Source organism: Natrix helvetica (genome assembly GCF_964273705.1).
Source record: "Natrix helvetica genome assembly, chromosome: 5".
Lineage (NCBI taxonomy): Eukaryota > Metazoa > Chordata > Lepidosauria > Squamata > Natricidae > Natrix > Natrix helvetica.
In genome coordinates, this window is record NC_138551.1 from 7,244,249 (window position 1) to 7,388,124 (window position 143,876).

The 143,876-nt window shown below is 46.1% G+C and overlaps 3 protein-coding genes across 3 annotated transcripts; 1 reads left to right on the forward strand and 2 right to left on the reverse strand.

The window, feature by feature from the left end:
• Nucleotides 1–1,552: 1,552 nt before the first annotated feature.
• On the reverse strand, nucleotides 1,553–30,003 carry ALG3 (ALG3 alpha-1,3- mannosyltransferase). The gene is made up of 9 exons (XM_081953630.1): nucleotides 29,631–30,003; nucleotides 24,457–24,556; nucleotides 21,997–22,144; nucleotides 19,425–19,585; nucleotides 15,197–15,317; nucleotides 14,385–14,590; nucleotides 13,018–13,095; nucleotides 12,622–12,765; nucleotides 1,553–1,959 (listed from the first exon to the last, which is right to left on the reverse strand). The coding sequence occupies exons 1-9, from the start codon at nucleotides 29,986–29,988 to the stop codon at nucleotides 1,797–1,799; spliced, it is 1,479 nt and encodes a 492-aa protein (XP_081809756.1). The 5' UTR covers nucleotides 29,989–30,003; the 3' UTR covers nucleotides 1,553–1,796.
• Nucleotides 30,004–32,656: 2,653 nt separating this feature from the next.
• Nucleotides 32,657–72,991, forward strand: EEF1AKMT4 (EEF1A lysine methyltransferase 4). Its single transcript, XM_081953641.1, has 3 exons — nucleotides 32,657–32,923; nucleotides 52,113–52,396; nucleotides 72,196–72,991. Exons 1-3 carry the CDS (start codon nucleotides 32,743–32,745, stop codon nucleotides 72,481–72,483), a joined length of 753 nt encoding a protein of 250 aa, XP_081809767.1. The 5' UTR covers nucleotides 32,657–32,742; the 3' UTR covers nucleotides 72,484–72,991.
• A 24,515-nt stretch (nucleotides 72,992–97,506) lies between these two features.
• CAMK2N2 (calcium/calmodulin dependent protein kinase II inhibitor 2) lies at nucleotides 97,507–100,831 on the reverse strand. Its single transcript, XM_081954203.1, has 2 exons — nucleotides 100,349–100,831; nucleotides 97,507–99,558 (listed from the first exon to the last, which is right to left on the reverse strand). Exons 1-2 carry the CDS (start codon nucleotides 100,509–100,511, stop codon nucleotides 99,488–99,490), a joined length of 234 nt encoding a protein of 77 aa, XP_081810329.1. The 5' UTR covers nucleotides 100,512–100,831; the 3' UTR covers nucleotides 97,507–99,487.
• Nucleotides 100,832–143,876: the final 43,045 nt, after the last annotated feature.

Genomic DNA, 143,876 nt, shown 5'->3' on the forward strand with positions numbered 1-143,876 from the left:
AACCCTAGCCACCGCACCCCTTCTGTCATGCAAATGGCCGCTGCAAAAAGAGCGGCAGGCCCAGGGACACACAACACAGCAGCAGCCATGAGGTGTCCACGCTCGCCGCCTCCTGCACCTCAAAAACAGCAAGGCCAAGCGCTTATTTCGGGGGTCAAAAGAAAATAAGACCCTGTCTTATTATTAGATAGCTTCCTATTACAATACAGGTAGCCCTTGTTTAGCAACAAATAGAATATAGGTGGTCCCCGACTTACAACAGTTTGTTTAGTGACTGTTCAAAGTTACAATAGCACTAAAAAAGTGACATGAGTGTATTTCACACTTACAACCATTGCCGCATCTCCATGGTCACGTGATCAAAAGCCGGTAACTAAGCTGGTAACTCACTCATTTATTTATGACGGTTGCTGTGTCCTGGGGTCATGAGATCCCCTTTTGCGACCTTCTGAAAAGCCAAGTCATGGAAAAGCCAGGTTCACTTAACTACCGTGTTACCAACTTAACAACTGCAGTCATTTCACTTAACAACTGTGGCAAGGAATGTCCTAAAACGCAGCCTAAAGTCACCTAACCTGTCATTTTGGGTTCAATCGTGGTCGTAAGTGGAGGACTAGCTGTACTACTAGAGGGCAACTGGGCATCTTATAAAAGCCTTGCCTTGACTTGTCACAACTCTTGGGAAGTGTGCTTGGTCTGTATTAAAAAGCCAAAATCTCAATTAAAATAAAAACAGACTCTAGAGCAGGGCTCACCAACCTTTCAGACCTCAGGGACCACTCAATTGATAATTTTAAATCTTGTGGACCACTAATATGATCTGCCTAATGACTGGCTGGGTGGGCGTGGCTATGTGGTCATGTGACTGGGTGGGCGTGGCCAACTTGTAGTCCCTCACATCGAGGGGCGCTTTGCCAGCCTCTACTCGCCACTCCTCGCCTGCCCACCGGGGCTCCTTAGGACCCCAACAGGAAGCAGTTGCTGGAGCTAAGCAGCCACCATGAGAAAGAGTTGGCAAAACAGCTCAGTTCAAATTGGATCTGACCGAGAAGGAGGCTCAGCAGAAGCACCTCACTGAGGACTACGAGCACAGGTTTTCCAAACGGAAGACCTGTGGGAATGCAAGGCGCCTAGAGGCTCAGCTGGCTGGGATGGTCAGCCAGTTCCAGGCCATGATATAGTCCCATTGGAACAAGGCCCTACGGCTCTTCGCCACCAGCGGCTCTTTCCTCCAGCTTTCACCCAAAGCCTCACACCAGGACGCCAAAGCAGACCCCGAGTCGGAATTTCTGCTCCCCTCCGACCTGCACGAAAAGAGACCAAACGGGGAGACTCTCTGCAGCAACACAAACATTCATTGCACGTATCCGTCCCAGGGGCTGTCGTTTGAGGACCCCTGATTTAGTGCAATATAAAAAATGCAAATAATTTTGCTGCACACCACCAAAATTTTCTCCTGGGCCACCAGTGGTCCACGGACCCCCAGTTGGTGGCCGCTGCTCTGGAGGATAGCACGTCCTATGACAATCCATAAATTGCAGCCAAGCGAAGCCTTGTTATCGAACCATTACTGTCCTTTATTCAAGATATTCCACATGATCTTTGGTGTGACGATCAGCTCTGCCAATTCCCATTCTGCACCACCCTTGAGGCCCAGGGAAGAGAAGGCAGGGCATCACCCAGCACGCGCATCTGGCACCGGGCAGGTGTGCGAACAGGGCCCTGGTCAGATGTCCTCAGCAATGGCCAATCTTAATCCAAATTCTTAATTGTCCCTCTTTCTTCTGAAGTCGTTTTCATTCCACCTTTTTCAACGGCTTCTCTTCCTCCGGGGAAGACACTGTCCCGTACCAGAGCTGCAGAAGGATGATCCCATGACACACGTGGAGAGAAGCTGAGCTGTAAACCGTTGAGGGATACGTGTTCCACGAGAGCTCAACTAAACCTAGGAGAAGGACTCTAGAGGCAAGAGAAAAAGAACCATGATTTAGCTAAAGCACTAAAAAAAGGTGACCTACCTGCTAATAGGAAAGGAAGGAGTTTTCCTGTTATTCCCCGTTGCAGTGAAAATCTATCTATATATAAATGGCTGTATTTGTGTGTGTATGTTCCAGCATAACTCTGGTACACGGATGACTTACTCTCTGGCAACAAATACTGTGGGGGTAAGACACCCCTAAGACACCTCGATGTGTGTGTTCTGTTAAGATACAGCCTGTTGGGCTTTAAAATGGCTTCTACTGTACTGCCGTAAAATGGCTTCTGCTGTGCAGCACAGTGGAGTTGCCATGGTAACGGCTTCACAGTACTCCACAAGGGGGCTCCCTCTGGTAAGGGGGAAAATCCAACATTAGAAATTATTACATTTGGTCCGGATGTTTTCTCCCTGTAAATAAATCCCCAGACAACATCGGATTATCGGCTCGTATGTACATTAAATGCAGGATAGATGGATTCCTGAGACTTCATTGAGTCACCTGGAAACAAAGAGACTATTTCTGTCACATGCAAGCAAAGGGCCTTCTTTCCCCTCCCATGTTAACCTTACAGGTAGTCCTCCACATTTAGTGACTCATTTAGTGACTGAAGTTACCACAGCACTGAATAATGTGACATGGCCGTTTTTCATACTTAGCAACCATTGCCACATCCCCATGATCACCTTCAGACGCTTGGTCACTGCCTTGTATTTGTGATCGTTGAAGTGTCCTGGGGGGGGGGGGGGCGGGTGTTGTTTGTCACGTGATCCCCTTTTGCGACCTTTTGACAAACGAAGTCAGTGGGAAGCCGGATTTACTTAACAACAGGTTATTCACTGAAGAACCGCAGAGATTTACTTAATAACTGTGGCAAGAAAGGTCATAAAATGGGGCAGAACTCCCTCAACAACTCTCTCACTTGGCAACTGAAATGCTGGGTTCAGTTGTGGCTGTAAGTCTACCTGTAAAATCCAGGGACTGCCCGTAGTTTAGGAGACATAACAAGTTCTTTGGCTTTTCCAGCTTTAAAAGAGTAGCAAAAGGGCAAGCAATTTTGGATAAATATTTAGATGACCTCTAGCAACCTGGGACCATGAGCTTCCCACTCCTCCTCTCCCAATCCCATCCCCCACTCCTGCTTCAATTGGTCTCTATTCAAGTACTGTGTTTTTCAGAGTATAAGACGCAGCAAGATTTTGAAGAGGCAATTTTTTTTTTAAAGGTTTTGCACTCTGCAGACCTCACGAAAACGGCTCATTTTTTTTGTGAAAAAAAAGGGCATGCATAGCCTTTAGGAGGCTTACAGAGTGCTCCTGTAGGCTGGGGGGGGGAGGGGAAACAGCCCGTTTTCTGCTCATTTCTGCCCTCCCCAGCCCCCAGGAACACTCTGGAAGCCTCCTACAGGCTCTGCACGGCCATTTTGGTGAAGGGGGCGGGGTTTCAGGAGGCAAAAAAATGCTGTATTCAGTGTATAAGACGCACCCAGATTTCCAGCCTCTTTTTTGAGGGAAAAATACATCCGAAAAATACGGTAGGTTAAATGAAGGATCCCTTTCTATCATCATGTGGCCACCACACACTAACAATTTACAAAACAAACTCAGGAACATGCATTTTATTAGCATGTTGTCTTACCGTTTCCCCCCCAAAATAAGACAGGAGTCTTATTTTCTTTTGAACCCCCGAAATAAGCGCTCGGCCTTATTTTCGGGGAGGTCTTATTTTTGAGGTGCAGGAAGCCCCTTAGCCTCAGCCCACAGATCAGCTGATCCAGAGAGGGCCAGAGGTTCTGTCTCTGGCACACACTTGCCAGCCCTAGCATCACTGGGCCGGCCGCTTTTTTTGCGGCACCACTTAGAGCTAGGCTTTGCAGGAGCGGCCTCCGCAAGGCCGTTCCACATGGATGGCAAGAGCATGTGGGGCACCCCTTGCATGTCTCCCCCCCAGGAAGTGGTGGGGATCAGCTGTGCATGCAGTTAAATATTTTGGGGAGGTCTTATTTTCGGAGAAGGGCTTATTTTCAGGGAAACAGGGTAGTTACGAACATTTTAACTTTTGAATGACTTTAAACGGGATTACCATCATCCTGTTCGTTTCCTGGGTATCATTTTCCTCCCTCAAGATCCTCTCTCCCATTTGGGAAATGACCCACAATTGAAGAAAAGATGACCGGCATGTGTTGAAATGAATTCCAGTCTATGAAAACTTAAGGCAAGCTTCTTAAACTGGATATCTATGGAGATTCTCAAGTCATCCAGGTCATGGTTTGTCCCAAAAGGGCTTTTTCAAGAGGCAACTGGATTTTCTTTGTTGTTGTTTTTTCCCCTCAAAGACATTTCGCTTCTCATCCAAAAAGCTTATGGAAGAACTGAAGAAGCTCCCCGGATGAGAAGCGAAACGTCTTCAAAGAAATAAACAAAGTCCAGTCACCTCTTGCAAAAAGCACCGTTGGAACTTCTTAAATTGAGTTGTCTCCAGATACTATTTTAAATGGAACAGCCATTTTCTTCCCAAACTGCATCGATCGAGTTTTATTATTTTTAAACACTTCTACTTTAGACTTCTGGTAAAAGTTGCCTTAGTTACTGCAAGGCATTTGATATTAAATTTAAGTTTGTTCGGTGCTATTTTTTCCCTCCTACAAGATTATATTTGATTTGGTTGGCTGGTACTATTTTAAAATATTAGTCATCTCTTCCTCAAATCCCCAGGCTCACAAATTTGAGGTTTTACAGGTAATCCTGGACTTACCGCCATAATTGGGATCCATAATTTCTATCTCTAAGCAAGGCAGTTAAGTGATTCATGCCCAATTTTACAACTTTGTGTTAGTGAAGCAAATCACTGCAGTCGTTAAGTGAATCATTCAGTTTTTAAGTGGATCTCCCCACTTGATTTTGTTCGTTGGAAGCCGGTTGGGCAGGTTGTAAATAGTGATTACCTGATCACAGGACACTGCAACTGTCATAAAAACACGCTGGTTGCCAAGCACCCACACTTTGATCACGTGTGGGGATGCCGTTGTAAGTGTGAGGACCAGTCATACATCACTTTTTTCAGCACCATAACTTGGTCACTAAACAAATGGCTGTTGTAGACTGCCCGTATTTCTAATTTGGGCACCAGTTTGATGGTTGTCTGTGTGTGCTTAACCTTAAATTGCCAATTGGGGAGAAAACTGATCTGTCTTTAGGTAAAATAAAATAAAGAAGGTGGGGGGAATAGTTGAATCTTAAGTACAGGCAGTCCTCGACTTATGACCATAACTGAGCCCAAAATTTATGGTGCTAAGTGAGACATTTGTTAGGTGAGTTTTGCCCCCGTTTGACCCTTCTTGTCATACTTGCTAAGTGAATCACTGAAGAAGTTACGTTAGAAAGATGGTTGTTAAGTGAATCTGGCCTACCCACTGACATGGCTTGTCGCAAAAGGGGATCGCATGACCCCCACCCGGACCCTGCAACCGTCATAAATACGAGCCAGTTGCCCAGGGTCTGAATTTTGATCACGTGATCCTGGGGATTCAACAAAGATCGTTTAAGTCTGAAAAAGGGACTTTTTTTTCGGCGCTGTTCTAAGTTTGAACTGTCACTAAACGAACTGTTGTTAAGTCGAGGATTACCTGCACCTCTTGGGGGCAGGGAAGGAATTGTTCAGAAATCTCAGTGGCTGGATAACTGCTGATACACACACACACACACACAAACACACACACAGACAAAACCAGACACACAGAAAAACACACTCCCTCACTCCCACTGAAACCAGCAATGCAGCTCGCAACCTCCACCCACCCCCACCCCCACCTAACACACAAGGTTCCCAGTGTGAAGAGAACAAGCTGGCGTATTTGAAGAGACTCTGAAATATGATAAAAGATCCTTGCCTTCTAGCTCTCCCCCCAAAGTGGTGAAATTCATTTTTTTTCTACCAGTTCTGTGGGTGTGGCTTTGTGGGCATGGAAGGGGAAGGATACTGCAAAATCCCCATTCCCTCCCCACTCCAGGGGAAGGATACTGCAAAATCCCCATTTCTTCCCCACTCCAGGGGAAGGATACTGCAAAATCCCCATTCCCTCCTCACTCCAGGGGAAGGATACTGCAAAATCCCCATTCCCTCCCCACTCCAGGGGAAGGATACCGAAAAAACACCCATTTCTTCCCCACTCCAGGGGAAGGATACTGCAAAATCCCCATTCCCTCCTCACTCCAGGGGAAGGATACTGCAAAATCCCCATTCCATCCCCACTCCAGGGGAAGGATACTGCAAAATACCCATTCCCTCCCCACTCCAGGGGAAGGATACTGCAAAATCTGCATTCCCTCCCCACTCCAGGGGAAGGATACTGCAAAATCTCCATTCCCTCCTCACTCCAGGGGAAGGTTACTGCAAAATCCCCATTCCCTCCCCACTCCAGGGGAAGGATACTGCAAAATCTGCATTCCCTCCCCACTCCAGGGGAAGGATACTGCAAAATCATTCCCTCCTCACTCCAGGGGAAGGATACTGCAAAATCATTCCCTCCTCACTCCAGGGGAAGGTTACTGCAAAATCTCCATTCCCTCCCCACTCCAGGGGAAGGTTACTGCAAAATCCCCATTCCCTCCCCACTCCAGGGGAAGGATACTGCAAAATCCCCATTCTCTCCCCACTCCAGGGGAAGGTTACTGCAAAATCCCCATTCTCTCCCCACTCCAGGGGAAGGTTACTGCAAAATCCCCATTCCCTCCCCACTCCAGGGGAAGGTTACTGCAAAATCTCCATTCCCTCCCCACTCCAGGGGAAGGTTACTGCAAAATCTCCATTCCCTCCCCACTCCAGGGGAAGGATACTGCAAAATCCCCATTCTCTCCCCACTCCAGGGGAAGGATACTGCAAAATCCCCATTCCCTCCTCACTCCAGGGGAAAGATACTGCAAAATCCCCATTCCCTCCTCACTCCAGGGGAAGGATACTGCAAAATCCCCATTCCATCCCCACTCCAGGGGAAGGATACTGCAAAATACCCATTCCCTCCCCACTCCAGGGGAAGGATACTGCAAAATCTGCATTCCCTCCCCACTCCAGGGGAAGGATACTGCAAAATCTCCATTCCCTCCTCACTCCAGGGGAAGGTTACTGCAAAATCCCCATTCCCTCCCCACTCCAGGGGAAGGATACTGCAAAATCTGCATTCCCTCCCCACTCCAGGGGAAGGATACTGCAAAATCATTCCCTCCTCACTCCAGGGGAAGGATACTGCAAAATCATTCCCTCCTCACTCCAGGGGAAGGTTACTGCAAAATCTCCATTCCCTCCCCACTCCAGGGGAAGGTTACTGCAAAATCCCCATTCCCTCCCCACTCCAGGGGAAGGATACTGCAAAATCCCCATTCTCTCCCCACTCCAGGGGAAGGTTACTGCAAAATCCCCATTCTCTCCCCACTCCAGGGGAAGGTTACTGCAAAATCCCCATTCCCTCCCCACTCCAGGGGAAGGTTACTGCAAAATCTCCATTCCCTCCCCACTCCAGGGGAAGGTTACTGCAAAATCTCCATTCCCTCCCCACTCCAGGGGAAGGATACTGCAAAATCCCCATTCTCTCCCCACTCCAGGGGAAGGTTACTGCAAAATCCCCATTCTCTCCCCACTCCAGGGGAAGGTTACTGCAAAATCCCCATTCCCTCCCCACTCCAGGGGAAGGATACTGCAAAATCTGCATTCCCTCCCCACTCCAGGGGAAGGATACTGCAAAATCTCCATTCCCTCCTCACTCCAGGGGAAGGTTACTGCAAAATCTCCATTCCCTCCCCACCCCAGGGGAAGGATACTGCAAAATCTGCATTCCCTCCCCACTCCAGGGGAAGGATACTGCAAAATCCCCATTCTCTCCCCACCCCAGGGGAAGGATACTGCAAAATCTGCATTCCCTCCCCACTCCAGGGGAAGGATACTGCAAAATCTGCATTCCCTCCCCACTCCAGGGGAAGGATACTGCAAAATCTGCATTCCCTCCCCACTCCAGGGGAAGGATACTGCAAAATCCCCATTCTCTCCCCACTCCAGGGGAAGGTTACTGCAAAATCCCCATTCTCTCCCCACTCCAGGGGAAGGTTACTGCAAAATCCCCATTCCCTCCCCACTCCAGGGGAAGGATACTGCAAAATCTGCATTCCCTCCCCACTCCAGGAGAAGGATACTGCAAAATCTCCATTCCCTCCACACTCCAGGGGAAGGTTACTGCAAAATCTCCATTCCCTCCCCACCCCAGGGGAAGGATACTGCAAAATCTGCATTCCCTCCCCACTCCAGGGGAAGGTTACTGCAAAATCCCCATTCTCTCCCCACCCCAGGGGAAGGATACTGCAAAATCTGCATTCCCTCCCCACTCCAGGGGAAGGATACTGCAAAATCTGCATTCCCTCCCCACTCCAGGGGAAGGTTACTGCAAAATCTCCATTCCCTCCCCACCCCAGGGGAAGGATACTGCAAAATCTGCATTCCCTCCACACTCCAGGGGAAGGATACTGCAAAATCTGCATTCCCTCCCCACTCCAGGGGAAGGTTACTGCAAAATCTCCATTCCCTCCACACTCCAGGGGAAGGTTACTGCAAAATCTCCATTCCCTCCCCACCCCAGGGGAAGGATACTGCAAAATCTGCATTCCCTCCCCACTCCAGGGGAAGGTTACTGCAAAATCCCCATTCTCTCCCCACCCCAGGGGAAGGATACTGCAAAATCTGCATTCCCTCCCCACCCCAGGGGAAGGATACTGCAAAATCTGCATTCCCTCCCCACTCCAGGGGAAGGATACTGCAAAATCTGCATTCCCTCCCCACTCCAGGGGAAGGATACTGCAAAATCTGCATTCCCTCCCCACTCCAGGGAAAGGATACTGCAAAATCCCCATTCCCTCCACTGCAAAATGCCCATTCCCTCCTCACTCCAGGGGAAGGTTACTGCAAAATCTCCATTCCCTCCCCACTCCAGGGGAAGGTTACTGCAAAATCCCCATTCCCTCCCCACTCCAGGGGAAGGATACTGCAAAATCTCCATTCCCTCCCCACTCCAGGGGAAGGTTACTGCAAAATCTCCATTCCCTCCCCACTCCAGGGGAAGGATACTGCAAAATCCCCATTCTCTCCCCACTCCAGGGGAAGGTTACTGCAAAATCCCCATTCTCTCCCCACTCCAGGGGAAGGTTACTGCAAAATCCCCATTCCCTCCCCACTCCAGGGGAAGGATACTGCAAAATCTGCATTCCCTCCCCACTCCAGGGGAAGGATACTGCAAAATCTCCATTCCCTCCTCACTCCAGGGGAAGGTTACTGCAAAATCTCCATTCCCTCCCCACTCCAGGGGAAGGTTACTGCAAAATCCCCATTCTCTCCCCACCCCAGGGGAAGGATACTGCAAAATCTGCATTCCCTCCCCACTCCAGGGGAAGGATACTGCAAAATCTGCATTCCCTCCCCACTCCAGGGAAAGGATACTGCAAAATCCCCATTCCCTCCACTGCAAAATGCCCATTCCCTCCCCACTCCAGAGGAAAATCTCCATTCCCTCCCCACTCCAGGGGAAGGATACTGCAAAGTGCCCATTCCCTCCCCACTCCAGGGGAAGGATACTGCAAAATCCCCATTCTCTCCCCACTCCAGGGGAAGGATACTGCAAAATCCCCATTTCTTCCCCACTCCAGGGGAAGGATACTGCAAAATCCCCATTCCCTCCTCACTCCAGGGGAAGGATACTGCAAAATCCCCATTCCATCCCCACTCCAGGGGAAGGATACTGCAAAATACCCATTCCCTCCCCACTCCAGGGGAAGGATACTGCAAAATCTGCATTCCCTCCCCACTCCAGGGGAAGGATACTGCAAAATCTCCATTCCCTCCTCACTCCAGGGGAAGGTTACTGCAAAATCCCCATTCCCTCCCCACTCCAGGGGAAGGATACTATACTGCAAAATCTGCATTCCCTCCCCACTCCAGGGGAAGGATACTGCAAAATCATTCCCTCCTCACTCCAGGGGAAGGTTACTGCAAAATCCCCATTCCCTCCCCACTCCAGGGGAAGGTTACTGCAAAATCTCCATTCCCTCCCCACTCCAGGGGAAGGTTACTGCAAAATCTCCATTCCCTCCCCACTCCAGGGGAAGGATACTGCAAAATCCCCATTCTCTCCCCACTCCAGGGGAAGGTTACTGCAAAATCCCCATTCTCTCCCCACTCCAGGGGAAGGTTACTGCAAAATCCCCATTCCCTCCCCACTCCAGGGGAAGGATACTGCAAAATCTGCATTCCCTCCCCACTCCAGGGGAAGGATACTGCAAAATCTCCATTCCCTCCTCACTCCAGGGGAAGGTTACTGCAAAATCTCCATTCCCTCCCCACCCCAGGGGAAGGATACTGCAAAATCTGCATTCCCTCCCCACTCCAGGGGAAGGATACTGCAAAATCCCCATTCTCTCCCCACCCCAGGGGAAGGATACTGCAAAATCTGCATTCCCTCCCCACTCCAGGGGAAGGATACTGCAAAATCTGCATTCCCTCCCCACTCCAGGGGAAGGATACTGCAAAATCCCCATTCCCTCCACTGCAAAATGCCCATTCCCTCCTCACTCCAGGGGAAGGTTACTGCAAAATCTCCATTCCCTCCCCACTCCAGGGGAAGGTTACTGCAAAATCCCCATTCCCTCCCCACTCCAGGGGAAGGATACTGCAAAATCTCCATTCCCTCCCCACTCCAGGGGAAGGTTACTGCAAAATCTCCATTCCCTCCCCACTCCAGGGGAAGGATACTGCAAAATCCCCATTCTCTCCCCACTCCAGGGGAAGGTTACTGCAAAATCCCCATTCTCTCCCCACTCCAGGGGAAGGTTACTGCAAAATCCCCATTCCCTCCCCACTCCAGGGGAAGGATACTGCAAAATCTGCATTCCCTCCCCACTCCAGGGGAAGGATACTGCAAAATCTCCATTCCCTCCTCACTCCAGGGGAAGGTTACTGCAAAATCTCCATTCCCTCCCCACTCCAGGGGAAGGTTACTGCAAAATCCCCATTCTCTCCCCACCCCAGGGGAAGGATACTGCAAAATCTGCATTCCCTCCCCACTCCAGGGGAAGGATACTGCAAAATCTGCATTCCCTCCCCACTCCAGGGAAAGGATACTGCAAAATCCCCATTCCCTCCACTGCAAAATGCCCATTCCCTCCCCACTCCAGAGGAAAATCTCCATTCCCTCCCCACTCCAGGGGAAGGATACTGCAAAGTGCCCATTCCCTCCCCACTCCAGGGGAAGGATACTGCAAAATCCCCATTCTCTCCCCACTCCAGGGGAAGGATACTGCAAAATCCCCATTTCTTCCCCACTCCAGGGGAAGGATACTGCAAAATCCCCATTCCCTCCTCACTCCAGGGGAAGGATACTGCAAAATCCCCATTCCATCCCCACTCCAGGGGAAGGATACTGCAAAATACCCATTCCCTCCCCACTCCAGGGGAAGGATACTGCAAAATCTGCATTCCCTCCCCACTCCAGGGGAAGGATACTGCAAAATCTCCATTCCCTCCTCACTCCAGGGGAAGGTTACTGCAAAATCCCCATTCCCTCCCCACTCCAGGGGAAGGATACTATACTGCAAAATCTGCATTCCCTCCCCACTCCAGGGGAAGGATACTGCAAAATCATTCCCTCCTCACTCCAGGGGAAGGATACTGCAAAATCATTCCCTCCTCACTCCAGGGGAAGGTTACTGCAAAATCTCCATTCCCTCCCCACTCCAGGGGAAGGTTACTGCAAAATCCCCATTCCCTCCCCACTCCAGGGGAAGGATACTGCAAAATCCCCATTCTCTCCCCACTCCAGGGGAAGGTTACTGCAAAATCCCCATTCCCTCCCCACTCCAGGGGAAGGTTACTGCAAAATCTCCATTCCCTCCCCACTCCAGGGGAAGGTTACTGCAAAATCTCCATTCCCTCCCCACTCCAGGGGAAGGATACTGCAAAATCCCCATTCTCTCCCCACTCCAGGGGAAGGTTACTGCAAAATCCCCATTCTCTCCCCACTCCAGGGGAAGGTTACTGCAAAATCCCCATTCCCTCCCCACTCCAGGGGAAGGATACTGCAAAATCTGCATTCCCTCCCCACTCCAGGGGAAGGATACTGCAAAATCTCCATTCCCTCCTCACTCCAGGGGAAGGTTACTGCAAAATCTCCATTCCCTCCCCACCCCAGGGGAAGGATACTGCAAAATCTGCATTCCCTCCCCACTCCAGGGGAAGGATACTGCAAAATCCCCATTCTCTCCCCACCCCAGGGGAAGGATACTGCAAAATCTGCATTCCCTCCCCACTCCAGGGGAAGGATACTGCAAAATCTGCATTCCCTCCCCACTCCAGGGGAAGGATACTGCAAAATCCCCATTCCCTCCACTGCAAAATCGGCATTCCCTCCCCACTCCAGAGGGAAATCCCCATTCCCTCCCCACTCCAAGGGAAGGATACTGCAAAATCTCCATTCCCACCTCACTCTGGGGCCAGCCAGAGGTGGTATTTGCCAGTTCTCCGAACTACTCAAATTTTCCGCTACTGGTTCTCCAGAACCTGCTGAATTTCACCCCTGCTCCACCACCCCACCTCCCAGGTCCTGGAAGATACCTACTTCAGTAGGTGGGCCAGCTTCTTGGCCGGCGTGCACCAGAGCAGGTAGGGCAGGGTGTGGAAATACCAGACGTAGAACTGGTAATGCAAGGAGCGGCTGAAGCAAACACCAATGAAATTAGAGGTAAAGAGAGGGAAAATGACCTGTGGCTTTCGGTTAAGGAAAGATTGCACAGTGCAAAATTCACACAGGGCTATTAACAACATTGCAATGGATGTTGGAACAATACCAACCTTAGCAATTTTGAGGCTTAGAATTTTCCAGCCAACACAGCTGGGAGTTGAAGTCCACAAGTCTCAAAGTTGCTAAAGTTGGACATCCCTGGACTATAACTGAGTAATCAATTCTTCCCTAACGTCCACCAAATAAGAAAACTTCACTTTTAGTGAAAGGATATGATTTGCTGAGAGGGGTTCTGGATGGTCCTTCCTCTTGGCTGGATCCTTAAACAGGCTCAAGATGCTTTCATCAGACCTGTAGGGGACCAGTAAGAAAAATGGGTTAGTTTCGTGGTGGATTATTTGCCAGGATTAGCCTCATCTATACATGGGATCCTGGGGTGATGCCTGCTTTAGTTCCAGAACTGTTGACTTGATACATGAAGGCAAATCCAACAAAATCCAACACAAATGCAAGAAAAAATATCTCCCTCTCCCTCTCTGAGGACCGTGGTAGAAAATTTAAAATTATTCCCACCAAAGTAGAAAAGAAGGACTAGGAGATTACATGATAGCAGTCTTCCAATATCTCAGGGGTTGCCACAAAGAAGAGGGAGTCAAACTATTCTCCAAGGCACCTGAGGGCAGGACAAGAAGCAATGGGTGGAAACTAATCAAGGAGAGAAGCAACTTAGAACTGAGGAGAAATTTCCTGACAGTTAGAACAATGAATCAGTGGGACAACTTGTCTCCCGAAGTTTTTAACCACAGTTAAGCAAGTCACTGCAGTCGTTAAATGAATCATACTCCAGAAGTTGTAGGTGGTCCATCACTGGAGGTGTTTAAGAAGAGATTGGACAGACAGCTTGTTCTTCCCCCAAAAGCACGAGGCAGAGTCCTGGTCCCGACAAAACCCCTTTTATTAAATGAATGTGAATTCCTCTCATTCACATCCAGCAAAGGCCTGGCAAACAGTCTTTCAAAGGAATATTTATGACTACAGACCTCATCTAGCTTGGAAGGCTGCCATGTAAATATTTTCCAAATGAGGTGCTGTGTAAGGAAAGACCGGGCACAGAGTCTCTGATGTTCACGGACAGATCTTCACACTCCTGAAATGAATCTAACGATTGCATGAATTGTTTCCTGCAAAAGCCCCCTCCCCTTTCGCTCCTCTCTTATTTCCTATGGGAGGGGCCATTCACCATCTACCTGTGACTTTACTCCCGAGTTGGCCCTTGTTCCTTAGCAGTTCCCTTCTCCTGCGCATGCGCACATTGGGAACAGGCTCAGCTGTTCTTCTGCCCCACTGATGTCCGACTCCAAAGCCAACTGATAACTGTCGGAAGGACCTGGCCCCCACTCTGCCTCCCACACAGAGCCCTCATCAGAGCCTTCCCCAGACTCCAGGACTGGCCCATCTTCCTCCCCAACCCCCTCACTGTCCGATTCTGGCACTGGCAGGTCACAACACAGCCATGTCTGGAATGGTGTGCTTGAGAAGGGGGCTGGACTAGAAGACCTCCAAGGTCCCTCCCAACTCTGTTATTCTCTTAAAGCCTGAGGCAATCCCAGGATCCTTCCCCACGAACTGCCCCTTCTCACCTGTGCCACCTGTTTAATGCAAAGAGAGCCAGCGCTGTGAAGTGGAGGACCAACAGCGCCAGGTGGAAAGCCCGGTGTTGGAAAACTTCTTCGGGCAAGAACCTCCAATTTACGGTCCACTTGAAGAGGAACTGACGACCCAAATCAAAGGAACGGGACACGTACCCCACGGGATTCTCCATCAGGAAGGGCAAGGCCAGGACCACCTGCAAGAGACACACGAGCTCCCAATGTCTATGGAGATCCTCAGTCATCCGGGTTTTCTTCCTCTACTATTAGACAATCTCTAATAAAGCTGGTTGCTCAAATACAATCTTGAAGGAGGAAGGGGGAAGGAGAGAGGGGAAAAATGAAAGAGAGAGAGAGAGAGAGAGAAGGGAAGGAAGGGGGGAAAAAGAAAAGAAGGTAGGAAAGAAAAAGAAAAAGAGATAAGAAAGAGGAGGAGGAAGGAAGGGGAAAAGGAAAGAGGGAAGGAAGGAAAAAAGAAAAGAGAGGAAGGGGAGGATGGAGGAAAGGAAGGGGAAAAAAGAGAAGGAAGGAAGGAAATTTTGTTTTGGCATAATTATCAAATCAACTGACCCATACAAATAGCTTTCCACATGAACTGAAATCCTGAAACCCTTCCGTATCAAAGGAATAATGTAGGGTGCCGTTGTGAGATAAAGGCTCCAGTGTGACACCATTTGCACACGCAGGCCATTTATGGAGGCAGGCCATCTGTTTTTCCTCTTAGGTAGCCCTTCCCGGCCTCACCACCAAATCCTGGTGCAAAAAACGCAGGTGCTCTGAGCAACGGCCTCTCCTCCACTTACCTGAAGGACTGCACAGATGGCCAGCTTTGGGATGGCCCCTGGCAGGCCAAAGCGCCGGAGGAGAAGGAAGAGAAGGCCCGGCGCAAAGAGGAGGATGTTCATTTTGACAGACACAGCCAGGCTGAAAGGCGAAAAGCAGGAGAGGTGTTAGGTGTGGTGTGTGGTCCCCACTAGCTCCATTCGCATCCAAAGCAGCTCTGTAGCCTACATTTGTGCTTAAGACCACTCATCCCTCCGGCTGGACTTCCCTGGCGCTATCCCCCACCGCGAGGAGGCGGAACCAGACTCTATAAACTGGTACCGCCCCAGGCACCTGATGGAATCTGATAGATTCCAGACGGAGCTTGGGCCAATTCCTGTAGCCTTGTCCCGCTCCCGCTCCGAGGACCTAGTGACTGCCTGGAATAGGGCGACGACTGGGGCCTTGGACCGGGTTGCGCCTTTGCGACCTCTCCTGCGGCATCGACCCACCCGGGCTCCTTGGTTCACTGAGGAGCTTAGGGTGATGAAGCGCCACAGGAGACGTCTAGAGAGCAGGTGGAGGTCCTCACGCTCCGAATCTGACCGAACACAGGTAAGAGCCTATTTGCGGACTTACCTTGTGGCAATAAGAGCGGCCAAACGTAGACATTGTGCTGCTCTTATTGCGTCCGCGGATAACCGCCCTGCCGCCCTGTTTAGGGTGACCCGCTCCCTTTTATCGCAGGGGGCGCGGGAGACACCCTTACAGGGTAGAGCAGAGGAGTTTGGAGAATATCTTCAGGACAAAATCGATCAGATCCGGAGCGGGTGGGCCTCCGTCAGTGGACCAGACGAGCTGCCAACAGCGAGTCTTGAGAGACCATTCTGGGAGGAGTTTGACTCTGTTGCCCCCGAGGATTTGGACAGGTTGCGTGGACGGCTGCGACCTACCACACGTTTAACGGACCCGTGCCCCTCCTGGCTGGTACTGGCAGCCTGGGAGGTGACACGAGGCTGGCTCCTGGGCCTGGTGAACGCCTCATTGGGTGAGGGATACTTACCTACCGCCTTGAAAGAGGCGGTGGTGAGACCCTTGCTCAAGAGACCTTCGCTCGACCCAATGGAGCTAGCTAATTATCGTCCAGTCTCCAACCTCCCCTTCTTGGCGAAGGTTGTTGAGAATGTGGTGGCGCAGCAATTTCCACGACACCTAGACGAATCCGACTATCTAGACCCACGCCAGTCCGGCTTCCGACCCGGGCACAGCACTGAGACGGCCTTGGTCGCGTTGGTTGATGATCTCTGGAGGGCCAGAGATAGGGGTTGTTCCTCTATCCTGGTCCTATTAGATCTCTCGGCGGCTTTTGATACCATCGACCATGGTATCCTATTGCGCCGGTTGGAGGGGATGGGAGTCGGAGGCACCGTTTTGCGGTGGTTCGGCTCCTACCTCTCCGACCAGAAGCAATGTGTGTTGACAGGGGGGCAGAGGTCGTCCCTGAGGCCACTCACTTGTGGGGTGCCACAGGGGTCGGTCCTCTCGCCTCTCCTGTTCAACGCATATGTGAAGCCGCTGGGCGAGATCATCCGTGGTTTTGGGGTTGAGTACCATCTTTACGCTGATGATACTCAGCTGTATATTTCAACCCCAAACCACCCCAACGAGGCTGTCGAAGTGATGTCCCGGTGTTTGGAAGCCGTCGCGGTCTGGATGGGGGACAACAGACTCAAACTCAACCCCTCCAAGACTGAGTGGCTGTGGGTACCAGCGCCTCGGTTCAGCCAGCTGACTCCATCGCTGGCCATAGGGGGCGAACAGCTGTCCCCTGTGGAGCGGGCGCGCAATTTGGGCGTCCTCCTCGATGCCCGGCTGTCAATGGAGGACCATGTGGCAGCCGTGGCAAGGGGGGCGTTCCACCAGGTTCGCCTGGTGCACCAATTGCGCCCCCTACTGGACCGGAGTACCCTGCGCACGGTCACTCATGCGCTGGTGACGTCTCGCCTGGACTACTGCAATGCTCTCTACATGGGGCTTCCCTTGGGACACATCCGGAGACTGCAGCTAGTTCAGAACGCAGCCGCGCGGGTTATTATGGGAAGTACTCGTTACTCCCACGTAACACCTCTCCTGCGCGAGCTGCACTGGCTACCTGTGGTCTTTCGGGTGCGTTTCAAGGTACTGATTACCATCTTTAAAGCGCTCCATGGCATAGGACCTAGGTATCTGCAGGATCGCATCCTACCACACACGTCCCTGCGACCTATCCGCTCACACAGGGAGGGGCTCCTCCTGGTGCCGTCTGCTAGGCAATGCCAGCGGGCGACACCTAGGAGTAGATCCTTCTCTGTGATGGGCCCAACCCTCTGGAATGACCTCCCCCCAGACATTCGAACTACCACCGACCTCCGTTCCTTCCGGCAAAAGTTAAAGACTCACCTATTTCAATCAGCTGGCCTGGCACTTTCTTAGTTTTACCACCCGGGGATTTATTCATTTTAATTGGGTTTGGGGTTTTAATAAGCTTTTAATGTACTATATTTATTATTCTATATACAGTCTTGCAACCTCCTCCACCTACGTATTTAATTATCTAACTGTTTTATGTATGTATTTTATAACGCATTTTAGTGACTGTACACCGCCCCGAGTCCCTTTCGGGAGATGGGGCGGTCTATAAATACGAATAATAAATAAATAAATAAAGAGCTGAGGTGGCGCAGTGGCTAAAACGTGGTACTGCAGGCTACTTCTGCTGCCTGCCGGCTGCCTGGAATTTAGCACTTCGAATCTCACCAGGCTCAAGGTTGACTCAGCCGTCCATCTTTCTGAGGTGGGTAAAATGAGGATGCAGATTGTTGGGGAAAATATGCTGACTCTATAAACCACTTAGAGAGGGCTGTAAAGCACTACAAAGCGTTATATAAGTCTCAGCGCTATTGCTAAGTGCTATTAAACACCACCCGAGCAACAACCAGAGACAATCTCTGCTCCTCCATGTTGGCTTACTTATATTTCATCAAATAAAATAATAAGCCACATCACTTATGGCTTGGCGTTATATGAACTCAGCCTAAATCATGAACAGAATACAAGGAGGGAAGGAACTGAGGCGGAGGCAAGAAATATACGATGCTCAGGAAGCAACCAAGGTGCATTTTTGCCAAAAATCAAAAATTTAGGCCAAAAGAAAATGTGTTGTAAACCAGTGCTAAGGACAGTACCGGTCTCCTTTGGGTTTTCACATTTTAATTTGTAACGCTGAACGTTTAAAATGCTTTGGTGCTTTTAGGATGTTGTAAGTCGTCCTCAGTCACTTGAGAGTCACACGGGCAGCATATATATTTAATAAACCCTAGGATGTTGAACAACTGAAGGGAAGGCAGCCAATGAAATGCCTCTGAGGGTTACCACCCATCTCTGGCTGAGGAATTCTGGGAATTGAAGTCCACAAGCCTTAAAATTGCCAAAGTGGGAAATGTCTGCTCTAGCCCAAAAGGGGGAAGCTTTTTCACCGTGAGCAACTGATGAAAAACAGAGGATCTGACTGACGAGGGATGTGTTGTGGCTTGCCAGCACCCAACGGAGCTGCCAGCATATTCAGAAAGTGAGGAGATTGGGGAGGAACATGGGCCAGTCCTGGAGTCTGGGGAAAGCTCTGAGGAGGCCTCTGTGTCGGAGGCAGAGAGGGGGCCAGGGCCGTCTGACAGTTATCAGCTGCCTTCAGAGTCAGACATCAGTGAGGCAGACAAACAGCTGGAGCCTGTTCCCAGTGTGAGCATGCACAGAGTTGCCAGATGAAGGGAAAAGCTAAAGAACAGGGGTCAGCATGGAACTAAGGCCACAGGTGGACCATGAATGGCCCCTCCGAGAGGAAATAAAAGAGAAGCAAAAGGGGAGTGGAGTTTGCAGGAGGCAATTCGTTCGCTTAATTGGTTTGTGACTCTCCGAGATTCCTTGCCATGTTTTGCAGATATTGGTAGCTCTCCAAGCCAGAGAAGGTCTGTGACTGTAAATCCTCCCTTGAAAGACTTTGCTGGATGTGAAGGAGCAGAAGAAAAGGGGCTTTTGTCGGGACCAGGAGTTTGTTTCATGCTCTTGGGAAGCCTCGGTCAGAACAGAAAGGAAGAGCTTCGGGAAGGAGGCCAAAGGGCCTTCGGCCAGGGGATGAAACTCAGCCTTCCAAGTTTGAGGTGGGCCAGGTCACCCAAGAGATGCTGCTTTGCCCACCCACCCATCCACCCACCCATCCCCAAAGGGGGAGCTCACCTGAAGCAGAAGCAGCCCCAGGACCAGCGATCCTCCAGGAAGAGATTGACAGCCAGGAAAAGGATTGCCATGGCCACCGGGTCATTGAAGAGGCGCAAGACGAAAATGGAGTGGATGCGGTAGGAGGCACAGCACATGAAGAAGAACACATAGGGGGGCACCTGGGGAAGACGGGGCAGTGAGGAGTCAGGCCCGCCCACCACTAAGGCAGCTGAGACAGAGATCAGAGTGAGCAATACAGCTAGTCCTCGACTTACAACAGTTCGTTTAGTGACCGTTCGAAGTTACAATGGCACTGAAAATTGTGAGTTGTGACCGTTTTTCACACTTAGAGACCTCCACTGCAACATCCCCATGGTCCCGTGATCAAAATTCAGATTGTTCGGCAATTGGCTCGTATTTATGACGGTGGCAAGTGTCCCGGGGTCCCGTGATCCCCTTTTGCGACCTTCTGACAAGCGGTCACTGAGGAAGCCGGATTCGCTCGACCATCGTGTTGCTAATGTAACAACTGCAGAGATTCACTTACCAGCCATGGCAAGAAAGGTCATAAAAGGGGGCAAAACTCACTTAACGAATTTCTTCACTTAGCGACAGAAATTCTGGGCTCAACTGTGGTTGTAGGTCAAGGACTATCTGTATTCCCGTCTGGTTCGCTTAATGCAGGGGTGTCCACACTTGGCAACTTTAAGACTTGTGGACTTCAACTCCCAGAACTCCCCAGCCAGCAGAGCTGGCTGGGGAATTCTGGGAGTTGAAGTCCACAAGTCTTAAAGTTGCCAAGTGTGGACACCCCTGGCTTAATGGAACACCCCCATTTCTTGTCCGTGCAGGAGGCCTCATTTCTTTCAACCCCCATAAGAGCCCCCGTGGGCAACTGGTCACGGTAGGTGGCAGCTCTTCTTTAAATCGGGCTGCTCTTTAAATATCGTATTTTTCCGAGTATAAGACGGGCCAGAGTATAAGATGCAGCAAGGTTTTGAAAACGAAAATTAAAAAAAAAATTTTTTTTTGCACCCTGCAAACCTCCCCAAAACAGCCCGTTTTTCATAAAAACGGGCCCGGGTTTTTTTTTTATTAAAAAAAAAGAGTATGAATAACCCTTAGGTGGCGTGCAGAGTGCTCCTGGGGGGTGCGATGGGCCAAAACCAAGCCAAAAACAGCCCGTTTTTCGCAAAAACGGCCCCGTTTCTTGTCAAAAAAAGTGGCATTGATAGCCTTTAGGAAGCTTATAGAGTGCTGCTGGGGGCTGGAGGAGGCAAAAAACAGTCCCTTTTTCACTCATTTCTGCCCTCCCCAGCCCCCAGGAGCTCTCTAAAAGCCTTCTAAAAGCTATGCACCGCCGTTTTGGAGAAGGGGGGCAAAAAATGCTGTATTCGGTGTATAAGACGCACCCAGATTTTCAGTCTCTTTTTTGAGGGAGAAAGGTGTGTCTTATCCTCCGAAAAATACGGTAACTAAACAGGGTGGGTTCTAATTACTGGATGGGAGGCCACTAGGAAATCGCACAGCTGTAGTTTAAGACTTGGAATCTAAAAAGAAATAATCCCTTTTATGTCGCCCCATCGGAAAAAAGGCAGGTGCCCCTCCATTCACTTGGAGGCAAAATCAACACAAGGAGACTCGACCTAGACTTTACCAGGCGTAGCAGCTTTTCTTTTGTGTCCAATGCAGGGATTTATGTATAACCCTTCAGCACAAAAGCAGAGTGACCTGAAAATTCAGGGGGGAGGGGAGAGATTCACACAAATTCCACAGTGTTACAGGCAGTTCTCAATTTACGACCGTGTGCGATCATAAAATGGATCATTGCGTGACCAACTTGATTTTACCACCTTTAGAAAAAAAATAAATGATGGTCATTAAGCCAACCATCCTCATCCTTAAGTGAGAGCACTGCAGTGGCCAGCAAATGCACTGTTTACTTGGGGGGGCGGGGGGGGGGTGTTTCTGCCAAAAGTTAAACACCGTCAGCAGGAAATGCTGTGCATCGGAGTCAGGTGATCACGGGATGCTACAAATCGCCACCAATGCGGGCCAGTTTTGGAGTGCTCAAAATATGGTCATGTGACCATGGGGGAAAGAGAGGGAATCCATCGGAACTTCAGAACTGGATTACCTGCTTGTTGGAAGGTCCGATCAAAAGTCAAGGATCCCTGTATTACTTTGGGGCAGCCAAGATTTCTTTCTGCCTTCACTTGCTGTGTGCATTGTACAATAGAAACTCCATAAAAGGAAATGCGATGGCATTTCCTAGAGTATACAATACAATAGCAGAGTTGGAAGGGACCTTGGAGGTCCTCTAGTCCAACCCCCTGCCTAGGCAGGAAACCTTATACCGTTTCAGACAAATGGCTATCCAACATCTTCTTAAAGACTTCCAGTGTTGGGGCATTCACAACCTCTGGAGGCAATTTCTGTTCCACTGATTCATTGTTCTCCCTCCCTGCAAGGGACCTGCTCCCATTAATCCTTTGCCTTTAGGGGACGGTCTTCCTGGGGTTGGGATGGACCTGCAACAGGAAAAAAGACCCTCCTTAATGCTTCCAGAAATCCCATTACGGCCCCTGACCTTATTGGTGCGGCTGTAGATGCGGAAAACGAGCAGCAGAGTGGCCAGGTACAGGGTGGCAAAGAAGTACTGTGCCAGGCGGATGTTGGTGCCTCGGTCGGTGGCATAATACAGACCCGTGAAGATGTAAACAAAGCCAGCAGGGTACCTACAATGGGGGAGAGAGAAAGGGGGAGGGATTTAAAGAAGCAGGAAAGAGAAACTTCCTTGGTGTCACGTCTGCCATCGTAAAAGTTTCAGCCTCCTTCGCTGGCATCCTGCCATAAATTGTGGGGGGGGGGGAGGAGAATGTAGGGGGAAGCAAAGGTGCCAATCTGGAACAGACCAATGCATCCAAGGACATGCACGTGAGAACGCAATGCAAAACTACAGCAAAGAGGCGCCAAATTTTAAAGGGGTTACCACCACACTAAATTCGATTATTATTGGTCACTCACAAACTGGTCAAGAGGGGAGGGCGTGGGAATTGGGGAAAAGGCAGGCTTTGAGCAGGAATATTCAGATCCAGCTTTGCTTATGCTGTACCCACTTTGGTAAACTGGTTTACATCTTAGGCTACGAATGGAGTCAAGGGTCTTTCTTTTCTAAATGCTCAAACTGGGACAAGCCTGACACTTAGTGTGTCCTTGCTCACTCTTCCAAGGACAGGACTCACTCCCTCGCTCCTGACTCACAATACCTATCTGGCATCAAACTTGGTTATTTGACTGGCTATCAGCCTGCCAATTCAATCCTGTGGGGTTCCTTCGTTTAAACAATGTAGTATATCGAGACCCCAAAAATGCACTTTCTCTGCAGCAGCACCTGCTCTCTGGAACGAGCTTCCCCCAACATCTAGGTGGACCCCGCTTGACTTGGCTTGTCAGAAGGTTGCAAAAGGTGATCCACATGACCCCGGGACCATGCAATTATCATAAATATAAGTCAGTTGCCAGGTGTCTGAATTTTGATCACATGACCACAAGGATGCTACGACAATCGAAAGTGTAAAAAATGGGAATGCCATCGGAATGGGAAGTAATAAAGAAGATTGTGCATAAATGAACAGGTTGACATTGAGAATAAAGGACAAAGAGGAATCAGTGTACTACAGGACATAGGGGCGATTTTACGAGTGGTTTGAAAAAAGATATAAATAGAAAGAAAAAGGAACAAAACATGAAATAAGTATCTCGGATGACACATGATTAATATAGGGGGAGGGGAAGTAAGAAAATATTAAAATGTAAATATATAAGTGGAAAAATGATGTGAATTGACATATGTTAAATAACCATTATAAGAATGTATAGCTAAGAATGAATTTGAAAGGAAAAATAAAAAACTTTTTACAAAAAAAAGTGTGAAAAATGGCCATGAATCACTTTTATCAGCACCGCTGTAACTTCGAATAGTCACTAAATGAATGGTTGCTAAGTCGAGGACTACCTGCAATGCAGTGATGTGCGGTGAGGTTTATGGCTGGTGAGGCACTGACACAGTGGTGGGTTTCAAATATTTTTAGAGTTGTGGACTTCAACTCCCAGAATTCCACAGCCAGGCATGCTCAGTTCCGATTTAAAATGACAGCATTTGTTTTTGTCCTTTGCGAAATAAGTTTACTTTTTTCATTTTCTTTTTCTTCTCCCTTCCCCTCCTTCCTCCCTCTCTCTCAAACACGCACACACGCACACAAAGTTGGATTGGACTATCTCTCCTACCCCCTTCTCTCACTCACTCACTCTCAAACTTGAAAGCAGCTCCTCTGCCATCCCGCCCATTCCCCTGCTGCCTTCCCCAAACACCTCCACCAATGCAAATGCAGCCTGCTGTCTGGGTGGGAAATGTCTGGAACACAATAAAACCCACCCACTCACCTCCTGCTGGCAGGCTGGGGTGAGGGGAGAGGCAGAGAAGCCGGAGGGGAGCCAATCCAAGCCTTCCAAAAGAAAGAGGCTGGGGGAAAGTGTGTGTGCTACAGCATGGCTCTTTGCCTGGCTTCCATGGATGACTCTGCTTAACTGTTTAAAAAAGCCTCTAAAAAAGTGCCCTCTACTATGAGGCAGGAGAACTGCGTGCCTCACCTATGTCAGGAATTTTTAGACTTTTAACCCTTGCTTAACTCTGCTCGAGTGATCATAAAATGCTTAAAGTCAGACTAGATGAGGCATGCAGTTCTCCTGCCTCGTAGTAGAGGGCGCTTTTTAGAGGCTTTTTTTAACAGTTAAGCAGAGTCATCCACGGTGAGGCAGCAACTAGCTCAGCTTTTTCCTTTTACATTTTTTTTTCTTTTCATGATGAGAGCAGTGAGGCTGTGCCTCACTTGCCTCACCTGACTGCACGTCACTGCTGCAATGTAATTTTATTGTTGTGAGCTATCCAGAATCATGGGTACAAATTTGATAAATTATGTTGTTGTTGGTGATGATGATGATGGACCCACAAGACTCTCAGCAAGGTTGGAAGATTATAGGTACTCACACAAGGGGTCCCGTGTCCCCCTTTAGTTGGGTGTAATCCAGGGTCCCATTCACAACGCCTTCCACTTCATCCATGTAAGCTTTCCAGTCGATCTCGGTATCTGTGGAGAAAGTGCACAGATGCTCATCAGTTCAGCTGCCTTAACAAGGTCTGGGGGTCTCCAAGAACTCTAAAGGAAATGGGCGGTTAAGAAATAGGAAATGTAAATAAATAAAACACCGTATTTTTCGGAGTATAAGACGCACCCTCCTGAAGAGAGCATGGAAATGTTGGTGCATCTTAGGCACCAAATACAGCCATTTTTGGGCTCCCGAAGCCCTGCCCCTGCATCCCGTTTTTGCAAAATATGAGGCGTTTTTGCCTTCCCCCTGCCCCCAGCAGCACTCTGCAGGCTTCAGCAGGACTGGGGGAAGGCAAAAATGCCTCTGTTTTTGTGAAAAGCAGCCCGTTTTCCACAAAAACGGGGGCGTTTTTGCCTTCCCCCCAGCTCTGCTGAAGCCTGCAAAGTGCTACCGGGGGCCAGGGAGGACAAAAACTTTATTTTCTTACTTACCTCTTCGAAATCTTGGTGCGTCTCATGCACCGGTGCGTCTTATAGTCCGAAAAATACAGTAGCCTGAAAGACCTGTTCTCTTCGATTTCACCCTCTCTGAGCCAAGTTCAGGTACTCAAAATGTGCCCAGTGCCAGCCAGTTTTCTCCTGCTAAAATACGTAATTCTGCTTTGGACAGGTCTTCAGTAGCCAAAAAGACAGGCGATGGGGTTTTATTCATTTTGCATTTTTCTCTTTAGCTTTTTAGCAAAAGTCATGTTTGCTGGTGTTGAGCACAAAGCTAACATTTCCCAAACAAATTGACAAGCTGCAATTGTGATGCAGTTCCCTGGAGGGGTAAAATATAAAATACTTCAACCCAGGCCTACCTTGGCACTGAAAGACTCTTTCTGATCTTACTGGAAGGATTTTGAGGTCTTACTGGAAATATTTCAACCTCAAAAAGGACTATTCCAATTTTTGCATTGCCCTTGGAAAAGCCAAATTCAAGGCCAGAATTTCTATGTATCATTTTTAGAAACTAGCAGAATGTTAGTAGTTGAATAGGAATAGGGGTGGAACAGTGTTTTTCAGTGTTGGCAATTTTAAGGTGTATGGACTTGAACTCCCAGAATTCAGCTGCCAATATGCTGGCCAGGGAATTCTGGGAACTGAAGTCCACACACCTTACAAGTTGGCAACATTGAAAAACACTAGTGTATGCAATGCTGAGATAGGTAAAGGTTCCCCTTGGAAATATGTGCTAGACGTTCCCGACACTAGGAGGCGGTGCTCATCTCCATTTCAAAGCCGAAGATCCAGCGCTGTCTGAAGACGTCTCCGTGGTTATGTGGCTGGCATGACTCAACGCCGAAGGTGCACGGAATGCTGTTACCTTCCCACCAAAAGTGGTCCTATTTTTCTACTTGCATTTTTACATGCTTTCAAACTGCTAGATCGGCAGAAGCTGAGGCAAGTAACGGGAGCTCACTCCGTTACACGGCACTAGGGATTCGAACCGCCGAGCTGCCGACCTTTCTGATCGACAAGCTCAGCGTCTTAGCCACCACGTCCCTATTAATGCTGAGATACTACTGATTAAATTGACTGAAAACTTATAGTTTGCATGGTCTCTGCATGCACGATGCAAATAAAACCACCAAACTGTTAAAAAGTTATGATATTTATGTAGTTACTTACCAAGCACATCTACATTAGATTAAAGTAATCAAAATATCTTTACAATTCCCAAGGCATGTCACAACCCTAATATTTGGAAATGGAAAGTTGAAAAATTTGACACGCCCTCATTAGCGCAGCGCTCACGAAACTAGTTTGATGATTTTTTTGTAAACTCACATTTCTTTTGACAACAGAATGATACCAGCTACGTTCACCAACACACCTAACCGGGGTAATTGGATTAACGCATTTTCAGCACTGATGTGATACGGTAAACTAATAAAAGAAGCTAGGTTCGCACACACTTGCTATGGTGTAAAAATGTCTAATGTGAATGTTATGTTTAGTGTATGTACAAAAGCCACAAGGGTGGGAAAGGACAATCGAGGTTGTCAAATGTGTGTGCATGCATGCACACACACACAGACACACTTCCTTAGTGTGATTTAATCTAAATTAAATCAACCTGGACTGATGGCCGTCCAATCTGCCAACCGAAGAGTAACCCCCTGCCTTCTTTGGAAATAGCTGCCCAACTTTTCTTGGCCACAGACTTTTCCCCTCTATATTCAAGTAGCTTAACTTGGTGTGAATGCCCCAAAGGTAGGTGGTCTTGGGGGGAGGGGGAGGGGAGGAAACCTCCTGAAGAACTGGTTTCAAGATACGTTTAACATCTGAATGCCCCTTTTTCCTCCCCGGGTGTTCTTCCCACAGCCTGCAATCCTAGATAAAGAGATCCACCTTACTTACAAGATTTGGTTTCCAGCCATTTAGTGTAATAGAAAAAGAATCCAAGCACAATGCTGGATTAAAATTGTGATTTTCTTCAAAATTACAGGCAGGGAAAAAGGAGTTATTTCTTGCAGTCTTATTAGCAATAATTTTGGCATTAAATTAAATTAATTTAATTGAACCATTCACTAAGGCTGCATTACTATTAGTCTTCTCATCGTTCCTATCACCTATCACTGCAGGACTGTAACTTTGTTGCTTGTATCCTTATGATTTATATTGATTTATATTAATATGGTTTCCTGATTGCTTATTTGTACCCCAGGCCTACCATTGTGCTGTGCCTTGTGATTCTTGATGAATGTATGTTGTCTTTTTATGTACACTGAGAGCATCTGCACCAAAGACAAATTCCTTGTGTGTCCAATCACACTTGGCCAATGAAAGAATTCTAATTCTAATTTATTCTATTCTATTCTATACTTAAATAATAACAGTAGTAGTAGTAATAAAATAACAACAACAACAACAACAACGACAACAACCATTTTGAAGAAGGTGAACTGTGGATACGAACTTGCAAAGAAAGGTCTGAAAATTTCACACTTGGTGTACATGGATGGTTTGAAGCTGTTTGGTAAAACCAAAGCTGAACTGAATTTATTAATTGAAAGCACAAAAGAATTTAGCCAAGACATTGGTATGCAGTTTGGAATTGACAAATGTGCAACAATGGCAACCAAAGCAGGCAAGGTCATAGAAGATGATGGAATAGAACTTGAGAATGAAGAAATGATAAAGGCAGTAAAACCAGAAGAAGGCTACAAGTACTTGGGGATTTTAGAGGCCTCTGACTTAATACATAATAAAGTCAAGGAATTAACCTCAGCCAAGTACATTCCACGAATTCACAAGATATTAAAGTCCAAACTGAGTGGAGGAAACATCATAAAAGCCATAAATACCTGGGCTATACCTGTAATTCGATACTCTGCAGGAATAATTGACTGGACTCAGTTGGAGTTGGACAATTTGGACAGAAAAACAAGGAAGCTTATGACAATGAATCATGCTTTGCACCCTAAAAGTGATGTTGACCGATTGTATCTACCAAGAGCAGAAGATGGTTGAGGACTCCTACAAGTAAAGCAGACTGTGGAAGAAGAAAGTCACAGCTTGAATGATTACATCCAGAAAAGTAAAGAACCAATGATTAAGGAAATAAATAAAGGAGGCCTTTTGAAGATAACTAAGTTAAAAGCTGAATATAAGAAAGAAGTAATTGAGAAGCGAGCTGAAAATTGGAAAAGGAAAGCTATGCATGGCCAATACTTGAAAAGTATTGAAGGCAAAGCTGACCAAAAATTAACTTGGAACTGGTTAAGATCAGGAGCATTGAAAAAAGAAACAGAAGGCTTTATTTTGGCAGCTCAAGAACAAGCCTTAGCCACAAATTACATGAAAGCAAAAATTCAGCATGTTACCACCAATAGCAAATGTCGCCTCTGTAATGAGAAAGATGAGACAGTCGACCACTTGATCAGGGGGTGCAGCAAAATTTCACAAACTGACTACCTACAACGCCATGACCACATTGCTAAGATCATTCACTGGAAATTGTGCCAAAAGTTTGGATTTGAGTACAGCAAAAATCACTAGGACCATCAGGTTGAGAAGGTTTTAGAGAATGAGAAAGTCAAGATCTTGTGGGACTTCAGAATCCAGACTGACAGGAACTTGGCCTACAACACACCTGACATAACAATAGTTGAAAAGAAAAAAGTATGGTCCATTGACATTGCAATACCTGGTGATGTGCGAGATAAAGATAAGCAGCAAGAAAAAATCACAAAATACCGGGACTTGCAAATTGAGGTTGAGCGACTGTGGAAAAAGAAATCGTTTGTTGTCCCGATTGTAATTGGAGCCCTTGGAGCAATACCTAAAGGACTACTTCGCTATTTGGAAATTCTAAATTTACCTGACTTGAACATTCTGACTCTACAAAAAACCACCCTATTTGGAACAGCTTATATCCTCCGACTTACCTTAACAGTTCCTAGGTCCTTGAGCTGTTGAGCTACCAACCAGCCCCAAAGGCTGTGAATCTCACCAAAGATTAACCACATCATAATAATAATAGGCATTTAATCTCATTGTACCATGTGCAATGACAATGAAGTAAACAAACAATACACCATGGAATGCTATGATTGTCACACACTCACGGGGGATAAGAGCACAGCCGTTTAGACCAGTGTCTGTCAACTTTAGCAACTTTTAAGATGCATGGACTGCAACTCCCAGAATCCCCCAGGCAACGACAACTGGCTGGGGGATTCTGGGAGTTGTAGTCCATACATCTTAAAGTTGCCAAACACTGATTTAGACTAATGGGCCAGCCCAAAATACCCCCTGCACGGCTCCAATTCTATTCTGGGCGCCCCCTTGCCTACCTACCCCCTCCCCCAAGATTCTAGTCCTCAAGGTTTATCAACGCCCCCAAATAAACCCACCCACCCACGTCGCGGTGCACCCGCCCGCCCCTTCCTCCCCCTCCCAACGGGTCTGGCCAAAAGACCCTTATTGCCGAGCCTGCGCGGATGATGGGAGCTGGAATCCAACCCTTTTGGGGTTGCTCCGGGAGGGGCAGCCACCCACCACCATATATATTATTTATATTATTATTATTATTACCACCACCACCACCACCCCGCCGGCGACTCACATGCCACCCTCTGGATGACCCAGAGGTTGACCCCCACTTCGGCCAAGCAGAGGCAGGCGGCCACCAGCGGGGTGAAGCGAGGCTCGAAGAGCACCAGGTGCTTCTCCTGCCAGGACCGGCGTAAGGCCCGGAGCAGAACCGGGGAGCCTGACCCCGCCGCCGCCGCCACCCCCTTCCTCCGCGGCCCAGGCGCCGGCGCCATAGCCCCGTTCAGACACGATGGTGCCGCCGCCAAAGCGCTCCGCCGACTGGCCTCGTCCGGCGTCGGCAGTTCCGGCCGCGGCAGGGTCCGCCCCCCTCCCTCCCTCCCCTGCCCTCGCTGGCAGTTCAGAAGCGGCGTGGGGAGGGCTTGCAGCATGCAGCTTTCCCGGTGGTCTCCCGTCCAGCTGCAGGTCAAACAGAGCCAGCTCAGCACCGACCCCTGTCTAAGCGGGGCGTTGGTGAAAGTTTGCTCCTGGTGTTTTGTTTTGTTTTTGTATTCTTTGCAAAGAAAACCTGGAGCAAACTTTTACCAACACCAGGCCAGGCAACAGACAGAATAGAATAACAAGAGTTGGAAAGGGACTTTGGAGGTCTTCTAGTCCACCCCCCTGCTCTATACTGGAGACTCTATATTATTCCAGACAGATGGTTGTCCAGTCTCTTCTTGAAAACCTTCAGTGATGGAGAGCACCCACAATTTCTGAAGGCAAGCCATTTCGCTGGTTAATTGATTTCATTGTCAAGAAATTTCTCCTTAATTCTAGATTCAAGGTAGTAACATATGAATGTCCCTTTTTCCTCCCCCCCCCCCAACCTGTAATCCTAGAGAGAAAACTAATTCTCTTTGTTCTAGGTTAGATTCTCTCTCTCTCAGAGATGCCCAAGCTCTTCCATTCTTCTTCCCCGGAACCTTTTCAAAGATTCTTTTCATTAACACGATAATGAAAAGGTATTTCCCCCCCTTGCCTTTGCCCAAGATGCCAAGAACCTTAGGCTCTCCTGGTGGTCTCCCTTCCATGCCCTAACCTCTAGGGGCTTGCCAAGGCTCTGTCGTGGCTACCAAGAGCTGGCAAATTCCACGGCAAAGGTGTACGGTTGTGCTTGATCTGTATCTGCCAAGCAGAGGCCGATACAGAGAGGCTCACGAGCGTCCAAACTTTCTTTACTTCACTAAAATGAAACAACAAAAATGAAGGGGAAATAAAACTTCACTGCAGAAGGCGCTGCATAGTTATCATATACAGAGAGAGAGGAGGGAAGGGGGGGGAGAAAAGAGAGAGAAAAGAGGGAGAGTAAAAACAAAGGGAGGGAGAGAAAAGAAGAGGAAAGAGAAAAGGAGAAAAGAGAGGGAGGGAAAAGGAGGGGGACGAGAGAAAATTGGAAGAGGGAGAGAAAGAAAAAGGAGAGAGAAAAAGAGAAAATAGAGGAGAGAAAAGGAGGGAGAGAAAAGAAAAAAGGGAGAGGAAAAAAGGGAGAAAGGGGGGGAGAGAAAAGAGAAGGGGAAAAGAAAGCGGAAAAGAGAGAGAGGCTACCAACATCCCTTTAATAATATTTAATATATAATTAGGTTATAGTTAGGGGGTTTATAATTATATAGTTTAATATATAATTAGGTTATAGTTAGGGGGTAGGCGTATATGCATGCATATATATGGCATAACTATATGTGTGTTATGTATACACTTTTCAAAAGCAGGCAACAGAATTTCATTTTTAATGTGTGCTGAGTGCCCACAGGAAAGAAAAATGGCAATAAAGGTTTTCTCTCCTCAGATTTCCAACTGGGGGTGGGGGCTCAATCTGAAGGAGGAAATCCCAAAAGTGCTTTTTCGGGAGGCAACTGGACTCTTCTTTTTTTCTTTTTTCTTTTGAAGACGTTTCTCTTCTCATCGCTTCTTCAGCTCTGACCTTTATCCTCCTTGCAGACAGCTGGTCGTTTGCATCCTTTTAGAGCAGTGTTTCTCAACCTTGGCAACTTGAAGATGTCCGGATTTCAACTCCCAGAATTCCCTAGCCACTGGCTGGGGAATTCTGGGAGTTGAAGTCCAGACATCTTCAAGTTGCCAAGATTGAGAAACACTTGTTTTAGAGGGTCGTTGAAGCGCTTGGAGGTTTACCTGTGTCCTCAGGGTCACCTCCTGGTTCCTGTAGTCTGCAATTTTTTCCTCTGGAAATGCATTCCTACTCCCACACCATCCCAAGGATCTTCATCCCAAATTGCATAGCTAAAAGTCTGTAGCGATTCTTAGCCATCCAGGTCATGGTTGTCCCAAAGGTGCTTTTTTCAGGAGGCAACTGGACTTTGTTTTTTTCTTCTGAAGACGTTTCTCTTCTCCTCCAAAAATCTTCTTCACCTCTGACAGGACAATGGGGAATGGAAGGATTTATGGTCATGACCTGGCTGCCTGCAAAGAATATAAATCCTTCCATTCCCCATTGTCCTGTCAGAGCTGAAGAAGCTTCTTGGAGAAGCGAAAGGACTTCAAAAGAAAAAAAAACTCAAGAAAGTCCAGTTGCCTCCTGAAAAAGCACCTTTGGGACAACCGTGACCTGGATGGCTGAGAATCTCTACAGAATTTAAACAAGGTGGATGTTAAGTGAATCACACCCAATTTAGGACTTTTTTTTTGCCACGCTTCAGTTAACCTAATCATGCGGTCGTTAAGCGAATTTAGCTTCACTCATTGACTTTGCTAGATAGAGGCTGGTAGGGAAGGTCGCCATTGGTGTTTACACCATTCCTGGATGCTGCAACTGTGATAAACACGTGCCAGTTAATAAGTGCTCAAATGTGATGGTGGGGATGCTGCGATGGTTGTAAGCATGAGGACTGGTCGTGAGTCACTTTTTTTCAGTGCCATTGAGACTTTCAACCATCATTATATGAATGGTTGTAAATTGAGACCTGAAGGAGGTAACGCTGCAGCCGGAAAGCGGGCCGTCGCTGCAGAGGCCCGAAACTTCCGAGGTCCGGTTTCCGGGGGGACCGCTTTCCTCCACCCTCCCCGCTCTGCAACCGGAAGCTCCACGTGGTTTTTGCCAGGCCACGTGGAAGCACAGGTGTCCCAGGGCTGCCAAGCACAAGGCGGCGGGGCAGTTCGACCATTGGCTGGCCGCCGGCCTTTCCCCCATGGAGGAGGCCCCGCGGAGGCAGCGCCCGACTTCCAACGCCGGATACCGGCAGCGGAGCTTCTGGGACGAGCGGTACGAGCAGGAGGGGGCCGAGCCCACCGAGTGGTTCGGGGGCTTGGAGTCTTTTCGCGAACCGCTGAAGGCGGAACTGCAGCCGGGGGACCGGATCCTGGTACTGGGTAAGCGGTCGCCTCTCGACCCTCCTTGGGATCGTAATCTGGAGGCTCAAGGCAACGCACGTGGATCGCCAACATGCGCGCTTCCTGTTTCCTCCAGGCTGGCTGGGGAATCCTGGGAGTTGAAGTCCACCTACCTTAAACTTACCAGGCTTGAGAAATATATAATAATATATAATAATGTAATGTAATACAATACAACACAATACAATACAATTATAATATAATTATACTATACTATACTATACTATACTATACTATACTATAATAATATAATAATACTATACTATAATATAATTTAATATTAATATAATTTAATATTAATATAATATAATATAATATAATAATACAATACAATATAATATAATTAATAATATAATATAATTAATATAATATAATATAGAATGGGATAGGGATGGAATGGAATGGAGTGCAGTGGAATGTGGAATGGAATGGGATGGGATGGAATAGAATAGAATATAAAATGGAATGGGATAGGATAGGACGGAATGGAATAGAGAATGAAATACTGATAGGGATAGAATAGAATGGAATAGAATTCTTTATTGGCCAAGTGTGATTGGACACACAAGGAATTTGTCTTTGGTGCAGATGCTCTCAGTGTACAAAAAAGACAAGATATATTCGTCAAGAATCATAAGGTACAGCACTTAATGATAGCCATAGGGTACAAATAAGCAACCAGGAAACAATCAATATCAATATCAATCCTAAGGATACAAGCAACAAAGTTACAGTCTTGCAGTCATAAGTGGGAGGAGATGGGTGATAGGAACGATGAGAAGACTAATAGTAATAGTAATGCAGCCTTAGTGAATAATTTGACAGTGGTGAGGGAATTATTTGTTTAGCAGAGTGATGGCGTTCAGGAAAAAACTGTCCTTGTGTCTAGTTGTCAAGGTGTGCAGTGCTCTATAGCGTGGTTTTGAAGGTAGGAGTTGAAACAATTTATGTCCAGGATGTGAGGGGTCTGTAGATATTTTCATGTCCCTCTTTTTGACTCCTGCAGTGTACAAGTCCTCAATGGAAGGCAGGTTGGCCGTAATACGGATTTAAGGACTTGGGGATCAGATCGGAAACCTGTGCATTTCTTCTTCCCCCAGAATATTAAAATTGGCTGGGAAATCCCCCACACCTTAAAGTTGCCTAATTCAAGAAATCTGATCTAGACAATGAGTGCCCCAACCCAAGAATAACAGAGTTGGAAGGGACCTTTGAGGTCATCTAGCCCAATCCCCTGCTCAATCAGGAGAGCCCTATACCGTTTCAGACAAATGGCCATTCAATCTCTTCTTAAAAATGTCCAGTGTTGGAGCACCCATAATTTCTGGAGGCAAGTCGTTCCATGGATTGATTGTCCTCACTGTTAGGAAATTTTTCCTTAATTCCAGGTTGCTTCTCTCCTTGATTAGTTTCCGTCCATTGTTTCTTGTCCTTTTCTGCTCTTTGTGAGGCTACTTAATGACGCTGAGCGATAAGACGTTTCAGAAAAGGTGAATAACCAATTTCATTGTATACATGACGTACAATGACAATAAAGGCCATGCTACATTTCTGTGGTACATTGTTAAAACAATAAAATAGATTACGATTTCTTAAATATTTTTCTCTCAACCTCTTCCCACTTATAAAAACTACGGAGCTCTTGATTGCCTTTATTATATTTATCGATATTTGCCCCATTAAAAATTAAAATTAATGCCTTGGTAAGGCCACACCTGGAATACTGCATTCAGTTTTGGTCGCCACGATGTAGAAAAGATGTGGAGACTCTAGAAAGAGTGCAGAGAAGAGCAACAAAGATGATTAGGGGACTGGAGACTAAAACATGTGAAGAACGGTTGCAGGAACTGGGTAGGTCTAGTCTGATGCAAAGAAGGACCAGGGGAGACATGATAGCAGTATTCCAATATCTCACGGATTGCCACAAAGAAGAGGGAGTCAAGCTATTCCCCAAAGCACAAGAGGGCAGAACAAGAAGCAATGGATGGAAACTAATCAAGGAGAGAAGCAACTTAGAACTGAGGAGAAACTTCCTGACAGTGAGAAGAATTAATCAGTGGAACAGAAGTTGCCTCCAGAAGTTGTGAATGCCCCAACACTGAAAGTCTTTAAGAAGATGTTGGAGAGCCATTTCTCTGAAACGGTATAGGGTTTCTTGCCTAGGCATGGGGTTGGACTAGAAGACCCCCAAGGTCCCTTCCAACTCTGCTATTGTATTGTATTGTATTGTATTGTATTGTAAAATTAATACATTTCTTGCCACCAGTGGGTCTCACAATTGTTTGGTGGGATTATAATACTGTTTTTCAGTACAGCCTTGCAAATAATTTTGATTTGAGGAACCCTGAACTACACCTTGGGAAACAGTAGAATAGGCCAATTGAGGGGCTGGCCGCCCAAAGCTGTTGGCCATACTACTGCCTTGGAAAACTACAGAGAGTCCTCGACTTACGACCACCCTTGGAACCAGAATTTCAGTTACTAGGCAAGGCAACCATTAAGAGACTTGGGCCCAGTTTTGTGATTTTTTTTGCCGTCGTTATTAAGCAATTCCCAGCAGTTGTTAAGTGAATCTGGCTTTCCCCCATCGACTGGTCGTAACTGGTTGGGAAGGTCACCAATAGTGAACACATCACCCTGCAATCATTATAAATACATACCGGTGGATATGCGCCTCGATTTTGATCATGGGACCATCGGGATGATGTGATGGTTGTAAGTGCGAGGACCGGTCATAAATGCCATTGTAACTTCAGCGGTCACTAAATGAATGCTTGTAAGCAGACGACTACCTTTAATCAGAGGCCCGGGGCACTCACATCCTAACCGGTAGCCCCTTTGGGTTCAATCAATCAGAATAGAACTGGAAGGGGCCTTGGAGGTCTTCTAGTCCAGCCCCCTGCTCAAGCAGGAGACCCTATACCATTTCAGATAAGTGGCTGTCCAGTCTCTTCTTAAAAACCTTCAATGATGGTTGCACCCATAACTTCTGGAGGCAAGCAGTTCCACTGGTTAATTATCCTAATTGTTAGGAAGTTTCTCCTTAATTCCTGGTTGCTTCTCTCCTTGATTTTTAATTGAATTGAAATATTGTTCGGACCAGGTGCCTTTTGAAAGAACTGAGCCACAAAAGATGCATACCTTACAGATACTCCTTGTCTTACAACCAGTTGCATAGCAACCGTTTGAAATTACCCCCGCCCCCTTACAATCCATTTCTGAAATTCCAACAGTTATGAGGTCACATAACCACATTTCAGGCACTCAGCAGTGTCAAATTTATGGCCATTTGCAGCTTCCCGTGATCACCTGTGATTTATGATATTTTGCCCAAAAATTGGTATTTAGTTCTGGTTTTTTTGAAAGCATGCCACACAGTGAACAATGGTCTCATTTGATGACCATTGTAAAAGACAGTTGTAAAATGGGGAAGCTCACAGGATTACCCATTTTACAACTGTCACAACGTATGACTGTAATTGGCAGGTGCCATTACAGACGTAAGTCAAGGACTCCCCATATCTTTACCCATAAAGTATGATCAGTGATTACCTCTCAAAATAGAATGAAATAGAATAATAGAATAATAGAATAGAATAGAATAGAATAGAATAGAATTCTTTATTGGCCAAGTGTGATTGGACACACAAGGGATTTGTCTTTGGTGCATAAGCTCTCAGTGTACATAAAAAGACAAGATACATTTGTCAAGAATCATAAGGTACAACACTTAATGATAGTCATAGGGTACAAATAAGCAATCAGGAAACAATCAATATCAATCGTAAGGATACAAGCAACAACACTCTGTGTAGCAATTCTGCAATTTCCAGGTGAAATGTGCGACCAATAGCTTGATTGGTTTGAATAAATTTGGCAATTGCCTGATTCCTCAAACGAGCAGCATAGAACCTGGTTGTTTCATGCTCTAGCAACGGTTCCAAATTCTGCAAAATTCCGAAACTAAAATGAAGAAGGAAAGAAATGTCCTTGTTGACTTCACTTATATTTGAGCCTTAGGCAGCGTCCATGCTAAACCATAATGTGGCTTGTTTGGTGCAAAACCATCCCTTGCGATTCATCAGCAATGGTTTATGACCTAAGACCACATAAAAATTCTATTGAATTGTGGTTTATTCAATAAACCACGGACAAGCAAATAGATCGGCTTGCTAAATCTCTGGTTTTCTTAATTTACACAGCTTCAGGATGGCGAAGTTTCTGGTAAAACGAGGAATATGCACCTGCTCTTTGTGGCCACTTGGGGGCAGTATGGCATTCCCAGAATAGATGCACTAACCCTCTGGATCCCCAACGTGGTGCCCATCAGCAATCAGATTCTACCCCACTTCATTTTATTCTGTGACTCTTTTTAAAAAAAGGCTAAATAGTCTGGAAAGCACGTCAGAGTCTCAGGCGTTAACTATTTCTAACAATGCCTCTGTCCTATGTGCCTCTTAGAACCATCCTTAGAAAATAATGAAGGCCAAGAACGGGCACTTACTTACTTATAGCTGCCTTTATTAGTTGTATAAATAACTCAAGGCAGAGAGAACATATCTAATACTCCTTCCTCCTCCTATTTCCCCCCACAACCCTGTGAGGTGGGTTTTAGCTGAGAGAGAGGGACTTGCCCAAAGTCACCCAGCTGGTTACCATTGTCTAAGGCACAACTAGAATTCACCATCTCCTAGTGATTACCCCAAAGTCAACCAGCTGGCTTTCATGCCTATGGTGGGGCTAGAACTCTGTCTCCTGATGATTGACCCAAAGTCATCCAGTCGGCTTTCATGCCTAAGGTGAGACTGGAACTCTCTGTCTCCTGGTGATTGACCCAAAGTTATCCAACCAGCGTTCATGCCTTAGGTGAGACTGGAACTCTCTGTCTCCTGGTGATTGACTCAAAGTCATCCAGTCGGCTTTCACGCCTATGGCGGGACTAGAACTCACTGTCTCCTAGTTCTTAGCCTGGTGCCTTAACCCTCAGCAAACTGGCCTAGATTCACTCTTGGAAGAGAAGAGCAACAAAGATGATTAGGGGACTGGAGACTAAAACATATGAAGGACGGTTGCAGGAACTGGGTATGTTTAGTTTAATGAAAAGAAGGACTAGGGGAGACATGATAGCAGTCTTCCAATATCTCAGGGGTTGCCACAAAGAAGAGGGAGTCAAGCTATTCTCCAAGGCACCTGAAGGTAGAACAAGAAGCAATGGGTGGAAACTAATCAAGGAGAGAAGCAACTTAGAACTGAGGAGAAATTTCCTGACAGTGAGAACAATGAATCAGTGGAACAGAAATTGCCTCCAGAAGTTGTGAATGTCCCAACACTGGAAGTCTTTAAGAAGATGTTGGATAGCCATCTGTCTGAAACGGTATAGGGTTTCCTGCCTAGGCAGGGGGTTGGACTAGAAGACCTCCAAGGTCCCTTCTAGCTCTACTATTGTATTGTATTGTAAGTGTGGCCAAGTTAGGGTTAGGAGCTTCCTGATGAATTAGAAAGGTTGGAGAGCAGCCATGTTGAGCTTTTGAGGTACAGGTGCCTTGTGATTGGCCAAACCCACCATAGCTGCCATTTTGTGAAAGCCCCCGTCCCTTTCTCTCAAAACCTCAGCTGTGACGAGGTCAACGGTTTTGAACCTTGGCAACTTGAAAAAGTACGGACTCCAATACCCAGAATTATCTACCCAGCTGGCTTGAAAATTCTGGAAGTTCACACCTTTTTAAGGTGGTCTGGTTTGATCAAGACCCTTTCTCTAGTTTTCTTGACAGTATGTGGGGTTTATTTCTTCCATTTATAAAGGGCCTTTCCAGAAGCTCATGGTAGCATCCGTTCTACTCATTCCTTCCATGTTTTAAACTAAATTGGATCTTAGTTAATCTGTTCTCATCATAGATACGATAAGAAAAAAAAAAGCTTAGGGGACTGGAGACTAAAACATATGAAGAACAGTTGCAGGAACTGGGTATGTTTAGCTTAAGAGAAAGAAGGACTAGGAGATTACATGATAGCAGCCTTCCAATATCTCAGGGGTTACCACAAAGAAGAGGGAGTCAAGCTATTCTCCAAGGCAACTGAGGGTAGAACAAGAAGCAATCGGTGGAAACTAATCAAGGAAAGAAGCAACTTAGAACTGATGAGAAACTTCCTGACAGTTAGAACAATTAATCAGTGGAACAGAAATTGCCTCCAGAAGTTGTGAATGCCCCAACACTGGAAGTCTTTAAGAAGATGTTGGATAGCCATTTGTCTGAAACGGTATAGGGTTTCCTGCCTAGGCAGGGGTTGGACTAGAAGACCTCCAAGGTCCCTTCCAACTCTACTATTGTATTGTATTGTATTGTATTGTATAAGAACACTCTTACAAATATGGAAGAATTTGTCTGTCTGGCTCCTGAACTTACTTTTGATGAGTGAACACAAAGGAGAAACCGCCTTTGGATTTCTGCCTTAGTTTCTACATTCCTGTAACGACATGAGGACTAGCTACTTTTTTCCATTCCCAATACTTTTAAACTTCTTAAAACTGCGGTATATCACACCAAGGCTATATATTGTTTTGGGTATAAAAGCAAAAGGTTAAAAAAAAAAAAGCAAGCTCTCATATCACTCACTAAGAATTTGGGACACCCCCCCCCCAAAAAAAAGGATTTTTTTTTTTTGTTCTTTGTGGAGGGAGGAATCGAAAAATCAAAATGGACATGTGGACTCACCTCTTTGGGTTTGTTGCAACTGAGAAAATGAGAAATGCTAAAAAAGGAAGGACTACAAATCACACACACACACACACACACACACACACACCCCACACATACATCCCGTTCCTGGTGTGGTGTTTTTGCTTTGCTTGTTCTTCGCTGTACATGTGATTTGAGCTCATGTGTCAGGATTATTTTAAAATCTGGCTCCGATTTCTTCACCCACAGCTCTTCCGAAGTGCATGGTGGGGTAAGAATAATTTGTTCGCCAAGGGTGCTTTGACATCTGCCATAAAGAATGATATGCTGATTGCTAATTCACAAGCCTTAAATATTTGCATCAGCAAATACACCTATTTTAGTATTTACCAGCAAATGGTGTGTCCGTTAACTTTTTTAAATATATACATATATATGACTCAGAGGTTTAATCCAGAATTTCAGGACACGGTTCCTGTAAAATCGTATTCCCGTAAAAGTAATATTGTGAAAATTCAGACTTCTTCCCCCTTCCTCCTCCGTGAAATAAATGCGCAATATTTAATACTTGGAAATTGTGTGTGTGTGTGTTCCAGCATAACTCTGGAACTCCTCGAGCAATTTCAAGCAAACTTGGTACACAGATGACTTACTCCTTGGAAACAAAGGCTGTATCTTAACAGAACACACACCCTGAGAGGGTGTTAGGGGTGTCTTACTCCTTATATATTTAAAGAAACCTTTAGGGCTAAACGCCGTTAGCAACACTGATTGCTGGAAGTTAAAGAAGAGTCTTTATGGTTTAAAGCAATCAGGCTATGAATGGAATCAGTGCATAGTGAACGAATTAGCAAAGATAGATTTCAAAGCTGGAATGGCTGATCCTTGTTTATTTAAGAAAGAAAGCGATGGTATGATTTCATTGTTGCTATTGTTCACTGATGACATAGCATTAATCACTAAAACTGAGCAAAAGGCTATTGAGATTATTGCACTATTAAAAATGCGGTTGAAAATAAACCAATATATAAAGTAGGAGTAAGACCCCACTAACACCCTCTCAGGGTGTGTGTTCTGTTAAGATACAGCCTGTTGTGCCTTCAAATGGCTTCTACTGTACTGCTATAAAATGGCTTCTACTGTACAGCGCAGTGGAGTTGCCATGGTAACGGCTTCACCGTACTCCACAAGGGGGCTCCCCTCTGGTAAGGGGGAAAATCCAACATTAGAAATTACTTTTGATCCATACATTTTCTCCCCATAAATAAATACCAGGACAATGCCAGGTTATCAACTAGTAAACAATTGAAATAATTGATTGAAAATTAATGTGTGTTGATTCCAAGCTTGATATTTAAATCAGGGGCCTCCAACCATGAGACTTCTGGGAGTTGAAGTCCACAAGTCTTAAAGTTGCCAAGGTTGGAGACCCCTGATTTAAAGCACAGGTAGTCCTCGATTTGCGACCGGTTACTTAGCAGACATTTGAAGTTGCGACGGCCCTCCCCAGAAGGACGTGCAGCCCAGTTCCGAAGTTCCAACAGCTCCCTTCAAAGTCACATCATCTCATGATTCTTCAACCAGCCCACAGTTCCAACTGTGTGTGACACCCGGCGGGCACCTTTTACGATGTTTGCCGAAATCCAAAATTTGCATCCGGTTTTCAGCGAAAAACACCCCATAGTGAACAATTGGTTTCCCTTAACGACCCCAGCATTTGCTTAACAACGGCGGCAGTTGCTTTATAACTGTGGTGCTGTTTAGTGACCATGGCAAAAAGGCTGTAGAATTGGGTTGGTCGTGTGGGTGGCCCACTTCAAAACCATCACTACTGTTCTGACCGAGGCTTCCCAAGATCATGAAGCTGACTCCTCGTCCCGATAAAGCCCCTTTTATTTAGATTAAAGGGAATTCCTCTCCAGCAAAGTCCCGGCCAACAGTCTTTCAAGAGATTTCACAACTACATGCCTTTATCAGGCTTGGAGAGCTGCCAGGCCGATATCTTCCAAACGCCACTCTGTAGCAGCAATTACTTGGCAAGAAGTCAGGAACAGATCTTCATCCTAATGAATTGAAGTCATTGTCTCCTGCAAACTCCACTCCCCTTTTGCTCCTCTTTTATTCCCTATGGGAGGGGCCATTCACCGTCCACCTGTGCCTTTACTCCCAAGTCAGCCCTTGTTCCTTAGCTGTTCCCTTCTCCTGGCAGCTCTGCACATACACACACTGGGAACAGGCTCCAGCTGTTCTTCTGCCCCACTGATGTCTGACTCTGAAGGCAGCTGATAACTGGCATACTGCTCTGGTCCCCTCTCTGTCTCCGACACAGAGTCCTCATCAGAGCCTTCCCCAGACTCCAGGACTGGCCCATGTTCCTCCCCAACCTCCCCACTGTCTGAATCTGCCACCAACTCCGCTGGCTGCTAGCGGGCCACAACAACGACTTACGATAGTAATGGACAGACTGTCATATGTCAAGGACTGTTTATAAAGCAGTAGTCCCCAGCCGATTTTTAAATCAGGGACCGCTTTTATGGAAAACAATTTCCCCACGGAGCGGGTAGGTGGGAGGGAGGAATAGTTTCTCATGCTACTTTGATCCCGCGCGTGCCCAAATGAAGCTTCGCTCGCTTGCGCGGCCCAGTTCCTAATAGGCCACGGACTGAGACCAGGTGTCGGGCCTAGAGGCCAACTTTGGATCTTCAGGCTGCCACACTTAGTGCAGTGGTAAACTGGGAGGGGGGGGATTGCATGGAATTGCAAGGACATCTAGCCATAACAGCATTCTTTTCTCTGGGAGTCAAGGTCATCCTGCCCTGCACCTGGAGTGGCGTGACTGGGAGGCATCTCCAGTTGGGATGGTGGAGCGATTGGCCCATGCGATGGACATGTGGGTGCAGGGGAAGGGACTTGGGCTTTCTTTTGGATGGGGAAAACCTGGGAGGTTTCAGATTCGGGTTTTCCCAGCCGTGCCGATAGGACATCTCTAATAAAATGGAACTTTGAGGAAATGCCTGCCTCGGAGTCTTAATTAGTTGGAACTCGGACACTGGGTCCACGGATCGGGGCTCGTGGACCTCTGCGATAAAGGAAACCTCTCCTCCAGTTTATCCGTCCTTGGGCACCGTCCTTCGTTATGCGGATTGGACTTCCCGAGCAGCTCGGTTGTGTCTCCGATTTCCGAGGAAGGATTCTGATCCCGTTGTTTGGTTTCCTAAGATTCTTGCTTCTAATGGATCTCTACGCTTTAAAAAAAAGAGAGAGAGAGAGAGAGAGAGAGAGAGAGAGAGAAACCAAAATCAAACAGGACTTCGCTGGTTTGGGAACTCCCGCCAGCCTGAGCACAGCAGCGAGCCACGATTTGACCTAGCGTGGTTTATTTTTTTAATCTGATTATTTTGCTCTAGGCTTTTAGCTCGGACCTTCCTTAATCTGATCAAGGGAGAGAGAGGCTTCGTCCTCCGAGCACTCTGGGATTAATGTGGACTAATTCCCTGATCCTGTTAGGCGCGGCCCGTCTGTCTGATCTGTGATTACGGGGAGATGCATCCTTGGTTAGAAAGTGACAGGGAGGCTCCCCAGGTGAAGTTGAGAAGAGGTAGGGAGGCCTCCGGTCTCCCAATTACACATCACGGTGGAAGTTTTGAGATTCTGAAAATTCGCCTGCTCCGAGCAAGGAACGAGAAGAACCTTGCTCAGGCATTGCAGGTGGTCCTCGACTTACAACAGTTCGTTTAGTGACAGCTATGTTACAACGGCACTGAAAAAAAGCGACTTGCGTCCGTTTTTCACACGACGGTTTCAGCATCTCCGTGGCCGTGGGATCAAAATTCAGAAGCTTGGCAACTGATGAGCCGCAGTGGCGGCAGTGGTTAGAGTGCAGTACTGCAGGCCGCTTCTGCTGATCACCAGCTCCCTGAAATTTGGCAGTTCGAATCTCACCAGGCTCAAGGTTGACTCAGCCTTCTGTCCTTCCGAGGTGGGTAAAATGAGGACCCGGATTGTTGGGGTCAAGAGGCTGATTATAAACTGCTTAGAGAGGGCTGTAAAAGTACTGTGAAGCGGTATATAAGTCTAAGGCAGTGTTTCTCAACCTTGGCGACTTTAAGTCTTGTGGATGTCAATTCCCAGAATTCCCCAGCCAGCTGTGCTGGCTGGGGATTCTGGGAGTTGAAGTCCACAGGACTTAAAGTCGCCACGGTTGAGAAACACTAGTCTAAGAGCTATTGCTATTCATACGTGTGATGGTTGCAGCGTCCCGGGGTCATGGGATCTCCTTTTGCGACCTTCTGACAAGCAAAGACGGTGGGGAAGCCGGATTCATTTAACAACCGTGTTACTAACTTAACCACTGCTTTGATTCACGTAACAACCGTGGCAAGAAAGGTGGTAAAACCGAACAACTGTCTAGCTTAGCAACAAACATTTTGGCCTCACTTGTGGTCATAAGTCGAGGACTACCCAGATCAGGGATGGCTAACCTTTGTGTTGTCATTTGCCAAAAGCACCCACAATGCACGCACAACAACCCCCCTCTCTCCTGCGTGCCCCCTTTTGGACCTAGTAAGTCTCCTTGCAGCCTTCCGGGAGTAAAAATGGGCCGCGGGGGGAGGGGGCTCTGTCCCCCCCCCTCATGCATGTGCCCCCCCCCCCGTGCACGCCCGGGAGGTGTGCGTGCATAGGCAGTGGAGCTGAGCTGGGGCAATGGCTCTTGTGCCCTGTAGAGAGGGTTGTGTGTGCCAGCTGTTTGCCCTCCCAGACCGACAGTATAGACATACCCTGCTCCATTTGAATATCAAGTTGAATACCCACTTTTTGGGGGGACCGATCCAGAGACAAGCTTTGGAAATGGTTCTATTTGGTGGGGGGCGTATCCACACACGGAGAGGTTGCCAGGGATGGCTCAGAGATTTGTTTTATCCCCCCCCCCGCCCTTTGCTGGTGGCATTCTAATTAAGATATTTTTATCCCTGCCTCCACATACGCTCACATACGGTGGCTGGCTTTCCATCTTCAACCTGAGCTGCCTTTGGAAGCGAAGCAAGATCAGCTTGGTCTCAGATGGCAGAATTTTTTTTAAAAAAACACCGTGGTTCCTTAGATCCATTTTTTAAAACTTTAGCACAGGGGTGTCCAAACTTTTTGCGAGGAGGGCCAGATTTGGTGAGGTGAAAATGTGTGGGGCCGATCATTCAGCCTGACATTCTTTGAACCCTTAACATTAAATGCGAAGTTGACTACCGTATTTTTCGGAGTATAAGGCGCACCAAGATTTTGAAGAAGCAAATTAAAAAAAAAGTTTTTGCACTCTCCCCAAAACGGCCCATTTTTCGTAAAAACAGGCCTTTTTTTTTAAAGGGCATGAATAGCCCTTAAGAGGCTTCTAGAGTGCTCCTGGGGGTTGGGGGGGGGCAAAGTTGAGCAAAAAACGGCCCGTTTTTTGCTCATTTATGCCCTCCACAGCCCCCAGGAGCACTCTGAAAACCTCCTAAAGGCTATGCACGGCCATTTTGGTGAAGGGGGCAGAGAGGAGGCAAAAAATGCTGTATTCAGTGTATAAGATGCACCCAGATTTTTAGCCTCTTTTTTGAGGGAAAAAGATGCATCTTTATACTTCAAAAAATACGGTATTTTATGAAAGACTAAACAAATAACTCCGGTGGGGAGAAGAGGCTGCGGGCCGCTTGCAATTTGAAAAAGGGCCGCATTTGGCCCCCGGGCCGCACTTTGGACATGCCTGCTTTAGCAAGTATAGATGAGAGCCAGTTCGGGCTATTGCCATGATGGCGAACCTGTGCCAGAGGTGGCCTGCAGAGCTCTCTCTCTCTCTGGGCACGTTGCCAGCTGCTCTTCCTGTTTCCTGTGCGCATGCGTGAAAACCAGCGTGCATTTGCGTGCATGTTCCCGCACATGCATTCTGATTTCGGCACGGTGCAGAAAAGGTGTGCTAACATTGGGCTATTGCTTAGATGGGCAACTGTGGCCCCTTGACAACCTGCGGACTTCAATTCCCAGAATTCCTGGCTCGGGAATTCTGGGAGTTGAAGTCCCCAAGTCATTGGTGGCCACCCCCAGACTAGTGGGTTAAGGCACTGGACTAGAAATCAAGAGGCCATCAATTCGAGTCCCGCCTTCGTCATGAAAGCCAGCTGGTCGACTGGGCCAGTCACTTTCAGTCCATCCCACCTCACAGGGCTGTCGTCGTTGTGGTGGGAAAAATAGGAGGAGAACGGCGAGTTGGATGCGCTGGCCGCCTTGAGTCATTTGTAAACAATAATAAGAGGTGGGATATAAATCAATAAAGAATAATATAAGTCAAAATAAACGATAAGATCGGCGGACCTCAACCTCCAGAATTCTGGGAAGTAAAATCCATCTATCTTCCAGATTGCAAAGATTGAGAATTACTAGACTGGAGCCCTGGACTTATAGCTATTCGTTTCGTGACCATTCAAAGTTACAGCGACACCGAAAAAGTGACTTTTTTCCACGCTTAGGATGGTTGCAGCATCCCAAGGGTCACAGGTTCAAAACTCAGAGCCTTGGCAACTGACTCATGTTTACGACGATTGCAGTGTCCTGAGGTTACTGCCATCCCCTTCTGACCAGCAGCGTCAATGGGGAGGCCAGAATCAGATCATAGAACGTAGGACAACAGAGTTGGGAGGGGCCTTGGAGGTTTTCTAGTCCAACCCCCTGCTCAAGCAGGAAACCCTATACAATTTCAGAGAAATGGCTGTCCAGTCTCTTCTTAAAAGCCTCCAGTGATGGAGCATCCAGAACCTCTGGAGGCAAGCAGTTCCACTGGTTAATTGTGTTCACTGTTAGGAAGTTTCTTCTTAGTTCTAGGTTGTTCTAGTTCTTAGTTCTAGGTTGTTCTATTTCATAGTTCTAGCTCTTAGTTCTAGGTTGTTCTATCTCTTAGTTCTAGTTCTTGGTTCCAGGTTGCTCTAGTTCTTGGTGCAAGGTTGCTCCAGTTCTTGGTTCTTGGTCCTATGTTGCTCTAGTTCTTGGTTCTAGATTCTTCTAGTTCTCAGTTCTAGGTTCTAGTTCTTAGTTCTAGGTTCTTCTAGTTCTATGTTCTTCTAGTTCTTAGTTCTAGGTTCTTCTAGTTCTTCATTCTAGGTTAAATTAACTGTGTTACTAATTTAACAACTGCTGTGGTTCACTTATCAACTGGGACAAGAGAGGTCATAAAATGGGGCAAAACTCACTTAACAACTGTCTCGCTTAGCAACAGAAATGTTAGGCACAATTGTGGTTGTAAGTCAGAGAGTACCTAATTTTTTTAATGTACCAAAACATGGGGAAAATGGCAAACATGAACCGATGAAAGTCTTTGGATACGTCCACTGAGAATCAGATCTGAGTGGACGAGACATTGGACTTTTTTACGTTTTATCACAATTGCCTCTTACAGTAGAAAGCAAGTTATTTCCTAATGAATCTGTTGTGGTCCTGCCAGCAGCCAGAAGAGCTGGCAGCAGATTCGGACAGTGGGGAGGCTGGGGAGGAACATGGGCCAGTCCTGGAGTCTGGGGAAGGCTCTGACGAGGGCTCTGCGCCGCAGCCAGAGATGTGGCTGCCTGACAGTTATCAGCTGCCTTTGGAATCAGACATCAGTGAGGCAGAGGAACAACTGGAGCCTGTTCCCAGTGTGCACATGCGCAGAGTTGCCAAGCGAAGGGAACAGTAAGAAGAGGGGTTGACTTGGGATTAAAGCCACAGCTGGACGGTGAATGGCCCCTCCCAGAGGAAATAAAAGAGGAGCGAAAGGAGAGTAAGGGGAGTGGAGTTTGCAGGAGGCAATTAGCTTGCTTAATTGGTTTGTGACTCTCCGAGACTCTTTGCCAATTTTTGCAGATATTGGCAGCTCCCCAAGCCAGAGAAGGTCCGTGACTGTAAATCCTCCCTTGAAAGACTGGGCTGGATGCAAATGAGCAGAATTCACAGTCAATTAATAAAAGGGTTTTTTGTTGAGACCAGGAGTTTGTTTCATGCTCTTGGGAAGCCTCGGTCAGAACAGAATCCTGGTGTGTGTGTGTGTGTATGCAATATTGTTCCTCCCAAAACGTGGACTGAGCATGGAAGGTAAACCCTGGTTTGCAAAGCAGAAGAGAAGTGTTCTGACCGTTTCTGGTCCTCCAGAAATGATGGCATTTGTAGCAGGGATTATGCTAAAAGCTGCAGCTTTCTGCTATTTTCCTAGGCCGATGGCTCCTGGCCAGTTCCTTCTTTGCACAGTGCATTAAGCCTCTTTTTTTTTTTAATCTCTCCTTGGTTTGGGGGGAGTGGGGTAGTAGGAATTCCCCGGTTGGATGTGTCCTTTGGTGGCCACACCAAAGAGCCAGCTGCTCTCATCGTTCAGGAGCACCAGAAAGTTACAAAGCAAAAAGCAAGAGAATTCAGCACCACATCCGTATACGCCACGGCTCTTCTTCTGCATATTATTTGGGGGGGGGGGGGGTTGCATATTATCCTCCAGGACGTGAGCAAGGGGGGACGGACGGACCCCTTAGCTCCGTGATGGCAAACCTATGGTGTGTGTGCCAGAGGTGGCACGCAGAGCCTTCTCTGTGGGCATGCGTCCCATCGCCAGCTGCTCTTCTGCTTTCTTTCGGTTTCCAGCGCTCTGGGGCGCACGAAGACCAGCTGGCCAGCACACATGCGCGCTCCGGAGCACTGGAAACCCAAAGAAATCTGAAGAGAAGCTGGCAACGGTGCGCATGCTTACAGAGTGGGTTCTCTGTGCCACGTCCCATAGGTTTGCCACTGGCCAGCTGGCCTTTGAGTTTCCAGCACTCTGGTGCGTGTGTTCCAGTTTGGGCACTTGGTGCCCAAAAGGTTCACCATCACTGCCTTAGGTCAAGAAACCAAGGAGCAAGTTGATCCAGGTATCTTTTCTTTAAACGCCAGGGCTGTGTCTGTGCCTCTCTCTCTCTCTTTCCCCCTCCGAGAAGGTGCCAGGCGTATGAATTTCCAAGCTCTCTGGAAAAGTAATTAAAGTGCTTATTGCAACCCACTCATTAACCGCTGTTTCCTCCCTAATTAGGTTAATTGTGATCTGCAGCACCCACTCTGCCCCCTTTTCCCCTCTCTTCCCCTCCCTTCGCTCTCCTGCCACTCGCGTTTCTGTGGATAAAATCTTCGCAGGGAAATGTTAAAAGAGTACAAATTTAAACTGGGCACATCTGCAATTGGGCAAGCAAGCAAGCAGGATGGTGGATTCTGCCCCCAGAAGCAGAAATGCCTCTAACTCCGAGCCTGGTTTAACCAAGAGGAAGAGAGAGAGCGTGCCTGTTCTGCGATTCTCAGGAAAGACCCTTTGCATTTGATGCACGCACTCTGCACATGCTCAGAGGCATTCTAGGTTCCAGGAGGGGAAAAAAAGCCATCCTAGTTCAGAGTTTTGGCTGTTCATTGTTTTTAATAACAGAATAACAAGAGTTGGAAGGGACCACGGGAGGTCTTCTAGTCCAACCCCCTGCTCAGGCAGGAAACACGATCTCCGACAAATGGTTGCCCATTCTCTTCTTAAAAACTACCAGTGTTGGAAGTCTGTAGAGATTCTCGGTCATTCCAGGTCACGGTTGTCCCAGAGGTGCTTTTTTCAGGAGGCAGCTGGACATTCTTGGTTTTTTTCTTTTGAAGACATTTCGCTTCTTATCCTTCTTCAGCTCCGACAGGATTCCATTCCCCACTGTCCTGTCAGAGCTGAAGAAGCTTCTTGGATGAGAAGCGAAACGTCTTCAAAGAAAAAAACAAAGTCCAGTTGCCTCCGGAAAAAAAAGCACCTCTGGGACTACCAGTGTTGGTCCATTCACAGCATTAACACTCTTGGCCGTTGAATTTTACAATACAATACAATACAATACAATACAATAGTAGAGTTGGAAGGGACCTTGGAGGCCTTCTAGTCCAACCCCCTGCCTATGCAGGAAACCCTATACCGTTTCAGACAGATGGCTATCCAACATCTTCTTAAAGACTTCCAGTGTTGGGGCATTCACAACTTCTGGAGGCAAGCTGTTCCACTGATTAATTGCTCTAACTGTCAGGAAGTTTCTCCTCAGTTCTAAGTTGCTTCTCTCCTTGATTAGTTTCCACCCATTGCTTCTTGTTCTGTCCACAGGTGCCTTGGAGAATAGCTTGACTCCCTCTTCTTTGTGGCAACCCCTGAGATATTGGAAGACTGCTATCATGTCTCCCCTAGTCCTTCTTTCTCTTAAGCTAGACATACCCAGTTCCTGCAACCGTTCTTCATATGTTTTAGTCTTCAGTCCCCTAATCATCTTTGTTGCTCTTCTCTGCACTCTTTCTAGAGTCTCCACATCTTTTTTACATCGTGGTGACCAAAACTGAATGCAGTATTCCAAGTGTGGCCTTACCAAGGCATTATAAAGTGGTATTAACACTTCACGTGATCTTGATTCTATCCCTCTGTTGATGCAGCCTAGAACTGTGTTGGCTTTTTTGGTAGCTGCTGCACACGGCTGGCTCATATTTAAATGGTTGTCCACTAGGACTCCAAGATCCCTCTCACAGTTACTACTATTGAGCAAGGTACCACCTATACCAGTGATGGCGAACCTTTTTTGGCTCGCGTGCCACAAGTGGGGGGAGCGCAGGGGGGTCGAGTGCGGGCGTGCCACACCCATAATGCAACACGCGACCCCCCCAGTGCGCATGCCATTTTTAAAAATGCCCCCCCATTTTTACATGTTTTTCTTGCCCTCCCCAGGCTCCAGGGGCTTTATAGGAGCCTGGGGAGGGAGAAAAGAGCCTCCCCCGACCCCCCGGAGGCCCTCCGACGGTCCCTGAAGCCTTCGGAACGCTTAAAACCACCCTCCGAGCAAACCGGAAGTCATTTCCGGTTTGCTTGGAGGGTGGTTTTAAGCGTTCCGAAGGCTTCAGGGACCGTCGGAGGGCCTCCGGGGGGTCGGGGGAGGCTCTTTTCTCCCTCCCCAGGCTCCTATAAAGCCTCTGGAGCCTGGGGAAGGCGAAAAATAGCTTTTAAAAAGGTGACCTCAGCTGGCCAGCGTGCGCATGCGCGCTGGCCAGCTGACAGGGCAGCGCCTCGCGTGCCCTAACAAATGGCTCCGCGTGCCACAGGTTCGCCATCACGGACCTATACTGTACCTGTGCATTCCGTTTTTGTTGCCTAAATGTAGAACCTTACTCTTTTCACCATTGAATTTCATTTTATTAGATAGTGCCCAATGTTCAAGTTTGTCAAGATCCTTCTGTATCTTAAGCCTATTGAATTTTTGAAATTCAAATTCTTGAACAGCTCGATGTTACGGAAGACAAGGATGCTATCTAAAATACAAATATTTCAGGCTGAGCTGATAATTTCAGTCTGTTATGTACAAAAGCTTTTTACTTGGTTGGTTTTTTTTAAAACCCAGGAGCTGTGTTTTAATGGCATTTCTTGTAGGTAGGCTAATGAGATCATTGGACTGTCATGAAAGAAAAACCTGAGTTTTTAAAATATCTTTTGGTCTGCCTGCCTGTCTAAAAATATTATGCAATTAACAAAATCTTCAAGGCTAATTTCCCCCCCAAAAAAAATTAGAAAAGAGAAAACCTCAAACAATCTTAAAAATAAAACAAAGGAAGAACGAGGGGGAAAACGGGGGGAGGAGAAATCTACATTATATTTTGTAACTTACTAATAGTTTCTGGTTTACTAATAATACATTACTATAATATGTACAAAATATTACCATAAAATATAGCCAGATCTCTGCCAAAATAACTCTGCATCCTTTTAAAATATCAGTAGAAAACATTGTCTTTTTTTCCAAAACATAGATCCCAGATTTCTGGCAACTGTTCCTTGACATCTGGAATAGTATTACTTGTCTAATTTTTCAGTGTGATTCTTTTGCAGTCCCATATGCTTGATCCACTCGCCATATTATAAAAAAAAATATGTTGAGACTCAGGAAAAGGTGCAGAGAACAGCAACAAACATGATTAAAGAGCTGGAGGCTAAAACATATGAAGAACGGTTGCAGGAACTGGGTATGTCTAGTTTAATGAAAAGAAGGAACAGGGGAGACATGATAGCAGTCTTCCAATACTTGAGGGGTCGCCACAAAGAAGAGGGAGTCAAACTATTCTCCATAACACCAGAAGGCAAATGAAGCAATGGGTGGAAATTAACCAAGAAGAGAAGCATCCTAGAACTAAGGAGAAATTTCGTAATAGTGAGAACTATTCATCAGTGGAACAACTTGCCTCCAGAAGTTGTAGGTGCTCCAACACTGAAAGTTTTTAAGAAGTTGTTGGACAACCATTTGTCTGAAATGGCATTCTCCTCCTTGAGAAGGGGGTTGGACTAGAAGATCTCCAAGGTCCCTTCCAACTGTGTTGTTCTTTTAAATATCTGACTTTATAGACAGAGTGGCTGACGCTCCCAGCTTGCTGACTGATTGCCCGCTGGGAAATCCTGGAGAATAACCAACTCACTAATGTGTCTTCTGCAGGTTGTGGGAACAGTGCCCTGAGTTACGATCTTTACCAGCTTGGATACACAGACATCACCAACATAGATTATTCCGCGGTGTGCATTTCAAGCATGCAAGACCGTTACGCGCATTGCTCCGGCTTGCATTGGGCGGTAATGGATGCCCGGTTCTTGACTTTCATGGACGGAAGCTTTGACGTGGTCTTGGAGAAAGGCTTTCTAGATTCCATCATGGTGGAAGAAAAGGACCTCTGGAACGTCTCCCAAGAAGCCAAGATACTTCTGGACCAAGTATTAACTGAGGTTAGTGCTACGGATCCTTGGTAGATGAAATGCTACCCAAATGGTGGTTTTTTTCCCATTCAAGGTTATTTATTTTTTAATACAAATTATACATATTATAGGAACAAAAAGTTGACTGGCTCTTTTCTTTTTCCTCCTCTAATTTACATAGTCCTTTTTACATCATAGTTTCATTTTTACTTTGTGCCAAATTATTATCTTCCATTATTTTTCATCTTTATGATTATTTTGTCTTAATACATGAACCACATCTTCAATTTCCCCTTCAAAGTTACCTTTCTTATTTTCTCCATTGGTATATACGGCTATAAACAGCATACATTCTCTAGTTCAATTTAAGCATAGAGAGCATTTCTTTCAATTTTTTTCCTACAATTAACAATGTACTATCATTTATTTCTTAATTAGTTACATCACAATAGCAATCTTACTACTATTCTCTTTAGTCTACTGATTCTAATTCTTTTTCCCTTTCTTCATTTCTTTTAACCGTTTTCTCTTGGGCTCCCAAAAGTCCCAGTTTGAATTCTTTTCCTCCTTCTTCCCCTAAATTCTTCTTTTTCTTTTTCCTAAACCACCACATGGTGGTTTTCATGATCACTTTTTCCTGATCATTTCCAGCGGTATTTTTCAAACTTTAAGAGGTGTGGACTTCGATTCCCAGAATTCCCCCAGCCAGCCTTTCCACTGGAATTTTCCATTCATAAGCGAGAAAGTTTTAGGTGAATTTTGCCACTATTTTATGATCTTCCTTAGTGCTGTTGTTAAGTGAATCACTGCAGTTGTTAAGTTAGTAACACGGTTGTTAAGTGAATCTGGCTTCCCCAATGACTTGGCTTGGCAAAAAGTCGCCAAAGGGGATCACCTCTCTCTCTCTCTCTCTCTCTCTCTCTCTCTCTCTCTCTCTCTCTCTCTCTCTCTCTCTCTCTCTCTCTCTCTCTCTCTCTCTCTCTCTCTCTCTCTCTCACACACACACACACACACACAGAGGATCCTGCAAACCGCCATAAATACGAACCAAGCATCCAAATTTTGATCACATGACCATGGGAACGCTGCAGCGGTCGTAAGTATGAAAAATGGTCTCTTCACGGGGACACAAAAGGAGACCCCAACTGGGCGTTCCCTGGCCAACAATAATGTCACCAATAGATCATTTTATCACAGAAGCACTGACATGCAAATAGTATGCATGGTTTTTTCCAATGCCGTTGTAACTTCAGATGGTCACTAAATGGATGATTGTATGTCGAGGGCTACCTGAATTTGGGATTAGGAAGTATTTACAATAACAAGAGTTGGAAGGGACCTTGTAGGTCATCCAGTCCAACCCCCGCATCCAAGCAGGAGATACGATTTCTGACAGATGGCAGTCTAATCTATTCTTGAAAGCCGCCAGTGATGAAGCTCCCACAACTTCTGTTCCAGGGGTTTCTTGTTCTGACTGTCAGAAGATTTCTCCTTATTTCCAGGTTGAATCTCTCCTTGGTCAGTTTCCATTCATTATTCCTTGTCTGGCCTTCAGGTGCTTTAGAAAATAGCTTGACCCCCTCCTCTCTGTGGCAGCCCCTCAAATATTGGAAGACTGCTATCATGTCTCCCCTGGTCCTTCTCTTCCCTAGACTAGCCATGCACAGTTCCTGCAACCGTTCTTCCTATGTTTTAGCCTCCAGTCCCCTAATCATCCTGGTTGCTCTTCTCTGCGCTCTTTCTAGAGTCTCAATGTCTCTTTTTACAGTGTGATGACCAAAACTGGATGCAGTATTCTAAGTGTAATCTTAGAAGGTTTTATAGAGCGGTATTACTACCTCACGTGGATAGGATAGGATAGAATTAGAATGGAATAAAATAGAATAACAGAGTTGGAAGGGACCTTGGAGGTCTTCTAGTCCAACCCACTGTTTAGGCAGTAGACCCTATACCATTTCAAACAAATGGTTATCCAACATCTTCTTTAAAACTCCCAGTGTTGGAGCGTTCACCACTTCTAGAGGCAAGTAGTTCCACTGATTAACTGTTCTAACTGTCAGGAAATTTCTCCTCCGTTCTAGGTTGCTTCTCTCCTTAATTAGTTTCCACCCATTGCTTCATGTCCTGCCCTCAGGTGCTTTGGAGTATAGGCTGACCCCCTTCTTCTTCACGGCAGCCCCTGTTCACGCAACTTAGGAGCGCTTTGGCTTTTTTGTTTGAGCCCAACAAGGAACCTCGAAAACCCTTGCCCAGGGCCCAGCTTCTTCCTCTTGGCACCACATTGGGAAGCGAGCACAAGATCTGAGCTGCCCTGTTGCTGGAGATCGCCTGGGCCGTTCCTGGCTTGGCATCATTTTGGCAGCGGGAAAAGTTTGGCGGACGGATTCCCGGTGTCCTTGCCCTTGCCGAAGTTGAGCTCGGACGCTCTTTATACGAGGGCACCCATTGAGCAAGTTTCCCGGGCAGAAAAAGAGGACCGGATCCATCATCCCAAGCCAATAAAAATGTCATAAAATAAATAAAATACACTTTACAGGGCTGGCAAGGAAGCCCAGCGTCTTTGGTACACCTGCGGGATTGTCCTCCTTTCCAAGAGATTCCCTCCATGCCAAAAAAGCCTGCCCGCTTCCTCTCGTCACCCCCTCCCCTTTTCCCGGCCTTGCACCGCCATCAAAACAAAGCACAGCTGCCTGCTGTTGCCACGGCAACGCTTCTCTGTCACAAATAGCAGCTTGCAGATGGCCGGCCTTTCACTCCAATCAGGCCTCTTTAGGTTTCCTGGTGAAGGGTGCAGCCCCGGGGAAGCGCCTGGCAGCCCCGGCAAGGGATTCAGAGCAGGAAGGACCCAGCTATGGATCTGCCCCCCCCCCCCAAAAAAAAGTGGCCCCCCAAGCCTTTATTTTTTGAAGGGGGTGCAATCTGTCTCGGGGTGCAATTTGTCCTTTGATATACACACACACACACACACCGCCATATTCTCCCCGTTGTCCAACTTCGCGTCCGTGTTTATACTTATCCCTGTTATCGCGTACACGTTTGACAAACCAAATAAATAAGTAAATAAAAATAAAACTCCCCCACTTTTTTCTACCCCCCCCTTCCCACTTTCCCAGTTTGCATCTCATTAGCTGGAAGTTCCCTCCCCAGGGAGGGAGGTGGGGGGGAATTTAAAAAAAATCCACCCGGCCGGCTCTCCCTGTTTCCATGGCAACCCCCATCCCTGACTGGCGGTATTGACTAGGTGAGGGGGGGCGAGGGAGGAGGGACAAGGCAGGTTTTCTCGGGGATGCTAATTGAGCTGTGGCAACCATATTGAATTTGCAGGGGGGGCGGGGGAGAGGCGGCGGTGTGTGCGGACGCACGCATGCACGCATTTACTGTCCACATGATCCAGGAAGGGAGAAAGGTGCATGTTTATTTTGTTTTGGTCATCATTCCGCCTTTCCCAGTTCCTTCTCTCCCCCCCCCCAACCCCCCATTGGTGCAAAAACTCTCCAAAGTTTTGTTTAGAAGAAACGTCACATCTGAGTTCAGTTCCAAGTGGGGCAAAAGACACTGGAAATGTGGAGGCTGCTTGGAAAGATGGTTTTTCATGGTGGACATCACCACATGCTTTGAAGATGTTGGGTGGAGGGGGGGAAAAAAGTGAGAGATGCTGAGAGTGCGCTGGTTTGATGCCCTCTCTGGGCCCCACTCCAGAGCTTCCCGTTCCTGTGCAAGAAATGCACTCTGATTGGTGGTCAGACTCCCAGGGGGCGGGGGTGGGTGGGTCTTAGCTAACTTTGTAGGCTGGCTGTCTTTTGAGTCCCACGCTTGGTTGAGCCTTGCTGGGTGATGATGTAATGAAAGGGCTTTTGGGATTCCTATTGAAGGAGGTCGATCTTTGTTATGTAGATTAGACATTAAGGCTCAGGCCTTAATGGCCCATTGACAACGGGGGTGCGTGTGTGAGTTTCTGCCTCCCTTTTAGGGGAAATATTCTGCCCTTTTAATATTTCCTAAAATGTCTCATTTTCCTAGGAGAGGGGTGGGAACTAACGTCCTGCAAAAAACAGAAAGTCCAGTGACCCGGATGAGTGAGAATCTCCGTAGACATCTGGGCAAGCTTGGGAAAGAGGCCATTGTGCTACCACCTCTACCCCATATTCTGGGTCCCCTCAAATTCCCCTTCTCCCCAGCCGGTCCCATGGCGGAGTTCAGAGAAGAGCAACAAAGATGACTCTTGGCTAAAATATATGAAAAATATATATTTGCAGGAATTGGGTATGTGTAGTTTAATGAAAGGGACGTGGTGGCTCAGTAGCCAAGATGCTGAGCTTGTCGATCAGAAAGGTTGGCGGTTCGAATTCCTAGCGCTGTGTAACGGCGTGAGCTCCCGTTACTTGTCCCAGCTTCTGCCAACCTAGCAGTTCGAAAGCATGTAAAAGATGCAAGTAGAAAAAGAGGAACCACCTTTGGTGGGAAGGTAACAGCGCTCCGTGCGCCTTCGGCGTTGAGTCATGCCGGCCACTTGACCAGGGAGACGTCTTCGGATAGGGCTGTCTCTTTGGCTTTGAAACGGAGATGAGCACTGCCCCCTAGAGTCGGGAACGACTAGCACAAATGTGCGAGGGGAACCTTCATCTTTACCTTTAATTTAATGAAAAGGTGAACTGAAGGTGACATGATAGCAGTTTTCCAATATTTGAGGTGCTGCCACAAAGGGGGGGGGATCTATTTTCCAAAGCACCTGAGGGCAAGAAGCAACGGATGGAAATTAACCAAGGAGAGAACCAACCTAGAACTAAGGAGATGTTTCTTGACAATGAGAACAATTAATCATTGGAACTTGTCTCCAGACGTTGTAAATTCTCCAACAGTGGAAGTTTTTAAGAAGAGAATAGATAACCATTTGTCTGAAACAGCATAGGGTCTCCAGCTTGAGCAGTGGGTTGGACTAGAAGACCTCCAAGGTCCCTTCCAACTATGTTATTCTGATCTGTTATTCTGTGTATCATCCCACCAAGTCCAAAGAAAGTCTGGAATCACATAGGATCTCTTCCCTTGGGCATGGGGTTGGACTAGAAGACCTCCAGGGTCTCTTCCAACCCTGTTATACTATGTTCGCCTATGGCTGCTTGTTTCTTCTTTTCCTCATTAATGGGGCTGTCACATTTTCCCCAGAGCCAGCTGCCAGTGGCTTCCCTCCTGGTTTCTAGGAAGGTCATTAAAGCCTGGTAATTCCATCGTGCCTTTGAGGCTGGAATGTGGTGATCTTCATTGAGCTTTTATGATTGCAATGATTGTTCCCCTGTCCTCTGTGTTGCGTGGGTAATACCATCGATTTCTTCCCTTTTCACGGTATAGTTTTTAAGCGCAGCTCACTGTAAGGTTGGAATGGATGCTGCTCAGAGTCCATGAGCGGAGCAGCCTATAACCTCACTCCGATGCAATAGATAAAATTCAAATGGCTTTGGGGAGAAGAGATTTCCTAGGTAAGGCTTAGCCTCGTTTCTTTGCCACAATTTTCTTAAACCTGTTCTTAAACTAGGCTTCCCCAAAAAGCAGGAGGCAGAGTCCCGACATTTGTTTTATTAAACAAATGTGAATTCCTCTCGTTCACATCCAGCAAGGCCTGGCAAACTTTCAAAGGAGTTATTATGACTACGGACCTTATCTATCTTGGAAAGCTGCCGTGTAAATATTTTCCAAATGAGGAAAGACTGGGCATAGAGTCTCTGAGATTCACGGACAGATTTTCATACTCCTATCTAATCTAATGACGGAATGAACGAATTGTTTCCTGCAAAAGCCCACTCCCCTTTTGCTCCTCTTTTATTTCCTGTGGGAGGGGCCAATCCCCTTCCACCTGTCGCTTTACTCCCAAGTCGACCCTGATTTCTGAGTTCTTTTCTTCTGGCAGCTCTGCACATGCGCACACTGGGAACAGGCTCCAGCTGTTCCTCTGCCTCACTGCTGTCTAGCTCCGTAGGCTCCTGATCACTGCCAGACCAGCCTCGGCCCCGTCTCTGCTTCCGACGCACAGCCCTCATCCGAGCCTTCCCGAGCCTCAAGGACTGGCCGATGCTCCTCCCCAGCCCAGCCAGTTTTCATGCCTAAAGTGGGACTAGAACTCCCAGTCTCCTGGTGATTGGCCCAAAGTCACCCAGTTGGGTTTAATGACTAAGGAAGGACTAGAACTCACAGTCTCCTGGTGATTGGTTCAAAGTCACCCAGTTGGCTTTCATGCCTAAGGCGGGACTAGAACTCACAGTCTCCTGGTGATTGGCCCAAAGTCACCCAACTGACTTTTATGCCTAAGGTGGGACTAGAACTCCCAGTCTCCTGGTGATTTGCCCAAAATCACCCAACTTACTTTTATGCCTAAGGTGGGACTAGAACTCCCAGTCTCCTGGTGATTGGCCCAAAGTTACCCAGCCAGTTTTCATGCCTAAGGTGGGACTAGAACTCCCAGTCTCCTGGTGATTGGCCCAAAATCACCCAACTTACTTTTATGCCTAAGGTGGGACTAGAACTCCCAGTCTCCTGGTGATTGGCCCAAAGTCACCCAGCCAGTTTTCATGCCTAAGGTGGGACTAGAACTCCCAGTCTCCTGGTGATTGGCCCAAAGTCACCCAACTGACTTTTATGCCTAAGGTGGGACTAGAACTCCCAGTCTCCTGGTGATTGGCCCAAAGTCACGCAGAGATTTTTCATGCCTAAAGCGGGACTAGAACTCCCAGTCTCCTGGTGATTGGCTCAAAGTCATCCTACTGACTTTTATGCCTAAGGCAGCACTGGAACTCACTGTTCCCTGGTTTTTAGCTCAGCACCTTAATCCCTACACCAAACCGACTCTCCAATATTGTTTGTCATTTAATTAAAAATAAAATTAAAAAGATCATATCGCTTATGTATGAGTCCAGTTCGGCTCTGCTGTCACTGAGTCCCTTGCATAAAACCACAGAGCCGCTTTCTTTCGGGGGAGGAGGGGGAGTGATAATGACATTTAGACTAGGAAAAGGGGTAACTGGGTCAAACCAAGAACTGCTGCGCTAATCCATCATATTAAATGTGGGACAAAATGTATTTTCTACACCGGATGCTATGGAACTCTAGGAAAACGGTCCCCAAGTACATCGAGTGTTTATTAACGCTGACTTGACTAAAAATTCATTTTCTTTCAAAATATAACAATTGCATTTTGCTATCTGGATTACCGTATTTTTCTGAGTATAAGACCCACCGGAGTATAAGATGCACCAAGATTTTGAATAGGTAAATTAAAAAAAAAAGGTTTTGCACTCTGCAGACCTCCCCAAAAGGGCCAATTTTCATGAAAATGGCCCCATTTTCTTTCAAAAAAAGGGCATGAATAGCCTTTGGGAGACTTGTAGGGTGCTCCTGGGGGCTGGGGGGGTGGCAAAAACGAGTGAAAAACGGCCAGTTTTCACAAAAAATGACCCATTTTTTGTCAAAAAAAGGGCATGCATAGCCTTTAGGAGGCTTATAAAGCCTGTTTTTTTGCTCATTTCTGCCCTCTCCAGCCCCCAGGAGCACTCTGGTAGCCTCCTAAAGGCTATGCACAGCCATTTTGGTGAAGGGGCAGGGTCTGGGGAGGCAAAAAATGCTGTCGTCAGTGTATGAGACACACCCAGATTTTCACCCTCTTTTTTGAGGTAAAAAGGTGCGTCTTATACTCCGAAAAATACGTGCGTCTTATACTCCGAAAAATACGGTATTTAGGGGTTTTTCCCCTCAGAGGTGGATGGCTTCCGGTTCGCACCGGTTCAGGCGAACCGGTAGTGGAAATTGGGACTGGGTTGCCAAACCGGTAGGGATGGCAGGCTGGCCACGCCCCTGAACCGCTTCCCCGGTTGCCGTTGCTGGCTTGTTTTTTTTTTACTAATTTTTTCGTGAAGTGACACCTCAGTTAACTGTTTTCGCCTTTTTTTCAACCAAAGTTATAAAAACAAATCCGAAAGAAGGGAAACGATTGACTGTTTTCTTCTAATAGAGCAGTGTTTCTCAAATTTGGCAACTCTAAGGCATGTGGACTTCAACTCCCAGAATTCCCCAGCCAGCCCAGCTGGCTGGGGAATTCTGGGAGTTGAAGTCCACATGCCTTAGAGTTGCCAAATTTGAGAAACACTGTAATAGAGCAACAGAAGGCAGCGCTAAGCCCAGGATCTTGCATTAGTACATCTGCAGCAGTCTAAAACCTTTGCACAGCGTAATATGGGATGACAAGCTCCGAGTCTCAAAAATTGCCACCAAAATATCTCGAACATATGGGAGTAAAGAAGAAAAACGTAGGTGGGTGTTAAAGGAGTGTCAGAAAGGAAAACAAAAACCAAGGGTGAAGTGAAGGACAAGGATTTGGGCAATCTTAAAAAGGAGATGAGTTTTCAGGGGAAAAGCATTCAAAGTTTTAAAAAGTGACTTTCCGGCCGTTCTTCGCACAACCATTGCAGCATTCCCACACGATCATGGGATCAAAATTCAGCCGCTTGGCAATCGGTTCGTATTTGTGACCCCTGCAGTGTTCCTGGGGGCCACGTGATCGCCTTTGGCGATCTGACAAGCAAAGACAACGGGATAACCAGATTCCTTTAACAACTAATGTAACTAACTTTACAACTGCAGCAGTTCACTTAACGGTGGTGACACGAAAGGTCGTAAACTGGAGCCAAACTCCCCAATTGTCTCTCTCGGCCACTCTTGTGGCCCGCCAGTGGCCAGTAGAGCTGGCGGCAGACTCAGACAGTGAGGAGGTTGGGGAGGAACATGGGCCAGTCCTGGAGTCTGGGGAAGGCTCTGACGAGGGCTCTGCGTCGGAGGCAGAGATAGGGCCAGGGCCATCTGACAGTTATCAGCTGCCTTCGAAGTTGGACATCAGTGAGGCAGAAGAACAGCTGGAGCCTGATCCCAGTGTGTGCATGCGCAGAGCTGCCAGGAGAAGGGAACAGCTAAGGAACAAGGGCTGACTTGGGAGTAAAGGCACAGGTGGACGGTGAATGGCCCCTCCCATAGGGAAAAAAGAGGAGCAAAAGGGGAGTGGAGTTTGCAGGAGACAATGACTTCAATTCATTAGGGTGAAGATCTGTTCCTGACTTCTTGCCAAGTAATTGCTGCTACAGAGTGGCGTTTGGAAGAGATCGGCCTGGCAGCTCTCCAAGCCTGATCAAGGTCTGTAGTTGTGAAATCTCTTGTTGGCTGGGACTTTGCTGGAGAGGAATTCCCTTTAACCTAAATAAAAGGGGCTTTAGCAGGACGAGGAGTCGGCTTCATGATCTTGGGAGGCCTCGGTCAGAACAGCCCTCAGTTGTTAAATGAACCCATTGTTTCCTGGTTTTGCCAAAAACCGTAAGTCGAATGAGGCCACGTGATTATGGGATGCTGCAAATGGCCATAAATGCAGGCTGGTTGCGAGCCCCACCCTGCATAGTGGGGTACCCAGTAATTGGAACCTCAAAACTGGATCATAAGTACCCCCTCCCCCCATTGTAACTTTGAACAGCCACCGGTCGTAAGTCAAGGACTGCCTGTCTGTGGCACAGAAACCGACTTGAGCCTACTGACACGTTTTACACCCACAGCGCCATTTTTAATCCTTCAGTGGGAGTATCCAAGCAGTAGGATGGTAGGTTCGATTCGTCCCCTCCATTTAAGTCAACAGATGGTGTTCGGCACGGAAAACGGGGCTCTTCAAGCTCGTTTTTAGACATGTTGCTATTCTCATGCAAAAAGCAAGCAGTCAGAAAACTCTGGGGTTTGTTTGTTTTTTTGCTTCCACTTTACAGTGAATAGTTTATTAGCGGGCATGCAAGAAAAAAAGAGAGCGCTTTTCTCTCAGTCTCTTCACATTTCTGGTCCTCAAATCAAACCTTTCAGCTTTTAATAATATAGTGTCTTTTAGATGCGCTGAGCTAATTGCTCTTATCTACCCCCAATTTCTTGATGTTGGAAGCTTTCAGAAATGTGCTTTTACCCACCTGGGTCTTGGTTCTCGCGTCTGATTTCTGTGATCCAGTGCAAAGGATAAACCTGGCCAGAAAATCTTAGAAGACCAGAAGTGAGGAATTCGTTAAGTGAGTTTCGCCCTTCCTTTCCAACTTCCTGAAATGTGGAAGCAATTTTTGGATTTGACTTTATTTATTTATTCATCCATCCCTTTTCTCTATTGCCCATCTCATCTGAGTGACTCTAGGCGGCTTAGAATAAAAACATAAAATAGAATAGAGTAAAATAGAATAAAAACATTTAAAAAGTGCTATAAAAGCATAACCCCCCTAAAAAAACTTTTTAAATCTTTGTTTTAGAACAAAGCTATAATTAGAATACAGGTAATCCTCGACTTACGACCACAATGAATCCCGACGTATCTGCTGCTAAGCAAGATGGTTATTAGCTGATTTTTGCCCCATTTTATGACCTTGCTTGCCACATTTGTTAAAGGAATCATTAATTCATCCCCCACCATCAGTTTTGCAATGTGAGAAGGCAAGAAAAATAGGCTGCGCTCACACAAATGCGTTAAAGTGAGATTGTGTGGTTGGTGATACAAGTACGTCGTTCAGATTCAGCACTCCCACCGTCACATGTTTTAGGGCAGGGGTGTCAAACTCAAGGCCCACGGCCTAGATCCAGCCCACGCGGTGCTTAGGTCTGGCCCGCAGGACCCCTGCTTGCAAAAATGGTGCTCGGGAGGGCCGTGCGTGGGCTCCATTTTCGGCTACGACAGCCTCCTGCAACCCTCTGCCAGCCAAAATGGAGCTCAGGAGGGCCATGTGTGGATGGCTGTTGCTGCATTTTTGCTGGCAGAGTACTTGGCCCACCACAGGCTCCCCCAACATGAGTGACATTGAGCTGGCCATGCCCACCCTGGCCACACCCGCCACGCCCTCTGAGGTCAAACACAACCCTGATGCGGCCCTTAATGAAATCGAGTTTGACACCCCTGTTTTAGGGGGACATTCTTTAGCTGCCACATAACATCTGTTAAATTCTTTTTGTTTTTGCTTAGTTGTTTCTGGCCGATGTTTCATTACTCAACTAACCTCATCAGTGCCAGCGAGCGTGGTATTTGCTCCCTGTTTACATACAGTAACTTTCCACGCCAATGTTGATGGTAGTCTGATTGGCTTCTTGGTAGTTCCTTGATTAGGGAATTGTTTTTCGGCTTGATCCTTTGCCTGGTGTTAATCCCCGCTTATCTGGATGTGTGGGCTGCTGGAGAGGCTGGCCTTTTGTTTCCTTCTTAGCTTTTTTATTGTCTGTTTTGAATGGTTTTTAAATATGGTTTATTTTTGTGTGTCTGTCTATGGCTGATTTGTCTGAATACCAAGCCCCCGGGAATTTGCTATTTGCTACATCCAATTTACTTTTGGATGTAGCTCACACTTTCCCAGATAAACTGTGATTGAGTCGGTCCTTGCATTAAGGATCTTCATCATGTTTTCAGACTGCTAATTGATGTTCCTAGATGCACTCTGCCAGTCTTCTGCCCCTCTGTCCTACACAGTGGCTGTTGCGGTCCTTACACTGCAGGGGTGGGTTCCTGCCAGTTCTACCCTCTTCTGTAGAAGAGGTTCCACAAATCTACCATTCCGTTTAAAACCGGTTCCAGCTCCCTCCTCCCGCCCGTCCGCACACAGCGAGAGGAGGAAGTCTGGGAGTTGAAGTCCACAAGTCTTAAAGCTGTCAACTTTGAACACCCCTGGGTTTTTTTTTCTAAAGGGTTAGGGGTGCAAGGGTCTTGTTACTTGACAGCTTTGAGACTTGCACGCAATGCCAGAGTTTCTGAGCCAACATTTTGGTTGCTAAGCAAGAGCGTTGTTAAGTGAGTTTCACCACATTTTACAAGTTGGCCACGCCCATCCAGTCACATGACTGCCAAGCCACTCCCACTCGGTCACATGGCTGGCAAGCCACTCCCACAAAGCAGGCCACACCTACAAAACCAACCGCACTCAACGTGTAGTTCTCAATGGAACTGCATCTACATGGAGGGAAGTATGCAGTGGAGTACCCCAAGGCTCTGTTTTAGGCCCAGTACTCTTCAACATCTTCATCAATGATTTGGATGAGGGAATAAATGGGGAACTCATCAAATTTGCAGATGATACCAAGCTGGCAGGAATAGCCAATACTCCAGAAGATAGGCTTAAGATACAGAAGGATCTTGACAAACTTGAACATTGGGCACTATCTAATAAAATGAAATTCAATGGTGAAAAGAGTAAGGTTCTACATTTAGGCAACAAAAACGGAATGCACAGGTACAGTATAGGTGATACCTTGCTCAGTAGTAGTAACTGTGAAAGGGATCTTGGAGTCCTAGTGGAGAACCATTTAAATATGAGCCAGCAGTGTGCAGCAGCTGCCAAAAAAGCCAACACAGTTCTAGGCTGCATCAACAGAGGGATAGAATCAAGATCACGTGAAGTGTTAATACCACTTTATAAGGCCTTGGTAAGGCCACACTTGGAATACTGCATTCAGTTCTGGTCACCACGATGTAAAAAAGATGTGGAGACTCTAGAAAGAGTGCAGAGAAGAGCAACAAAGATGATTAGGGGACTGGAGACTAAAACATATGAAGAACGGTTGCAGGAACTGGGTATGTTTAGCTTAAGAGAAAGAAGGACTAGGGGAGACATGATAGCATTGTTCCAATATCTCAGAGGTTGCCACAAAGAAGAGGGAGTCAAACTATTCTCCAAAGCATCTGAGGGTAGAACAAGAAGCAATGGGTGGAAACTAATCAAGGAGAGAAGCAACTTAGAACTGAGGAGAAATTTCCTGACAGTGAGAACAATTAATCAGTGGAACAGAAATTGCCTCCAGAAGTTGTGAATGCCCCAACACTGGAAGTCTTTAAGAAGATGTTGGATAGCTATTTGTCTGAAACGGTATAGGGTTTCCTGCCTAGGCAGGGGGTTGGACTAGAAGACCTCCAAGGTCCCTTCCAACTCTACTATTGTATTGTATTGTATTGTATTGTATTGTAAAAGAGGTTCTAAAAAATGTTGAAACCCACCACTGTTACACTGTCTGTTGTAGATGACACCTGGTTTTTTTTTTCCTCCTTGGGCTACCGAGCAGTAGTGGGATTCAAAAAGTTTACTACTGGCTCTGTGGGCAGGGCATGGCTTGGTGGATGTGGCAGGGGAAGGATACTATAAAATCTCCATTCCCTCTCCACCCCATTAACCTGCTTTCCAGCTCCCTTCTCCTGTGCAGGGCAACAGAGAAGACCCAGCATCAACTGGGACTCGGGAGTTGCACAATTGTTGCATTATATTTTTCAGTGACTGAACTGCCCTGCATCTCCCCCCCCCCCCCCCGCTCAAGTTTGGCTCATTCCTGTCCCTGGATAGGGAAGGAGTTGTCCTTTGGCAGGTCATTTTCTTTCACTAAGGGTAATGTAATCCAAGATATGGAAAAATGGAGAGGGAACATGAAATATACTTACAGTGGGAAACTGTTGAGATTTAAAGACAGAATCACAAATTGGGGGCGTGTAAGGATGTATAATTATATAAATATAATGATGAGAATAGCTGGGAATTGTAACCAGATGTACATCTCAGCCAAAATTAGGCTCTCTCTGTGTGTGTGTGTGTGTGTGTGTGTAAAAATACAATGACTATATATGTATACTTTTTTTGTTCTATTTCTTAAAAAAAAGAAGATATATGTTAAAATTAAATATGTATATTGAAAAGGAATTTTAAATATCATCAACATAAAATGGAGCTTGCTCAGAAACTGAAGTACACCAAGTAAGTGAGATGAAGAGTGTGGAAGAGAGGAGAGAGGTGAAGGGAAGAAGAGAGGGATAGGAGAGAGGGCAGGGGAGGGGAGAAGGAGAGAGGAAGGGGAAGTAGAGAAGAAACGGGTGACAGAGGGAAGAAAGGAGGGAGGGAGGGAGGGAGAGGGCAGAGGGAGAAGAAAGTGATGGATAAGGTACAAATATGGTGTATGGAGAGCAGAAGAGCCAATAATTGTTTTTGGGAGTTGATGGTAAGGTAAATTGATGTAAACATTTAATAATACAATATGAGGTTGGCTATGTAATAGTATACATGTGATTATATGCTATGTAAATGGAAAAATAAAAAACTTAATATGCAAAGGAAGGGGACAACCCCTTGCAGTGACGTGCGGTGAGGTTTATGGCTGGTGAGGCTGGTGACGTCATCAGGAAGGCGGGGAATGGGACCATGTGTGCTGGAGGCTCAGGCTGCCTCAGCCTCCAGCACACATGATCCCATTCCCCGCCTTCCTAAGCGTGCTCCGCCGGCTCGCGCTCCGCAGTCCTCGAAAGCGACTGGGGAACGACAAGAACCTTCCTGCCTCTGCTGGACTTTGCGCACTCCTCGTGACTGCATATTGCAGTCACGAGGAGCACACGAAATCCAGCAGAGGCAGGAAGGTTCTCGTCGTTCCCCAGTCGCTTTCGTGCCTTTGTCATCCGGGAGCGCCGACAACATTTCTGCCTCCGCCCTCCACAGCTCCCGGGCGCGCCCGGACGGAGGTAGCCAGAATGGCGCCGAGGCAGTCCGGTGGGCGAGGGACCGAGGATCAGGCTGCCTCGCTCGCTCTTTCGTCCGCCCGGACCGCCTCGGCATCGCTGTGGCTACATCCGTCCGGCGATGCTGGGGCGGTCTGGGCGGATGAAAGAGCGAGCGAGACAGCCTGATCCTCGGTCGCTCTCCCGCCGGACTGCCTCGGCGCCATTCTGGCTACCTCCGTCGGGGTGCGCCCGGGAGCTGTGGAGGGCGGAGGCAGAAATGTTGTCGGCGCTCCCGGATGACAAAGGCACGAAAGCGCCTTCGTCATCCGGGAGCGCCGACAACATTTTTGCCTCCGCAGCTCCTGGGCGCGGCCGTATAGTATATAATATTATAATATATAATATTATATAGTATATAATATTATAATATATAATATTATATACTATTATTTCATGAAGAGAGGTGAGGCCCTGCCTCCCCCGACTGCATGTCCCTGACCCCTTGTCTCCCTTCCTTCCTCTTCCTGGCCCGGCTTAAGTTTATGATGCTTCTTTGGCTGACGGTCCCTCTGAGTTGGCCCTACCTCCTTGCTGTCATTGCATTTGGCTTCAGTCCTCTTTTATCCTCCCGTGCTCTTTGGGCAGCAGCGATGGAGAAATCCGGTAAATAAAACAGCACGATAGGATTGGGTCAAGTTTGCAAGGACACAAGCTCTTCGCTGTTTCTTCACTGTTGAATCCAGTGGGGAATCTCCCGAAGTACCATATTTTTTAAACTATAAGACGTATAAGATGTATAAGGCGCACCAAGATTTCAAAGAGGCAAGTAAGAAAAAAAGGTTTTTGCCTTCCTTCAACCCCCAGCAGCCCTCTACAGCAGGGGTGTCCAAACTTGGGAACTTTAAGACTTGTGAAACGATCTTCAAAGCGCTCCATGGCACAGGACCTAGCTACTTGCGGGATCGTATCCTGCCCCATACATCCCTGTGACCAATTCGCTCGCACAGAGAGGGACTTCTCCAGGTGCCATCCACCAGACAGTGTCGGGGGGTGGCGCCTAGGAACAGAGCCTTCTCTGTGGCGCGCCCAGCCCTGTGGAATGACCTCCCCCTGGATATCAGGACTACCTCCGACCTCTGCTCCTTCCGTGTTAAGCTTAAGACCCACCTTTTCCAAGTAGCTGGCCTGGCTCAATCATAGTTTGATCATATCGCTCCTGACGGGTTTTTAACTTTGTAATTTTACTTAGGGGATTTTAAATTGCAATTTTAATTTTATCTCCACTTATCTGTCTACCTCCTCCACGTATACGTCTGCATTTATGTGTATGTATTGTCTATATTTGTATTCTATGTGTTTTTATTGTACGCCGCCCCGAGTCCTTCGGGAGAGGGTGCGGCTAATTAAATAAAATTTTATTATTATTATTATTATTATTATTATTATTATTATTATTATTATTATTATTATTATTATTATTATTATTATTATTGTGGACTTCAACTCCCAGCTCCCATGCTGGCTGGGGAATTCTGGGAGTTGAAGTCCACAAGTCTTAAAGTTCCCAAGTTTGGACACCCCTGCTCTACAGGCTTCAGCAGGGCTGGAGAAAGGCAAAAACACCCCCCCCCCTTTTTTTTTTTTTGCCTTGCCCCAGCCCTACTGAAGCCTGCAGAGTGCTGCTAGGGGCTAAGGGAAGGGAAAAAAGCCTGTTTTTGTGAAAAAATGGGATGCTGCATTCAGTGTATAAGACGCACCAACATTTCCACGCTCTTATAAGGGGGAGACAAGGTGCGTCTTATCCTCCGAAAAATATGGTAATGGAATTAGGAAAACTTCAGTGAAGAAACGCTTCCTTCTCATTGCTCCATCCCAAACTAAGGGCTTTGTTTTCCTCTAACCCTCTTTTCCTTCCTTACCTCCATCGGTGATCCATTCACAGGACTGATTGTTATGCCGGCAGTCCTCAGTTTACAACAGTTTGTTTAGTGACCGTTCAAAGTTACAACGGCACTGAAAAAAGCAAACAGCAATCGTGTTGCTACTTGAACAACTGCAACAATTCACTTAACAAACGCGGCGAGAAAAGTCGTAAAATGGGGCAAAACTCACTTAACAAATGTCTCACTCAGCGACATAAATTTTGGGCTCAACTGTGGTCGTAAATCAAGGACTACTTGTATAGAAGTTTTCTTCTTCTTTTTTTTGTTTCAGCTATCTTTTTTAGTTTTTAAAAATGTTACTTCACTTTCCGGACTTTATATAACCATACACAGCTGATCATAATTTACTGTATTTTTCGGAGTATAAGATGCACCAAGAATTTGAAGAGGCAAATTAAAAAAAAAAAGTTTTTGCATTCTGCAGACATCCTGTTTTTTTGAAAAAACTGCCCACTTTTCCCCCCCAAAGGGCATGAATAGCCTTTAGGAGGCTTCTAGAGTGCTCCTGGGGGCTGGGGGGGGGGGGCAAATTGAGCAAAAAACGGTCTGTTTCTCACCCCTTTCTGCCCTCCCTGGCCCCTAGGAACACTCCGGAAGCCTCCTAAAGGCTCTGCACAGCCATTTTGGTGAAGGGGCAGGGTTTCGGGAGGCAAAAAAAATCTGTATTCAGTGTATAAGACGCACCAGATTTTCAGCCTCTTTTTTGAGGGAAAAAGGTGTGTCTTATACCCTGAAAAATACGGTAGATGCTTGGCAAGTGGCATGCATTTATCAAACGATAGTATTTTAGACCTGTTACATGAAAACCCACCTCCCTTGAGAAGTCCTTAATGTTTCACAACGTTGAAGAAAAGAGCAGAAGGAGACAATCCAACAACCATGTAGATCAGGGGTGTCCAAACTTAGGAACTTTAAGACTTGTGGACTTCAACTCCCAGAATTCCCCAGCCAGCATGGGGAATCTCTCTTTTCTTTCTCCTCTCGTTCCCTCCACTCTCTTTCCTTTCCTTTCTCTCTCTATTCTTTTCTCTCTCCCCTCTTTTCCCTCTCTCCTCTCAATTCTCCCTACTTCTTTTCCCTCTTTTCTCTCTCCTCTCTTTCTCTTTTCTTTCTCCTCTTTCCCTCCACTCTCTCTCTCCCCTCCCTTTCTCTCTGTATTCCTTTCTCTCTTTATTCTCTCCTCTTTTCTCTTCCTCTCAATTCTCTCTACTTCTCTTCCCTCTTTTCTCTGTCCTCCTCTCTTTCTCTTTTCTTTCTCCTCTCTTTACATTTTCTTTTTTCTCCCCTCTCTTCCTTTCTCTCTCTATTCTTTTCTCTCTCTTCTCTTCCCCCGCTCTCCTCTCAATTCTCCCTACTTCTTTTCCCTCTTTCCTCTCTCCTTCTCTCCTTCTCTTTTCTTTCTCCTCTCTTTCTCTCCACTATCTCCTTTCTCTCCCCTCTCCTCTTTTTCCTCTCTTCTCTCTCCTCTCAATTCTCTCTCCTTCTCTTCCCTCTTTTCTCCCTCCTCTCTTTCTCTCTTTTCTTTCTCCTCTCTGTCTCTCCACTGTCTTCTCCCTCCCCCATCGCCTCCTTTCTCTTTCTCTTCTCTTCTCTTCTCTTCTCTTCTCTTCTCTTCTCTTCTCTCTCTCTCTCTCTCTCTCTCTCTCTCTCTCTCTCTCTCTTGGAATTGTTGAATGCAGAGTGCCTCAGTTCTTATCCCTGTTCCAGCCTCTCCTACAGGCTGTTGAGCATTCAATCCCCACCTGTCCCAGTGAGGGTCCTTCAGGAGTAAAATTGGGGGCGGGGGTGTGTGTCCCCCAGCCTGGCTGCACTAGCAGAACCCCCGCAGCGAGCAAAAGGAGAGGAAGGCACCAGCCAGCCAAACGTTGGCGTTGGAGACCCTGCAGCCTTGGCCTTAGCATGCCGATCACGCCCAGCCTGTGGCCGCAAGTGCCTTTGACTTTGGATAAAGCCAAGCAAGCAAATTGATGTTCTTTTCCATCCTATTAGGAGGCGTTTAGTTCCAGAGAGGAGAAAATGATGATTAAAAGGGTCAGCCCACTCAGCTGCAAACAAAGCCATATCTTGGACAACATGTCCGTGTGAGATCTTGGCTTGCAGTTGTTCACTCGGAAGGTTTTTTTTGGGGGGGGGGCATGGGAAGCTGTGCAAATTGAGCAAAAATTGGAAGTGGGGGGGGGGTCTGGACCAGCACCCGTTCCCAGAAAATCAAGGGGAAGCTTGTTACAGATAGTCCTCAACTTACGACGACAATTGAGACCAACATTTCTGTTGCTAAGCGAGGTAGCCAAGTGAGTGTTACTCCCATTTTACAACCTTCGCTGTCACGGTTGTTAGGCGAATTGCTGCCGTTGCTTAAGTTAGGCAGACGGTCGTTAAGTGAATCTGGCTTTCCCCCTCGACTTCGTTTGTCAGAAAGGTGGCAAAAGGGGATCACGTGACCCGGGGGCGCGGCAACCGTCATGAATAAGAGTCGGCTGCCGAGCGTTCCGAATTTTGATCAAGCGACCCTGGCATGGCATTAAGTCACCCCTTAAACTTGGTAGACAGATGAGTTACTCCCTGGAAACAAATACTGTGGGGGTAAAACACCCCTAAAACTCCTCGGGAAGGTGTTCTGTTAAGATACAGCCTGTTGTGCCTTAAAATGGCTTCTACTGTACAACACAGTGGAATTGCCAATGTAACGGCTTCACAGTACTCCACAAGGGGGCTCCCTCTGGTAAGGAGGAAAATCCAACATTAGAAATAACGTTTGGTACGGGATTATTTTTGAGGACAAATGTATGGATTAGGATAAATAAATACCTGGGCAACGCCAGGTTATCAGCTATTCTTCTTAAAGAGAGGATGGGGACGATGGTGAGGGTTTATTGTTGCATCTTAAGGAGCAAAGTTCTCGGAGAAGGTTACTGGTAGTCCTTGATTTACAATAGTTCATTTACTGACCATTCAAAGCAGTGGTAGGTTCCTACCGGTTCGGACCGGTTTGCCCAAACCGGTAGTGGTTTGGCGGCCCGGGTGGCTGGAACCAGCAGCGATCCAGGCCTGCCACGCCCCCAAACCGGTTCTCCTACGGTGACGCCATCTTGATTTTCATTGCACAAATGTAATTTTTTTTACATTTTTTAACGTATTGTGCACTCGCCGACCTATTTATGTGCAAAGGTGCACGCACACTTTTTTTGCACGCACCAAACCGGCAGTAACGTTGACAGCAACCGACCCCTGCTTCAAAGTTACAAAAGTGAAAAATCACTTTTCCCAGGGCTGTTGTAACTTCCAACGGTCGCTAAACGACCCGATTGTAAGTCGAGGACTACCTGTAGCCAATTCCACCCTGGGGCCCTGAGTACGTTGTAAACTATCTCCCTATTTTCTCCCAGGTCGCCCGAGTGCTGCAACCTAGAGGAAAGTTTATCTCCATCACCTTCGCCCAGCCGCATTTCCGCAAGCGTCACTACGCCCAGCCTGCCTACAACTGGTCCGTCCAACACGTCAGTTACGGAAGGGACTTCCACTACTTCCTCTACGTCATGAAGAAAGGAGAGGGGTTGACCCCCTCCGACTTGGCTCTGGGGCAGAGCCTCCATCGCCATCCCTCTTCCCTCACCCCAGTGGGCCCCCTCCAGAAGCCGGATTGTGAGAACTACCTCTTCAACATTCAACTCTGATCTCTAGGGAAGGAACACCTCGAAGGAAAGAGCTGCTCGTGGGGCCAACGTCTCAAACGGCCGTGCCAACACACCTCCTGTAGGTCAGGAGTATCCAATCTTGGCGACTTTTACGACTGGTGGACTTCAACTCCCAGAATTCCTCAGCCGGTCACGTTGCCAAAGTGGAAGAGCTCTTCTCTAAGCCATTCCCCCTTTCCTTTACATCCTGTCTGGATTTACCAGATATAGTAACAATAGAGCAAAGAGTGGCGCGGTGCCCTAGTGGTGGAGCTCCCGCCTCGCAATCAGGAGGCTGTCAGTTCGATCCTAGGTAGAGGCAGATATTTCTCTCACTGGGCACGATGAGAATGTGTCTGCTGAATATATAACTCTGCACTGGCGACAGGAAGGGCATCTGGCCAGTCAAGACTCAGCTCCATTCAGTTGCTCAGAATCCACCCCGCAAGGGATTTACGGGTTCATTAAAGGAAGATGATGAATTGCAATAGAACAGGGGTGTCCAAAGTTGGGAACTTTAAGACTTGCGGACTTCAACTCCCAGAATTCCCCAGCCAGCATGGCTGGCTGGGGAATTCTGGGAGTTGAAGTTCGCAAGTCTTAAAGTTCCCAACTTTGGACACCCCTGCAATAGAGCAAACTCCGCCCACACAGGATGTAAAGGAAAGGGAGTGGCTTAGAGCAAGACTGTCCAGCCGTAGCCTCCTAGAATTCTGGGAGTTGAAGTTCGCAAGTCTTAAAGTTCCCAACTTTGGACACCCCTGCAATAGAGCAAACTCCGCCCACACAGGATGTAAAGGAAAGGGAGTGGCTTAGAGCAAGACTGTCCAGCCGTAGCCTCCTAGAATTCTGGGAGTTGAAGTCCGCAAGTCTTAAAGTTCCCAACTTTGGACACCCCTGCAATAGAGCAAACTCCGCCCACACAGGATGTAAAGGAAAGGGAGTGGCTTAGAGCAGGGCTGTCCAGCCGTAGCCTCCTAGAATTCTGGGAGTTGAAGTCCGCAAGTCTTAAAGTTCCCAACTTTGGACACCCCTGCAATAGAGCAAACTCCGCCCACACAGGATGTAAAGGAAAGGGAGTGGCTTAGAGCAGGGCTGTCCGCCTTAGCCTCCTAGAATTCTGGGAGTTGAAGTCCGCAAGTCTTAAAGTTCCCAACTTTGGACACCCCTGCAATAGAGCAAACTCCGCCCACACAGGATGTAAAGGAAAGGGAGTGCCTTAGAGCAGGGCTGTCCGCCTTAGCCTCTAGAATTCTGGGAGTTGAAGTCCACCAGTGGTAAAGTCACCAGGGTTGGAAAACCCTGTTCTTAGGTCACCTGGGGTAATTCCCTGCATTTTTAATACAACTTTTTTTTTCCAATCAAGCCTCTTCTTCAATTGGCAAGGAAGGGGGCTGTTCTCAGGGGGATTGGATGGGAACGCTTCCTTCTGCCAACTTGGTTGCAGAAAGTAATTTCTCTTCCCTTCCACCCAAGCTCATCCTCTTGCTCGTATTGTAGAGTAGTGAGCCAGTTTATGGAAAGCAAGGTAGAAGGGGGGTTAGAAGCTGAAAAAAATCTCTTTTTCTTAAAAAAAAAAATCTTGCCACTGTGCTCTGAATCCTTAAGTGTCTTTCAAGGCCCTTTTTGGCCCCCTTTCTCTTAACAGACCTTCTGAAAATCAGGAATAAGGACACCATCCAAACCCTCCGTCTCAGAGAGTTGGTGCCCAAATTCAACATTATTCTGTTTTTTTTTTTCTGGGGAGGGACCCCTCAACCTGTCTTATCAACGATATGTGAAAACTGCCTTAAAACCTCTAGAGTCAGGTGTTTTTTTAAAAAATCTTCTACAAAGCGTTAACAAAAGTCTACCCTGTTTCCCTGAAAATAAGACCTTCCCAGATAATAAACCCAATCGGGGTTTTAAGCGCATGGATGAAAATAAGCCCTCCCCCGAAAATAAGCCCTCCTCGAAAATATTTAACCGCATGTGCAGCCGGTCCACGCCATTTCCTCTGGTTGCTCGCCGCGCAAACAACGCGAGGGGAGGAGGGGAGGCTGGAGGGGGGGGGGAAGGAAGGGGGAACATGCTCTATGCACGGTATGTGCACAGTATAGGGTTTCCTGCCTAGGCAGGGGGTTGGACTAGAAGACCTCCAAGGTCCCTTCCAACTCTACTATTGTATTGTATTTCCCCACATGCCCTTACCTAACAGCCGTTCCCGCAACCTTAGCCACCGCGCCTCTTGCTTCACGCTAATGACCACGCTCACCGCTGCCTGCACCTCAAAAATAATAAGATCTCCCCGAAAATAAGGCCAAGTGCTTATTTCGGAGGTCAAAAGAAAATAAGACCTTGTCTTATTTTCGGGAAAACAACGGTAATTGTCATGTACAATTCATGAACTTCTGAAATCCATTTTAACATGGACTTCACCTGTTGTGAGAATCCCAGCCCTCAATGTCTTCTCCGCCAGACCTTTTTGAGCAATTTTCTCCCATTCAGTGCCTTTCAAATGGCCAGGGAGCGATGGGGCTTGTAGTCTTAATGCCTTCGGTAGGCAACGGCCTTTCCGTGCAGGGTTGAAGTATCTCAGATTCATTCTGCCATCTGAAACTGGAATTATGTAATTGATTTTTCTACTATGCAAATTTTGTATCCATGAACGGTTGGAGTTTTATGTGCCATTTTGCTCCTGTGTTTTTTCCTGGATTTTTTTTTTTCAAGGAAATATATAGGTGCTAAAATAGAGGGATGCTCAGTAGTTTCCTGGGGGAGGAGAACTTGAGATAAAGTAACTAAAGGTTAAGGAGAAAGGTTTCCTGTTTCCATACAAGCAGTCCTCGACTTACGACCACACTTGATCCCAAAATTTCTGCTTGTGAGCGAGACAGTTGTTCAGCGGGTTTTGCACCATTATACGGCCTTTTCTGCTGCAGCTGCAAAGTGAATCACTACAGTTGTTAAGTTAGTAACATGGTTGTTAAGTGAATCTAGCTTCCCCATTGTTTTTTGCTTCCCAGAAGGTCGCAAAACGGGATCACCCGACCCCCAGACACTGCAACCGTCATAAATACGAGTCAGCGGCCAAGCGGCCGAATTATATTCCCGTAACCATCGGGGTGCGAGAATGGTCGTAAATGTGAAAATTGATCATAAGTCACTTTTTCCAGTGCTCTTGTAACTTCAAAGCAGTCCCTAAATCAGGGGTGTCCAAACTTGGGAACTTTAAGACTTGTGGACTTCAACTCCCAGAATTCCCCAGCCAGCCATACTGTTTGGACACCCCTGCCCTAAATGAATGTTGTAAATTGAGGATGACCTGTAAATTCATAATTTTTGAAAACTGGAGATTTGGGAACTGGGCCAAGGAGATCTCAAGTACAGTCCCAGCTGTGGGATCTGCCCAGGGGTGGGGTCCTTCCAGTTCTAACCTCTTCTATAGAAGAGATTCCACAAATCTACGTGCCGTTTAGAACCGGTTCCAACTCCCTCCCCCCTCCCGTCTGCACCATGCTTGCCCCGCCCTCCGCTCACTGATTGGCTGGCTCACCAATCGCCCTGCCCGCCTCTAAGAGTCCTATCTAAACCTTAAAGTCTTAAAGCTGTCAAGTTTGAACACCCCTGGGGGTTTTTTTCTAAAGGGTTAGGGGTGCAAGGGTCTTGTAACTTGACAGCTTTAAGACTTGCACACTTCAATGCCAGAGTTCCTGAGTCAACATGCCTGGAGGAGGAATTCTGGGAGTTGAAGTCCACAAGTCTTAAAGCTGTCAAGTTTGAACACCCCTGGAGGTTTTTTTCTAAAGGGTTAGGGGTGCAAGGGTCTTGTAACTTGACAGCTTTAAGACTTGCACACTTCAATGCCAGAGTTCCTGAGTCAACATGCCTGGAGGAGGAATTCTGGGAGTTGAAGTCCACAAGTCTTAAAGCTGTCAAGTTTGAACACCCCTGGGTTTTTTCTTTCTAAATGGTTAGGGGTGCAAGGGTCTTGCAACGTGAGAGCTTTAAGACTTGCGTGCTCCAAATGCCAGAGTTTCTGAGCCAACATTTTGGTTGCTAAGCAAGAGCGTTGTTAAGTGAGTTTCACCACATTTTACAAGTTGGCCATGCCCACACAGTCACATGACCACCAGGCCACTCCCACCCGGTCATATAGCCTACAGGCCACTCCCACAAAGCAGGCCACACCCACAGAAGAGGTTCTAAAAAAATTTGAAACCCACCACTGGATCTGCCTCACTTGAACCTATTTCAAGAGGTGGTGGGAGATCTTTGTGGTTGACTCAGCCTTCCATTCTTCCGAGGTGGGTTAAATGAGGACCAAGATTGTTGGGGGCAAATATGTTGGCACTGTAAACTGCTTTAGAGAGAGGGCTGTAAAAGCTCTATGAAGTGGTGGTTGTTGTTAGTTGTGAAATCGTTTCCGACCCCATGGACAACGTTTCTCCAGTCCTCTACCATCCTCTCGAGTCCATTTAAGCTCACTCAATTCTCGGGTGGGTTCCGGCTGCTGCTACTGCCAGTTCGCTCAGGGACATGCTACATGTGTGTGCATGCATGCGCAGTACTAAAAACATTGCTTCTGCGCATATGCAGAAGCAAAAAACAAGATGGTGGTGCCTTCTGCGCCGAAAAGAGAACCAGTTCGAGGGCACTGCAGGCCGAGTTACTACCTACTCGGTCGAACCAATCCGAACCGGTAGGAACCCACCTCTGTACCAACTGCTTTGGTGACTCCATCCAGCCACCTCTTCTCTGTCGTCCCCTTCTTCTTTTGCCCTCCATTGTTCCCAGCATCAGGCTCTTCTCCAGGAAGTCCTTCCTTCTCATTAGGTGGCCAAAGTCTTTGAGTTTCCTCTTCAGGATCTGGCCTTCTAAAGAGCAGCCAGGGTTGATCTCTTATAGGACTGACCGGTTGGATCGCTTTGCAGTCCAAGGAATCTTCTCCAGCACCATAGTTCAAAGGCCTCCATTCTTATAAAGCGGTATATAAGTCCAAATGCTATTGCTATTGTGAGAAAAAAGGAATAGGGCTACCGTAGGTCTGTTGTCTTATCTCTTGTTCTTCCCCAACCCATCTTAATGCATAGAAAAGAACAGGCAATGCATCCAGGCCTTATGTGTGAGAGGGCACCCTAGAAATAGCATTCCCCCCCCACACACACACACTTAAGAGTGTCAACAGCTGCTCGGAGATATTTCCCACTCACATTCAGATGCTGAAGAGGATGCAATGCAGGAAGAGCTTTGAGGGCTACAACTTCAGCGCTCAATGTAAACCACTCGTGATAAGTGCCGAGTGAAAAATAGCTACTTCTCTCTCCATGTTAGACATCTGGAAGTAGGTGTCTATGTGTCCCCCAGTACTGCATCTTCCCAATTAGGTCCCAAATAGTAAACTGAAAAGGACAAATTCTGCAATGCCTGAGACTTCACCGTATCATCTTTCATTGATTTTTTTAAAAAAATTGAAGGTAAATTTGGATTGTGTGTTCAACCCCCTTTGCATCTTTGTGGGCTAAAACTCACCGTCCCCTGGTGATCGGCTCAAAGTCACCCAGTCGGTTTGCATCAAATCAAATCAAATTTTATTTGATTAGCCGCAACCCTCTCCCGAAGGACTCGGGGCGGCGTACAGTCAAAAAGATAAAATACACATAGGACACACAAACATACGAAAAAACAAGGACAATTACATTTGTGCATGGAGGAGAGTAGACCTGCAAGTGAAAGACAATAAACACAGCTAAAAACACAGTTAAAACACAGTTTAAAATCCCCTAAATAAAATTGCTGAATTAAAAACCCCTCAGGAGCGTAACGAAGTTATGGTTGGGCCAGGCCAGATATTTGAAAAAGGTGGGTCTTGAGCTTAACACGGAAGGAGCGGAGGTCTGTAGTGGTCCTAATATCCGGGGGGAGGTCATTCATGTCTAAGATGTGACTAGAACTCACCACCTCCTGGTTATTGGCCCATAGTCACCCAGCTGGTTTTCATGGGTGAAACAGACTACAACACAAGTTATCTGATTTTTAGGTCAGTGTTGTGGCCCGCCAGTGGCCAGCAGAGCTGGCAGCAGATTCGGAGTGAGGAGGTTGGGGAGGAACATGGGCCAGTCCTGGAGTCTGGGGAAGGCTCGGATGAGGGCTCTGTGTCAGAGGCAGAGAGGGGGCCAAGGCTGTATGCCAGTTATCAGCTGCCTTTGGAGTCGGACATCAGTGGGCAGAAGAACAGCTGGAGCCGGTTCCCAGTGTGTGCATGCGCAGAGTGGTCAGACGAAGGGAACAGCTAAAGAACAGGGGTCGACATGGGAGTAAAGCCACAGGTGGATGATGAATGGCCCCTCCCAGAGGAAATAAAAGAGGAGCGAAAGGGGAGTGGAGTTTGCAGGAGACAATTAGTTCGCTTAATTCGTTTGTGACTCTCTGAGACGCCTTGCCAGGTTTGCAGATATTGGCAGCTCTCCAAGCCAGAGAAGGTCCGTGCCTGTAAATCCTCCCTCGAAAGACTTTGCTGGATGTGAATGAGCAGAATTCACAGTAAATTAGTAAAAGGCTTTTTTGGCGGGACAAGGAGTTTGCTTCATGCTCTCGGGAAGCCTCAGAATAGTCATCACCTTAAGCACTCAATATATTAATGGAGGATTTTGAATAAGATCGGATTTTTGGTCTCAAAAGATCCTGGTTTTGCTGGGGCTGCTCGTTCTCCGAATGGAAATAGTACAAGTTACAAAGTCACAAAAATGACATTGACTGCTCAAAGCCTTAACTGCCTTCCCCCAAAGGGGCAACCTGTGCTGTGAATGCTTTTCTAAGAAATGTGTTTTGAACTCTCCGCTTGGTGTCATGGCACATTTTGCCGCTTCTATTTTTTCCCTTTTTAATCTAGTGGAACTATTTGCATATTCATGCTTGTTATTCGACGGAATCTGTTCCCGGTGGTTTATTGCTCCTGGCCAGCTAGAACGGTGAGGAAACTTGGACCTGTGTGAGGCCTACATTCAAGATCCAGCCTTCTTGTAGATTAATGTTGTGCGCTTTGTCCAATCCCTGTCCATTAGCTTTGATTTTCTGTCAAAAGCAATACAAATAACATCCAGCCGCCTAGAGCGGATCCAATATATATACATACATACATATATATCTATTTGTGTTACAACTCCTGGTATGGCCAAATATGGGAGGGAACTCACTGCTCCCCCTTTCTGTCTTTCGGCTCACTGCAGGAGACCATCCAGGAAGAAAACCATATTTTTAATGTTGCCTTTATTATATTTTACAAATATATTTTCTGCCTGGATGGTCTCCTGCAGTGAGCCGAAAGGGGGAGCAGTGAGTTCCCTCCCATATTTGGGCATACCAGGGGTTGTAACACAAATACATACCTATTTCCCTGGCTCAGCTGATAAGGAGGAGAGCCTGTGGCTTAGTGGTTAATACATCTGCCTAATATGTAATACAGCCCAGGTTCGAATCCCAGTAAGGGTATGGCTAGCTGATGAGAGCTAAATAGCTTGAAATAGATCTATATTAGTCTCCCTTTATTTATCAGCACAAATACAACACACACACACACATACACACACATATATATAAAAATCTCAGAAATGGCAGAAGAAAAGTGCGATGCACAGATGTGAGGATGCAGATTTGACGGGATCAACGTGGAATCCTTAAAAGGTTCCAATGGCAATTCCCAGAATTCCCCACCTATGTTGACTAGGAATTCTGGGGACTGTAGTCCATCAATGACTGGATGGTGCTAAATCAATGGCGAATTCCTCTGGGTACAGTCCGGTACGCCCGTACCGGTAGTAGCTGTGAGCAGCTAACGGCGTACCAGTATGGTAGCTCGTTTTGCCCACCCGCCTGCCCGCGTTTTATACCTGTTTTTAAAACAACTGGCCAATTGTGCACGCACGCATAGTGTGCAGCGCCTGCGCAAGCCCCAACAAGCAGCTGGGTGTTGCAGGGGCGGTGGTAGCGACGGTAAGAGCAAGCCACCACTGTGCTAAATCAAAGGAAAATGACATATATATTACAAAAACTGCATAAAGACTAAGGCTTCTACATTAAAAAAAACAACAACAACTTTACAGGTTTCTACATCCTAGAAGCCCGCAAAGTGAGCGCACTTCTCAATAAAACTTCCCTCTGGAGGCTACAAAAAGTGTTGCATATGAAGAAAATATCTTTGAATAAGGTTAAGGAAATGCAAAACCTTTTGCGTTGTATTCCCTTCACATTTTTTGTGCAAAATAGTTAGCAGGGAAATGGAGTTGCTTTTGAATTCATTTTCCTCTCTGCTTTTGGAAGAAAAAGAAAAGCATAAGCACCAAACTTGAGAAAAATGGGGGCCCTTATATGCTTTATTCTGGAATCTTAGTTTGCAATGCGTTTCAAAGAAAGCTATTTTGAGGTGACTGTGAATAATTGAGTTGTTTTGGAATTGGAGGGTGCTAAAATTGAACCATGTATTTTTTTAAAAAAATTACATCTTTGCAATAAAATAAAACATGTCCTAACCAGTACGAAATAGGGGGGGTTGTGCAAGAAAAACAGAATACCCCGGAAATAAAGCAGAAATGTGTGGGGAAACTTTGGAATTCAATAAGAAATATAGAAAAGAAAAGTGGGATAATTAAATTAAAATACAAAATCCTATAAAGAGGAGCAGAATAAAAAAAAGGGGGACATCAACAAACCTGAGCAAGTGTTTGGTGAGTACATAAAAATCTTCCCAGTTACACAAAAGATGCAAAGATGTAACTCGACACGTTTGTCAGAATGATCCTCTGATTTCGAAGATGATGAAAAAAATAATAATAATATCGAAACTGGAAATGCTATATTCAAGGTATAGATCAGTGTTTCTCAAACTTGGCGACTTTAAGTCCTGTGGACTTCAACTCGCCAAGTTTGAGAAACACTGGTATAGATATTCAGAGGAAGAATATCGAGCAAAAATCCCGGTCCGGTACATATAACGTTTCTGGAAAATGCAGGACTGTTTAAAACCTCAATTCCTGAAACAATAAATGGCTCTTTAAAAACTTTATTGCCAATTCGGCAGAAATAAACACCGTGTCTCCACCTCAATAACCTTTTAAATTGAAAAACGAGGGATGAGGAAACCCATAAAGGTCTGAAGTCAAATCAATCAAACAATAAAGGCTGAATACAAACAAAAAAAATGTACTAATCTTATTTGAATTAAGTCTGGTTTGTGTTAAAAAGTTGAAAGGAAAAATACTGAAAGGCAAATACCGCTCAATGGGGGGTTGGACTAGAAGACCTTCGGGATCCCTTCCAAGCCTATGACTCCATGGTTGTGCTTAACAAAGGAGGCTTTCGTATTCTTAATATCTGCTATTCTATTTACAGATCGTCCTCAAGTTACGACAACTTATTTAGTGACTGATCAAAGCTTTAACAGCATTGAAAAAAGTGACTTAGGACTGTTTCTTACAGTTACAACCGTAACAGCATTCCCATGGCCGTGTGGTCAGAATTCAGATAGAGATAGTCCTCGACTTATAACAATTCATTTAGTGACATTGAAGTTACAACATCACCGGGGGGAAAGTGACTTATGACCATTTTTTCAGAATTTCAACCGTTACAGCATCCCTGGAATAATGTGATCAAAATTCAGATGCTTGGAATCTGGTTCATATGGATGACGGTTGAAGTGTCCCAGTGTCATGGGATCTCCTTTTGCGCCTTTCTGACAAACAAAGTCAATGGGAGGGAGCCAGATTCATTTAACAACCGCGTGTTACTAACTGAACAATGGCAGTGGTTCACTTAACAACGGCGGCCAGAAAGGTGGTAAATGGGGCAAATTCACAACAACTGTTTCACTTAGTCCTCAATGGAACTGCATCTACATGGAGGGAAGTATGCAGTGGAGTACCCCAAGGCTCTGTTTTAGGCCCAGTACTCTTCAACATCTTCATCAATGATTTGGATGAGGGAATAAATGGGGAACTCATCAAATTTGCAGATGATACCAAGCTGGCAGGAATAGCCAACACTCCAGAAGATAGGCTTAAGATACAGAAGGATCTTGACAAACTTGAACATTGGGCACTATCTAATAAAATGGTGAAAAGGGTAAGGTTCTACATTTAGGCAACAAAAACGGAATGCACAGGTACAGTATAGGTGATACCTTGCTCAGTAGTAGTAACTGTGAAAGGGATCTTGGAGTCCTAGTGGACAACCATTTAAATATGAGCCAGCAGTCTGCAGCAGCTGCCAAAAAAGCCGACACAGTTCTAGGCTGCATCAACAGAGGGATAAAATCAAGATCACTTGAAGTGTTAATACCACATTATAATGCCTTGGTAAGGCCACACTTGGAATACTGTGTTCAGTTTTGGTCGCCACGATGTAGAAAAGTTGTGGCGACTCTAGAAAGAGTGCAGAGAAGAGCAACAAAGATGATTAGGGGACTGGAGACTAAAACATATGAAGAACGGTTGCAGGAACTGGGTATGTTTAGCTTAAGAGAAAGAAGGACCAGGGGAGACATGATAGCAGTCTTCCAATATCTCAGAGGTTGCCACAAAGAAGAGGGAGTCAAGCTATTCTCCAAGGCACCTGTGGACAGAACAAGAAGCAATGGGTGGAAACTAATCAAGGAGAGAAGCAACTTAGAACTGAGGAGAAACTTCCTGACAGTTAGAACAATTAATCAGTGGAACAGAATTTGCCTCCAGAAGTTGTGAATGCCCCAACACTGGAAGTCTTTAAGAAGATGTTGGATAGCCATCTGTCTGGAACGGTATAGGGTTTCCTGCCTAGGCAGGGGGTTGGACTAGAAGACCTCCAAGGTCCCTTCCAACTCTACTATTGTATTATTGTATTATTGTAACTTAGCAATAGAAATGTTGGGCTCAATTGTGGTCGTAAGTCAAGGACTACAGTGGTGGGATTCAATTTTTTTTTACTACCGGTTCTGTGGGTGTGGCATGGTGGGAAGGATACTGTAAAATCTCCATTCCCTCCCGATCAGCTGGGACTCGGGAGGCAGAGAATAGATGCGGGCGTGGCCAGCCAGCCAGAGGTGATATTTACCGGTTTGCCGAACTACTCAAAGTTTCCGCTACTGGTTCTCCAGATACAGGTAGTCCTTCAGGGGTGGTTTTCAGCAGGTTCTGACCAGTTCTGGAGAACCAGTAGCGGAAATTTTGAAAATCCCCTACCTGTATCTGTTTATTTATTAGATTTATGTGTCACCTGTCTCATTCAGAGGCAGCTCCATGGGGTGGGCCTATGAACATTACCCCGTGCATGTTTGCCCCGTTCTATTCGTTGGCACAAAGCGAAGGACAGGAACATTTAATAGCACGCTGAAAAGATCCTTATTTTAAAAATCTGTACGTCCTCTGAGCTTTCTAAGTATAGCCACTCTGAATTCACTCTACACAAAGGCAGCCACTGTTGTCAAGAGCTGGAACCTAAACCAGAAATGGGCAGTTGCATAAGGAGCCTTTCACAAGCCAATTAGATGCTTGGTGAGCCTAAAAGGCAGCCCAGGTTTCATAGCTGCAGTCCTAAGAGATGTCAGATACGATTTATCGTCTGGCTTGTTTTAAAGAATGAAATGCAATTGTATTTCTAAGTGTGGTTAGGGGCAAAATCAAAGAAGCTACAGAAGGATTTACTAGGCAGAGAAGTAATATGAAAAGAAGAAACCTAGAGGGGACATAGAGGCAGTTTGGCCCAGTGGTTAAGGCAGCAGGCTAGAAAGCGGAAGACCATGAATTCAAATCTCGCCTTAGACATGAATGCCAACTGGGAGACTTTGGACCAATCACCAGGAGATGGTGAGTTCTAATCCCACCTTTTCCATGAACTCCAGCTGGATGACTTTGGGCTAATCACTAGGAGATGGTGAGTTCTAATCCTGCCTTAGCCATCAAAGCCAGCTGGGTGATTATGGGTCCCTCTTAGCCCAACTTAACTCACAAGTTTGTCATTGTGGGGAAAATAAGGGGGGGGGGAGATTGTATTGGATATATTAACTACCTTGAATTATTTGTAAAAATTTCCCACCGTTGGTTATTTGTAAAAATAGCAAAGATGGGATAAAAATAAATAAATCCATGTGTATAAAGCAGCCTGCAATTTAAATAACCTTAAAGAATCATATTTGTACAGATAGTCCTCGACTTAACGACCACAATTGAGCCCAAAGTTTCTATTAAGGGAGACATTTCTTAAGTGAGTTTTACCCCATTTATTTCCACAATTGTTAATCGTTGAAGTTGTTAAGTTAGTAACACCCGGTTGTTAAGTGAATCTGGTTTCCCCGTTGACTGGGTGATCACGTGACCCCTGGGCACTGCAACCGTCATAAATATGAGTCAGTTGCCTCTCTTGGAGGCCTGTCCATCACCGTGGCAATTAAATACCAGATTTGTCAGATCTCATCCGTGTTTCAGTAGAGATCCCACTGTTTCAAAGGAGAATAGCTGGGAGCAGGTTTGCCGTGAATTATAGCAGTAAACAATTCCCCCCCCCCCTTTTGTAGAACAACTGAGCAGAAGCCATTGTGAGTAAAAAGACAGCCATATGCAATACAATATGTTTTATCAGCCTGGTTAAAGACACAGCAGCTGTGTTACTCAACACCCTGGCATCAATACTAACTTCAGCTTCTGCAGGTTTTAGTGTGTTTGAATTAGGTGCAGAATGACAATAACAGGGTGGGAAGAGACCTTGGAGGTCTTCTAGTCCAACTCCCTGCTCAAGCAGAAAGCCCGATACTATTCCAGACAAATGGTTGTCCAATCTCTTCATAAAAACTTCCAATGATGGCGCACTCACAACTGCTAGAGGTGTTTCACTGTTTAATTGCTCTAATTGTTAGGAAATTTCTCTTTAGCTCTAAGCTGCTTCTCTCCTTCATTAATTTCCATCGGTTGCTTCTTGTCCTGCCCTCAGGTGCCTTGGAGAATAGCTTGACTCCCTCTTCTTTGTGGCGGCCCCTGAGATATTCCTTAGACCCTTAGACACCGCTAGTCCTTTTCTTTAAACTAGACATACCCAGTTCCTGCAACCGTTCTTCATATATTTTAGCCTCCAGGCTCCTAATCATCTTTGTTGCTCTTCTCTGCCCTCTTAAGTCTCAACATCTTTTTGATGTGCGTTGGGGCAGAAAATACAGAGTCAATTCGTAGGGAGAGTTTAAAAAAAAATCAAGTAGCAGCCGCATGTAAAAAGGCACAGGACTGTGATTGCATAATCACAGCTGCCATCTTGATTTTTTTGACCCTCTGGGCATAGAGGCAAAAGAGAAAAGGGGCTATTGAATTACTAGATGAAGTATGTTGACAGAATTTGGCTTCCATGTTTCCATTAGAAAACAAATGTTGTGTTGTTGATGGTTGGATGGATGGATGGATGGATGATAGAGAAAAGAGAGGGGGGGAGAGAGGTATGGCCTTGAGGGACAGGAGGAAAAGCCACTACAGATAGTCTTTGACTTATAACTGTTCATTTAGTGACCGTTTGAAGTTACAATGGTTACAACAAAAAAGTGACTTACGACCATTTTTTACACATGGAATCATTGCAGTCTCTGCCCTGGTCATGTGATCAAAATTCAGATTCTGGTTTGTATTTATGACGGCTGCAGTGTCCCCTTTTGCGACCTTCTGGCAAGCAAAGTCAATGGGGAAGCCAGATTCACTTAACAACTGGGTTACTAATTTAACAAGCACGGTGTCAGGCTAGATGACCTCAGTACAGATAGTCCTCAACTTACGGCCATACATTTACATGGCTGACAACTTTGTTAAATGAGTTTTGCCCCCATGTTATGACTTTTCTTGCCACCGTTGTTAAATGAATAACATGGTTGTTAAGTGAATCTGGTTTCCCCGTTCACTTTGTTCATCGGAGGTCACAAAAGGGGATCGCATGACCCTGGGACATTGCAACCGTCATAAACACGAGCCAGTCGCACAAAGGGTCTGAATTTTGATCCCGTGAACAGGTTGGGGTCGGGGGGGGATGCGGCAAGGGTGATAGGTGTCACTATTTTCAGTGCCGTTGTAATTTCGAACGGTCACTAAACGAAGAGTTATAAGTCGAGGACTCTACCATGCTGTGTATTCTAAGATTCCAGTGGCTTTTTTGGAGGGGGGCGGCTTTACACAATTTGATTAACAAAGGAAGAAAATTTGTGGGAAAGCATGAGGTTTGCAGCTGCCTGTTAGGCCTTCAGCTTCTCTCCTGCACCGTTATTCTATGTATATTTTTTTACTTTTTATTTTGTTTATGCAAACTTCACATCTTTGCAACACATCACACTTCTTTTCCATATCTGTTGTGATTCTTTTATCTGTGCATATAAGTCTTGTGTAGCTATCTTTATATATGTGTGCATTTATATTATTTCATGCATCTTTTTTCTTCATTCTGTATATGTTCTATATATTCTATGCGTAACAACCTGTATTACATTTGAATCATTTTGCATTTATTTCCTATTATTTATTTGCTATAGTCTATTTCATATTTCTATCTTTTAATGATTTTCCAGTTTTGAAGTTGCTTTTTTTAATTTGTTGATCTTTCTTCCTTTCTTTTTTTTTTTTTTGCTTTCCTGCTTTTCTCCCCCTTTATAATTGGCTGTACCATAAATCCCATAGGGCAGGGGTGTCCAAACTTGGGAACTTTAAGACTTGTGGACTTCAACTCCCAGAATTCCTCCTCCAGTCATGTTGGCTCAGGAACTCTGGCATTGAAGTGTGCAAGTCTTAAAGCTGTCAAGTTACAAGACCCTCGCATTCAAAAACAATGTTGAATTGTTGGCCCTACTTGAAGAAGATTCTAGAGCAGGGGTGTCCAAACTTGAGAACTTTAAGACTTGTGGACTTCAACTCCCAGAATTCACCAGCCAGGCTGGGGAATTCTGGGAGTTGAAGTCCACAAGTCTTAAAGTTCCCAAGTTTGGACACCCCTGCCATAGGGAGTAATATTCAGATTCTTCTTTTGCTTTTAATTCTTTCGTGTGCCTATCCATCTCTGCACAGTCCAATATTTTTTTTATTACGTTTTCTTCTGTCTCCAACATTAATCTAAAATGCAGAGAGTCACAGCTGATTTTTTCCCATCCCCAGAAAGTGTGAGAGGCCAGGCTACCCACACACCAGCTTGATCAAAATTGTGATGCATCGTTCTATTTTCATTAGCTCTACATTATAAGAGCCTTTTTTTTTAAACTTTTGGGTAACATTTTCCTTTTTTAAAAATAATAATCAGAATTTGTGTGCATAGCCCCATTAGTGCCACTCATGCCCCAGATTTTCATATATATATTTCATATATATGAATATATACAAATATATATATATTTGTGTTGTATTTGTGCTGATAAATAAATAAAGGGAGACTAGTGTAGATCTATTTCAAGCTGTTTAGCTCTCATCAGCTAGCCATACCCTTACTGGGATTTCAACCTGGGTGAGATGAGAGCTAAATAGCTTGAAATAGATCTATATTAGTCTCCCTTTATTTATTTATCAGCACAAATACAACACAAATATAAAAAGGCAACATTAAAAATAAAAATATGGTTTTCTGCCTGGATGGTCCTCTGTAATGAGCCGAAGGACAGAAAGGGGGAGTAGTGAGCTCCCTCCCATATTTGGGCATACCAGGGGTTGTAACAAAAATGTGTGTGTGTGTGTGTGTGTGTGTGTGTGTGTATGTATGTATGTATGTATGTATTTATGTATCTATGTATCTATGTATGTATTGTGTCACAACCCCTGGAATGCCCAAATATGGGAGGGAACACACTGCTTCCCCTTTCTGTCTTTCGGCTCACTCCAGGAGACCATCCAGGCAGAAAACCATATTTTTAATGTTCCCTTTGTTACATTTGTGTTGTATTTGTGCTGATAAATAAATAAAGGGAGACTACCTTTATTTATTTTTCAGCACAAATGCAACACACACACACACACACACACACACACATGAAACTTATTTATTTATTTGTTGGGAGAGAAAATGAATACCTCAGTTCTGAGCTGCCACTCTGGAAACGTAATTGAAGGTAATTAAGTTGATTTGTTTCCATACGCTCTCCAGAGATTCTTACTTTATTTTTATTTTTTGTCTTCTGCCAACAAAAGCCAAGAGAGGACTTGTTCAAAGACGGCAGATGAAATATTTTTTCCCCCGCCACTCTGGGGCAGTGGATGGAAAATTGCCGGAGAGGAGTTGGGGGCAAGGCCTGGTTCCTTGTGGGGCTGAATCTCCACGGAAGGTGTGATGGGGTTTTGAGGCATTCCCCCTTGGGATGAGTTGCTTGTGGGAATTGACAAGCAAGCGGCAAAACCTCAGCTTGTGTTCCTCAACCTCAGCCACTTTAAGGCCTGTGGACTTCAACGCCCAGAATTCCCCAGCCAGCAGGACTGCGGAATCAGAAGTAAAACTTCTCCAACCCAACGCTTAGTTTTCCAGTCCTCCAAACACATTTAACAGAAGAACAGAAGTGGAAGGGACCTTGAAGGTCTTGTAGTCCAGCCCCCCGCTAAAGCAGGAGACCCTATATCTGTGATGGCAAACCTAGGGCACACGTACCAGAGGTGGCACGCAGAGCCCTCTCTGTGGGCACATGGGCCATCGCCAGCTGCTCTTCTGGTTTCCAGCGCACACATGCATGCCAGCCAGCTGGTCTTTGCAAGTGCCAGAAAATGCCCGGAAAATGGCACCAAAACAGCCAAAAAGCAGACTGTTTTCCAGGCCAAAAACAGCCCGGAAAACGGCCTTCCAAACAGTCAAAATTCAGATTGTTTTCCGGGCTATTGTTTGGGCCAAAAACGGCCTGAAAATGCCCCAAAATACAGCCTGAAAACAGCCCCCCAAACAGCCCAAAAACAGCCATGTGCACCAGTGGTGGGTTCCGGATCTGGTGTCGCCCACATGGATGCGAGCGGCGCGCGGGCATGTATTGTACCTGCCTGCAACGCCTCCGCAAGCCTCCGTGATGCTCCAGCTGCTCGGCGGAGAGCCGCGTAGGCACCATACGCGCCATGAGCCTGCGTGGAAGCGCCAAAGGCTTAAAAGACAAGCAAGGAGCTCGGGCAGGCGGGTGGGCCCTCTGGAGCAGCATACCGGAACGGTACCTGATGCTCCAGGCAGGCTCCGGTACGCCAGTACCGCCTGCAACCCACCACTGATGTGCACACTGACCAACTGATCTTTGGGTTTTCAGTTCTCCGGCACACACGAAGACCAGCTGACTGGCGCTCATGTGCTTGTTAGAAACCCAAAGACCAGTTCAATTGCAGCTGTCTGCCCATGCGCAGTTCAATCGCAGCTGTTCTGCGCATGCACAGTTCAATCGCAGCTGTTCTGCGCATGCAGAGTTCAATCGCAGCTGTTCTGCGCATGCAGAGTTCAATTGCAGCTGTCTGCCCATGCGCAGTTCAATCGCAGCTGTTCTGCGCATGCACAGTTCAATTGCAGCTGTCTGCCCATGCGCAGTTCAATTGCAGCTGTTCTGTGCATGCACAGTTCAATTGCAGCTGTCTGCCCATGCACAGTTCAATCGCAGCTGTTCTGCGCATGCACAGTTCAATCGCAGCTGTCTGCCCATGCGCAGTTCAATTGCAACTGTTCTGCGCAAGCGCAGTTCAATCACAGCTGTTCTGTCCGTGCGCAGTTCAAGCACAGCTGTTCTGCGCCTACACAGTTCAATTACAATTGTTCTGCGCATACGCAGAACTCAAAAAACAGATGGTGATGGCAACAACCGGGAAACTGATTTGGGGGCGTGGCAGGCTTGGGCCGCTGCCTGTTCCAGCGACCCAGGCCACCATACCACTATCAGTTCAGCCCAGTTCGGTAGGAACCCACCACTGTGTATAATGTTTGAAATGTTTCAATCTTCAAACACCCCGTTTGCAGGGGTGGGCTTCAAAAAATTTAGCAAGGGGGTCTCTGCCCAGTTGCTGGGTGGGCGTCTTGCACCACGGCGGGGGTAGTGGTGTTTGCCCTCCCTGGGCTCCGGAGGCTTTCCTCGATCTTCTGGGAGGGCGAAAACGGCCTCCCCAGGCTCCGGAGGCCAGAAATGGGCCCATTTCCGGTGTTCCCGAACTTTCGGTAGGCCCATTTTTCACCCTCCCCGAACCTCCGTGCGCGCTCTACACTTACCTTCATCCAAAACGGGCCGCGTGGGGACTCCTGGGAGGGGAGGCGCCATCCAGGAGTTGGATTTGAGGGTGGGGTTCTCCAAACTGCACAGAATCTTAGCTAGAGGTTCTCCCAAACCCCCAGCAGCCCACCCCGTTTCTGATTTAGATTCAGCAATGGGATTCTCTGTCCATTCGGAGAAGCTTGAAAAGACCCCTTTGAGCTCCACATACCTCAAAATGTACATGGAGGTGTCAGAAGAAGCATACATTAAATGTAAGGCTTCAAGCTTCAAATAGGCCATGTTGTTAGCCAGCCGGCCAATTTTATTCGGCCACCACTCCTCCCCTATGGTGGCCCATGACTCATTCTCAAAAAGAAGAGGATACTAACACATGAAGGCCTTCTTCTTTGTATGAATCGCAGGATACTTTTCATTTCATTTTACGGCTGAGCGTAGGCCTCGTACTAAGCTGTGGTTTTATTTCCACTGCGCTTTGTCAAACAAGACATTCTAAGCTAACCGGTACATAATATTGAGCCATAAGACTGGAAGCACAATGAGAATAGCCTAAGGGCCATCTTGGACTTTTAACAGCTTGTCGACAGGAACATGTCAAAAATAAACTGAGCCAGGAATCTAAATGGGTACAATTTTGAAAGGACCGAAGATTTATAAAAGAAGTAATAAAGTACCCAAAAATCCATCTGGTTTATTTTGCGGAATAAGCCCTGCCAATCAAATATGGTGGGTTTTTAAAAAAAAAAACCTGTTGAAATGTTGGCCCTACTTGAAGAAGATTCTAGAGCAGGGGTGTCCAAACTTGGGAACTTTAAGACTTGTGGACTTCAACTCCCAGAATTCCCCAGCATGGCTGGCTGGGGAATTCTGGGAGTTGAAGTCCACAAGTCTTAAAGTTCCCAAGTTTGGACACCCCTGTTCTAGAGAGACCACAGAGGGAATGAATGTAGTTTGCAAGCTTTATTTATGTTAGATACTAGCTTCAGTTAGAGTGGTTTCCACCAAGGTCCTCTCTTCCGGCGGGAACAGAGGTGTAATCTCATTGGTCGAAGGGTCTGACAGCTCCCTATAAAAGGGCTGCTGTCAGACTCAACCTTCGCTGGATTGTACGTACTTGTTCTATTACAAATAAGAGCTGTTGTTGCCTTTAGCCTGTGTGTGCCTTTCCATTACCCGATCTAACACTGGCGATGAGGGTGGGATTGGAAGGCAACTAGGTGAACCAAGAAAGAGCGTAGCAATCCAGCAAGTAAATCCAGCCCAGAGCTCAGCGCGGCTTCAAGCAGCCATTTTTGAGCGGCAAAAATACCCTCAGAACACAAAATGGCCATGCACGCCCCACCGACTCCATATGACCCAGTCACCAAGCATTGGGACTCGTATATGCTGAGGTTTGACTGCTTCCTCAAAGCCAACGACCTCATGGGCCTTTCTGAAGGCCGCAAGAAGAACATGTTCCTCGGTTACTGTGGACAGGAAGTGTTTGAAACTGCCAAAGACCTATCAGAGCCAACGCTGCTACAATCGGTCGCTTGGTCCGTGCTCCAGCAGACGTTGAGGACTCACTACGCTCCCAAGCCGTCTAAGCACATCCGCCGGCACAAATTTAATATTCGCAACCAGAAGGAAGGCGAACCAATCAACGAGTATGTTGCGACGCTACGAAAGGCCACAGCGTACTACGAGTTCCGAGACCTGGACGAGCTTATTCTTGATCGCATCATATGCAGTGTGCGGGACATTAATTTACAGAGGAGGTTACTTGCCAAATCTAACCTCACTCTACAAATTGCCTTGGACAAAGCCAGGGCATCAGAATCGGCCGCTAAGTCTACAGAAACCCTGCAGCGTCAAAGCACTCCGCAAGATGCGCGAAAGAACACACGCGTACATTGTGAGGCTGCACTGGCCGAGAGTTCAGAAGGCGAAGAAGATGACAGCTGCCGCATGTGCAGTAGCCGCACCAAGCCGGTGCGCAAATTTGAACCACGATTCCCACCTTGTGCTAGCTGAGGAGGAGACCATGCTTGATCGGCTTGCCGTTTCCGCGACGGTATCTGCCAGTGCTGCGAAAGGGGCACATCGCCAAAGTTTGCAGAAGCGAGCACTCCACAATGACCTGGCAGCCAAGAAGCTGATCTAACCGCCAGCAGAGGCCCAACCAAGGGGCATGGCAGAAGCCACCATGGTGCTCAGAGGGCGACCCCAGAGTCACCTACCACACCTCAATCGGCCAAGTCCGCACTAGGCGGCCAAAAAAGCTGAAGGTCACAGTCCTCATCAAGGGCTCTCCATGAGAGATGGAGATCGACATGGGGTCATCACTGACCATCATGCCATGGTCCACGCTCAAGTGGGATATCCCTAGCCTGAAGAAGCAGCATCTACGCGCCCCTGACATCCGCCTTCGCGACTACCAGGGGAACCGAGTCCCCATCGTGGGCCAGGGCACCTTCCGGGTGCAATTCAAGAAGTACAGCGGCCAGCTCCCAGTGACAGTGGTCAGCGGTGACCTGCAGAGACTCCTGGGGCTTGACTGGTTCGAAGCCCTGGGCCTAGAAATGACGGGTATCAATGCCTTGAAAGACGAGAGCGCTGAAGCCATTTTAAAGGAGTTTGAGGACGTCTTCGGCACTGGTCTGGGTAAGTATGTGGGGACTCCAATCTCTTTTAATTTGGACCCCAACATAGCCTTCATAAGGCTAAAGCCCAGGAGAGTACCTTTCACTCTCCGCCCCAAAATTGATCTGGAAATTGACAAGCTCGTAGGCCAGGTCTACGAGTTTAAATCAAGGATGTCAGACCCTTCATGTCATCTTTAAAAGCAATTTAGACATCTGCTATCCCATCAGTGAAGAAATGAAGGTTGCAACATGGGGGAAGAAGGCAAAGAAGAACAAATAGGTGGGGGGAAGGGGGCGCGGACAAAATGAAAGGGAAGGAAGAGAGAAGAATAGAATAACAGTGTTGTAAGGGACCAGAAAGCAAGAGAAGAAGCAATGGATGGAAACTAAGCAAGGAGAGAAGCAACCTAGGAGAAATTTTCTGACAGTGAGAACAATTAACCAGGGGAACAACTGGCCTCCAGAAATTGTGGATGCACCAACACAAGTTTTTTAAGAAGTGATGGACAACCATTTGTCTGAAATGGTCTAGGGCAGTGTTTCTCAACCTTGGCAACTTGAAGATGTCCGGATGTCAACTCCCAGAATTTCCCAGCCAGCATTTGGCTAGGGTCTTCTGCTTCAGCAGGGGGTTGGATTAGAAGACCTCCAATCTGTTTATTCTGTTAAATAATCCATTAAAGATTGACAAATCATAACAAGCGAAGGTGGCAGACAAATAGCAACCTCGTGCCCAGGGAAAGGAAATGTTTGGAAAAGTGAACGGACCTCTTTCTACGAAGCATCAAGTGATGGACTGACACTCAGCAACTACACCTCAAAAATTCCAAGGTTAGAAATTCTCAGTGAAGATTAAAAGAAATGGGGATGGGGAGGAAGGAAAGTGTTGTTTGACCCATCGCAAGCAGGGATATTCCCCCTCCGTCCTGATCAGAACGTCTTCCTCTCTTGAAAAACATGTGTCGCCTTCATATGATTGTGTCACACAAGGCTGTCACTCGCGCTGAATTCCTTTTGCCACTCGGACAATTTTCATAGTCGACGAAGTGTTGGCATTATCCCTTCGATGCCACTGTTGACAATGGTTTGAGTTTTGAGTCCCTCTCACTAGTAAGATGGGGCTCTCCCAGAATATTTGATTCAGGATGAATTATTCTTAACTTTTGGGATGGATTTGGGATAGATAAGATGCTTTGTTAACAAAGAGTTTTGAAACCTTACCCTTGTCTTTTAATATATAGCTAGTCGATAACCCAGCATTGCCAGGGTATTTATTTATCCTAATCCAGTATTAGACAGGAAAAGGAATGAATGATATTTACATGTAATATCTAATATCATTGCTAATAGCTAATATTAACAACGGGCTGTATCTTAACAGAGCTTGAATGCAAAATGCACACTATCGCTGTCAAAAGTACTGAGATTTGACACTATAGATATAATTCATTCCGTTTCATTTCAGCGGCCCAGGCAGTCCAGAGTTATGCTGGAACACACACACACACAGCCATTTTTATAGAGAGAAATTATTGTTCTTCCTGTTAACTATTTCGTCACTAATATGCTATATAGAAGACAAGCCAAACATTTGGAAATAGATTTACTACTGTAGGAAGTTAGCACCCATCCCTTCCTAGAAGAATGAAATATCCTAGGAAATATTGACAAGGCAGAATATTATATTTCCCTGGATAAGAAACGGAGGAACATGTTTTTATGCAGGAAACAGACTCACTCTTAATAGCCCCCACCTTTTATCAATGGGCCATTAAAGCCAGTCTATTCTACATAACAAAGATTCCCCCTTCAGCTCCAGGGTGATGGGATTAAGGCATGATAGTGTTAGCCCTTTACCCATCTCACCACAGGGCACCTGGGAAGAAGCAATGCTCAACCAAACCTGGACTCAAAACACAGCCTACAGAGTTTGCCCCTGCATGGCCCCCTGGGAGTCTGACAACCAATAAGAATACAAGCTCAGGTTCAAAGCCCAGAGAGGGCATAAAACCAGGGACTTTCAGCATCTCTGTCTTTTCTTTTCTTCTTCACCCAACATCTGGAAGCATCTGATCCCCATTTTCTGTTCAGGAGCTCAAGCCATGCAATCCTGTCCACCATTAAACCATCTTTCCAAGCAGCCTACATGTTTCCAGGGTCTTTTCCCCCACTTGGAACATTTTTTCCAACACTACTTTAAACATTTTTTGGGGGGGAGGATGCTGTTTCCCAAGTAAGGGTAACCAATATTGTAGCAATGTATGAATCAGAATTCAGAGGGGGGGGGAGATAAAGTGTATTGTTTTTTTTCCCTTTCAATGCATTTTCTAATGTTTTGTTTTTAAGTTTTTAGAGTCTTGCATTTTAACTTTCTTTTGAATAAAATAAAAATAGAGGTTAACCGGAGGGGGAAGGGAGATACATGTCTACCTCTAGAGAAGAGACCATGAAGATGCTTGCATCTCCTGGGTACACCAGGAGATGATAATATTCCTTAAATGACGCTTTTGGGGGAGACGCACCCACCTTTGAAGCGAAGGATTTGACGGCAAAACACCCTCTGTGCAAAGTTAGCCGGGGTTCAGTAGAACACCATTCAAGGATTCAGCATGGCATGGAATGCCGTAACCCCCCAAAAATCTTTAAAAATCCAGACAATTCCCCTTCCTTGCCAGTTCTCCTGCTACAGGTTCCAAAGAATCTTTTATTCTTCTTCCGTCCCTTCCCATGAGTTTTTTTTTTTTTTTGGAAACAAGGCAGATGTTTCTTAGGAGAAGAAAAAAAATCCTGTACATTTAGTTTGCTTGCACCCAAAGATGGAATTTTTTGGGGTTCTTTGGACAGAGAGGAATTGGTGTGTGAATTATGTATGTGCGTGAGTCAGTGTGTTCTAGACACCTCTAATGATGGGTGTAGCGTCATTCCCAGCGTTAGTGCATTCCACAGTGGTTTGCACAAGCAAAGGTGCCTTTGTCTGGGTTAGCCTAACCTTTCATGAGTATCTTCTGCTCAAAATACAGGCTGTTTTAACCAGGATTGCTTCTTGGGACGAGGTCCAACTGCTTTGTTGTGTCCCAGCAGGATCTCTGCAAAAGGATCTGTTCGGCTCCCTTGAATGTGCGCTGACCCTGAACATGATACCCGGGTCAACCTCAGTGCATTGTGCTTTTACATACAGAGAGTATGGTTCATTCTGTTTTATTGGGAGCAGGGGACGAGATCAACCCCACAGGCAGGAGTCCATTATATTGAAAACCTGCAGCCTTTATCTAGTCAAATGCCTTACTGAAGTCCAAGTAAATGATATTGACAGTATTCCTCTGGTCCACTAATTTTGTCACCCTAATGTGTTTGAGTCCAGCGAGAAAGACGAAATGGTAGCAGCCTTCCCGTAACCCAAATCTTGCAGTCTAAGAGCAACTGAAAATTAGATTCCGCCTGACGTTGAGTCAAAACACAAACAAGCAGCTCTCCCCTGCTCATCCGTCCTCACCACCAGCACTTTCTCAGGGGTTTACAAAACATTCCTTCTGCTTGGAAGAGATCCATCAATCTCCCTACATTCTCAGGTGTGGTGTTCTTCCTACTGCAGCTTTCGGTCCTGCCAGTGGACCATATCTTGTTCCATTCACCTCCTTGTAGGTAGAAAAACAGCCCAAATCCAGCAGGCTCCTCTTTCTCAAGCATCCTCTCTCCCACACGGCATGCCGATGACCCCAAGGCTGGCCTCCAAGTTTTTCCCCCTTTGCCTTCTTCTTTCAGACCCATCTCTCCCTTTTTTTCCCAAAGGCAGGAAAGGGCTCCTCCTTGGAGAGTTTCCGTTAAATTATTTAACTTCCACAAGCTGCTCAGCAATCCAAATGTCTATTTCTGTCTGTCAAGCAAAAAACTAGGTCATTTACTGTTTGCCATTCCAATCAAACAATTGCAGGGATTTAGCCTGCCATCGCTGAGATACCGTGCCCACCCCCCCAAAAAAAACCTGGATCTCTTTCCGCATTTCCTACACCCCCAAAGAGTTTGCCCAAGAGGAGAGATAAAGATGGAGCAATCCAAGCAACCCTCTTGAAAAGATAAGAGCTTTAGCAGAGTTCTCAGCAAGATTCTGTCTGGCAGCTCCATGAGAATTGTTATCGACGGAGAAATCGCAGTAGGATTTTTGCGCTGCTACCAACTAGCCTCCAGATCATCCTAGATCTTTGCCAGCGAGAGATTCAAAGCCAGATGCTTCCATTTTAATACATGTATGTATTTATTCGTTGAGTTTTGTTCACCAATACAGTGAAAAATGGCATTAAAATTTACAATGGGTCATTCCTAGAATGTCATGACATTTTTTTTCTTTTATTTTTTTTTGCTTGTCTTCATAAAATGTCATTGTATATTCTTGAAAAGATCTTTTTTTATTTCCATGCACAACAGACAATAAGCTTCTTTAAAAAAAATAAATTAAACTAAAGTACAAAATTAAAAACAGCTCTGAATATTCCCCTCTTAAGAAAGAGGCATCATATAACCAGCAAGTTATCTGGACACATTCATAAACAGTGCAATATTATTATTATTTTTTTCTAAATTCGTCAAAGTCCATCAACTAAGCCATGACCACAGTATAAGATTCATTAAGTACATTTCTTGTCAACAATGAGTGCAAAACACATTCAGTAAGTCCTGTTCAATACTGATATAATTAAAGGAGCCAACTTTTTTCAATATCTCTGCCTTCCTATGAGAAACCCACCGTATAAATCTTGTCTGCCTTTCCTTTTAATGGAAACAAAATACAAACAATCTTTTGATGCAACGTTTTGACATTAGACATTAGCAGATTGTTGTTAACAAATATTCAGATATAAAAATACAAATATGAAGAGTTTTCTGTTAAAAAGAAGCGTGCCATAGTGGGATGACCAGTGGCACCAAGACGTGGCACCGAGACCAGGAAGCTCATGCAAAAAAGATGGAGCAAAAATGTCTCTGGACAGCAAAATAATCACTGTCTTTTATACTATAGTCCATCCATATCAGAATCTTTTTTTTTTTTTGTCTTCTTCCACTCAGCACTGCTGGCTTTTGAGTTTGCTTCCAAACTGCTGGTATTTTGCAAACAGAATTTTTTTTAAATTATTATTATTTATTTTTTACAGGTAGGGAAATAAGAGATGAAGGAGTTGAACTCCAATGAAGCAGTTGACCAGTGTGGACTTATTATACAAACACAATGAAACCGATTATATTTAAAGAGTACAGTGTGGATCTGGTATTTGTCATCTGGGTAGGTATCGATGCCTAGGCAAGATGTCAGCTATGCAGCCACCCCACCCCCACCCAGAAAGTGAAAGACTTAAAGTGCATTGCCCCCCCCCCTCTATTTTTAAAAATTAAGAGCACTAGGCGATCCTGTGGCTCAGCACCGTCATATCGTGGCACGGGGGTTCACCCAAGACAAGGAGGGGACGCCAAATGCTGCTGTTGTCAAGCGGAAGAGTGTGTCTGTCTGTCTGTCTGTTTGTGTGTGTGTCGGTGAGGGGGGGGGAGAGGACGAAGGGGAAACGATGCTAAAGGACAAGACAAAAAAATATAAGCCCAAAATCGCTGCGGTGGACGGTTCCGCAGGCAGTGCATCCAAGCGGGGCTGCGGGGGTGGGGGGCTTTGAAATGAACGGCGCCCCTTCCCCACATCTGCAGGCGCGTTAAGGAAACGGGGTTGGCGCGAGCGGCGCGGGGCGCCGACGGTGCTGAAATGGACAGCTCCTTTCAAAAGGCGCAAGAGCGCCATTCAACGCCCGCCCGCCTGTCCTCCCCCGCCCCACCCCAGGAACAGGAGGCTTCTTCCTTAGGAGGGTCGTTTTAAACTCCGGGATTGGGCATCATCATCGCCCCGTGGGTGTGTGGCTCAACGGGGACAACGTTGGGATGGCAAGGTCTAGGCGTCCCGCGGCGCTCCGTGGAAGGCGGCGGCGTAGGAAGAGGAGGAGGGGAGAGAGAGAGAGAGAGAGAGAGATGACGGTGTGTCCCCCCCCCCCGCCATCAGTTCCTTCTTCGGGCCGGGGTCGCGTTGGAGGTGGAGGGTGTTGCCAGCAGCCTCATCTTCTTCCGTGCTTTTCTGGTTTGTCCACAATCCCAACAAACATGCACAGCCAAAAGTGCTTTTTTTAAAAAAATTCGGGGGGAAATCCGCTGCAGCTGGTGCAGAGGCGCTGCGGTGCCCTCTTTATACCCCGGACGGCGACTTCCCGGCCATGCCCTTCAGCACCTCGTCTATTCGATCGTCTTCGATGACCACTGCAGGGGGAAGGGGGGGAGGGAAGGGAGGACAAACCCAACAGGCGCCGTCAGGACGGAAGGCGCCGGTTCCCCCCTCTGGCCTTTTAGCCCCGGGGATGGGGGGGTGGTGGTTAGACGGGCAGCTTCGGCTCCGGGAGGTTCAGATTACGAGCCCCCCCCCCCTTCCCTCCATCCACCACCACCCCCTGCGCGCAACAACGGAATTCCCGCTGGCCCTAAAGCCCCTCCGGGAAACAACGGCCCCTCCTCGGCCCTTTTCCACGGTCGGAGCGCTCCAGTGACCCGCGTTGGGGAACAGCCGGCTGGGCTTCTTTTTTTTGGGGGGGGGGGACGAGAATTCCTGCGCCAAAGAGGCCTGGTGGAGGGGGGGATCAAACAGCCGCGATCCTGGGGATCTCAAAGCGGGGCGCGATGGGGAGACCTTATTTTTTTGGGGGGAAGAAACACAGCGCCATCCAGCCGCCCCCCCTCCCGCTTTTCTGCGGCAGGATCCACCTGCGGGTGGGAAACTTTACAGCGGCAGCCGAGTTGGGTTTTTTTTTGGGGGGGGGAATCTCAGCCAAGGGAGCTACGGTGGGGAGATGGGGGGGCGCACATCCATTCAACCCCCCTCCCTAGGAATGGGTGAGCAGAGAGCCCTCTTTCTCCCCCCCCCCCACGTCCTGCAGCGACAACCAAAGGGACAAAGCGGCGGACAGGGATGGAGAATTGCGGGGCTCGGGGGGGGGGGGGGAAGAGGATGCTCGTTTGCGGGCGATGCCCCGGGAGGACGCGCGGGCCGACTTACCTCGCTTGGCTCGTCCGATCTGTCCTAACTTGGGGGGCCGCTTGGATTGGTTGCCCCAGGAGTTGGTGTCCTGGAGGCGGCAGCTGAAGGAGATGTCGCCCACCTCCGAGTCGGTGCCATAGCGGGCCACTTTGTCGTCGTTGTAGGGCAGGATCTCAGACATGGTGGTGGGGCGCGGGGTTTTGGAGGGTTGGGAGGGGAAGGCGAGGAGAGGCCGAGTAAAGCAGGCGGCGGCGGCGGCGGGAGAAAGCTGGCAACCGGTTGCCTCTGCCGGGCGTTGTGGAGCGAGAGAAGAACTGGCGAGGGTGGGCGAGTGGGCGGGCGATGGGCTCCGAGAGGCAGCGCGGTTCCAGCCGGGGCGGGCAGGTAGGCAGGCAGGTAGGCAGGCGTGGGGGGGAGGAGAAGTGCGTGTGGCGTCCAACAGCCTCGATCAGCGTCTGAGCCCAGCGCTTGGGACAACCCTACATCATAAAGGAAACCCGGGGCGGAAGGATGAAGTCATGCATCCGGGGGCCGAGGGCGGAGGGACTCGCGCGGGGAAGGTCTCCTCCTCCGGAGCCTTGCGTGCAGCCCAGGGGCGGGGACAGCCGGAGGAGGGGGAGGGAAAAGGGAGGGGGCGAGAGAGAGAGAGAGAAAAAGTGGCAGCAAAAGCCCCCCCTCCTCCGGTTAGATCCGCCCACTTCTTCTTGGCTCCGCCTCGTCTCCCGGAGGGAAGTCCTCTCGGATGGGGCGGGAGACCCCCTTTGCCCCCCCCCCCCGGGCTTGCAGGCATCGCTGCTTCTCTCTTCCTCTTTCGGCGGTCCCGCTCGGCAGGCGAAAGCCCTGGGACATTCCGGAGAGAAGACGGAGGGTAGGGGGGGTTCTTTGGGGCTCAAGCGATGGCTCCTGAGCATGGACAGAAGACTTTCCCTTCGCTGTTGGGCTCCTGGACAGATATAGGAGGATAACTTTACTGTCACTTGGAAGAGACGCTAATCGGCATACGTTCAAATGATATTCCTTTGCATGCAGCTCTCAAAGGGTCTCCACCTCCAATACACATTACATAGACATGACAAAAAAATTAAGAAGAGAAGAGAATGAGAAGAGAAGAGAGGAGGGGAGAGGAGAAGAAAATAGAATTCTTTATTGCCCAAGTGTGATTGGACACACCAAGAATTTGTCTTTGGTGGATTTGCTGTCAGTGTACATAAGGAGAATAAAAACACATTGGTCAAGAATCATAAGGTACAATACTTAATGGTAGTCATAGGGTACAAATAAGTAATCAGGAAACAATCGATATAAATTGTAAGGATACAAGCAACAAGTTACAGTCCCGCAGTCATAAATGGGAGGAGATGGGTGATAGGAACGACGAGAAGACTAATAGTAATACTAATGCAGCCTTAGTGAATAGTGTTGAGGGAATTATTTGTTTAGCAGAGTGATGGTGTTCAGGGAAAAACTGTTCTTGTGTCTAGTTGTCTTGGTGTACAGTGCTCTATGAACTACATGAACATGACTAACTAACTAACTAACTAGCTAACTAACTAACTACATGCATACATACATACATACATACATACATACATACATACATACATACATACGTATGTATCCACATATATTTCAAAATCCCATCTGGAATGATATACAGGTGGTCCTCGCTTTCTTTCAGCCCGAAATTTCTGTGGCTGTGGTTTAAGTGAATTTGGTCCCATTTTATGACTTCCCACTGTGGTTAAGTGAATCCCTGTGGTTGATTAAAGTTGATTGCTAAGGGAATCTGGTTTCCTTGTTGACTTTGCTTGTCAGAAGACAAGCAAAGTCAACAAGACTTTGCAAAGCAAAGACAACCGCATGATCCCGGGGATGTTGCAACAGTCGTAAGCATGAACCAGTTGTCAAGGATCTGAATTTTGATTGCGTGGTCATGGGGATGCTGCAAAGGTCATAACTGGGGGAAATGGTCACAAGTCACGTTTTTTTCAGTGCCACTGTAACTCTGAATAGCCACTAAATGAACTGTTATAAGTCTAGGACTACCTGTAAGGACCAAGTCTACTTGGAATAGAATAACAGTTGGAAGGGACCTTGGAGGTCTTCTAGTCCAACCCGCTGCTTAGGCAGGAAACCCTACACCACTTCAGACAAATAGTTATCCAACATCTTCTTTAAAATGTCCAGTGTTGGAGCATTCACAACTTCTGGAGGGAAGTTGTTTCAAATTGTGCTGCCAGCAATTCGGCAGCTCAAAGTTGACTCAGCCTCCCATCCTTCCGAGATGGATAAAATGAGGAGTCAGACTATTGGGGGCACTAGGCTGACTCTGTAAACCGCTTAAAGAGGGCTGTGAAGCACTGTGAAGTGGTATATAAGTCTAAGTGCTATTGTTATTGCTATCAGTGTGCTGATGATGGTAAGATAATATCATCTGCACAGGCACTGATGATGTAACCCAGTTTGGTAATGAAACATCTGCAAGAAAACAATCCAGGGAGCACCAAGGACCCCACAGTTGAACCCTGAATCACAAATATTATCTTCTCTTTTTTTTATTTATTTTTTTATTTTTTAAACAAAGACAAACAAAAACATAAACATATACAACCTTCTGCCATTTCATATAGCGTGTCGTTTGGTTACAAAATTTTTGTGCGTCCTTTCCATGGTCACCACTTACCAAATCACAAATTGTTCATTAGATAAACACAAGTACCTTATTGTTATATATCAATTCTTCAACTATAATTAGTATTCCTTAATTTTAAATAGAATATTCTCAATATTGAATCCATGCCTACAACATCATTCCATTACATCATTCTAATCTGTTTAACAATGTTAAACCCTTATAGTATTGCATATATCATTCTATTATCTTTAAAATATAAAAAATTCTTCAATATTTTCCGTTACCATGATTTTTTTTATCTAATCATTGATAAAACAAATCCCAAACCTTATAAAATTGTTCATCTTCTTGTTCTCTAATTTCAAATGTCAATTTACTCATTTCCGCACATTCCATTATTTTTTGGATAATTTCCTCCTGCGTTGGTATTTTCTCATTTTTCCTATTTTTTGCAAATACAATTCTAGCTGCTATTAAAACATTTACAATCAAATATTTCAAATCTTTGTTGTATATTTCTGGTATAATTCCCAACAAAAAAGTCTCTGGTTCAGGCCTTCCCTCGTGAAAGCCACCAGCTGGTGTACGCCGTGTAGCCGAAAGCGGGTGGGTGGCGGCGGCGGCAGGCTAGCTTTCGCGAGGGAAGGCCTTCAGGCCTTGCCTTGCGAAAGCCGCCAGCTGGCGTATGCCACGCAGCCAATAGCGGGTTCACAGTGGTGGTGACGGCGGCAGGCTAGCTTTCACGAGAAAGGCCTGAAGGCCTTCCCTTGCGAAAGCCGTGAGCTGGCATATGTCATGTGGTCGAAAGCGGGTGGCGGCTTGTTTCATCCTAATGCAGTGCATGCAATTAAAGTCTTCCTTTCTGTCTCTCCTTTGTGCAGGTTATTGGAGCAAGGTAGTGAGGTGATGGTGCAGAAGACGCAAAAAAGGACAGTAATTTTCATTTTCTATTATTTTGTGTGCTTGTTTCATCCTAATGCAGTGCATGCAATTAAAGTCTTGCTTTCTGTGTCTCTCCTTTGTGCAGGTTGTTGGAGCAAAGTGATAAGGTGGTGTGCAGAAGACCGGCAAGCCAGTGATCCTTCCTCTGTAAATAGCTGTCTTTATTGCTGGGTGTGCTTTGTGCTGGGTTCATCCTTGAGATAGTGAAGTGCAAGCAATTAAAGTCTCCTTTGTGCAGTTTATTGGAGCAAAGTGGTGAGGTGGTGGTGTAGAAGACGCAAAAAAGGACAGTAATTTTCATTTTCTATTATTTTGTGTGCTTGTTTCATCCTAATGCAGTGCATGCAATTAAAGTCTTCCTTTCTGTCTCTCCTTTGTGCAGGTTATTGGAGCAAAGTGGTGAGGTAGTGGTGCAGAAGACCAGCAAGGCAGTAATCTTCCCTCTGTAAGTAGCTGTCTTTATTGTTTTGTGTGCTGGTTTCATCCCAATGCAGTGCATTCAATGGAAGAGTTCATTTCTGTGTCTCTTCTTTGTGCAGGCCATTCATTGGAGTCAGTGATATTGAAGACTGGCAAGGACAGTCATCTTCCTTCTGTAAGTAGCTCTTTTATTGTTTTTGTACTTATTTTAATCTTATTGTAGTTCATCCATTGGGGCAAAGAATTCAGTGACATTGTCTTGGCCACTCCCACCCAGTCACATGGCCGACAAGCCCCTCCCACCTGGTCACATGGCTGGCAAGCCACTCCCATCTGGTCACATGGCCGGCAAGCCACTCCCACAAAGCAGGCCACACCCACAGAGTAGGTTCCAAAAATTTTTGAAACCCACCACTGCCCCATTCCCTCACCACTCTGGGGGGAAGGAGATTGCAAAATCCCCATTCCCTCACCACTCCTGGGGGAAGGATATTGCAAAATCCCCATTCCCATCGCACTCTGGGGCCAGCCAGAGGTGACATTTGCTGGTTCTCCAAACTACTCAAAATTTCCGCTACTGGTTCTCCAGAACCTGTCAAAACCTGCTGAATTTCACCCCTGCTTTGGGGCTTTCCAGATTCCTTCCCCCCTCCCACCGTCCCAGTTTTCCCCAGACTGAAGAGGAAATGACCTTACCCCGTCTCTTTGCCCTGGTGCTCATTTTATAAATCAGAAGCCGTTGAAGGACATCTCATTACTCTTCAAAGGACCCTCAGCACCTGCTCTTCCAGCAAGAGACACATGTCCCAGGGTAAAATTAACCGCCCTGCGCTCTTCTTCAAAGTTGGGGCCATTCGGATCCCTAAGTTAGAGAAGCCGGCTGTTCTTTGCCGGGGCATCAAACCCTCGACACACAAAAGCAGCCGCCCGATGAATCAGACCTCCCGCCGTGAAGGAAAGGACTTGATGATGCCAGGAAGATGCTCACATTTCGGTTCCTACTGTGCTGGTAATGTCCTTTGAGCCACTGTGGAGTGGAAAGGGCTTAAGAGGGTATGCGTGAAGAGGGGTGGGAGGGAGGCAAAGGGATTCTCGAAGCCCTCGCAAAAAAACAAACATTGGTAGAACATGTCATGATTTCCCCCCCACAGTCCAAAAAGTGCTTTTTCAAGAGGCAACGGGACTTTCTGGTTTTTCTTTGAAGACGTTGGGCTTCTCATCCAAGAAGCCTCTTCAGCTACCTCAAAGGAATCCAAGGTTGCTGCAGTTGGAATCTTTTGCATGTGAGAACTGCTCTCCACATTCAGTGACTGTCTCCATACAGGTGGTCCTTGTATAGCCACTGCGTCTGGTTTACCATCACAATGATTATGAAGAAGAAGAAGCTTCTTGGATGAGAAGGGAAAGGTCTTCAAAAGAAAAAAAACCCAAAAGTCCAGTTTCCTCTTGAGAAAGCACTTTTGGGACAACCGTGACCTGGATGACTGAGAATCTCCATAGACGCTTGGCCCGTTGAGGTCTTGAGGGGTCCTTGGTGCTCTCTAAGCTTCCAGGCATTTTCTTGCAGATGTTGAGGGGAAAAGGTGCATCTTATACTCCAAAATACAGTAATTAAAGAGGAGAGGCAGAGTATCCAGGAGGAAGCTGTTGAGGAATTACTTTGAGTTGCTTAACCAGCCACTCCAGAGCGAACTCACTGGCCGTCCTCGACCTACTGACCTCAACTGGGTCCGAAAAGTTCTGTCATTACGTAAGGTATTTGTTAAGCGAGTTTTGCCCCACGGTTCAACCTTTCTGGCCCCAGTTGTTAAGTGAACCACCACAGTTCTTAAACATGTAAGGACATTGTTGAGTGAATCTGGCTTCCCCATTGACTTCGCTTGTCAGACGGTTGCAAAAGGAGACCACATGAGGAATCTGGGACTCTTGCAACCATCATAAATATGAGTCAGTTGCCGAGCCTCTGGATTTTGATTTGCGTGACCATGGGGATGCTGCAACGGTCGTAGGTGTGAAAAACAGCCATAAGTCACCTTTTTCAGTGTCGTTGTAACTTTGAATGGTCATTAAATGAACTACTGTAAGTTTAGGACTACCTGTATAGGTATTCTTAAACTTACAACCCTTCACTTTAGAAATAACCGTGGCACAAAGTGGGGGATCGAATGTTTTTGTCCACCAAGTTTCTGCAAACCACCCAAAAATCGAAAAAAACTGGGGCCGAAATATGTCGGTCCATTCCCTATTCTGAAGATCATTAATCCTGTTTCCGTACGGTTGGAGTTGCCAAAGAACCTTAGTTAGATTCATCCTGTGTTTCATGTCAACCTGTTGAAACCAGAGCACACTTCTTCCTTTCGTCCGCCTCAACCTGCACCCCCTGCTCCTCTTCTTATTGAGGGAGAACAACATTTTGAAGTTAAAGAAATCTTGGACTCCACGAGGAGACATAGGAGTCACATTCAATATCTGGTGTCCTGGAAACATTTCCCCCCCTCCCATACTGAATGGGTTGACAAATCTCATGTTAGGGCTCCTAGACTTTTACAGAGGTTCTACGCCAAGTACCCTAATATGCCTTGATAGTGGTTGAAATGTACGTAATTATGTTGTTTTTTCCGTTGTTTTCTGTTTTCCTGCAGGGATGACTTCTCTTCCTGAAGGAGGGACGGATGTCAGCCTCTGCTTCGCTATCCGCTTCGGCTGTCATTGAAATGGGGAGGGGGGGCATGATATTTGGGTGGGGGATCTTTGGTACAGGAGAGATTGTTAAAGAGGGAGTTTTGTTCTCATCATCTACTGCCCATGCTGATGGCTGGGGTGTAGAGTTGGTCAAGGCCAACCTGAGGATGTTTCTTGGAGATGCAACCCACATGACACCTGAGGGATTTGCAGATTGGACAATGGGTTGGGGGTTGTCGGGGGGGGAGTGGGTTGGACAAATAGTGATATGTATGAATTCTCGCACGTTTGCCTCAGACCTTGCTTTATTTAGCGGCTATCTTTTCCTAACCAGTAAAAGTACTCTTAATTCTGCAAAATGGAGTTAAGTGGTTTCTTTCTTGGTTGCTGAAGGAGGCCAGCTTGACAATCAGCTTCTACCTTATGCTTGCTTGTGCCATGCACTGTGGGAAGGGGGGGATGAAGGGAGGGGGTTCCTTGGGGAAAAAGTGAAAGTAGAAGCCGCCTCCAGACCCAGCTGGGAGAAGGAAAAAGCCACATACCAACCTAGGTTGAGACTGACCATTATGGAAGCATTTTGCAGGAACTTAATTGATGGGCAGCGAGAGGCAGATACAGGAAGGAAAAGTAGAATTTTGGCACACGAATCTCAGTTCCGGCTTTGCATTATTGCATTTCACTTCTGCCTTTCTCAAAATTATGGACCGTTCTCAAACACAGGGAGCAAAGGATCGTTGTTTTACTTAGAGGTTTAAGCTGTGGCAGGTTCGACACTTGCAACCAATCCTCACAGTTATGACTATGACAGCATCCCCATCATCGTGTGATCGCAGTTCAGGTGTTTGCAGAACACCTGATCGCCATTTTCTTTCATCCTGTTCAGTGGAGGGAACTTATGTTATTGAAGGAAGTTCTCATTCGTAGCCAAGACAATGGAAAAGATGTTATTCCTAAGCACCTATTTCATGTCCCATTTTAGGCTGAGCATTGCATTGGCATCCATCAGTCTCAAAAGACTATGGTATCGTGCTCTGGGAAAAGGTCAAAGCTGGAGCCTCCTCTCCAGAGCACGAGGCCTGGGTAGATTAATATGGAGGATAGACTGTTACCCAAGCAGCAGATCCCCCATCTGAAATAGTCCAAGGGAACGGCAGAGCCGATACGAATGGTTCCAGCTGCATCGCAGGAGTTACCAGAACATGGTTGTACACAGTCACGAACTGCTTCTGCTCCGGATTTTGCCTTGAGGTTGACTCCCGAAGCCTTTCCCAGTAGTAGATATAGCCACAAGGCAGTGGAGGTTTGTAATCAGAGTTTCCCTTCTCCTAGAAGATGGTTCTGGCATTTTATCTGCCGTTGGGGCGTAAAGCCCTCTTCGGCCTTCAAAACCATTGACCATCTTCTCCTGTAACCCTGGAAAGGGGCCCTTACGAGGTGCTACCAGCCAGGCCTGGCTTTTTAAGGAGGTGTAACTCCTCCATCACTCACCCTTTGTCCTGGCTTGTGACAGGCAGAACCTGGCTTCCCAAACGTTGGACCCAGGATGGCGGGTTTTTAGGCTGAGCACGGACTTGATATAGCAACATTTCATTGGCGACTAGAAGTGCAACCCATCGCAAAGTCAGCTGGTGGTGTAGATGCTGACATGCCTGAAAGCAAGATCGTGCCTCATAGCTCAACAGTTCCAGTCCGGAGTCAAATGCACCATATTTGTTTGGAGAAGCAAATATGGCCATACTCATTCAAGAGACAAATGCCAAAGAAGCTAGCCAACCAGTCTGAGGGGTAAAGCCAAAAGTCCTGGAGCAGAGCAGGAATCAAGAACAGAAAAAGGCACATCTGAGTGTGTCAAGTTACTCCTACACGAGCCCAGCTCTGATGCCTGTTCTCAAATAGGCCAGTTATGGGTGTGGGATCAGGTGTTTCTGGAAAACGCAAGCAGGGAGTCTCTGCCTGGTCTCTCCAAAACTGCCAACGTCCTGTGCCCCTGCGAGGATCTGACCTCTGGTTCCCTGACTCTTCCCACACCTGCTCCTGCCTCTTCTCTGCTGAATCAGCCCAATATGGCGGATGGTTTGCCAACCTCTGAGCCCTGCAACTTGTTGGCCCAGGCGCCTTCGGTCAGGGTTCCAAATAGCATCCAAAAGTAAACCAGAGTCCGAGGCAAAGTATTGCTCAAAGTTCTAATTTATTAAGAGAGACACGTTGGCACAATCTGTGGAAAACCCGAATCTGAAAGCTTCCCGGTTTTCCCCACCCAGTTGAAAGTTCAAGATCTTGCCCTCACATCCACAAGTCCATCCCATGGTCCAATCATCCACTGCCATGCTGGCAGCTTCCACCCATCCAGTTCCAGTCAGGTGCAGAGGTTCAAAGACAAAGGATGACCTTGGCTTTCTGGAAGGAATTTTGCTTTGGCTACATAGCATATAACTCCGTACAATCCCCCCTCCCATTTTCCCACAATAGAAAAAAGCATAGTAGAATAATAGAAAGTGTGGCAGGCCAGAGATCGAAAAGGAATATGGCTGCAGGCTTGACACCTTCTCTGAATCCAGGGAATCCTAAATCTGTATGGTTGCATTACGGCACTGATGTGGGATTCTATTCTATTCTATTCTATTCTATTCTATTCTATTCTATTCTATTCTTTGTTCCTTGTTCTATTCTATTCATTTTCTCTATTCTATTCCATTCCATTCTATTCTATTCTATTCTATTCTCCAATATCTATTCTATTCTCCTATTCTATTCTCCAATATCTTTTCTGTTCTGTTTTATTCTATTCTATTCTATTCTATTCTCCAATATCTATTCTATTCTATTCTATTCTATTCTATTCTATTCTATTCTACTCTACTCTACTCTACTCTACTCTACTCTACTCTACCCTATTCTATTCTTCTGTGGAATATTCTATATTCTATTATGGTATATAACAGACATTCACACACATATATACATATATAAACTAAAGCTATTCAATTATTATACAATATAGGATGTTGTGTAATACTATTTGTCATGCTCAATACCATTATATAAACACAACTGCTTGTTCTGTTTCCCCGCCCCCCTAATTTCATATGATTCCAAATTTACATTCCTTATTGATAGAAGATTTGCTGCCTCAGTAAAAGGCTTCAAGTGCCAGCTATCTGTTTTCAATGTTTCAAAGAGTACCAACATTCAATATTTTGTTTAATTTTAGAACCGGTAACTAGCAATTGTGTTGAGAGTTTCCACTTCACGACTTCGTCTTCAGTCATCTCCTAACGCCCAACTGCAGAGGTGAAATGATACTTCTTTTCATTATATTTCTTATTCATCCCATCATGCGAGAAAAAGCACAGACAAAAAGCAGAAAAGTAGGTCTCCTTTGATTCCTCCTCCTCCTCCTCCTCCTCCTCCTCCTCCTCCTCCTCCTCCTCCTCCTCCTCCTCCTCCTCCTCCTCCTCTTCCTCCTCTTGCTAGCCAGCTTATAAAATGGAAGAGCTGCTTAAGAATCAGAATGGAGTTCTGGGAATTAAATCGTCGTTTCTTTCTGTGTTTTTGCAAGCCTGATCCTAATTTAAAAAAAAATCCAAGTGCAAGAGACCGAAAGGCTGGGGGGGGGGGGGGGTCATAGTTGTGGGAGGAGAAGGAAGAAAGGAGGACGAAGAACATCCTGTGAATAAATTCTGCTTTGGGGGGGAAAAGAGTGTGTTTCGTGCCACATCGCTCGGTAGCATCTGTTTTCTTAGATTCAGGTCAAAGACGGTGAAGAGCAAGACGGCCCGGAGATCAGTAAAGGTTGTGACATTTTTTTTGCCAGAAGCTAGAAGTTTGGTCCCCTTTGGCTCATTGTGCAATCCACCCCTTCTTTCCTTAGATTGCTTCGTTTCGGGAAAGGCTGAATTTGGTCAGGTGTCAGTCACAAGAGGCATGTGGCAGCCAACCAGGCAGACTGGAAATTTCAGGCCCACCTTTGGGACCCATGAAGACCATTTTTAAAAGAGATTATGCAGGCTCGGCGGGTGAAAGGTGCCCCATCGTCACCAAATGGTGGCTAAAGGGAGCATCATCCAATCGGCTGAAATATCTACCTCCCTACTTATTTAACTACCTACTTACCTATGCACAGGGGTGGGATGCAGCCGGTTCGGACAGATTTGGATGAACCGGTAGCTCCGAGGCTCAGGTTGTCCCACCCACCTACCGCCCCTGCTCTTTACTTACCTATATCCTCTTAGCTGATTTGCGCAGCAGAGCAGATTGCAGTGCCTCATCTGTGTGACTCCCCAGAAGTAACATGGAAGGTAAGTTTTGTTAAAACTTCTGACGCATGCGCAAAACATGCGATCACTGAACTGGTTGTTAAACCAGCAGGATCCCCCCACTGCCTATGCACTTATGTACCTACTTACCTGCACACCTACCTACCTACCTACTTAACCTAGGTACCTATGTATTTACTTACCTTCTTACCTATCTGCCTACATATGTACCTACTTACTTATCTACGTACTGACTTACCTACCTATCTATGTACATACATCCCTATTTACCTATTAATCTACCTACCTACTTATTTTCCTACCTATATACCTACGTACCTTCTTACCTAAGTATGTATCTACGCTCCTAATTACCCACATATCTATCTACCTACCTATTTACCTACATACACTGCTTTCCCCGAAAATAAGACCTCCCTGGATAATAAGCCCAATCGGGCTTTTGAGCGCATGAGCTAAAATAAGCCCCCCCCCCGTAAAATAAGCCCTCCCTGAAATTATTGCATCACAGAAGCAGCCATGAGGTGACCATGCTTGCCGCTTACCTGCACCTCAAAAATAATAAGACCTCCCTGAAAATAAGGCCAAATGCTTATTTCGGGGTGGGGGGTTCAAAAGAAAATAAGACCCTGTCTTATTTTTGGGGAAACAAGGTATCTATCTATCTATCTATCTATCTATCTATCTATCTATCTATCTATCTATCTATCTATCTATCTATCTATCATCTATCTATCATCTATCTATCTATCTATCTATCTATCTATCTATCTATCTATCTACTTACCTACCTACCTATTTACCTACCTCCATCCATCCACCCACCTACCTACCTACCTCCATCTATCATCTATCTATCTATCTATCTATCTATCTATCTATCTATCTATCTATCTATCTATCTATCTATCTATCTATCTATCTATCATCTATCTATCTATCTATCTATCTATCTATCTATCTATCATCTACCTACCTCCATCCATCCACCCACCCACCCACCCACCCACCTACCTACCTACCTACCTACCTACCCTGTTTCCCTGAAAATAAGACTTCCCTGGATAATAAGCCCAATTGGGCTTTTGAGCGCATGCACTAAAATAAGCCCTCCCCTGAAAATGAGCCCTCCTTGAAAATATTGCATCACAGAAGCAGCCATGAGGTGACCAGACGTACCACCTCCTGCACCTCAAAAATAATAAGACCTCCCCAAAAATAAGGCCAAGCGCTTATTTCGGGGGTCAAAAGAAAATAAGACCCTGTCTTTTTTTTCCGGGGAAACAGGGTACCTACGTATCTACCTATCTACGTAGTTACCTACCTATCTACTTACCCATACATATATGCATAGATATTTGGGGATCAACGGGCAACCTGGTGGTCTTGAAAATAAGCAGCTTTGTCTGCAAAGCTAGAGTATGGCCTGTGGCCAGCAAAAACGGAACTAGGGAGAGTCGCATGTGGTTGCAGAAGTCCGTTACAGTTGGAAATGGAGCTCGTGAGACCGTTTTCGCTGGCAGGGCACTCAGGCCATCACAGGTGCCCCCGACACGAGTGATGTCGAGCTGGCCATGCCCACCCTGGCCACGCTCCCCCTGCTATGCTCCCGGTGCCCCCCCCTCCCCGCGGTAAAACACAAAGCTGATGCGTGCCTCAATGAAATTGAGTTTGTCACCCCTGGGCTACGCATACCTCGTTCCTTCAATCACTCACATAATTTTTGCCTCCAGACCCCTAATCATCTTTGTTGCTCTTCTCTGCACTCTTTTTAGGGTCTGTGGGTGCCCAACAGTTTGAGAGACCTAAGGAAGAGAAAGATTTTGTCGACAGAAGTTTCGTCAGCAGACGTTCTAGAAAGCAGACCGGCCCTTTGGGTTTGTTTTTTTTAATCTCTAGCGGCTGTCTTTAACCCGAATTGCTAACCTGTGCTGCTTTGGGTTAATTTTGACATATTTGCCTCAATCTGAAGGAGGCTTATTATTATTATTATTATTATTGAAAAAGGAAACCACCAAGAGGCCAAGCCCAAAGTCAGACACAGGTTGCCTGCAGAATTGTAGCCCCTTTTTACACCTTAGTTTTAAAATGCGGGTGTTTTTATTGACAATCCATTACTATTTATTTAGTGTTCTTTTTAACTTGTGAGGAAGAAAAAGAGGCTATGTAGTTGTTTCCAGTGCAGTAAATTTGAGAGCTGTTTTATAATTACCTTTCAGAGGCTGCTGAGTGGAATGGAATGAAATGGAATGGAATGGAATGGAATGGAATGGAATAGAATAGAATAGAATAGAATAGAATAGAGAAGTGGAGTGGAATGGAATGGAATGGAATAGAATAGAGGAGTGGAGTGGAATGAAATGGAATAGAATAACAGAGTTTGAAGGGACCTTGGAGGTCCTCTAGTCCAACCCCTGCTTCGGCAGGAAACCCTACACCACTTCAGACAAATGCTTGTCCAATCTCTTCTTAAAAACTTCCAGTGTTGCACCATTCACAACTTCTGGAAGCAAGCTGTTCCACTGATTAATTGTTCTCACTGTAAGTTTCTCCTTAGTTCTAAGTTGCTTCTCTCCTTGATTAGTTTCCACCCATTGCTTCTTGTCCTGTCTTCGGGTGCTTTGGAGAATAGCTTGGCTCCCTGATTTATTCAGTAACCAAGATAAAACTGTTGTACAAACCCAATCGTTGGTTAAGTTCCCATAGGACAGAGGTCTTCAAACTTCGCAACTTTAAAACCTGTGGACTTCAACTCCCAGAATTCCTCAGCCAATCTTGGCAACTTTAAGGCTTGCGGACTTCAACTCCCAGAATTCCTCAGCCAATCTTGGCAACTTTAAGACTTGTGGACTTCAACTCCCAGAATTCTCCAGAATATTTTTTTTTTAACAAAAGGCATTGGGTGGGGCAAAAGCCCTTGCAATTCAGATGACATCACGACACCATTCTGAGCTGGCTGTGTCCCTAATCTGCTCCATCATTGGAGGCTTTTAAGAAGAGACTGGACAGTCACTTGTCTGGAATGGTATTGGGCAATGGTTCTCAACATTTTCTCACCACGCCTCCCCTTCAAATAACTTTTGTGCCCACAGACACCCCCCCCAAGACTTAACTCAAGATTTAGATCATTTTTTCAAGCCTTTGTGGACCCCTTGGGATGACATCACGAACCCCCAGGGATCTGTTCCAACAGAGGCTTCCCAAGAGCATGAAACAAACTCCTTGTCCCAGCAAAAAACCCTTTTATTCATTTGCTGTGAATTCTGCTCCTTCACATCCAGCCAAGTCTTTCCAGGGAGGATTTACAGTCACAGACCGTATCTGGCTTGGAGAGCTGCCAATATCTGCAAAACATGGCAAGGAGTCTCAGAGAGTCACGAACCAATTAAGCGAACTAATTGTCTCCTGCAAACTCCACTCCCCTGTCGCTCCTCTTCTATTCCCTCTGGGAGGGGCCATTCATCATCCACCTGTGGCCTTACTCCCAAGTCGACCCCTGTTCCTTAGCTGTTCCCTTCGTCTGGCAGCTCTGCGCATGCGCACACTAGGAACAGGCTCCAGCTGTTCTTCTGCCTCACTGATGTCTGACTCTGAAGGCAGCTGATAACTGGCATACGGCCCTGGCCTTCTCTCTGCCTCCTACACGGAGCCCTCGTCTGAGCCTTCCCAGACTCCAGGACTGACCCATGTTCCTCCCCAACTTCCTCACTGTCCGAATCTGCTGCCAGCTCTGCCAGGTGCTGGTAGGCCACAACAGGATCTCTAGACCACAGGTTGAAAACCACTGGTATAGGGTCTCCTGCTTGAGCAGGGGGTTGGACTAGAAGACCTCCGAGGTCCCTTCCAACTCTGTTATTCTCCTAATCAAGAAGCTCCCAATTCATGTCCCGCTGATGACACTGTTATTGTTGCCGCCACTCCGCTTATTCTATTTCCCAAACAAATCTGCAGCTGGTTTGTTCGCAAGCATTTCAGATCGTTTGAGTGTCACCAAGAACCTCTTGGTTGTTTTTTTCCCCTCCTCATCCAATGAAGCAGTGATTCCCAGAGTGGAGCCTGGCAGATGTCCAGGAAGCAGCACAGACTGTCCGTGGCACCAAAGCCATCAAGAGCTCGCTGTTACCAAATGTTAGAGGCAGGAAATGTCACTGCGGCGCTCGGCGAGGCCTTGCAACGGCTGAGCCCAGGATGAAGGGATGGAAATTCCTGGGGAGGAATTACAGAAGCACCACGGAGGAGCATGGATATCCTGGACTGGGCATTGGGGAAAATCAGTCCCTTAAAGGGGAATAATCTAATGAGAATCCTGCAGAGATTCTCATTTGAAAGGCCGATAAGAAAAATTCCAGGTTTCTGTCCTCATGAATAGTAAGGGTAAGAATCATCACCCTCTTTTATCCAATGGGGACTTTTTGGTTCTATTGAAATAATGATGAATTATTTTATTGTTATTCATCTATATATCTATTTATATCCTGCTTTTGTGATTTTTATTGTAAACTCAAGGTGGTGAACGGGGAGAATACTTATCCCTGTTTCACAACAACCCTGTGTGGTTGGCTAAGAGACAGTCACTGCTTCCAATCACCCAGCAGGCTTTCATGCCTAATGAACTAGAATTCATGGGACTAGAACTCACAGTCTCCTGGTGATTGGTCCAAAGTCACCCAGTTGGCTTTCATGCCTAAGGCGGGACTAGAACTCACAGTCTCCTGGTGATTGGTCCAAAGTCACCCAGTTGGCTTTCATGCCTAAGGCAGGACTAGAACTCACAGTCTCCTGGTGATTGGTCCAAAGTCACCCAGTTGGCTTTCATGCCTAAGGCGGGACTAGAACTCACAGTCTCCTGGTGATTGGTCCAAAGTCACCCAGTTGGCTTTCATGCCTAAGGCAGGACTAGAACTCACAGTCTCCTGGTGATTGGTCCAAAGTCACCCAGTTGGCTTTCATGCCTAAGGCGGGACTAGAACTCACAGTCTCCTGGTGATTGGTCCAAAGTCACCCAGTTGGCTTTCATGCCTAAGGCGGGACTAGAACTCACAGTCTCCTGGTGATTGGTCCAAAGTCACCCAGTTGGCTTTCATGCCTAAGGCAGGACTAGAACTCACAGTCTTCTGGTTTCTATCCTGGTGCCTTAACCACTAGGCTAAACTGGCTGTAGCAGTCTAGCAGATGAATTAGCATCTTCTCGCTTACTTTATCTGGAGCCTCAGCCAAATTATGAATTAATGGTGGACCAAATAAATCACAATTGCCTGCCTATGTGCAAATAGTTTACAAATTACAACGCTTGGGCCTAGGGAACCCAGGAAACTACAAAACAAATACACATCAACACCTCCTGTGAGTTACAGCAACAATAACACGACAAGTGTTTGGCTGCAAATACCATTATTACGCATTGTGTTTGGACATATGGTTCAAATCACGAGGTCATGACATTTGCACAATTGTTTCATCCTGCATGCATTGTCATTCCCCCCACCCCCTCCGTCCCTGGAAGACACGCAGGCAATAAGCCCTATTTGAGGTCAGCAGAACAACTGCACAACACGGGTAACCTGCTTATTGATTCCCAAGGCAAGAAGTGGCTTCCAAATATTCTGGAAGTTGAAACTTCAGTGGGAATGTACCAGGAGGACCAACCGGGGATTGACCAAGCCTTGTTGGAAGCTACAAAGGAAGATGGGAACAGAAATACTTCACAGGATCACACAGAATAAAGTCTGTGCACCATGGATGCCACCTAATTTTGGGAACTTACCTCGGCCTCCAGTTGAACTTTGAACTGGGTAGATGCATGGGGGGGAGGGGCATGAGCATGTGTGTGAATCAGTGGTGGGATTCAATTTTTTTTACTTCTGGCTCTGTGGGCGTGGCTTGGTGGGCGTGGTGTGGCAGGGGAAGGATACTGCAAAATCCCCATTCCTGCCCGATCAGCTGGGACTCTGGAGGCAGAGAATAGATGGGGGCGGAGCCAGGCAGAGGTGGTATTTACCGGTTCTCCGAACGACTCAAAATTTCCGCTACCGGTTCTCCAGAACTGGTCAGAACCTGCTGAATACCACCTCTGATGGAAATGGACATTTTTGTTCAGAAAACAAAGAATACAAGCTGTTTAAGGAATCCTTGGTGCTCTCTGAGCTTGCTTGTTTTCTGGCAGACGTTTCATTACCCAAACTAGGTAACGTCATCAGTGCTAGTGACTAGATGACTAACACTGATGATGTCACCTAGTTTGGGTAATGACCAGGGTGGGTTTCTAAATTTTTAGAACCTCTTCTGTAGGTATGGCCTACAGAGAGTGAGAGTGACTTGCCAGCCATGTGACCAGGGTGGGAGTGGCTTGGCAGTCATGTGACTGGATAGGCGTGGCTCAGAAACTGGCATTTGAAGCACGCAAGTCTTAAAGCTGTCAAGTTACAAGACCCTTGCACCCCTAACCCTTTAGGAAAAAACTCAGGGGTGTTCAAACTTGACAGCTTTTAGACTTGTGGATTTCAACTCCCAGAATTCCTCCTCCAGTCATGTTGGCTCAGAAACTGGCATTTGAAGCACGCAAGTCTTAAGGCTGTCAAGTTACAAGACCCTCGCACCCCTAACTCTTTAGAAAAAAAAACTCAGGGGTGTTCAAACTTGACAGCTTTAAGACTTGTGGACTTCAACTCCCAGAATTCCTCCTCTCGCTCTTCATCTTGATGATGTCCGGACGGGCGGGGGGAGGGAGCTGGAACCGGTTCTAAACGGCACGGTAGATTTGTGGAACCTCTTCTATAGAAGAGGTTAGAACTGGCAGGAACCCACCCCCCGTAATGACACACCTGCAAGAAAACAACCAAGTTCCGAGAGCACTAAAGACCCCTCACGTCAACCCATATTCTCCTTTATTAATACAAGTTGTAGACCCTGCCTAGACAGGAAACCCTATATCATTTCAGACAAATGGCTATCCAACATCTTCTTAAAAACTTCCAGTGTTGGGGCATTCACAACTTCTGGAAGCAAGTTGATTCACTGATTAATTGTTCTGTCAGGAAATTTCTCCTTAGTTCTAAGTTGCTTCTCTCCTTGATTAGTTTCCACCCATTGCTTCTTGTCCTGCCCTCAGGGGCTTTAGAGAATAGCTTGATTCCCTCTTCTTTGTGGCAACCCCTGAGATATTGGAAGGCTGCTATCATGTCTCCCCTAGTCCTTCTTTTCATTAAACTAGACATCTCCAGTTCCTGCAACCATTCTTCCTGTTTTAGCCTCCAGTCCCCTAATCATCTTTGTTGCTCTTCTCTGCACTCTTTCTAGAGTCTCCACATCTTTTCTACATCGTGGTGACCAGAACTGAATGCAGTATTCCAAGTGTGGCCTTACCAAGGCCTTATAAAGTGGTATTAACACTTCACGTGATCTTGATTCTATCCCTCTGTTTATGTTGGCTTTTTTGGCAGCTGCTGCCCCCAAAAATGGATCCGCCCCGAGTCCCTTTTTGGGAGAGGGGGCGGTTTAGAAATATGAAGAATAATAATCATGTGATGGATACGTGGATGCTGGGCAGGGGCTTGGACTTTCATTTGGGTGGCGAAAACCTTTCGGATTCGGGTTTTCCCAGATATGCCAACATGACATCTTTAATAAAATGGAACTGATGAAACTCAAGCCTCAGAGTCTTCTTTCTTTGGGGGGGGGGGGGTGTTACTTGGAACCCTGACAATCGGATGACCTCTGGGGTAGCATTTGACAAAAGGGACAGAGACAGGAATATTAACGGTGACGTCTAACACCCCGCTCTGCGCTCGCGTGCATGGAAATGGCCTCTTTATCCAGCTCTTGACTCCTTGCTACTGGGGGTTGCAAACTTGCTCGCTGGTTCCCTGATTTCCGTCTCCCTGTGCGATCTGCCTTCAATTACTCCCAACAGGCTCCATCTGGCTACCAAATTAGCTTGTTTTCTGGATTTTCCAAATGCACGAAATCCCTTGTTCTAACCAAACAGGTTTAAAAATAAGAAACCCTCTGAGCCATCAGAAAGCAAGTCAATAAAAAGAACTTGTAAGTGTTGGAAGAAATGGCCATCTGGGTTCAGTTCCAAGCGAGGGAAAAGACATTGGAAACATGGAGGCTGCTTGGAAAGATGGTTTAATGGTGGACAGGATGACATGGTTTGAGATCCTGGGCAAAAAGGGAAGTGATGCTGAGAGTGCCTGGGTTTTATGCCCTCTTTGGACTTTTGAATTGGAGCTTGTATTCTGATTGTCGGTTGTCGGACTCCCATGGGGCCATGCAGGGGTAACTGTGTAGGTCAGGGGTGTCCAAACTTGGGAACTTTAAGACTTGTGGACTTCAATGCCCAGAATTCCCCAGCCAGCCATGCTGGCTGGGGAATTCTGGGAGTTGAAGTCCACAAGTCTTAAAGTTCTCAAGTTTGGACACCCCTGGTGTAGGTTGTCTGTGTCCCAGGCTTGGTTGACACTTGCTGGGTGATGAAGTAATGAAAGAGCTTTTAGGCAATTCCTACTATGTTACTGCATGAAGGAGGTAGATCTTTGTTATGTAGAGTAGACTGGCCCAGGCCTTAATGGCCCATTGACAAAGGGAGGGGGGCGGATGAGTTTCTGCCTCCCTTTTAGGGGAAATATTCTTTTCATATTTCCTAAAATATCTAATTTTCCTAAGAGAGGGGTGTGTGCTAACCAGTGGTGAGTTCCTACCGGTTTGGGCCAGTTCAGACGAACCAGTAGTGGTATGGTGGCCTCGGTCGCTGGAACTGGCAGTGACTCACACCTGCCATACCTCCGAACTGGTTCCCTCGTCACCATCACCGCCATCTTGTTTTTTAGTTCTGCGCATGCACAGGACAATTTTAATTGAATTGGCAATATAGCCGGGGAGAACCCACTCCTGGGGCCCAACTTCCTACATAAGGATAAAATTCATTGTTCTCGGATAAAAACATATGAAGAACGATTGCAGGAACTGAGTATGTCTAGCTTAAGAGAAAGGAGGATTAGGGGAGACATGATAGCAGCCTTCCAATATCTCAGGGGTTGCCACAAAGAAGAGGGAGTCAAACTATTCTCCAAGGCACCTGAGGGCAGAACAAGAAGCAATGGGTGGAAAGTAATGAAGGAGAGAAGCAACTTGGAACTGAGGAGAAATTTCCTGACAGTGAGAACAATTAATCAGTGGAACAGAAGTTGCCTTCAGAAGTTATGAATGCCCCAACACTGGAAGTCTTTAAGAAGATGTTGGAGAGCCATTTGTCTGAAACGGTATAGGGTTTCCTGCCTAGGCAGGGGGTTGGACTAGAAGACCTCCAAGGTCCCTTCCAACTCTGCTATTGTATTGTATTGCATTGCATTGTATTGTATTGCACTGTATTGTATTGCATTGCATTGTATTGTATTGTATTGTATTGCATTGCACTGTATTGTATTGTATTGTATTGCATTGCATTGTATTATTGTATTGTATTGTATTGTATTGTATTGCATTGCATTGCATTGTATTATTGTATTGTATTGTATTGTATTGTATTGCATTGCATTGCATTGTATTATTGTATTGTATTGTATTGTATTGCATTGCATTGTATTATTGTATTGTATTGTATTGTATTGTATTGCATTGCATTGCACTGTATTGTATTGTATTGTATTGCATTGCATTGTATTATTGTATTGTATTGTATTGTATTGTATTGTATTGCATTGCATTGCACTGTATTGTATTGTATTGTATTGCATTGCATTGTATTATTGTATTGTATTGTATTGTATTGTATTGCATTGCATTGTATTATTGTATTGTATTGTATTGTATTGCATTGCACTGTATTGTATTGTATTGCATTGCATTGTATTATTGTATTGTATTGTATTGTATTGTATTGCATTGCATTGTATTATTGTATTGTATTGTATTGTATTGTATTGCATTGCATTGTATTATTGTATTGTATTGTATTGTATTGCATTGCATTGTATTATTGTATTGTATTGTATTGTATTGCATTGCATTGCACTGTATTGTATTGTATTGTATTGCATTGCATTGCACTGTATTGTATTGTATTGTATTGCATTGCATTGTATTATTGTATTGTATTGTATTGTATTGTATTGCATTGCATTGTATTATTGTATTGTATTGTATTGTATTGTATTGCATTGCATTGCATTGCATTGCATTGCATTGCATTGCATTGCATTGCATTGCATTGTATTGATACTGTATCTTGTGCAAATAGTGATGAATTCCCTGGTTGTGTGAAGCCAGCCAACAAATTTCCTATAACATGGTTTGTGTGCCTACCTGCAGTCATTTGCATCGGGTTCTGTTCAAGAAACGAAGCCTTCAGTTAAGGGATTTTGTTCCTTCAGTTTTGAGATATTTTTAAGGTGGAAAGAAACCACATAACATATACCATATTTTTCAGAGTATAAGACGCATCAAGATTTTGAAGAGGTAATTTTTTTAAAAAAATTGTTTGCACTCTGCAGGCCTCCCACACCGTCTGCACTTCTCGTCTTTTGTGGAAAATGGGGCATGCAGAGAGTTTGAGAGGCCTGCAAAGGGCTTCTAGGCCTAGGGGCAGGGGGGGGGGGTTTGAGCAAAAAATGGCTGTTTTTTGCGAAAACAGGCCCAATTTGTGCAAAAAATGGCATGCATAGGCTTGGGAGGCTTGTAGAGTGCTTCTGGGGGCTGGGGGGGGAATGAGCAAAAACCGGCCCATTTTTCACTCATTTCCCCCCCCCCCCCAGCCCCCAGAAGCACTTTGCAGGCTTCCCAAACCCTCAGCACATCCATTTTGGTGAAAGGGGCGGGGTTTTGGGAGGCCAAAAATGCTGTATTCAGTGTATAATATGCACCCAGATTTTCACACTCTTTTTTTGGGGGGGGGGAAGGTTGGTGCGTCTTGTACTCCGAAAAATGCGATATATATAATCTACCTCCACCCCATCCGTTTTTGTTATCCTAATGGCTCCCTGGGTGGGGGTGGGTGGACAGTGAGCTTCCTTCTCTGCCTTGCAGTCGCTCCTCTGCTGGTTTTAAGAGGAACATAATTAACATTTGCATCACCTTGACGCAGGGAGAACAGTGTGTGAGGATGATAAGAGATCCCACTCCTGCCAGCTGACAGCGATCAGAAATATGGAGCTCATTTCCTATGCCACCAAAAGAGTGAGGTGTCAAGCAGCAACATCTGGAAGAAGTAACCCAGGTCTTCTGCCCCAGAGGTCAATTCAGCTACGTAAGATACCAGAACATGATCCACGAATATTTCTGGCCAACCTCTGTTCTTCATTGTCCTTCTACAGAATAACAGAAAAGAAGGACTAGAGGAGACATGATAGCAGTCTTCCAATATCTCAGGGGCTGCCACAAAGAAGAGGGAGTCAAACTATTCTCCAAGGCACCTGAGGGCAAGACAAGAAGCAATGGGTGGAAACTAACCAAGGAGAGAAGCAACTTAGAACTGAGGAGAAACTTCCTTACAGTTAGAACAATTAACCAGTGGAACAGAAATTGCCTCCAGAAGTTGTGAATGCCCCAACACTGGAAGTCTTTAAGAAGATGTTGGATAGCCATCTGTCTGAAACGGTATAGGGTTTCCTGCCTAGGCAGGGGGTTGGACTAGAAGACCTCCAAGGTGCCTTTGTATACTACTATTGTATTGTATTGTATTGTATTGTACTGTACTGTACTGTACTTACTGTACTGTACTGATTGTATTCTATTGTATTGATTGTATTGTATTGTTTTGTATTGTATTGGTTGTATTGTATTGTATTGTATTGTATTGTACTGTACTGATTGTATTGTATTGATTGTAGTATTTCGTATTGTATTGATTGTAGTGTTTCGTATTGTATTGATTGTATTGTTTTGTATTGTATTGATTGCATTGTATTGTACTGTACTGTACTGTATTGTATTGTATTGTATTGTATTGTTGCATTTTATTAAAAGAGCCATGTTGGCACATCTGGGAAAACCTGACTCTGAAAGCTTCCAGGTTTTCCCACCCAGTTGAAAGTTCAAGATCCTACCCCAACACCCACAAGTTCACCACGTGGTCCAATCTTTCACTACCACGAAGACGGATTCCTCCCATCCAGATCCGGCCAGGCGCAGAGACAAAGATGACCTTGGCTTTCTAAGAAGAATGTTATTATGGCTACCTATCACCCAACGCCATATAATTCCCCCCTCCCATTTTCCCACCGTAGAAAGTGTGGCAGACTTGAAGTCCAAAAAAGGAAAGATGGCTTGCAGGCATGACGCTCAGGCACTGAAGGTTGCTGGCTGGATTGATTTCCAAATTGGGAAAGGCAGAACTAAACAACGACGATAAAATTGGAAATGACAGCAGACCCAACAAGGAGACACAGAAAAGATGAGTGAAGACAAGAGACACGGAAGGTGACCAATGACTTTTCTCCCAGGCCACCTGCACATTCCCGGCTTGCATTGTCATCCCTTGCCTGCCTCTCTCCTGATGAGCTGGCCCTGATTCTGTGATCTCAGTTCAGTGCAATGTGTGGGATGAAGGTGATCAGGGATGGCTTATTTATGCCTCTGCACCTGAGCAGTCTTTCCCTCTCTGCTCTCCTTGCTTTGATTGATCTTTTCCTCCCTTGGAGCTCCTGTCCTCTCACTGATCCGTGTCTCATTTCCGGTTGCTGTCTCTGTAGCATCTGGGATGCTCAACCTTCTCCCTCTGCTCCCCAGACATTTTTTTTGCTGTTCTCTGGGTTCCTTCTGAAGAGTTCTAGTCTCTCTTGGATTATCTAATCTGGAAAGCCCCTTCCAGCTCTATACTGATTGTATGTACAGCATGTATGTATGTATGTATGTATGTAAGTATGTATGTATGTATGTATGTATGCATGCATCGGTGGTGGGATTCACTTACCATCCCTACGGGTTTGCAAATGTGAGAGAGCATATGCGCTTTGCTCACATGTGCCGTGTTCTCCACATGCACAGAAGGACATGCATTATGTCAGGGTGGATGGGCGGAGCCTTACACAGCCACAACTGCTGGTTCAACCGAACCATAGAGAACCGGCTGGCTACCACCTCTGGTATCTATCTATCTATCTATCTATCTATCTATCTATCATCTATCTATCTATCTATCTATCATCTATCTATCTATCTATCTATCTATCATCTATCTATCTATCTATCTATCTATCTATCATCTATCTATCTATCTATCTATCATCTATCTATCTATCTATCTATCATCTATCTATCTATCTATCTATCTATCTATCTATCTATCGTCTATCTATCGTCTATCTATCTATCATCTATCTATCATCTATCTATCATCAATCAATCAATCTATCTATCTATCTATCTAGCTAGCTAGCTAGCTAGCTAGCTATCATCTATCTATCTATCTATCTATCTATCTATCTATCTATCTATTTATCTATCTATGTCTGTATATCTATCTATCTATCTATCTATCGTCTATCTATCGTCTATCTATCTATCATCTATCTATCATCAATCAATCAATCAATCTATCTATCTATCTATCTATCTATCTATCTATCTATCTATCTATCTATCTATCTATCGTCTATCTATCGTCTATCTATCTATCATCTATCTATCATCAATCTATCTATCTATCTATCTATCTATCTATCTATCTATCTATCATCTATCTATCGTCTATCTATCTATCATCTATCTATCATCAATCTATCTATCTATCTATCTATCTATCTATCTATCTATCTATCTATCTATCATCTATCTATCGTCTATCTATCTATCATCTATCTATCATCAATCTATCTATCTATCTATCTATCTATCTATCTATCTATCTATCTATCATCTATCTATCTATCTATCTATCTATCATCTATCTGTAATCTCCATTCTATTGGTCTATCATTTGCCCAATATCTTGTATCGATTCTTTGGTGGCCGCCAGACCGCACATGCAATCTGCTTACTGAATTTACCATATTTCTGGGTTCATCCATAACTGGATCCTCTGGCTAGCAAGATAGGTGGCATATAAATTTAATAAATAAAAAGCAAGTAGCTAAAGCTTGCACCAAAAGCTAAGTGCTACCTTCCCTCTATATCAGTGGTTCTCAACCTTCCCAATGCCGTGACCTTTTAATACAGTTCCTCATGTTGTGGTGACCCCCCAGCCATAAAATTGGTGTCTCGATCCCTAAGACCATCAAAAATATGTGAAAGGCGACCCCTGTGAAAGGATCGTTCGACCCTCCAAAGGGGTCCCAACCCACAGGTTGAGAACCACTGCTCTATATATACTCCAAGGTTTGCAGGCATGGTGCAACACACACACACACACACACACACACACACACACACGCTGGGCAAAGACCTTATTGTATCAGTGATTGTTTCTGTTAGACGGTTGGAAGTAACACAAAAACATTTGTTTAAATTTCAAGCAACTCTTTGCTTAGCACTGTTTTACAGAACCTGTCAATCCCAATTAAATTGGATAGTCCATCATTATTGGCATGGAATATTGATGCAACCAACCACTGTTTGGACAGCAATCCATTGGACCGTTTTAAGTAAGACAACTTCAACCTTCTCTTTTGCCTCTTGAAAATGACAGTGCACTGACACATGATAGTCCAACATAAGAAGTACGAAGCTCAAGATATTTCAGTAGAATTCCAATTAAGGAGAAAAACGTTAGGAAAAATCCTCGTGCCTTTCTAATAGAACCAATGATCATGTTCCCAGTTATAAGGATTAAAGACCTGGGAACTGTGGAATAATGAGAAAGTCTTATTACAGATCCCCCCCCCCTTAACAAAGATTTCCAGATAGTCACAAAGCCATGAGACTTTGTACACAACCCACAGTTCCTAAGATACTACTTCACATACCCAACCGCAGCTTGTTCTAACCTGGGACCATGCAGATCTATTGGATCTACTGGATTACAGACCATTTGTTCCCAGATCCCAAGCCATATGGGGTGGGAGAAGGAACGATTGGCACCCAAAAAGCACCTGGATGGGACAAGGCCTGCAATTCTGTCATTATGCCTAACGCGCAGGTAAACAAAACCATCCCCTACTGGATGCATTCTCACCACTGTGCTATTGCAAGGATGCTGACTGAAGCACTTCTCTAGGTTCACACAATACTTGGCTACACGTTGTTTTTTTTTAAAAAAAAAAAACGGGCTTCGTTCCCCCAAACGTGTGAAAGGCACAATGAGCAAGGTCAAAGCATCCTAAGCCTCACATCCTGTGTGAATGTCATGGCTACATTTGAACTGTGCTAATTTGGGATATTGGGTCGACCTGCTGTTACCCTCCTTCTTCCCCGTTTCTGGGTGCACCCCCCTTCCCTTTCAATTGTCTCCCGTGCCAATTTTTAGTCTGCAAGCTCCTCAGAGCAAGGGCATATTGTTCTTCCCCGCCCCCTGAGAAAGGGTCCAGTGAGCAACCTTTCCTCCCCCCCAGCATCACCCCCAAAACCAGAATTGCACTTTGTACAGAGTGGTAAAGCAATTGATGCAGGCTATAGCTATAGGGAATCCCTGGAGCACCTCCCTTAGTGAGATTTCCCCCCCCCAGGAAGCAGATCAAGAGTTGTTATGTTCTAGGAAGGTTTGAGGTGTCTTGCATAACCTCTTCTTGCCTCGTTTGGCGTTTCTTGCTCCCTGCATTGGGGTGTTGATGTCGCAGAGACACAGGAGCGGATGTTTGGCTGGAGCTTTTGTGGGTTTTTTTTTCTCAATGAAGTGCTAGGAAGGGAAGGGAGGGAGGGGGAGGTTTGGCTGCACCCCTCCCCCTCCCTGGCATCCTCCCCGCTTTCAAGTCATCTCCCAAGCCGGCGGAAGTTAACTTGGCCGCTGTGCCGGGAGGCAAAGGTACCTTTGGCGCAAACGGGCTGAATTAATATTCAGCACCATGGCCAGCTCCCGAAGGCGCTGACGCTCCGCCCGGCGAGGCTGCACAGAGAGAAAATTCGCTCCGTTCCCCGTCCAAGGAGGACCGCAGCCCGGACTCTCGCTGTTGTCGGGCCTGGGCCACGGACCCCGGAGAGAAAAAGGGGTCGGGGCAGTGGTGGAATTCATTTTTTTTACTGCCGGTTCCGTGGGCGTGGCTTGTTGGGCCTGGCAGGGGAAGGATACTGCAAAATTCCCCATTCCCTCCCCACTCCAGGGGAAGGATACTGCAAAATCTCCATTCAATCCCTACTCCAGGGGAAGGATACTGCAAAATCCCCATTCCCTCCCTACTCCAGGGGAAGGATACTGCAAAATCCCCATTCCCTCCCCACTCCAGGGGAAGGATACTGCAAAATCCCCATTCCCTCCCTACTCCAGGGGAAGGATACTGCAAAATCCCCATTCCCATCCCACTCCAGGGGAAGGATACTGCAAAATCTCCATTCCCTCCTCACTCCAGGGGAAGGATACTGCAAAATCTCCATTCCCTCCTCACTCCAGGGGAAGGATACTGCAAAATCTCCATTCCCTCCTCACTCCAGGGGAAGGATACTGCAAAATTCCCCATTCCCTCCCTAATCCAGGGGAAGGATACTGTAAAATCTCCATTCCCTCCCCACTCCAGGGGAAGGATACTGCAAAATCTCCATTCCCTCCTCACTCCAGGGGAAGGATACTGCAAAATTCCCCATTCCCTCCCTAATCCAGGGGAAGGATACTGTAAAATCTCCATTCCCTCCCCACTCCAGGGGAAGGATACTGCAAAATCACCATCCCCTCCTCATTCCAGGGGAAGGTTACTGCAAAATCGGCATTCCCACCCCACTCTAGGGAGAAGGATAGTGCAAAATCCCCATTCCCTCCCCACTCCAGGGGAAGGATACTGCAAAGTCTCCATTCCCTCCCCACTCCAGGGGAAGGATACTGCAAAGTCTCCATTCCCTCCCCACTCCAGGGGAAGGTTACTGCAAAATCTGCTTTGCACGAATCCCAGCTTGCTGGTCCAGATTAAGAAGTAGATGGCTGGCAACGGGGTTAAGATGATGAGGGGGAAGGGAGGGGGAGAACTGGAAGCTGCCCACTAAGAAAGGCAATGCCACAAGAGGTGGGGGACATTCAGCCTTCAAAAGATGGAGGAGGTAGAAGGAGAGGAGGCGGGAGACGAGGGGCAGATAGGAGGATAAGCTTTAAAGCACCTGTAAAAGATCTAATGAAGGTCACACACAGAAGAAGCATTCTCTGGCTGGGGAATTCTGGGAGTTGAAGTCCGAATATCTTCAAGTTGCCAAGGTTGGGAAACAACGGTCTAAATCAGAGGTCAGCAACCAGTGGCTCTGGAGCTGCATGTGGCTCTTTCGTCCCTCTGCTGCAGCTCCCTGTCACCCGTCAGCTGCACAATTGATAGGACTGGTTAGGACAGGTAGAGGAAAAAGGGACTCTGTGCTAGAAGGAGACTCTATGATGGGGAAACCAGACTTCCTGTTGGCTCTAGAATTGAACAGGGGGCTTCTAGTTAGGGCCTTTGTGGCTCTTTGAGTGTTTAAGGTTGCCGACCCCTGGTCTAAATATATGTTAGTTAAGGTGTTTTGAAATCCCTGCACTGAGCGTGGGGGGGGGGGGGGGATACTTCACAAGTGCTCCCAACTCTGTTGCTGTATTCACACATGTTTAATAAGGTCAGGCCAAGACCTAGTAGATTCATTTGAATACCACGCTAAGCTTGATTAGTGTCAAACTTGATTAGGTTTTTTTTTTTTCTTTTTGTGCTGCACAATGTAGTGCAAACCCAGCCTAATTAGTCATGATTTAGTTTAGTACATTATTTGGATCCCTGAATGGGTAACTTCACTAACTGAATTATGCATGTTTGCTTAAACAAGGATTCACATGACCGGATCAATGGAAGACCTGGTGACTGTGCACCTATAAGGCAACAAGCCTACTTAGTGTGATCTGTGTCAAGTGTCTGACATTTAGAAAACCAAACGGATCCAACTCTTTTTTTTTAGTTTTTAGTTTTTATGATTCAGGGCACATTAAGCGAATGTGCATTTTTATGTTAGCGTTTGGAGTTGCTTTGGATTATTAGCAAGGGTAGTTTAATTTTTCATCTCTTCCTCATTAGTTTCGAAAGCTTCCAGGAGTCCTGAAGGATTTGGGAGCATACCCGTTCCATAAGAAAATAAAACCAGCCCCTAAAATGGATTAATTTCGTAATCGGGTTAAATCATTTTGGTGAATCCAGCCTAAGAGTTCTACATAAATCCTTTGCTGGGTCTGTTTAACAGGCTAGGTTGTTACGCTTTTTGAAACTGTGTTGTTTGGGTGGTTAGCACGTTGTGAAAACTCAGTCTATGGAGCATGATAGCACATGGCCATTTGGGCCAGGAGAATGAGAAGGTTCAAAGCAGTCATGGGGGCTGCCTTCTTTTTGCAGTACTGATGAAGAACTCCCCATTCGCCTTCTAGCACTAGTCGGGTAATGAGATGTCTGCAAGAACACAACCAAGCTCCAAGGACCACATAATTCAACCTTGAGCTACAAATATTCTCTTCTATCAGAAGAACTCGTCTGCAACACAACTGCTTAGAGAGTCTAGTTCAGCAAAAGGACTAAGAGGGCTAAGGACAGGCCTGGGGAAGGAGATATGCTCAACATGAAGGTGATCCACTTTGCTGGAAGAAGGAAGGAGGAGTAGGAGGAGGAGGAGGGGAAGAAGGAGAAGAAGAAGAAGAAGAAGAAGAAGAAGAAGAAGAGGAGGAGGAGGAGGAGGAGGAGGAGGAGGAGGAGGAGGAGGAGGTGGTGGAGAAGAAGAAGAAGAAGAAGAAGAAGAAGAAGAAGAAGAAGAAGAAGAAGAAGAAGAAGAAGAAGAAGAAGAAGAAGAAGAGGTAGAAGTGCTGTAAAGAGCTCACTAAAAGAAATCATCGGTCCAAACAAAGGAAGAACAGAACCTAAATATATGAGTGTGAAGAAGAAGAACAAAGATGATTAGGAGACTGGGAGATAAAACATATGAAGAATGGTTGCAGGTACTGGATATGTCTAGTTTAATGAAAAGAAGGAGTAGGAGTGGCATGATAGCAGTCTTCCGATATTTTAGATGCTACCACAAAGAAGAGGGACATCAACCTATTCTCCAAAGCTCCCGAAGTCAGGATAAGAAGCAATGGATGGACACTAATCAAGGAGAGAACCAACCTAGAACTAAGGAGTAATTTCATGTTGCTAGAACAATTAAATCAATGGGACTGCTTGTCTCCAGAAGTTGGGAGTGCTCAACACTGCAGGTTTTTAAAGAAGAGGCTGGACAACCACTTGCTTGAAATGGTATAAGGTCTTCTGCTTGAGCAGGAGGTTGGACTAGAAGACCTCAAAGGTCCCTTCCAACTCTGATATCCAGTTCCGGGCCTCCCTTTCTCCCCACCCCCAGCACTTCCAGAAATCTCACAAGCAAGTCACAAAATTAAGTCTTTCCTCTCACAACAGGCACCCACCACCATCCAAGGTCTTTTAATACGAAGGCAACATCCACGCCACCTTGGCACTTTGGTAACAGGTGTTACCAGCCTCCCCCAGGAAGTGGCTTCCAGATGTGTTAGAATTATGGGTACTGCAGTCCCAGCATGTCCGGAGAGGGCTGGTTTGCAGAAGGGTGAGGAAAAGCTTGCAAGGGGCATGCATATTGAACAGAATGGTGCCTCTATTTAATGGGATGGTTGGAAGAATCTGCTCACAAGACCCAGGGTGGAAGAGAAAGCAGGCACGGCAGTGAATGGGTCTCTGTTTGTTTTCCCCTCTCTTCCGAAGGAGCCTCCTTTATGCCAAGATCTGCATCTGTGGCGGTTGGCACAGCCAAGCTCGTCAGAGCCCTCCTCCAAATGCTGGCAGTCTATCCATTGAAAAGCCCGGCCAGCACACGGCCCATTTTTATTCATAAAAATTTCTTGAATGAGAGTGCAGCTCTGCGCCTCCCTCCTCCACTTGACATTCTGGAATGAGACTTGATGTTGCCACCGCTGCAGCTGGAGGCAGGAGAGAAGAGACAGAAAGCAGGGGGGAGGGAGGGAGGGAGGGACAGAGGAAGAACCATGCCACCAAAACGGGAGAACACATTGGTCTCCTGCAGGGACAGAAGCAGGATGGGATGGGATGAATTACAGAGGCAGCATTTACACAGGCACTCCTTTGCAAGAGTGAGATGAATGCAATGGTTATGAGTAGCAAAATGACAGCGTTGGAAGGGATCTTGGAGGTCTTCTAGTCTAACCCCCTGCTCAAGCAGGAGACTCTATACCATTTCAAGCCAATGGTTGTCCAATGTCTTCTTAAAAATCTCCAGTGATGGAGCACTTATAACAGTGATCGCGAACCTTTTAGTGCCCAAACTGGAAGGGGCCTCGGAAACCTGATAACCAGCTGGCTGAGCTGGGGCGACGGCGTGCATGCCCACAGAGGGAGCTCTGCGTGCCACCTTTGGCATGCATGCCACAGGTTCTCCATCACGGACCTACAACTTCTGAAGGCAAGCCATTCTACTGATTAATTGTTTTCACTTATAGGAAATACAATGCAATACAATACAATACAATACAATACAATGGTAGAGTTGGAAGGGACCTTGGAGGTCTTCTAGTCCAACCCCCTGCCTAGGCAGGAAACCCTATACCATTTCAGACAGATGGCTATCCAACATCTTCTTAAAGACTTCCAGTGTTGGGGCATTCACAACTTCTGGAGGCAACTTCTGTTCCACTGATTAATTGTTCTAACTGTCAGGAAATTTCTCCTCAGTTCTAAGTTGCTTCTCTCCTTGATTAGTTTCCACCCATTGCTTCTTGTCCTGCCCTCAGGGGCCTTGGAGAAAAGCTTGACTCCCTCTTCTTTGTGGCAACCTCTGAGATATTGGAACAATGCTATCATGTCTCCCCTGGTCCTTCTTTTCATTAAATTAGACATACCCAGTACCTGCAACCGTTCTTCATGTTTTAGCCTCCAGTCCCCTAATCCTCTTTGTTGCTCTTCTCTGCACTCTCTCCAGAGTCTCCACATCATTTCTACATCGTGGCGACCAGAACTGAATGCAGTATTCCAAGTGTGGCCTTACCAAGGCATTATAAAGTGGTATTAACACTTCACGTGATCTTGATTCTATCCCTCTATTTATGCAGCCTAGAACTGTGTTGGCTTTTTTGGCTGCTGCTGTACACTGCTGGCTCATATTTAAATGGTTGTCCACTAGGACTCCAAGATCCCTTTCACAGTTACTACTATTGAGCACGGTACCACCTATACTGTACCTGTGCATTCCATTTTTGTTGCCTAAATGTAGAACCTTACTCTTTTCACCATTGAATTTCATTTTATTAGATAGTGCCCAATGTTCAAGTTTGTCAAGATCCTTCTGTATCTTAAGCCTATCTTCTGGAGTGTTGGCTATTCCTGCCAGCTTGGTGTCCTCTGCAAATTTGATGAGTTCCCCATTTATTCCCTCATCCAAATCATTGATGAAGATGTTGAAGAGTACTGGGCCTAAAACAGAGCCTTGGGGCACTCCACTGCATACTTCCCTCCATGTAGATGCAGTTCCATTGAGAACTACACGTTGAGTGCGGTTGGTCAGCCAGTTACGTATCCATCTGGTGGTGATGCTGTCCAACCCACATTCTTCTACTTTATCTAGTAGTAGGTTATGGTCTACCTTATCAAAAGCCTTACTGAAGTCCAAGTAAACTATGTCAACGGCATTCCTCTGGTCCACTAATTTTGTCACATTATCAAAGAGTGTAATAAGATTAGTCTGGCATGATCTGTTTTTGACAAATCCATGTTGACTTTTGGCTATTACTTTGTTTGCTTCTAGGTGTTCGTAAATTCGTTGCTTGATTATTTTTTCCAGAATCTTTCCTGGTATTGAGGTCAGGCTGATAGGTCTGTAGTTTCCTGGATCTAATTTTTTCCCTTTTTTGAAGATGGGAACCATATCAGCTCTTTTCCAGTCCTCTGGTAGTTTCCTGGTGTTCCAGGATCTCTGAAAGATATAATTCAGTGGTTCTGAGATCTCGTCTGCTAGTTCCTTCAGAACCCTGGGGTGTAATCCATCCGGTCCTGGTGATTTGAACTCGTCTAGGGTAGACAGGTGCTCACTTACCATTTTCTTCCCTATTTCAATTTGTGTTCCTAATCTGATTTTTGTGGTGCTGCTTTTGATAGGTTGGACTGTTTTATCCCTTTGTGTAAAGACAGATGCAAAACATGAGTTAAATAGTTCTGCTTTCTCCCTGTTGCTTGTCACCTTCTTGCCACTTTCTCCTAGCAATGGACCAATTGTTTCCTTAACTTTTTTCTTGTTTTTAACATGTTGGAAGAAGCTTTTTTTGTTAATTTTTACTTTTGTGGCAAGCCTTTCTTCATTGTGAGCCTTAGCTTTCCTCACTTCATCTTTACAGGCTCAGGCTATTTGCTGATATTCTGCCTTAGTTAGGTCCCCCTCCTTCCACTTTTTATTCTTACCTTTTTTGTCTTTCAGTTTGTCAGATAGTTCTTTATGCAGCCATGCTGGTTTCTTTTGGGAGCTGTTATTTTTCTTCTTCATTGGTATTGTGCTAGACTGGGCTTTTGTAATCTCATTTTTCAAAATTTCCCAAGCTTCTTGAGTTGTTTTCCCCTTGAGGATTCTCATCCATGGAATTTTTCCCAAGCACTCTCTAAGTTTATTGAAATTAGCTTTCTTAAAGTCCAAGACTCTAGTTTGGCTTTGTTCTACTACTTGTGTTTGGATAATGTTGAATTCCAATATTGCATGGTCACTTGCCCCCAGGGTTCCTATGGCTTCAACACCTTCTATCATTTCCTCTCTGTTAGTGAGAATTAAGTCCAATATGGCTGATCCCCTTGTTCCCTTCTCTACCTTTTGGGAAACAAAGTTGTCTGCTAGGTTTGTTAGGAACCTGTTGGATCTTCCACTTGGTGCAGAGTTTGTTTCCCAGTTGATGTCAGGGTAGTTAAAATCTCCCAAACAGAGAGATGGCGCCGAACAGAGAGTATAAAAAACTCAGGAACTCTCAGCAAGCCCCTCCTTTCCCTTTTTCTTCTTCTCCCAACATCTTGAAGCGTGTGATCACCTTTTCCCCAGGATCTCAAGCCATGTGACCCTGTCCACCATTAAACCATCTTTCCAAGCAGCTTCCATGTTTCCAGTATCTTTCTCCCCACTTGGTACTGAACCTAGAAGGATATTTCTTGCAACCAACCATCCATAGTGCTTTATAGCACTCTCTCATTTGCTTAGTTTAGACTGCTTCTGGAATGGCAAACTCGGTGCAGAGTGATTCATAGCAAAATCCACTTTAGTACCACGTGTGAATCCAGACCGTTATGGTTTATTCAACGGACAATGGTTTAAGCAGAGCTTGGCTTAATACAATATACTGATCTTGTTGGTCTCTCCTTCTAATTTACCTTTTGAATGAGCGAAAGGGAATACCGATGAGTGGGAAGGACGGTGAGATATAAGTACATGGATAACTACATGGAGTAGATAAATACAGGCAGTCAATACAATACAATAATACAATACAATAGTAGAGTTGGAAGGGACCTTGGAGTTCTTCTAGTCCAACCCCCTGCTTAGGCAGGAAACCCTATACCATTTCAGACAGATGGCTATCCAACATCTTCTTAAAGACTTCCAGTGTTGGGGCATTCACTTTTACTTTACTTTACTTTACTTTTATTTAGATTTCTAGACTGCCCCCTCTCCCAAAAGGGACTGAGGGCGGTGTACAGTCAAATTAAAACACAAATACATAGGAATAAATATAAATACACAAATCCTTAAATTAGATGAGGAGGTTAAAAGACTGTGTCTTAAAGTAAAGTACAGTTCATTTTCAGTGCCCCTGAAAAGCAAAGTCCAAATTCCTTTGCAAGAAAACTGCTTGGAAATGGCCTACCAGGACAAAGAGTTGACGGCTATGAATGTAAGAAACCCGAGATATCACTGAAGAAAAACATACCCACTGAAGCAAACAGACCAAGTGGAATACAATAATGGAAAGGAAACTTCAGTAGAGGTGACATGACAGCAATGTTCCAGTACTTGAGGGGCTGCCACAAAGACGAGGGGGGAAATCTATCCTCCAAAGCAACTGAAGTCCGGACAAGAAACAATGATGGAAACTAATCAAGGAAAGAAGCAACCTAGAACTAAGGAGGAATTTCCTGGTAGTTAAAACAATTAATCAGTGGAACAACTTGCCCCCAGAAATTGTGGGTGGCCCAACACTGGAGGTTTTTAAGGAGAGACTGGAATTTATCTGGGATTACATAGGGCTTCCTGCTTGAGAAGGGGGTTGGACTAGAAGACCTCCAAGGTCCCTTTCAATTCTGTTATTCTCTTAAGCTTGCAACCATTGCACAGGACAAAAGACCCATCTTCTCAGGTTGCAGAAGGATACAAAGCAGCAGTAAAGGTTGATGAAGAAGGTTAGATGTAGCCCACTGCTTGGTCTTGCAGTGTTAAAGAGCCCTGTGTCAGGGCTCCAAATAGCATCCAAAAGTAAATCAGAGCCCGAAGCAAAGGATTCCTCAAAAGTCCAATTTATTAAGAGAGCCATGTTGGCACATCTGGGAACACCCGAATCTGAAAGCTTCCAGGTTTCCCCACCCAGTTGAAAGTTCAAGATCCTGCTCCTACCAGGGGTGGGTTCCTGCCAGTTCTAACCTCTTCTATAGAAGAGGTTCCACAAATCTACAGTGCCCTTTAGAACTGGTTCCAGCTCCCTCCCCCCGCCCGTCCCCACATCATCAAGATGAAGAGCGAGAGGAGGAATTCTGGGAGTTGAAATCCACAAGTCTTAAAGCTGTCAAGTTTGAACACCCCTGGGTTTTTTTTCCTAAAGGGTTAAGGGTGCAAGGGTCTTGTAACTTGACAGCTTTAAGACTTGCGTGCTTCAAATGCCAGAGTTTCTGAGCCAACATTTTGGTTGCTAAGCAAGAGCTTTGTTAAGTGAGTTTCACCACATTTTACAAGTTGGCCACGCCCGCCCAGTCACATGGCTGGCAAGCCACTCCCACAAAGCAGGCCACACCTACAGAAGAGGTTCTAAAAATTTTTGAAAGCCACCACTGCCCTACACCCACAAGTCCATAACATGGTTCTATCTTTCACTGCCATGTTGGCAGCTTCCACCCATCCAGTTCTGGTCAGGTGCAGAGGTTCAAAGACAAAGGATGACCTTGGCTTGCTAGGAAGAATTTTGTTATGGCTACATCTCACCCAACTCCATATAATCTCCCTCCCATTTTCCCACAATAGAAAATGAATAGTAGAATAATAGAAAGTGTGGCAGGCCTGAAGTCCAAAAAGAAAAGATGGCTTGCCTATTCAGTTGGGGTGGCCCAACCGAATAAATGTCTCATTACGTAACCTGCTAGTGGCATGAAAGACCTACCCTTTCCTTTCCTGCAGAGAACAGCCTACCATGGGCCTCCTCTGCAACTAAGCATAAACATATACAATACAATACAATACAATACAATACAATACAATACAATACAATAGTAGAGTTGGAAGGGACCTTGGAGGTCTTCTAGTCCAACCCTCGGCCTAGGCAAGAAACCCTGTACCGTTTCAGACAAATGGCTATTCAACATCTTCTTAAAGGCTTCCAGTGTTGGGGCATTCACAACTTCTGGAGGCAATTTCTGTTCCACTAATTGTTCTAACTGTCAGGAAATTTCTCCTCAGTTCTAAGTTGCTTCTCTCCTTGATTAGCTTCCACCCATTGCTTCTTGTTCTACCCTCAGGTGCCTTGGAGAATAGTTTGACTCCCTTTTCTTTGTGGCAGCCCCTGAGATATTGGAAGACTGCTATCATGTCTCCCCTAGTCCTTCTTTCTATTAAACTAGACCTACACAGTTCCTGCAACCGTTCCTCATATGTTTTAGTCTCCAGTCCCCTAATCCTCTTTGTTGCTCTTCTCTGCACTCTTTGATGCACTCTTTGATATCAACTGGAACCTGATCTGGACTAAAGCACCAGGAAGCCATGGTGGATGAGTCTGGAGCTTCAGAAAACCCAGAGAACAAATTGCCCCAATGATTTTTTTCTGCATAACGATGTAGTTGGCACCAGGTCAAATATCACCCACTAAAGATCCTTGGCTTTAATGGTCCATCTCTGATTCAGTAGCAACATTGTTATGGGAACAAAGTCCAACTTCTTCTGGTTTTTTAAATTTTTTATCTTGTTGTTTCTAATCAGGCACAGTCTGTTATTTTCCCCTTTCTCCCTGGTTCTTCTGAAATCACACATGGTACCTTGATTGTGAAGAACAAGCTATCTTCTGCAACCACCCAGCTGCTTTATGTTCTCTAGATGACAAATTAGAGCAGACGGCTCCAAACTTGGCAACTTTAAAGCGTGTAGACTTCAACATGGAGGGAAGTATGCAGTGGAGCACCCCAAGGCTCTGTTTTGGGCCCAGTACTCTTCAACATCTTCATCAATGATTTGGATGAGGGAATAAATGGGGAACTCATCAAATTTGCAGATGACACCAAGCTGGCAGGAATAGCCAACACTCCAGAAGATAGGCTTAAGATACAGAAGGATATTGACAAACTTGAACATTGGGCACTATCTAATAAAATGAAATTCAATGGTGAAAAGAGTAAGGGTCTACATTTAGGCAACAAAAACGGAATGCACAGGTACAGTATAGGTGGAACCTTCCTCAATAGTAGTAACTATGAGAGGGATCTTGGAGTCCTAGTGGACAACCATTTAAGTAGGAGCCAGCAGTGTGCAGCAGCTGCCAAAAAAGCCGACACAGTTCTAGGCTGCATCAACAGAGGGATAGAATCAAGATCACGTGAAGTGTTAATACCACTTTACAAGGCCTTGGTAAGGCCACACTTGGAATACTGCATTCAGTTTTGGTCACCACGATGTAGAAAAGTTGTGGAGACTCTAGAAAGAGTGCAGAGAAGAGCAACAAAGATGATTAGGGGACTGGAGATTAAAACATATGAAGAACGGTTGCAGGAACTGGATATGTTTAGTTTAATGAAAAGAAGGACTAGGGTAGACATGATAGCAGTGTTCCAATATCTCTGGGGTTGCCACAAAGAAGAGGGAGTCAAGCTATTCTCCAAAGCACCTGAGGGTAGAACAAGAAGCAATGGGTGGAAACTAACCAAGGAGAGAAGCAACTTAGAACTGAGGAGAAACTTCCTGAGAGTTAGAACAATTAATCAGTGGAACAACTTGCCTCCAGAAGTTGTGAATGCCTCAACACTGGAAGTCTTTAAGAAGATGTTGGATAGCCATTTGTCTGAAACGGTATAGGGTTTCCTGCCTAGGCAGGGGTTGGACCTTCAAGGTCCCTTCCAACTCTGCTATTGTATTGCATTGTATAACTCCCAGAATTCCCCGGCAGCAAGGCTAGCTGAGGAATTCTGGGAGTTGAAGTCTATACGTCTTAAAGTTGCCACATTTGGAGACCCCTGTATTATAATAAGAGCATTCCATGACCCTGCCAATGGTCAGACACTCCATCCTGGACAGCTGTATCCCACTTGTGAAGGCAGCAAGTAGGGAGAAGATGCCGCAGGAATCAAGAGGGATCATTTTCAATCAACCAGGAAAAGGAATGCTTTGAGGACTGTGTGACACAGATCCAGAGAGAAAAACAATGGAACAGGGGTGAAATGTTACCGGCTTGGACCAGTTCACCTGAACTGGTAGTAAAAAATGCTTTAAAAAGTAAAGAAGTGTTCCGATAATCAGCTGTGCAGCATGATCATCAGAAGGTGTTTTTTTAGCATTTTTTACTACCTACTCGGCAGTAAAAAAATGGTAATAAAGTTTTTTAAAAGTTCCGACGAACCTCTTAAAACTTTTTAAAAGTATTTTTTTACTACCGGTTCGGGCGAACAGGTAGTAAAAAATGCTTTAAAAAGTTTTTTTTAAAGTTCCGATGATCAGCTTTGCAACAATCAGCTGTGCCGCGCAATTTATATTCGCTAGGACATCCTGCTTTCTAGTGAATGTAAATCATGCAGCACATCTGTTTCCCCTCCCTCACTGTTCTACTTACCTTTACAGACTCAGAAAAGGCTTCTTAGCGCCTGCGGTGCACCTGCGCATTTGGTGCGCATGCGCACGAGAAGCAAACAGGTAGCAGACCTCAGAGCATTTCACCCCTGCGATGGAGCACTCTGTCCCAACCTGATTCCTCTCATCTGTGGCATGCCCAGATGAGGTAAAGGGAATCGCAATTTGACAAGTAGACTCGACATGTTCGGAAAAGGGAAATGTTTCCTCTATCCAATCATGTCCAACTCCAAGGGGTGGGGATCTTCTCCATTCCTTGGCCAAGGGAGCCAGCGTTATCCGAAGACATTTCTGTGGCCATGTGGCCAGCATGAGGCACATGGAACTCTGTTACCTTCCAACCAATTTATCTACTCGCGTTTGCATTTTGGAACTGCTAGGTTGGCAGGAGTTGAGGCAAGGACAGGAGCTCACCCACTGTGTGGCATTCAGGTTTTGAACCCAGCTTTTCAGATAGTAACACAGGTAAAGCTATCGTAAGCCAATCCCCTTGAAGGCTGCTCTAGAGCTTCTATTGTGCTGGTGTGAAATGATAACGTTTGGCCAGAGCTGGACTCAAGAGAAGGATGAAATGAGATATTGTAGAAGAGAGGTGACTCAGAAGTGGACGCTTTAATAGGAACAGGCCATCATCTAGCAGTTTGCTGACTAATCCGTCTGAAGATAGCTTTTTATTCATTTAGAAAAGTGTATTGAATTTGGAATTCACCTTTGACATTCTGCCAAGGTAGTCATGAAGGCCTTGGGTTCAACAGGCAAAACGAGCAACATGTAAGAAAGAGGAACGTTTGTAGAAATGGTAGTGCAATTGTAGGTATGGTGTGTAGATTCTCCCCCATCTTCAGTTCTTGAGTTTCTTCTATGTCTCCACCATTTCATACATTTTCATAAGACTCAAAGCAAAAAAAGAAAAGAAAAAGAGAGAAAAAAAGGATCCAATCTTGAATGTCTTCCATTCTATAGGGAGCAGGGGAAAGATCTACCAGATCTGAATGATCTGACCGAGGCTTCCCAAAAGCATGAAGTAAACACCTTGTCCCGACAAAAACCCCTTTTATTAATTTACTGTGAATTCTGCTCATTCGTATCCAGCAGTCTTTCAAGAGAGGATTTACAGTCACAAACCTTCTCTGGCTTGGAGAGCTGCCAATATCTGCAAAACTTGGCAAGGAGTCTGAGAGTCACAAACTAATTAAGCAAACTAATTGCCTCCTGCAAACTCCACTCCCTCTTTTATTTCCTCTGGGAGGGGCCATTCATCGTCCACCTGTGGCTTTACTCCCACGTCCACCCCTGTTCTTCAGCTGTTCCCTTCATCTGGCAACTCTGCACATGCGCACACTGGGAACAGGCTCCAGCTGTTCGTCTGCCTCACTGATGTCTGACTCTGGAGGCAGCTGATAACTGGCATACAGCTCTGCCCCCCTCTCTGCCTCTGATGTAGAGCCCTCATCAGAGCCTTTCCAGACTACAGGACCAGCCCATGTTCCTCCCCAACCTCCTCACTGTCCGAATCTGCTGCCAGCTCCGCTGGCCGCTGGCAGGCCACAACACTGAAGCCACATACTGCCAGTTTTGTAGATAGTAGGTGGTTCAGCTGTTTGATTCATGGACTATATTCACATAATGTCGGAGAGAGACTGTTTCAGTCAGGAGGAGGGGTCAAGCAGGACATCAGCATGCAATCATTACATAAGCCCAAGAGGGCAAGGTCCGACTTCCCTTTGAATGCTATTGAAGCTTTTCTAGTTTTTTCCCCAGGGCAAACTGCTTGTCTGAGAAGATTGCTGTGAAATAGGCTTTTGAGCAATAAAGTAGCTAGTTTGTACTCGACCTGTGTTGGCCTGGTTGTTCGTGCCTAACACATAAAATGCTCAATTTTCAGGTTGAATTTACACAAAACATTGAATTTGGTGACTCAATTAACTGTTTTACTACGGGCTTGTAGAATAAATACACTGAACTATAAACAAACCATGATTCGCATGACTAAGTCTACATAACATGCTAAGCTTCTTCCAACTACTGAACACCCCCCCCCCCCCAAAAAAATAGCAATTCTAACCAGGTTTAGCATGTTGTACAAATACTTCTCTTAGGTCTTATCTGGTTAAATGGACTGCATGGATAGCACCGGTGATGATAACAGAAAAACAAAGTTGGAGGGGACCTTGGTGGTCTTCTAGTCCAACCCCCTGCTCAAGCAGGAAACCTATACCATTTGAGACAAATATTTGTCCAAATATTGCAAAAATAAAATATCAGTTTAAAATCCGATTGCAACAGACAAATATAGATGAATGCCACCAAGCAATCAGCTGGAACGAAAAACTTTGACGAAAAGGGAAGCTTTTGCTTTCTTCCTGAATACAAGGAGGAAGGCGACCATTTGAATCGTTGGAGAATTCCATATATCCCAGGGGCTGAGAGAAGGCCTCTCACCTTATCCAAAGCTCATGAAACTTGGTGGGAGAAGAGACTCATAGATGGTCTTTTGGAAATGTCTGAATGCCACATTACTTTATCGCTGGGTGGGTTCAAACCGAAATCGGAATATCGGTGTTAATAACATCCAAGACTGCATTCACACAACATGCTTAAGATGCTTCCTAAATTAATTCATTTTCTGGATTAGCTCATCACTCTCAACTATAAACTAACTCAAGGGAATGGTTATTCCAATGGGGCCCCCAAAATACTAATTAAAACTGGCCCTACCCAAGCTTAGCCTAGGGACACAGTGGCTCAGTGGCTAAGACGCTGAGCTTGTCGATCAGAAAGGTCGGCAGTTCGGCGGTTCGAATCCCTAGTGCAGCGTAATGGAGTGAGCTCCCGTGACTTGTCCCAGCTTCTGCCAACCTAGCAGTTCAAAAGCATGTTTAAAAATGCAAGTAGAAAAATAGGGACCACCTTTGGTGGGAAGGTAACAGCGTTCTGTGCGCCTTCGGCGTTGAGTCATACCGGCCACATGACCACGGAGACCTCTTCGGACAGCGCTGGCTCTTTGGCTTTGAAACAGAGATGAGCACCGCCCCCTAGAGTCGGGAACAACTAGCACATATGTGCAAAGGGAATCTTTACCTTTACCTTTAAGCTTAGCCTACTCTGTTAATGCATATGTTCTTTCTTTCCCAGACATATTTAAACATGTTGTGTGAACCCGGTCAATGGATTTCCCAACTCCTAACAACCCCAAAGGGGAAGGCCCTGTGTTCATTTCAAATGCAAACAGGTCAACCCCAATACTTTGTACCTTGGTTAATGAGTCATTAGCGATCAGGTTCTTGAATTGATAATATTCCTGACCCAGCAGGAGATGCAACACTTACCTGAACTGACCCACAATTCACCTTTGTACCTGCAGGTAAGATACCCAGCCTTGTAAAGCCGCTCCTTCAAAACAGTAACCTGACTCTGTGCCCCCCTCCCCCAAGCTGTCTCAAACCTCCCTAGGGAGCATGTCATGTTTCTGCTCGGAAACCTTTTACCTGCTTGGCTCGTTCACATTCATCAGCCGACATCTCTCTGTCTGTCACCATAAGTAGCGTCGCCCTGGCAACGGAGGGCCGGGGAGCTTGCAAAGAGCCAGAGGCAATGGGGGTTGCAAAGTGGAAGGGAGGAGAGAAGTAGGTTGGTGCTTGCACAAGCGTGAACAAAGGGGGTGTCAGGACAGGGTGACGCCTTCGGAGCCGGGGCTGCTAAAAAAAACAAAAACCCATCAAAATCAAAATAATCAAAGGCTCTCCTGCTTCAAGCCAGGCTCCGCTCTCCGGCTGAGCCAAACAAGGTCCAACGTGGGGCAGTTCACACATGCCTCATGCATCACTTGATTTCTCTACCCTGGGTGGCTCAGAGGAGAATGTGTGAACAGATGGCTCTGAGAAACACGGCATTCTGAGCTTAGATTCACACATGTGAGTCATCGGTTGGTGGGATAGGCCTGGAGTGAAAAAATATGCAGATAGAAGTCGCAGGCTGCCAAGAAAATCTCCCCGGCAGAGGGAAGGAGACGATTGCCTTGAACCAAGGTTTGCCAGAGGGACCCCCATCTCCAGACTCCATGCCTGCTCGGGCAGCGAGGGGCATCAGCCTTGTTGGAAGCAATGTCCATCTGAGTTCAGTTCCAAGTGGGGAAAAAGACCCTGGAAGTCAGTGGTGGGATTCAACCATGTTTACTACCAGTTCTGTGGACGTGGGCTCGGTGGGTGTGGCAGGGGAAGGATACTGCAAAATCCCCATTCCCTCCCAATCAGCTGGGACTCGGCAGGCAGAGAATAGATGCGGGCGTGGCCAGCCAGAGGTGGTATTTGCTGGTTCTCCAAACTACTCAAAATTTCTCCAGAACTGGTCAGAACCTGCTGAATCTCACCTTTGCTGGAAACATGGAGGCTGTTTGGAAAGATGGTTTAATGGTGGACAGAATCACATGCCTTGGAGCTGCCGGGTGAAAAAAAGAGAAGAGATGCTGAGAGTCCCTGGGTTTTATGCCTTCTCTGGG

Bases quoted from the DNA above. Each gene is read 5' to 3' on its own strand.
- CAMK2N2 (XM_081954203.1), bottom strand. From the start codon at position 100,511: ATGTCTGAGATCCTGCCCTACAACGACGACAAAGTGGCCCGCTATGGC. The intron at 99,559-100,348 runs GTAAGTCGGCCC...TTCCCCCTGCAG, and splicing joins GATCGGACGAGCCAAGCGAG to TGGTCATCGAAGACGATCGA.
- ALG3 (XM_081953630.1), bottom strand. From the start codon at position 29,988: ATGCTGCAAGCCCTCCCCACGCCGCTTCTGAACTGCCAGCGAGGGCAG. The intron at 24,557-29,630 runs GTGAGTCGCCGG...CTTTCTCCACAG, and splicing joins GGTCATCCAGAGGGTGGCAT to ATACCGAGATCGACTGGAAA. The intron at 15,318-19,424 runs GTGAGCTCCCCC...TTCGCCTTTCAG, and splicing joins TGGGGCTGCTTCTGCTTCAG to CCTGGCTGTGTCTGTCAAAA.
- EEF1AKMT4 (XM_081953641.1), top strand. From the start codon at position 32,743: ATGGAGGAGGCCCCGCGGAGGCAGCGCCCGACTTCCAACGCCGGATAC. The intron at 32,924-52,112 runs GTAAGCGGTCGC...TGTCTTCTGCAG, and splicing joins GGACCGGATCCTGGTACTGG to GTTGTGGGAACAGTGCCCTG. The intron at 52,397-72,195 runs GTTAGTGCTACG...ATTTTCTCCCAG, and splicing joins TGGACCAAGTATTAACTGAG to GTCGCCCGAGTGCTGCAACC.